Source organism: Papio anubis, chromosome 12 (genome assembly GCF_008728515.1).
Source record: "Papio anubis isolate 15944 chromosome 12, Panubis1.0, whole genome shotgun sequence".
In the NCBI taxonomy this organism is placed as follows: domain Eukaryota; kingdom Metazoa; phylum Chordata; class Mammalia; order Primates; family Cercopithecidae; genus Papio; species Papio anubis.
In genome coordinates this window covers 70071210-70211966 of record NC_044987.1, presented here as the reverse complement: position 1 = coordinate 70211966, position 140757 = coordinate 70071210, and the positions used below count along the sequence as shown (strand labels likewise).

The 140757-nt window shown below is 42.0% G+C and overlaps 3 protein-coding genes and 1 non-coding gene across 10 annotated transcripts; 3 read left to right on the top strand and 1 right to left on the bottom strand.

The window, feature by feature from the left end:
• Window positions 1-2231: 2231 nt before the first annotated feature.
• Window positions 2232-7761, top strand: ZBED5 (zinc finger BED-type containing 5). 2 transcript variants are annotated; one of them, XM_017948630.3, is made up of 3 exons: window positions 2232-2607; window positions 4221-4334; window positions 5380-7761. In XM_017948630.3, exon 3 carries the CDS (start codon window positions 5599-5601, stop codon window positions 7600-7602), a length of 2004 nt encoding a protein of 667 aa, XP_017804119.1. In that variant the 5' UTR covers window positions 2232-2607; window positions 4221-4334; window positions 5380-5598; the 3' UTR covers window positions 7603-7761. The 2 variants fall into 2 exon arrangements, with proteins under 2 accessions (XP_017804119.1, XP_017804120.1); XM_017948631.3 differs by having other exon boundaries at window positions 5348-7761.
• A 42780-nt stretch (window positions 7762-50541) lies between these two features.
• On the top strand, window positions 50542-62651 carry EIF4G2 (eukaryotic translation initiation factor 4 gamma 2). 5 transcript variants are annotated; one of them, XM_031653331.1, is made up of 22 exons: window positions 50542-50942; window positions 52284-52410; window positions 52782-52847; window positions 53632-53772; window positions 54602-54704; window positions 55174-55305; window positions 55387-55453; window positions 55540-55691; window positions 56006-56116; window positions 56301-56384; window positions 56463-56561; window positions 57149-57290; window positions 57385-57545; window positions 57892-58005; window positions 58597-58722; window positions 58872-58976; window positions 59060-59275; window positions 59359-59617; window positions 59943-60147; window positions 60265-60476; window positions 60571-60692; window positions 61820-62651. In XM_031653331.1, exons 8-22 carry the CDS (start codon window positions 55608-55610, stop codon window positions 61883-61885), a joined length of 2106 nt encoding a protein of 701 aa, XP_031509191.1. In that variant the 5' UTR covers window positions 50542-50942; window positions 52284-52410; window positions 52782-52847; window positions 53632-53772; window positions 54602-54704; window positions 55174-55305; window positions 55387-55453; window positions 55540-55607; the 3' UTR covers window positions 61886-62651. The 5 variants fall into 5 exon arrangements, with proteins under 5 accessions (XP_031509191.1, XP_031509193.1, XP_031509194.1 ...); XM_031653332.1 differs by lacking the exon at window positions 50542-50942 and adding an exon at window positions 51014-51376; XM_031653333.1 differs by lacking the exon at window positions 52782-52847.
• Window positions 58058-58196, top strand: LOC116269941. Its single transcript, XR_004177741.1, has one exon. It is a non-coding gene; the product is annotated as a small nucleolar RNA SNORD97 (small nucleolar RNA).
• Window positions 62652-63932: 1281 nt separating the features above from the next.
• On the bottom strand, window positions 63933-109595 carry CTR9 (CTR9 homolog, Paf1/RNA polymerase II complex component). Of its 2 annotated transcripts, XR_001894939.3 has the most exons (26): window positions 108923-109595; window positions 107609-107707; window positions 105186-105425; window positions 104587-104704; window positions 103543-103632; window positions 100079-100227; window positions 98355-98462; window positions 96870-96977; window positions 96529-96765; window positions 96207-96296; window positions 95975-96103; window positions 95680-95863; window positions 93936-94024; window positions 92431-92616; window positions 92265-92352; window positions 91935-92083; window positions 90107-90223; window positions 89801-89946; window positions 88819-88890; window positions 87783-87918; window positions 87160-87306; window positions 86261-86418; window positions 85121-85217; window positions 84796-84908; window positions 67103-67310; window positions 63933-65115 (listed from the first exon to the last, which is right to left on the bottom strand). XR_001894939.3 is itself a non-coding variant. In XM_003910222.4 (25 exons), the coding sequence occupies exons 1-25, from the start codon at window positions 108965-108967 to the stop codon at window positions 81359-81361; spliced, it is 3522 nt and encodes a 1173-aa protein (XP_003910271.1). In that variant the 5' UTR covers window positions 108968-109595; the 3' UTR covers window positions 80714-81358. The 2 variants fall into 2 exon arrangements, 1 of the variants encoding a protein (XP_003910271.1); XM_003910222.4 differs by lacking the exons at window positions 63933-65115; window positions 67103-67310 and adding an exon at window positions 80714-81785.
• Between the last annotated feature and the right edge of the window lie 31162 nt (window positions 109596-140757).

Here is a 140757-nt window from a genome sequence, read left to right as displayed (position 1 = left end):
CTATAATAATTTGACAAAACGATTACAAAAAAGTTACGTTTCATGAACTTTAATTATGAGACACTTCAGATTTGGGCCCCTATATTAATCCATTCTCACATTGCTATAAAGAAATACAGAGACTGGGTAATTTATAAAGGAAAGAGGTTTAATTGACTCAGTTGCCCATGGCTGGGCAGCCTCACAAAATTTTCCAATCATGGAGGAAGGGGAAGTAGGCACGTCTTACAGGGCAGGTCTTACATGGCGGCAGGTGAGAGACAGCATGTGAGACCGCAGGAAAAACTACCATTTATAAAACCATCAGATCTTGTAAGAATTCACTTACTATCAGAACAGCATGGGAGAAACCGTCCTCATAATCTAATCACTTTAATCCCTCCATACGTGGGGATTATAATTCGATGTAAGATTTGGGTAGCGACACAGAGTCAAATCATATCAGGACCTAATTCCTAAACTTTAGATGAACTTATTTAAACACTACTCCACCTATCAGTTTAGTATTTTGGGTTTTCCCTCTTCATGAAGATGTAAACTAGATGTGTAAAGATTGGTTTGGGAGCCTATTGCAAGGACAGAAAACCAAACACCACATGTTCTCACTCATAGGTGGGAATTGAACAATGAGAACACTTGGACACAGGAAGGGGAACATCACACACCGGGGCCTGGTGTGGGGTGCGGGGAGGGGGAAGGGATAGTGTTAGGAGATATACCTAATGTAAATGATGAGTTAACGAATTGCAGCACACCCACATGGCACATGTATACATATGTAACAAACCTGCACATTGTGCACATATACCCTAGAACTTAAAGTATAATAATAAAAATAAATAAAAAATAAAAAAATTGGTTTGGAAGCACATGTGTAAAATGTTTTTCTAAAATATGAAACAAGAAAACATATTATTCCAATATTATTCCGAAGCGAGGCAACTCCTGCAATTACAAAATAAAATCCTTTGCTCTTCAAGCAAGATTGTACCCCCTTCCCAAAAACGATATATGCATTTATGGTTAAAGTTCAAATGAAACTGATTTAATAGGAATAATTTTAAAATAATAATGAGAATATATGGACAGCTTACTATAGAGTGAGATGATGTTGTAAATGACTTTAAAACATTTGGAACTAAATGTCAGTCCTAGGAAATTGCCTATGCACTCCTGCAAATTGTCTTATTAAGGGTTAGGTTTCTTTCAACAGTTTAGATATTTGATCAGAAGCATACTGAAGAAAAACGAAAGCTGCTCTTGCTTTTGACCCCAAGTTGGGAATTTTCTGTCATTGGCGCAGTGCCTGAAAATACGATCCAATCTTCATTTAGTCATTTCTACGGAGTCTGGAAAGGCTAAAATATTGCAAATAATAGGACCTACTCGTACTTTCCCCCCTTAAGAAGCGTATCTATTTCAAGGTGCCTATTTGGAAAACAGATTCCAGGTCTCCACCACGCAACTTAACACAAAATGAAAGCACACAACCTGCAGCCTTTGGCTGTGGTGTTTCTAAAAACAAGGAAGGGCACAGAACCATGGCTTAAAATACCCGAAAGCTGCAGCCCACAAAGAGAGTATTTCAGGGCGGGCTGGCCGTTCCCTCCAGGCAACCGTTCAGTGCAGGCGGCCGGGCGTTCCTGCGGGGAGGGCGCCACTGTGATGCAAAGACATCAAGCGGACTTTCTGCTTGCCCGTGGACGCCGCTGTCCCTATCCAGTCCTGTACCGCGGCTCCCCAGACTACTCCGGGCCACCCAAGAGGTCTGGCGGGGTCTGCGCCAGATCAGCGCCCGCTCGTCAGGCTCAGCTCTCCGCACGGCCGAGGCCGGCCAGGCCCCTAGACACTCCGTCGTCGGGTGTGGGGCGGAGAAGCAAAGGGCGAGTTTTCTTCCCAGATTCCAGTGGGAAACCAAGAAAAGGAGGTGGCGGCTGTGTAAACTGGGCCCGGGGTAAGGCCTCCGGGAACAAAAGAGGTAGCGAACGCACAGCAGCCGAGGTTCTGCGTGCTCCTTTGGGGCCACCACGAATCCCCGTTAATCACCCCCATCCGGGCCGAGCGCCAGAAATGATGAAAATGCAGATTCATGGGTTGCACTCCAGCCCTACGGTATCACCAACCGTATCTGGCATTACCCAGGAATCTGCATTCTCGACGAGCGCCCGGGCCGACGGGGCTAGTAAAGTTTGGGAACAATTGCTTCATACCCAGCAGGTCCGCTATCACCAAGGTAGCACAGCCACTGCAGCTGCGGCTGTGGCTACGGCTGGGCTGCGCCTCAACCGACCTTGGTCCTTTCCTTTGGTCCCGCCCCGCTGCTCAGCGCGGATTGGTGGCGGGGTACAAATCTGGCGCTGATTGGGCGGCGGTAGAGTCGCTCGTAAAGACTGTAGGGTTCGGGTCTTCTAGAGTGCTAAATTTATCTTCAGACCAGCGACCGCGCCAGCCGCGAATCGGATATCTATGGAGATGGCCTAGGCGGTATCCCTGAGCTGAGAGCATCACCCTGTCCCCGAATCCTTCTTTCCTCTGTTTTGTTTTTCATTCCCCTCCCCCTCCAGTCCACGACGACTGGCTGTTGACCCCGTTCAGGCCTCGGTGAAGGTGAGGAGCAGAGCCGCCGCTGCGGCTAAGCGGTGCGCTGTGAAATGGCCGCTTCCTGGAACTGCCTAAAATGGCGGTCGCGGGCTCAGCTGGGGACCGCGGCGCTGCTGTGCAGCCCAGCCGCGGCGAAGACCGTTCTCTTCATCGCTGATGGAGATGAAATAGAGAGATGGTGTTGGGTGCTGAGACGTTTTCATGTGGTCTTTAGCGGAGGCGGCCGCCCGGGGACGCGAGAGGAGTCCTGAGGCGAGGGTGGGCTGCTACTGGTAGGGAGCCCCCCCAGTCGTGGCGGTCTGTGGGCAGCGCGCACCTATGACAGAGAGGAGCTGAGGGATAGTTGGCCCTGGCTGCACATCCAGGTGACCGTTTAACAAGGCATTTAGGTGTTGGAAGGAGCATCCTTTCCCGCCTTTCTGGCTGGCCTGCACTCAGATCCTGCCCTCAGATCCTGCCCTCCTGCCCTAAGGGTATTGTTCCCAGCCGGAACCGCCCGAGGGTAGGGGAGAAAGGATTGTGATACCTGTCAGTTTGCCCAGAGGGAGATTACGGAAGTTTTCCGCGCTCTTCAGGGAGTGGAAAGGAAACTTTACTCTCAGAGGAGTAGATTCTTTGTCCTCGAGCAATTCGGGGAAACACCTTTGAAGAGGTGGCGATGAGGACCTCCTTTCTGAAAACAAAAGCTTCCTACTCGTCTGTGTCTTTCTCTGGCAACGAGGGAGAGGGATCCTAATCTTTTACGTGAACCAGCAGCTCCACAAAGTTCCCCGTTGCAAAATCCAAATGGAGCCTGTGGAAGGAGAATCTGCTTTTTTGCCCCCAATAAGAAGTAGGGCTTTCTGCTGTTGCTAGTATGAGACCCTCAACTTTCTGGCAGTTGTAACCCATTGTTCATTTGTTTCTCTGCATAGCCCAACTCCTAGTAACCAGATTTTTTAGTAGTTAGGGAATTAAAAGTATTCAGGAACACACAAGTAATGGCTAGACACATGGGCTATGCAGTCACACTTCTTGGGCTCTGAACTTGGTTTTTCACTTACAAGAGGTGTAGCGAAATATGTTAACCTGGGTGTATCTATCTCTAAAATGGGGTTATTAATAGTGCTTGTCTCTTCATCGATGAGATAGTCTATATGAGGGATTTAGCAGTAATTGGCATACAGTAAAAAATCATCTCTCATTAAACATTGTTTACCTGAGGAGATTGGTTATTCGGGGGCTAAAAATGATTGTAGTGAAAGGATTGTTTCATGTAATAGTTCTATGTATAATTCCATTTTAGATTCAAGGCCTAGTTTTAGAGACATTGATGAGGCTGTACTTTTAAAAATTCGATTTAGTTTTAAGTTCTTGAAAGTGTGTTGTTGTTGTTGTTGTTAACGTGTTTCTATAAAGTCAGTAGGTGGGGGAACATCTCAAAGCAGCCAAATTGCCAGCATATTGAACAGGATGAAAATGTTAGAATTTTTACTATGCTAAGCATCTTCTCTCAGTCCAAGATCTGCATTGCAGTAAAGAATCATTCACACTGCTTAGATCCAGAAAGAATAAACCCTTCTTACGGGTTTATAGTTAGTTCTTGTTACTGTGTCTAATTGTAATTTTTCTCGTTATAGGCTTTTGGTTACTCCCCTTCCCACCCCATTCCTTAATTTTATTCTTTTGAAGAGTGCATTTCAAGCTGCCAAGGTGGAGAGAGGGATTACAGAAAGGAGAACACCTTATTTCAGGTATCTTACCTTCTACCCCTTAATAGGAGAACCATTTTGACTCAGGATCTAACATGAGAATACAAAATTTACTCTATAGCCAGGTTATAAAGTTTAAATCAAAAGTAGCTATACTTGGATAGACATAATTTGTATGCCTTAATTTATAGAGTGAACAGTATTCTTTAGCAATCCTTAGATTGCATTATTCTTTTAATTTTGATTTGTTTTATTATATGAAAAATAAACCTCTTAAATGAGAGTTAATTTTTTTAGATCCCAGTTAAGTCTTCACCTGTTGTATAAATAGAATGCAGAGTAATTTGTAAAAATATACATTACTTTCATTGAGTCTTAATTTGGATAATATAAACATTTATATAATTTAAGTCCAGAGAAACAGTACCTAACTTTTGATATACAATTTATTCTTCATTGTTAACATAGCATTTAGGATACAGTAGAATTATGTTTGTTTATCTCGTAAAACTTGGAACTGTCTGTGTATTTAATTCACTTCTTCAGAATTGTTGCTAACCCTGAAGGGACTTCAGATACATAATAGTATCAACAACTAATACATCTAATGGCAGTAGGCATCGAAAGTTAAAAGAGATTTCACAATACTACATACCATGAGACAGGGCTGATAAATTATGGCCCATGCTGTCTGGTTTTGTACGTAAAGTTTTATTGGAACACACCCATGCCCGTTCTTTCATGTATTGTCTATGGTTGCTGTCATGTTACAACTACACAGTTGAGTAGTTGCAACAGAGACTATATGGCCCTTTACAAAAAAAGCCTGCCAACCCCTGCCATGGGACGTATTCTTCAAGGTCCCTTTCTTAAAAGTATGTATAACAACTCTTAATAATTTCTTGGCTCAATGATTCCCAAATTATGTTTTATAGAATATTAATATTCTCTAAGTTAATAAATGTTTTGAGAAAAAGATTGAAGCTAATAGTAGTTTTTCTTTATGGTTGATTTTAATATGTTTAAATATGAGATTACTAAACTCATTTCTATAGCTTTTATTTTTATGTGATAATCTACCTTTAAGAAAAGGTGTACCATACCTGAGAGCACCAGGAAGTCGCATGAGAGATCACCTGATACATGAACGTATGATGTTCCATCTGCGCATTGATGGATAGGCAGCATTTAGAAATTAACTGATGTGTTGCTGTATATCATCTCTTTGATGATTGCTCGTCTTCTTTGTATCCTGTCTTAAAGTTTCATCACATTTGCAGTACTCAATGTCTGTTCTAAATTAACCATGTTTTGTACCACAAACTCATTGCCCATGGATCTGTTGCTGAAACAAGGAAGTCTTAAACAAGAAGTGGAATCTTTCTGTTATCAGATTGTGTCTGAATCAAATGATCAGAAGGTTGGGATATTACAAAGTGAAGATAAACAGCTGCAACCTTCAGTTTCTAAAAAATCAGAAGGTGAGCTTTCCAGGATCAAATTTATATCCAGTTCCAACAAAATAACATTTAGTAAAAAACCAAAAAGAAGAAAATATGATGAAAGTTATTTGTCTTTTGGATTTACTTACTTCGGGAATAGAGATGCACCTCATGCTCAGTGTGTATTATGTAAGAAAATTTTATCGAATAGCTCTTTAGCCCCTAGTAAGCTTCGAAGACATTTGGAAACTAAACATGCTGCATATAAAGACAAAGACATAAGCTTTTTCAAGCAACATCTTGATTCACCTGAAAATAATAAACCCCCAACACCTAAAATTGTGAATACAGATAATGAAAGTGCTACAGAAGCATCATACAATGTAAGTTACCATATAGCATTGAGTGGAGAGGCTCATACTATTGGAGAATTGCTTATCAAACCTTGTGCAAAAGATGTAGTGATGCGGATGTTTGATGAACAATATAGTAAAAAGATAGATGCAGTACAGCTATCAAACAGTACTGTTGCACGTCGAATTAAGGATCTAGCTGCTGACATTGAAGAAGAGCTTGTTTGTAGACTGAAAATTTGTGATGGGTTTTCACTGCAACTAGATGAATCAGCTGATGTTTCAGGACTTGCTGTGCTGCTTGTGTTTGTTCGTTATAGGTTTAATAAGTCTATTGAGGAAGACCTACTCCTGTGTGAATCTTTGCAAAGTAATGCTACCGGTGAAGAAATATTCAACTGTGTCAACAGTTTTATGCAGAAACATGAAATTGAATGGGAAAAATGTGTTGATGTTTGTAGTGATGCTTCTAGGGCAATGGATGGGAAAATTGCCGAGGCCGTCACCTTAATAAAATATGTGGCTCCCGAAAGCACCAGTAGTCACTGCCTATTATATAGACATGCACTAGCAGTTAAAATAATGCCTACATCTCTAAAAAATGTGCTAGACCAGGCAGTACAAATCATCAATTATATTAAAGCTCGACCACATCAATCCAGACTATTAAAAATTTTATGTGAGGAAATGGGTGCTCAGCACACAGCACTTCTTCTAAATACAGAGGTGAGGTGGCTTTCTCGAGGTAAAGTTCTTGTAAGACTTTTTGAACTTCGTCGTGAACTTTTGGTTTTCATGGATTCTGCTTTTCGACTATCTGATTGTTTAACAAATTCGTCTTGGCTGCTAAGACTTGCGTATCTTGCAGATATTTTTACTAAATTAAATGAAGTTAATTTGTCAATGCAAGGAAAAAATGTGACTGTTTTTACAGTATTTGATAAAATGTCGTCATTGTTAAGAAAATTGGAATTTTGGGCCTCATCTGTAGAAGAAGAAAACTTTGATTGTTTTCCCACACTCAGTGATTTTTTGACTGAAATTAATTCTACAGTTGATAAAGATATTTGCAGTGCCATTGTGCAGCACCTAAGGGGTTTGCGCTCTACTCTGTTAAAATACTTTCCTGTAACAAATGATAATAATGCTTGGGTTAGAAATCCATTTACAGTTACTGTTAAACCAGTTTCATTAGTAGCACGGGACTATGAGAGCCTGATTGATTTAACATCTGATTCTCAAGTGAAACAGAATTTCAGTGAACTTTCACTAAATGATTTTTGGAGTAGCCTAATTCAGGAATACCCAAGCATTGCAAGGCGTGCAGTGCGTGTACTTCTTCCTTTTGCTACAATGCACCTGTGTGAAACAGGGTTTTCGTATTACGCGGCAACAAAAACAAAATATAGGAAAAGACTTGATGCTGCACCTCATATGCGAATCCGACTTAGCAACATTACACCTAATATTAAGCGGATATGTGATAAAAAGACACAAAAACACTGTTCTCATTAAAATTGGAGGAGTTTGCATGTCTCATGATAACCAAATGTAAGATGAAAATAAAAGATGATTTACTTCATCTCTGTTATTTGGGGGTTTTAAATAAAATAATTCAATTTTTTATACTATTTAGATTTTAAGAAAGCTAAAGAATCAAAAATTTTAAACATATTGTGTTATTGGTATTTCTTTACATTGTAATTGTAAAGGGTTCCGTGATCATAACTGGGAAATAGTGATCCACAAGATGAAGTCCCAGTCCCTTAACATCTCTCTTCAGGATCTAATCCCTACCAATCTTTCCCTGTCTACCCTGCAGCTCTCCAATCCCATGGAACTTCTTGCCATTCCCTAAATATATCACACTGTTTTATGGTTTCAGGTCTCAAAAAACGATTCTGTCGCCGTCTTACTTTCTGATAGGCTCCTAATTGCTTCAACACTTTGACTTGTAGGTACTTTCATTCTCTGTATCTTCCTATTTTGATCCTTTTTCACACTTGTATTTAATGTTTGTGTCTGTCTCTACTGTGAACTCCTTGATGGTCTCATGGTTCCCAATGTTTTCAGACTGAGCTCTTATCGAGTCTCATCCAAATCTGTATCTTCATTATGGAGTCTCATCCAAATCTGTATCTTCATTATCTGGAAAAAGGCTTTACTAAATTAGATGCTCAGTAAAGGAAAAAAATGTTGGTGAAAGTGAACCAACAAAAAATGGAAGAGGGGATTTCCTACATTCATTGATTGCTATGGTAGCAGGTGTATGCACTGCTACCCTTTGGGTTTTTTGGCTCATTTATTCTATTAACTAGAGTTCAATGTGGCCATTATGCAGAAGTCATCGAGGAATGTCACAGTTTTATGATTCAGGCTGAACTATTGAGGGAGAGGGGATGAAGTATGAAGAGCGTTTTCAGATACTTTGTTTTTTTTCTCAGTTCCTATATAGATTATTGTAAATTCCACATATAGTATAAATTAATGAGACTTTACTGTAGTCAGAGATGCTTAGACCAGAAATCAGTTTGTTTTTTATAATACTATAAATTCCTGACTGAATTTCCTGTCTCTGGGCTACTTTTGCTATGTCACGTCATGCAGTACAGTTCACCAACTCAGTGTTAAATATTTATGTTACTCCTGTAGTCAAGAACTACTGTAGATAACCATTATTTAATCTCATTTGTTGAAACTTCTGTTTGAGGGAGTAGAGGTACCACCCTCCACCATTAAGGCAGAATGTGGTAAAATGACTAGGTTCAAGTACCTACTTTACTTTGTAATGTACAATAATCTGAACTTCTTGAATCTCAGTTGTTTCATCTATAAAATTATAATTATGCCTCCTTTGAAGGGTTGTTATGAAGATTAAATGTGAGTGTATAAATGTAAAGCTCTTAACAGTAGATGATCAGGATAGGTGTACAGCATATATTAGTTCTGTGCCACATCCAACCATGTTCCAGTTAAACTTGAATCTACACTTCACACTTGTAATCTGAATTTTTATTCTCTGGAGACTCAGCAGTTTACCAGACCATGGGACATTTCCTGATCCAAGGCAACAAGATTACACACTTCTAGCCCAGGTTTTTCCCCCTTGTTGCCTTATTAAGCACTTATTTATCTGTGAGGAACTTTATTTTATTTTATTTATTTATTTTTTCGAGACAGAGTCTTGCTCTGTCACCCAGGCTGGAGTACAGTGGCACGATCTCGGCTCACTGCAACCTCTGCCTCCCGGGTTCAACCAATTCTCGTGCCTCAGCCTCCCTAGTAGCTGGGATTACAAGCATGTCCCACCCCTACCCCCACCCCAGCTAATTTTTGTTTGTTTGTTTTGATACAGAGTTTCACTCTTTCCCCCATGCTGGAGTGAAGTGGTGTGATCTTGGCTCACTGCAACCTCCATCTCCATCCACCCCGCCCCGCCCCTCCACCAGGTTCAAGAGATTCTCCTGCCTCAACTTCCTGAGAAACTGGAATTAACAGGCGCATGCCACCACACCTGGCTAATTTTTGTATTTTTAGTAGAGACGGTTTCTCCAACATGATTTCTCCATGTTGGCCAGGCTGGTCCCGAATCTTGACCTCAGGTGATCCACCCACCTCGGCCTCCCAAAGTGCTAAAATTGCAGGCATAAGCCACCACACCTGGCCTAATTTTTGTATTTTTATTAGTGACAGGGTTTCACCATGTTGGCCAGGCTGATCTTGAACTCCTGACCTCAGGTGATCTGCCCACCTAGGTCTTAAAGTGTTGGGATTACAGGCGTGAGCCACTGCTCCCAGCCTGTCAGGCACTTTGATGGTTGCTTTGTATTTATCTATAATCTTTACAACAATCTCATGAGATTCAGTCATTTTTGGACTTGCCCTAGGTCATAAGTAATTAGCAGAATTTAGTTTAAAATAAGTCTCTCCCAAAGACAGTGCTTTTTCCCATCACTGCCTTCTGAACTTTTCTAAGACTCAAACAGTGACTTGAAAGTACAGCCTGAAACTCCCTACTAGAATCTGGACATTTCTTTGAAGTTTTGCGTGTACTTCTAAATTCACCCAAAATTGACTGTCTAATTTAAAATATGACTGCTTATTTTCTATTTTTTTTTTTTTTTTTTTTGAGACGGAGTCTCGCTCTGTCACCCAGGCTGGAGTGCAGTGGCCCGATCTCAGCTCACTGCAAGCTCCGCCTCCCGGGTTTACGCCATTCTCCTGCCTCAGGCTCCCGAGTAGCTGGGACTACAGGCGCCTGCCACCTCACCCAGCTAGTTTTTTGTATTTTTTAGTAGAGACGGGGTTTCACCGTGTTAGCCAGGATGGTCTCGATCTCCTGACCTCGTGATCCGCCCGTCTCGGCCTCCCAAAGTGCTGGGATTACAGGCTTGAGCCACCACGCCCGGCCTGACTGCTTATTTTCATGTAAAATATAGAGTAAATTGCTGTCAACTACTAATTCCTTAGAAGATGTATCATAATTTCTTGTATATGCAATGCTTTTTATTTATTAGTCCCCAAATTATACCCTAGTTTGAGAAGGATGTACATGCCTTAATATCTGTCCAGCATGTACCTCGAGCCTGGTAACTAGACTCCTGTGATTGCTGACTTTGAGCCATTGATTAGATTATTTGTCCAAGATGTCAGCCTCTTAAAATATAAACCATTCTTGTTTTCCAGTTCTTTTCCCTAATCTCCTTGGAGAGTCTAGATTCCTGCATTTAAGTCCATGTCCATTATCTGGGACCCTGCTGTCTGCTACTAGACCTTTTTAATGCTGACCCTACCCATCTTGGTTCTTGATGCCAACTGTTCACCTCATCTGTAACGTATCAGGACTAAATTATGGATACATGCATAGCTAGTGAGAATGGACTTTTAGCACCTGAAGGTGGGTCTGGTGGACAACAGACAAGTTGAGTTCCAGATAGCAGCTAGTTCTAGATTACCCTAACCTAAATGTAGTTACCATGAATGAATCCCAAAAAGAGGATTCTTTTCCTTTTTATTTAAACCCTACCTGCCCTTCAGAATTGGCTGCTTATTCTCTAAATAAAACCAAAGGAAACCAAGTAACAAGCACTGCCAGCCTCATTTCCTTCCATACTTCCAAAGCCCTTTGGTTACCCTTCTACCACGGTAATGTCCCTGAGACTAATAGCGAAACATTCTCTGGAGCTGGAGGGAAACCTCTAACAAACCCTTTTACACAAAAGAGAGAACAACTCTTAGAGGAAGAAATGAATATCATTCCATTTAATAAATGGAAGAGCTATTTGGGGACTAAATTATATTCTCATGGCACCCTCACATGATAGCTACTCTTCCAACTGATGCATAAAACAGTAAAATTCCCCTGATGTGTCCAACCCAAAAGGACTTTCCCACTTTTAATCCCTATATTTACAATAATTGAAATTGCCTTGATTTCTTAATTATAATTATTTCATAAGTTAGTCTTGCCCTATCACCACACATACAAAAATACACCATAAGCTCTTTGTAGCTATGATGGGTCATTCATAAATCTTAGTAAATTTCTAATAATATAAAAAGTAAACAGTGAATTGAGTTTCCTAGCTTAAAAAGTGAAGTATTAAGGTAAAATACAATTCCTACTATATGTAACATTACGAAAATTAACTTTGGCCCAGTGCAGTGGCTCACGCCTGTAATCTCAGCATTTTAGGAAGCCAACATGGGCAGATCACTTGAGCTCACAGGTTCGAGACCAGCCTGGGCCACATGGCAAAGTGCCATCTCTACAAAAAAATACAAAAGTTAGCTGTGTGTGGTGATGCATGCCGGTTGCCTTAACCTCTCTTAAATAGATAAGGCAGTAACAAGTCTTTGGTTTTCAGACACTTCAAAAGCAATATTTGTTTTTTTACATCCCAGCTACAGTGCAGTGGCATAATCATAGCTCACTGTAACCTCACTCACTCCTGGGCTCAAGGTATCCTCCCACCTCAGCCTTCTGAGCAGCTAGGACTGCAGGTATGCACCACCATGCCCAGCTTTTTTTAAATTATTTTTTCAGAGACTAGGTCTTGGTATGTCACCTAGACTGGCCTGGAACTCCTAGCCTCAAGCCATTCTCCCGCCTCAGACTTTCCAAGTGTTGGGATTACAGGCATGAGCTACCAGCCAGCAGCATTTCTTTAATAAATTCACCTGTTGCCTTAAAAATGCAGCTTTGCTGCCCCAAATATAAGTCACCTACAGTTCTTGAAAGAATTTGTCAGCTATGTAAACCTAGTTGCCTCTGGAACTTACATGTTTGCTTACCTTTGTTTTTAAAAGTTGGCATAAGTATACTGTTAATTAGTACAATGGAAAGAATTCTTAAGTGGGTGTCAAGAGACGTATTCTGCTACTAATTAACTGTTTTAAGTAAGTTCACTCTTCTCTCTAGGCCTTAGTTTCTTAAGTGAAAGGTTTTGAACTAGAATGAGCTTTCAGCTTGGCATGGTTGTTCACATCTGTAATTCCAACATTTTGAGAGGCCAAAGGAGGATTCTTTGAGGCCAGAAATAATTCAAGATCAGCCTGGGCAACATAGCAAGACCCGATCTCTAAAAAAAAAAAAAAAAAAAAAAATGGTAATTAACTGAGCATGGTGGCTTGCACCTGTAGTCCTAGCTATTCAGGAGGCTGAGATGGGAAGATTGCTTGAGCCCAGGAGTTCAAGACCAGCCTGGGCAACATGGCTAGACCTTGTCTCGACAAAAATAAAAAAATTAGTGAGGAGTGGTGATGCATGCCTGTGATTCTAGCAACTCAGGAGGTGAGGCAGGAGAGTCACTTGAGCCCAAGAGATAGAGAATGCAATGAGCTGTGATTGCATCATTGCACTCCAGCCTGGGTGACTGAATGAGACCCTGTCTCAAATAAATAAATAAATAAATAAATAAATAAATAAATAAATGGACTGAGTTCTAAAGTTCCTGTCACATAAGATCAAAATTTAAACATAAGTAAAGATTAGGGTGATAAGATGTACACTTTCCACCAACCAAATGATAAAATGTGAGTTTCTCCATCATGGATACTTGTTGGATGGAAAGAATGAAGTACTTTTTTGGAATGGATAAATACTTTGAAATTTAGAAGACATTGGAGGGGAAATGAAAATGTTTGGTTATGACTGTATTGGAATCCAGTAACTAAAGTGTCAAGCAAGCTGTAGTGGAAATTGTGGGCTATCTCCCCAGCATGTATTTTCCTCTTCTAAATCATACTCTGATTTTACTTCAGGTATCCATTCTTTCCCTACATAATCAGAAGCTGACCCTACTCCAGTTTTAGGAGTCAACTTGTTTTGTCTAAGATGGTAGCTTTCAAACTTTTTTTGACGCCAGTCCACAAGTAGATTTTATTCTTGTGATCCAGGTGTGTTTGTGTGTATACACCAAAGTTTCATAAAACAGTACTAACTCATCATATATTTTATGCAGTTTCAAATTTTATAGTCTAGTTAATTTTTTCAGTAATGGTTATAACCCAAGACTTAATTTCCTAATTCATTCTCAGGTTATGGACCACTGTTTGAAAGACACTGGTGAGTGTAATGCAATTGCCCTTAGAAAAATTGTTGAGAAACCTGGATAAAAGCCTGCTGGAGGTATAGTATTACTCTGACCACAGAATTGGTCCAGGAATAGTATGTGATTCAATACAAACCAGAGAAAAGCAAGGGCAATAGTATGGGGACTTTAAAAAAATATATTTCCTCACTCTTAAGGAAGAGATAAGTGTCCTGTGTATCTGAGAGCAAGAATAATGCCACTCTAGCTGCCCAGCTAGTGGTTAAAGCCACAATACAACGAAGAGGGCAGAGGCCTCATGTGGTAATCTGAGTGCCTACATTTGTCTCTAACTTGCTAAAATTTCAGGCATGCTGAAAGAAATATCAAACTTAGACTAAATCTATCTATAGCAATGCCAAGAAACAAAAAAGATGTGTTTGCTCTCAAAGAATTTACATTCTAGTGGGAGAGAGAGACTGTAGTAAGTGCTACAAGGAAATTTTTTCAAAAGAGTAAATGAAGCAGGGTCTTAACTGCGAGTGATCTAAGAAAGTCTTTCCAAGGAAATGAGATTTGAGCTGAGACCTCAGTAATAAGAAGGAGCCAATCAAATGAAGATTGGGGAAAGAATATTCCAGAGGGAAAGAAAGCAAGTACAAATACCCTGATGCAGAAAAGAGTGAGGTGTGTCTGAGGAATGCATCATAGAAATTGTCAGTAGGTAGGAAGGATGCAGGGCACTCAGGGTCTTACAGGCCAGTATAAAGAGTTTGGATTTTATTTCAACTGTGTTGGGAAGCCACTGTGGTTCTCAAACACGGGGAATGGGTGGGGGTTAGGTTATTTCCTCTAGGGAGTATTTACAAATGTATGAGGGAATTGAGGGAAGAGCTATTGTAATGAGTATTTTAGACCTGTTAGTATCATATACCCTTTCTTTTGAGAAGTTCAAAACTTTGATGATATTGGGACCCTCAAAACACTTCTGAGGAGATCCAGCAGTTTAAGGACCCCACTTTAGAAAATACACATATTAATTGGAAGATTCTGTATCTTAATATTAAGACAGGGATCATACTTTGAACCTCTTTTCATCCCACATAGCACCATGTTAGGCTCCTTGAGACTGTTAAATTGGACAACTACCCAAATTTGGGAACATGCAAAATTTCATTGTCATTACCTTTTGTTGTAAAGAAGTGTAGTGCATTGATCAAACAAAAGCCTGTGATCTATAAAAAATGCCCGAATTTGACTTGTTTTGTTTTCGTTTTAGTTGAGTGAAGGCATGAATATTTGCTAAGCCACCTCTAGTAACTCTTCAAGTTGGCTTGCTACCACCGTGTCCTTTTGGCTGTCACAAATCTTTCCCCACTCTTCTGTTCTTTTGGGAAGAGGAACCCAGAATTCTTAATGGGTGGAAGAGCAAAGACTCACCCTTAGGAATTTCACTGTTGGAATTATTTTTTTAATTTTTAAATTCCCTCCAACTTGAATCACTTTGGATCATATGATTTCGACTTCGTGTAGCCCCTGTCATCCTGCCCAAAGTGTGTAAGGAACCCTGATCTGAATAATATAGCACTGAGTAAGCTTGGAATAACAGAATAAGATTTTATTTCAAGGCTTTTCTCAATGCTACTAAAACAATAAGGATCACTCTGGATGTCCATTTCCAGAGCACTTCCTAGTTGTTAGGCAATTAATTCTGGAGTAGATTATACAGCCATTTTATAGCTATGGAAGAATCACCTAACCTTCCAGAAGCACTTTGGGACTTTTACAGGAGGCCTTTAAAATGCAAAGTGTTGTTTTTGCTATTCTTAGATGTACAAATGTAAAGGTTAGACATCACTTCTTATATTCTAAGAAGTAAAAAATGGTATGTTGTCAAAGTCTCAAGTTTTTGGAATTCTTGACGGATTTTCCCAGGTTCATTCAGTAACATTTATGCATCTTTTTTTCCCCTCCACCAACTGCCTGTTTTGAAAGGCAGGAGTGAAGATGACTGTAGAATACATGTACCTTAACAGAAATTTCACTTTGCAAATACCCATCCCAGCTTTTTAAAATATTTATGGTATATCAAAGCACCATAATTTGACTACTCAGCTGTCATCAGGAACTAAGCCAACATCCCTTTTCATTTTCTTTTTTAATCTCATTTATGTTGAAGAACTAGCCAACATTCCTTTTCAGAAAAAGACTTTGGGGGCAAAAAAAAAAAAAACCATTTCTGACAGTCATACTGTGTACTTATTTTAGAAAATGAGCTGCTCTCAGGCCTCAGTATCCAGTCAAATATAATATAGAACTCTAGTCTGTTTTGAGTCCCACTACAATAATATTTTCACAATAGACTGACTACCAGTTATGAAGTTCTCACATTTTCCCTGTATGCATCAAGTAATTCCAGCAATTCCTAAATAGTGCAGCACCCCTGAACTCTACCTATTCTATTTCTGCTTAATTTTGTACTCTAGGAAAAAAGGCAGAATTTCACCAACTAAACTTTATGCAAGAACATGAGAGATAAATAGTGCTTATCAAACCTTTGTTAAGGCTTGAAGTTCAAGACACAAACTCTATTGTGAACATCAATGAACAATTGTTTGGTGTATGTATGGAGCATTTACTTGGTAGTTAGCCAGTCAAACACTGAAACATACAACCATGCCTTTGCCTTGTATTACATCACTGCCAGTGAAATGGACTTAGGAATCTGGACAAAGTTAATGTAGCATTTCCAAGTCATAAAATATTTTAAAACATGCTAATTCAGACTAAAGAAATGTTTAATGAAAAGTTTAAATTGTTATTTCCAATTTTATAGAGTAGAACAGGGGATGTAAGATCTGTGAGGGCAGGAACCTTGACTTACTTATCCACCTCTGTATTCTCAGGGCCTAGAATAATGCCTGTTGCCTAATAGTTCATTAATAAATGTTTAGTATCGATATGTTAGTGGTGGGAAAAGGACTAGGTTTGACTCAGCTCTGACACTTTCTCGTGTGGACCCTTGTTCAAGTCACTTGAATTCTCTGACCCTCAGTTTCTTCATCTCTTTTAAGAGGAATAATATGTTATTCTGTGTTTTACGGCCCTGCTCTGAGAATCAAATAATGTAATACATGTAAAATCCCTATATAAAATGTTACAGCATTATTTAAAATCATTATTTTAAGACTAACAATGTTATAACACAATATTGCCTGGTAGAAATTTTTGGTAGACTTAATAATATTTACCTTTTTTTGGTTTTTTTTTTTTTTTTTTTGATCACATATTGGATGCCAGATGCTTTATATATGTATTTCATTTAATCATGATAACAACTCTGTGAGGTAAGCTATCAACCCCATTTTAGAGATGAAGAAACTAAGGCTATGTGTTAGTTACCTATTGCTTAATAAATTGCTCCAAAACGTAGTGGCTTAAAACGTCAACATTTATTACCTCAGTTTCTAAACGTCAGGAATCAGGTGGAGCTTAGCTTCAGAGTCTGTCACTGGCTGCAATGAAGGTGTTAGCAAGAGCTGCAGTCATTTCAAGACTCCACTAGAGCCGGGCACGGTGGCTTACGCCTGTAATCCCAGCACTTTGGGAGGCCGAGGCGGGCGGATCACAAGGTCAGGAGATCGAGATCATCCTGGCCAACACGGTAAAGCCCCGTCTCTACTAAAAATACAAGATATTAGCCGGGCATGGTGGCGGGGGCCTGTAGTCCCAGCTACTTGGGAGGCTGAGGCAGGAGAATGGCGTGAACCCGGGAGGTAGAGCTTGCAGTGAGCCATGATCATGATCGCGCCACTGCACTCCAGCCTGGGTGACAGAGCGAGACTGTGTCTCAAAAAATAAAAATAAATAAATAAATGAAAAGACTCCACTAGGGAAGGATCCACTTCCAAGCTTACTCCTGTTGGCAGGATTCAGTTTTTTGCAGGCTGTTGGAAGTTCCTTGACACGTGGACCTTTACAGGGCAGCTCACAACATTCCAGCAGGCTTCATCGAAGTGAGCAAGTGAGAAAGCACCAGTAAGACCAAAGTCATAATTTTTTGTAACCTAGTTTTGGAGGTGACATCTCACCACTTTTGTTATATTCTATTCATTAAAAGCAAGTCACTAGGTCCAGCCCATATTCAAGGGGAAGGTATTACACAAGGGCATGAATACCAGGAGGCAGAAATGACAGTGAGCCACTTTAGAAGGCGTCTCCCTCAGGATCAGGGTGCTCAAGTTGCTTATCCAGTTTTACAAAGCTAATGAGGCCGGGCGCGGTGGCTCAAGCCTGTAATCCCAGCACTTTGGGAGGCCGAGACGGGCGGATCACGAGGTCAGGAGATCGAGACTATCCTGGCTAACACGGTGAAACCCCGTCTCTACTAAGAAATACAAAAAATAGCCGGGCGAGGTGGCGGGCGCCTGTAGTCCCAGCTACTCGGGAGGCTGAGGCCGGAGAATGGCGTGAACCCGGGAGGCGGAGCTTGCAGTGAGCTGAGATCCGGCCACTGCACTCCAGCCTGGGCTACAGAGCGAGACTCCGTCTCAAAAAAAAAAAAAAAAAAACAAAGCTAATGAGTAGCAAACCTGAGATTCCAGGTTACATCTGTCTGACTACAAAGCACACAGTGTTTCCACTTACACTACTCTTCTCTCAGTGAATACATAGAATTGTATATATATTTATTTTATATTATTTTATGTTTATGGTTAGCATAAACTTGCCTAGAGATGAATTTTTCTAAAGCATTAAAAAATGTTTGGCGGGGCACGGTGGCTCATGCTTGTAATCCCAGCACTTTGGGACGCCGAGGCAGGCAGATCACGAGGTCAGGAGTTCAAGACCAGCCTGACCAACATGGTGAAACCCCATCTCTACTAAAAATACAAAAATTAGCCAGGTGTGGTGCTGCGCGCTTGTAATCCCAGCTACTCAGGAGACTGAGGCAGGAGAATTGCTTGAACCCGGGAGGCAGAGGTTGCAGTGAGCAGAGATGACACCACTGTACTGCAGCCTGGGCAACAAAGCAAGACTCCATCTCAAAAAAAAAAAAAAAAAAAGTTTGTTTTCTGTTGTAGCGTAAGTTGCCTTCATTCCAACTTTTTCCTAGGATTGTTCATCCTAATCAATTTTCTTAATAGATAGGGATAGTTAAATATTTTTCATTCTTGGTTTGTGATAATAAATTCCAAGTTTTAGTTCATATTTTTAAAAGCACACAAAGTAGAAGTTACGTCTCAACAACACTGTCTGAAGAAAATAATCTGGTGGATATGCTAGTATTACTAATAGACCTATGGAGAGCATTTCTTTCATTTGTTAATTTATTCACAGTTTAATGGGGTACAGGGACATACATTTGTAAATAACAATAAATATTTATGCAAGGACCTATGTAAGTTCAGAGAAACATGATGAAGGAAGTGTGAGTCAAAGACAAATTCATAGAGAGAAATGCTGTATTTGAGTCTTAAACCATGAATCTGAATTTATCAGGTGGCCAAGGCACTATTTTTTTTGTTTTTGTTTTTTCGAAAGCCCTTCTCTTTTTTTAAGAGGCAGGATCTCACTCCAGGCTGGAGTGCAATGATGCCTTCATAGCTCACTGCCACCTCAAACTCTTGGCCTCAAGTAATCCTCCCACCTCAGCCCCCGAGTAGGACTATACGTGCACATCACGATGCTCAGCTAATTATCAATTTTTTGTAGAGATAGGGTCTTGCTATTTTGCCCAGGCTCGTCTCGAATTTCTGGCCTCAAGGAATCCTGCCTCGGCCTCCTACAATGCTGGAATTATAGATTTGAGCCACCACGTTCAGCCTGCTCAAGATTATTAAAGATTATCAGAGCCCAAATTACCAGCAGACTTGGAATTTTGAGGAGTCTCTGAAAGAAGGGAGATGGGATCAAATTGGCAGAGTAATAATTCAGGCTCAGAAGTGATAGATGGGGAGTAGGAGGCAGGGGTGGAGATGGCATAGTGTCCTAGAACAACTATAAAGGATAACTTTTGGGGAATGGACTTTGAAACCTCTGGTTGGGTTGGCTCCTTCCCTCATTCATTCTTCAAAGCCAAGGGTACCCCAGAATGGCATTTGCCCCTAGTACAGTGACTTTGGAAACTTGGGGCCAATAAGCCAGGCAGTACCCCAATGGCTACACTGTGTCCAGGAAAGGAAGCCTCATTTCACACTCAGAATGTTAGCTACTGGCATACCCTGTCCAGGATTACATTTTATCCTTCCCTCACAATCACTAGAGCAAACTATGATAAACAGAAGTGGCATCATACACAGAGAACAGGAAATAACAAGATGAGAAAAAATAAGGAACAATTAGCCAGGTGCGGTGGCTCACACCTGTAATCCCAGCACTTTGGGAGGCCGAGGCGGGCGGATCACGAGGTCAGGAGATCGAGACCATCCTGGCTAACATGGTGAAACCCCATCTCTACTAAAAATACAAAAAATTAGCCGGGTGTGGTGGCAGGCGCCTGTAGTCCCAGCTACTCGGAAGGCTGAGGCAGAAGAATGGTGTGAACCTGGGAGGCAGAGCTTGCAGTGAGCTGAGATGGTGCCATTGCACTCCAGCCTGGGTGACAGAGCAAGACTTCGTCTCCAAAAAAAAAAAAAAAAGGAACAACCAAATGCCCAAGGAAGACCAGTACCATGAAAGCATGACACCAGTCAACAAACAAAAAGCAAGTAGTTATCGGAGTAAACAGAGGAGGATCTTTGAAATGATAATTATTAATAATTAGTGCATCCTGGTGTGGTGTCAGGCATTCTTCTAAGCACCTCACATATTTTTTTAAAATTTAGTTTGTATACAGAATGTCCCCAGAGGAATAGGAGAGACTATTGTAATGATGAAAAAGAACCAGTTAAATAGGTTGTTACCATTTTAAAAAAATTATGCCCCCGTGGTGGCTCATGCCTGTAATCCCAACATTTTGGGAGGCCAAGGTGGGTGGATCACTTGAGCTCATGAGTTTGAGACCAGCCTGGGAAACATGGCGAAACCTCATCTCCACAAAAAATAACAAAAATTAGCTGGGGGTAGTGGTACACACCTGCAGTCCCAGCTACTCAGGAGGCTGAGGTGGGAGGATGGCTTCAGCCCAGGAGGCAGAGGTTGCAGTGAGCTGAGATCATGCCATTGCACTCCAGCCTGGACATAGAGCGAGACTTTGTCTCCAAAAAATAAATACAATACAGTACAATATAATTTAAAAAGTAAAAGGTGGACTAAACAGTGAATGGACTTCTTCAATGAAGAGCAAGCTAGCAAAACTGGAACAGTAAGCTAAAGAGTTACTCCAAAAGAACAAATATAATCGTGGAGGGTGATTTCAGAGACATGTAAAACAAATGCAGGGATTCCAGTATCTCATAGTTCTAAAGAGAGAGATATGAGATAATTTTAGGGAGGAAATATTAAAGAAGTGATAGAAGAAAAGTCCATGGCTGGGCACAGCGACTTACACCTGTAATCCCAGCACTTTCGGAAGCTGAGGCAGTAGGATTGCTTGAGCCCAGGAGTTTAAGACTAGCTTGGGCAACACAGTGAGACCCTGTCTCTATTTTTAAATACATATGTATTTTTAAAATGTTATAAAGAAAATTTCCTGGTATTAACTGTGGTGTAATTTGTAAGATTTATTTAATGTCATTTGCATCTAAAAAAGGAGCAAACATTATTTTAGTGCATCTTATTTTTTATTGCCACATTGCATCAAAAATTTCATCACTTCATGTGTTTCTAAATTGCATATTTATGTTTGCATAATTGTGCTTATTTTAAAACTTTATATATATATATATTTAATAGAGATGGGGTCTCAGTATGATGGGGTCTCACTGTGTTCAAGACTGGTCAGTCATGAACTCCTAGCTTCAAGCAGCCCTCCCACCTTGGCCTCCCAAAGTGCTATGATTGTAGGTGTGAGCTACCATGCCCAGCCTAAACTTTTTATTTTGAAATAAAGGTAGACTGGCTGGGTGTGGTGGCTCACGCCTGTAATCTTAGCACTTTGGGAGGCCGAGGCGGGCGGATCACCTGAGGTCAGGAGTTTGAGAACAACCTGGCCAACGTGGCAAAACCCCATCTCTACTAAAAATAGAAAAATTAGCCAAGTGTGGAGACGGGCTACTCCCAGCTACTCAGGAGGCTGAGGCAGGATAATTGCTTGAATCCAGGAGGCAGAGGTTGCCGTGAGCCGAGACCACACCATTGCACTCCAGCCTGGGAGACGGAGCAAGATTCCATCTCAAATGAATAAAGTTAGACTTGCCGAAAAGTACAAATACCTTCACATAGCGTCCCCTAATGTCAACGTCTTACATAATTATAGTATAATTATCAAAATTAATAAACGTAAGTACAATACCATTGGCTAAATAACAAATACACTTCATATAAATGAGGAGCGAAAACAAGTCAGTGGGAATGCTTAACCTAATAGATAGAATAAAGTAGATGGGTAGCTACTACATCTTTATTTCTACAACTGGTCTTGTAAACTACAACATCCTTCATTATCTATTCCATCTTCATATTGCCAGCATCTGCAGCTGGTTAACAAACTTCCAGTTAAGAGGAACCATTCTTGGATTTTCTGGGTAGCACATGTCTCCCTTGGATAAAGAGTTCTACATAGGCAAAGCTCAAAGTTGTGAAAATAGAAAGCGAAACATTTTGTGAGTGCATCAGTGGGTATCATAGTGGGCGGTGTTTGTCTCAAGCCTGGGTTTCCCAGCAGATATAGATAAGGGAAAAACAGCGCTTTATGTTGGTTGCTGGTTCACAGCACATTGCTGTAGCACAGGAGTTGGCATACTTTTTTCTGTAAAGGACCAGATAATAAATATTCCAAGCTTTAAAGACCACATGTGATTGATGTCTGTCATGTATCCTTTTTTGTTATTGTTACAACCCTTAAAAAGTGTAAAAAAAATTCTTAAAAACTGTCCAAAACTAGGATTTAGGCCATATTTGCCCTCAGACTATAATTTGCTAATCTCTGCTCTAGGGCAACATCCTAACTTTGCAAAGCATTCCTTCCCTGCTGGCAAACAAAAGACACATACACACAAATATTCATTGCAGCACTGTTCACAATAGCAAAGACATGGAATCAACCTAAATGCCCATCAATGACAGACTGGATAAAGAAAATGTGGTACATATACACCATGGAATAGTATGTGGCCATAAAAAAGAATGAGATCATGTCTTTTGCAGGAACATGGATGGAGCTGGTGGCCATTATTCTTAGTAAACTAATGCAGGAACAGAAAACCAAATACTGCATGTTCCCACTTACAGGTGAGAGCTAAATGATGAGAACACATGGACACACAGACAGGAACAACAGACACTGGGGCCTACTTGAGGATGGAAGGTGGGAGGAGGGAGACGAGCAGAAAAAATAACTATTTGCTTAGTATCCGGGTGACAAAATAATCTGAACAACAAACCCGTGACATGAGTGTACCTATATAACAAACCTCACGTGTACCCCGGATCTAAAATAAAAGTTAAAACAAAATTTATTGGGGCATGCCAGGTGCAGTGGCTCATGCCTATAATCCAGCACTTTGGGAGGTCGAGGCGGGCAGATCACCTGAGGTTTGGAGTTTGAGACCAGTCTGGATAACATAGAGAAACCCCATGTCTACTAAAAATACAGAAATTAGCTGAGTGTAGTGGTGCATGTCTGTAATCCCAGCTGCTTGGGAGGCTGAGGCAGGAGAATCGCTCAAACCCAAGAGGCAGAGGTTGCAGTAAACTGAGACCGGCTACTGCACTCCAACCTGGGTGACAGAATGAGACTGTCTTAACAAAAAAAATTATTGCCAACTCAATCCTATTTGGTTTCAGTCACCAGTTGAGTCTAGTTTTTAATTAATCAACTAAGCATAACCAGAACACTTAAAGCTACCTGAACTAGTACCAGAATCTTAGATAAATGTTCTCATATCAATACATTCAGCCCAATCTAAAATTATGTTCCTTTTTCCTTGATCCTGCATCTTCAAGAGTGTATTTCTACATATATTCTCCAGCTTTTTGCCAATACAGTTTAGCAAAATCTTGCCATTCTTTTGGCATGTAATCCTTCTCTTCCCAAACTTACTTTATTGTTGGTCCTTTAGAGCAGCAGTCCCCAACATATTTGGCACCAGGGACTGGTTCCATGGACCAGTATGGGGGGTTGGTGGGGAGGGGTGGGGGTGGGATGATTCAAGCTCATTACATTTATTGTACACTTTATTTCTATTATTATTACATTGTAATATATAAGGCAATAATTATACAACTCACCATAATGTAGAATCAGTGGAATCCCTGAGCTTGTTTTCTTACAACTAGATGGTCCCATCTGGGGGTGATGTTAGACAGTGACAGATCATCAGGCATTAGATTCTCATAAGGAGCATGGAACCTAGATCCCTCGCATGTGCAGTTCACAATAGGGTTTGTGCTCCTGTGAGAATCTAATGCCACTGCTCATCTGACAGGAGGCAGAGTTCAGGTGGTCATACAAGCAATGGGGAATGGCTATAAATACAGATGAAGCTTCACTCACTCACCTGCCACTCACCTCCTGCTATGCAGCCTGGTCCTAACAGGCTGGGCACCTCTGCCTTACAGCATGTGAGGATCTGACTCAATGTACAGGTCTGGAGTTAGTTATAGGAGATAGGATATAGAAGAGGAAAATTGCCATCCCTGTGCAAGATGAGACCTTTATTATCTATTATTGTGTGACACATTACCCAAAATTTAGCAACTGAAAATAACAAGCAACATCTCACAGTTTCTTTAGGTCAGGAATCTAGAATTGGCCTAGGTGGGTGATTCTGGCTCAGGTTATCTCATAACATTGGTGTGAAGATGTCATCTGGGGCTTGACTGGGGTTGGAGGATCTGCTTTCAATATGGTTCACTCACATACTTGGCAAGTTTGTGCTGGGTCTTGGTAGCAGGCCTCAGTTCCATGCCATTTGAACTTCTCTGTAGTGTCTTTACAACATGGCATCTGGCTTTCTGTAGATCTAAGGCAGAAATGACAGTATCTTTTATGACCTAGCCTCAGAAGTCATACAACATCATGTCTGCAATACTCTATAGGTTACACAGGTCAACGCCATTGAGTATTGGAGGAGGCTACATAAGGGCATTTAATACTAGAAAGTGGAGATCACTGGGGCCTTCTTGGAGACTGATTACTGAAGGATCACAATATGGTTTTTGATATGGCTTTTCTGTGTCCCCACCCATATCTCATCTTGAATTGTAGGGACCAGTTGGAGATAATTGAATCATGGGAGCAGTTTCCTCCATGCTGTTCTTGTGATAGTAAATTCTCATGAGATCAGATGGTTTTATAAGGGGCTTCTCCTTTCACTTGGCTCTCATTCTTCTCTCTCCTGCTGCCTGTGAAGAAGGATGTGTTTGCTTCCCCTTCCACCATGACTGTAAGTTTCCTGAGAGGTCCCCAGCCCTGCAGAACTGTGAGTCAATTAAACCTCTTTTCTTTATAAATTACCTAGTCTCGGATATGTCGTTATAGCAGCATGAGAATGGACTAATACAGTTTTCAACAAAGGCAAGACCAGCCTCATCAGAGGAGCAAACAGGCTGCTTCTGTAGGCATGGGACATTCAATAGATTTGGGGAGCATAGGATACCATTTTCATAGTCCTACTCTTTTTCAGTCACTGCCCTAACTTCCACATCAGAGATCAAGTAAAATCATTAATTCTACTTTGGTCATAATTCAGCATTCTACTGAATCAGATTCTGCTTCTAATTTTTGGTGTTTTAGACTTGTGGCTTTAAGGGATTTTTTAGGGCAATCATGGAAAATCCCTGGTTTTCTGAAGTGCTGAGTTAAAAATTTGAAATCTTGGGCCTATAATTTTCTTCAACTTTTCTAGCATAGTTAGAAGCAAGCAGCACAACCCCTGCCCTTATATTCCTTGTACCTTCCATAATAGTCCCTCCAAGCAGCCAGTTGGTCCACCAAAACCTTGCCTTTTCCTTTTCAAATGTTAAAAAAAAAAATTGTTTTTTGTTTTTTTCAGATATAGTCTTGCTCTGTCACCCAGGCTAGAGAGCACTGGTGTGGTCATAGCTCACTGCAGCCTTCATGTCCTGTGCTTAAGCGATTCTCTTACCTCAGCCTCCTAAGTAGCTAAGACTATAGGCACATGCCACCACACCTGGCTAATTTTATTATTATTATTGTTTTGAGACAGAGTCTTGCTCTGTCGCCCAGACTGGAATGCATTGGCACAATCTCAGCTCACTGCAACCTCTGCCTTCTGGGTTCAAGCAATTTTCCTGCCTCAACCTCCCAAGCAGCTGGTATTACAGGCGCATGCCACCATGCCCAGCTAATTTTTGTATTTTCAGTAGAGATGGGGTTTCACCATGTTGGCCAGCTGGTCTTGAACTCCTGGTCTCAAGCAATCCACCTGTCTCGGCCTCCCAAAGTGCTGGGATTGCAGGCATGAGCCACCACACCAGGCCTATTATTATTTTTTTGTGCAGATGGGGGTCTCACTATGTTGCCCAAGATGGTCTCAAACTCCTGGCCTCAAGCACTTCTCCCAGTGCTTCCCAAAGCCCTGGACTACAAATGTGAACCACTTCACCCAGCCCCAAAGCCTTGACTTTAATAAACACTTCATTCCAGATGACCAGAGATGATCCTTTTTAAAATAAATAAATATATATATATATTTATTTATATATATTTTTATATATATAAATATTTATATATATTTATATATTTATTTATATATATTTATATATTTATTTATTTATAATATATTTATTTATTTATTTTGAGATGGAGTTTTGCTCTTGTCACCCAGGCTGGAGTGCAATGGTGTGATCCCAGCTCACTGCAACCTCCTCCTCCCAGGTTCAAGCGATTCTCCTGCCTCAGCCTCCCAAGTAGCTGGGATTACAGGTGCACGCCACCATGCCCAGCTAATTTTTGTATTTTTAGTAGAGATGGGGTTTTGCCATGTTGGTCAGGCTGGTCTTAAACTCCTGACCTCATATAGTCCACCTGCTTGGCCTCCCAAAGTGCTGGGATTACAGGCGTGAGCCACCATACCTGGCCAAGTTTTCTCTAATAGTAACAAGCTCCTCACTGCCTTCGGATACAACTGGAAAGTTTATTGCTTACAACTTTTCTTATTTCTGCATCAATCCATGTTCAGTTGCATAACAGAGAATCTGGTCAAGTTTAAGCATAAAGGGATTTAAAGCAAGGAATTGAGTGTGTACAAAACTACTGAAAGGACTAGAGGAGCAAAGCTGTAGGTCCAACTCCTTGGAAAAACTTCCACCACTCACAACTCTCTACCATGATTAGAAAATCTCCCACTGGACTGGCACAGTGGCTCACACCTGTAATCCCAAAACTTTGGGAGGCTGAGGCAGGAGGACCGCTTGAGCACAGGAGTTTGAGACCAGTCTGGGCAACATAGTGAGACCCCATCTCTAAAAAAAAAAAGAAAAAAAAAGGCAGGAGTGTTGGGGCACACCTGTCATCCAAGCTACTCCCGTGGCTGAGGTGTAAGGACCACTTGAGCCTGGGAGGTTGAAATTACAGTGCACCATGATTGTAATACTGTACTCCAGCCTGAGCCACAGAGTGAAACCCTGTCTCGAAAGAAAGAGAAAAGAATAGCTCCTGCCACCATTGCTGTAGGATTCTGCTGCCATTTTTGCTCTCCACACAACTTACTACCTCTTCTGCTGCTGCTCTTATAGGAAACTACTTGCTCCACAATCATACAAATCACCTCTGCCAATCCACATAGCAAATTAGAGTCCATGCATCTTTCCTCTCTCCTGACATGACTCGGTTCTGAATTCATTTCTCACAGGATGTATTGAACCAAATCATGGCAGGAATGCTAACTGAAAGGGATTCTGGTAAATGTCACTTGTTAGCTTTCCAGCTTCTGCAGATTAGAAAGGGATTGAGCGTCGGTCCACAGCTCTCAAAACATTTTGTTCAGATCAAATATTGTACTATAGAATTGGTTAGTAGAATTGATTATATTAGATTGAGACTTCTTTTAAAACAGAGATAACATTTTATTCATATTTAGAATACCCAGCATTTACCAGTGCCTCCCTCAAATGCAATGCCACAAACACAATACTATTTATGAACTTGTATTAATATTTACTAAGAACCTTTATGTATGTAAGTAAAGACTCATCCTTGCATGATTCCCTTTTTCCGCCAGATGCTACTCGTTGCCTTCACTCAACCACTGGCTGAAACGGAAATTTCTTCCGCATTATTTCTTATCACATCTTAGAAAACACCATCGTGATTGGAAAGATTAAGGATTTAGGTATCAGACAAATTTGTGTTTGAATTTTGGCTTATCCATTTACTAGCTATGTAATCATGGGTAAGTTATTAATGCCTCTAAACCTTAGCCATACTATTAGGATAGAGTAATACTTAACCTCACGAAGTTGTGAGGATAATGTGAGATAGTGTATGAAAGTACCTGGCACATAGTAGACACTTTATAATATTATTAAAATGTCTTCCTCCACCTTATAAATATAATGTTGGAATTGGAAAGAATGTAAGAGTTTATCTAGTCCAGCTGCATAATACTAATAAGCTGAAAGCCAAAGGAGGTGAAGCTTCATGTCTCCCGTTTCTACCTGCTCCAGTTTATCTGGCTCATCTCCTATACATGTTGATATACTATGTCCTATATATTGGCACAGTTGCACCTCAGATCCCTGATAGAAGCTTATTTTAGTAGATTTTCTTATCTTCCCTTTGAGTGAGACTAAATGTGTATCTTCCCTGTTCCACTGGCCCAGAATAGCTTTCTTGTCTTGATCATTGTATCAAGGTCAACTCATTCCTATATGCCTTCTGCTGAAAGGGAAGTTTTCATCCCAACATTCTGGAATCCAAGTGATATGGTTAGGCTTTGTGTTCCCACCTAAATCTCATCTTGAATTATAATCCCCATAATCCCCACATGTCAAGGGAGGAACCCAATGGGAGGTGATTGGATCATGGGGGCAATCTTCCCCATGTTGTTCTTGTGATCGTGAGGAAGTTCTCAAGAGATCTGATGGTTTTATAAACATCTGGCATTTCCCCTGCTCACTCTTCTCTCTCCTGCTGCTATGCGAAGAAGGTCCTTGTTTTCTCTTCACCTTCCACCATGATTATAAGTCCTGAGGCCTCCCCAGCCATGTGGAACTGTGAGTCAATTAAACCTTTTTCCTTTATAAATTACCCAGTCTTGGGTAATATTCTTTATAGCAGTGTGAGAGAACAGACTAATACAGTGAATTGGTACCAAGAGTTTGGGGCACTGCTATAAAGATACTTGAAAATTTGGAAGCGACTTTGGGACTGGGTAACAGGCAGATGTTGGAACAGTTTGGAGGGCTCAAAGGAAGACAGGAAGATGTAAGAAAGTTTGAAACTTCCTAGAGACTTGTTGAATGGTTTTGACCAAAATACTGATAATGATGTGGACAATGAAGTCCAGGCTGAGGTGGTCTCAGATGGCGATGAGGAACTTCTTGGGAACTGGAGCAAAGGGTCACTCCTCCTATGCTTCAGCAAAGAGACTGCTGGCATTTTGCCACTGCCTTAGAGATCTGTGAAACTTTGAACTTGAGAGAGATGATGTAAGACATCTGGCAGAAGACATTTCTAAGTAGCAAAGCATTCAAGAGGTGACCTGGTTGATTTTGAAAGTGTTCAGTCTTATACATTCACAAAGAGATAATTTGAAATTGGAACTTATTTTTAAAAGAGGATCACGCCTATAATCCCAGCACTTTGGGAGGCCAAGGCAGGCAGATCACTTGAGGTCAGGGGTTTGAGACCAGCCTGGCCAACATGGCACAACCCTGTCTCTTTGAAAAATACAAAAATTAGCCAGGCATGCTGGTGGGTGCCTGTAATCCCAGCTACTACTCTGGAGGCTCAGGTGAATCACTTGAACCCAGGAGGTGGAGGTTGCAGTGAGCTGAGATCACGCCACTGCACTCTAGCTTGGATGACAGAGTGAGACTCCATCTCAAAAAAAAGAAAAGGGCAACAGAGTGTAAAAATGTGGAAAATTTGCAGCCTGACCATGTAGTAGAAAAGAAAAAACCATTTATGGGGAGGAATTCAAGCCAGCTGCAGAAATTTGCATGAGTAACCAGAAGCCAAATGTTAATAGCCAGGATGATGGGGCAAATGTCTCCAGGACATGTCAGAGACCTTCATGGCAGCCCCTCCCATCACAGACCTGGAGGCCTAGGAGGAAAAAATGGTTTTGTGGGCCAGGCCCCACTGCTGCTCTATGTAGGCTTGGGACTTGGCACCCTGCATCCTAGCTGTGGCTGAAAGGGGCCAAGGTACAGCTTGGGTCGTGGCTTCAGAGGGTGCAAGCGCCAAGTCTTGGCAGCTTCCATGTGGTGTTGGGCCTTCGGGTGCACAGAAAACAAGTGAGGTTTGGGAACCTCTGCCTAGATTTCAGAGGATACATGGAAATGCCCAAATGTCCAGGCAGAAATCTTCCGCAGGAGCAGAGCTCTCACAGAGAACCTCTGCTAGCGCAGTGCAGAAGGGAAATGTGAAGTTGGATTTCTCATGTAGAGTTCCCGCTGGGGCACTGTCTAATGGAGCTGTGAGAAGAGGGCCACCATCCTCCAGACAGGTTGCACCATTAGCCTGGAAAAGCCGCAGACACTCAATGCCAGCCATGAAAGCAGCTAGGGCGGGGGCTATACCCTGCAAAGCCACAGGGGTAGGGCTGCCCAAGGCCATGGGAGCCCACCTTTTTCATCAGCATGACCTGAATGTGAGACATGGAGTCACAGGAGATCCTTTTGGAGCTTAAAGATTTAATGACTGCTCTGCTGGTTTTCAGACTTGCGTGGGGCCTGTAACCCCTTTGTTTTGGCCAATTTCTCCTATTTGAAATGGAAGCATTTATCCAATGCCTATACCCCCATAGTATCTTGGAAGTAATTAACTTGCTTTTGATTTTATAGGCTACTAGGCAGGAGTGGCATGCCTTGTCTCAGATGGGACTTTGAACTTGGACTTTTGGTTTAATGCTGGAATGAGTTAAGACTTTGAGGTACTGTTGGGAAGACATGATTATGTTTTGAAATGTGAGAAAAAGACTTGGGAGGGGCCAGGGGCAGAATGATATGGAGGCTTTGTGTTCCCACACAAATCTCATCTTGAATTGTAATCCCCATAATCCCCATGTGTCAAGGGAGGGACCTGGTGGGAGGTGATTGGATCATGGGGGTGGTTCCCCCGATGCTGTTCTTGTGATAGTGAATGAGTTCTCACAAGATCTGATGGTTCTATAAGCATCTGGCATTTCCCCTGCTTACCCTTCTCTCTCTTGCTGCCATGTAAAGAAGGTCCTTGCTTTTTCTTCACCTTCCACCATGATTGTAAGTCTCCTGAAGCCTCGCCAGCGAAGTAGAACTGTGAGTCAATTAACCTATTTTCTTTATAAATTACTTAGTCTCAGGCAGTATCTTTATAGCAGTGTGAGAACAGACAAATACAGAAAAACCCCCCTTCTAGACACTAGAATGTATAATCTTGGTGTCAACTCTTTATCTCATCATAGTTATAGATGAACCCATCTTTGGCTACTGAATCTCCCCTGTATTGCTGAACCTCCCCCTCCCATCAGCCAGTCCAAACAGGGAGGCAGTTTCTAATGCCTAATTTTAGATCTAAGTCTTGTACACTTAGGCCTGTCTTAGAATGTCATAATTCACCAATAAGTTCTAAAGTAGGACATCTCTAGCAAGACATCATTCCTTATTATTTCTGCCCATAGAAACTTCTTCCTCTGCCTTCATTAAGGCTTTATTCATTTATAGTCTCCTAAGAGACCTCTTTTATTTTTTTCTATGTTTATACATTGTCTCTCCAACAAGACTATGACCTCTTTGGGGACAGTTACCCCATCTCCTACATTCTGTAGCCCTGTTGTGTATAACAATATTAATCAATCCATAAAAATAATTTTTAAAACCTGGATTCAGACCAAATCTTTCAAAATTTTCCCACTCTCTGGACAAAGGCCCAGAAAGAAAAAGAATAAAGTCCTTACCTTACTGAAATATTCAACCTATTTGAAGTCAAGCTACTCAAATCTCTTTGACTTTATGGATTTCCATCTATTCCCACCCATCCTGAGTATTTCTGATTTTTATCTTAGCTTTTGATTTCTTTTGACTGAGAGCTGCTCCTCTGCTCACCTTTTACTGCTCTTTCCACTCATAGTCATGGCACTTTGTACTTCCTCTTTCATAACACATCACATTTGGATTTATTTTTCACTATCTTTCTTCTCCCAAGGACTTTTAGTTACATGTAAACAGAGACAATTTCTTCCTTCTTCATTAGTAGATATATCCCCAGCATCTTAGCATAATGCCTGGCACATAGTAGGCATTCAGTAAATATTTATTGAATTAATGAATAACTCTGTGCCTGGCCCCAAGTTATACTGTCTCACATTTCTCCCTGGCCCATCTTTGTAAATAACAACATTTATTTACCTATAGTGTATCTGAGATTTTTTTCAAAGTAAGTTTTATTAAAATGTAATGGATTCCAAAAGGAAGTTCAACAACAAAAAAAGGAAAATTCAAATTTCAAAAATACAGCTTTATTTAATAAAATTTGTTTTTTTAAATATAGCTTTCTGTTCTGACACATACTGATTAATGCCCAGGCTCATGATGTCTGTTCCACATCCTACTCGATGGTGCCACTCACCTAGTGTGTTCTTCCTTTGTCCCCTTTCTTCCCTGAGGTCTCAGCTATGTAAGTCCTGGGAGAAATTGCACATGAATTGGATAATGGGCCTTTTTTTTTTTTTTTTTTTTTTGGATGAACTGCTGTTCTTACTCTTCTCCTGGTGCCTATTAGCAGTTTATCTTTCTGTGCATCTATCTGTAGCAGTTGGACAAATGGAAATGGCAAACATCTTTAGTCAATGAGGAAAAAAATTGTGTACTACTTTTGTCTAATCAGTGCCATTTCTTCCTAATTATCTCCCTTGGAGAGATTATTATGCCAAATTAAAAATTTTTAATTAAAGTCAAGCTAAATTTCATATATCAATATATCACTCTACCTGCTAGTCTAGTCTCTGTTATAAAGGATTGGTTTGAAAGTGCATTAGTCTGTGCAGGCTGCTATAACAAAATACCATAAAACAGGTAGCTTTTAAAGTACAGTAATTTATTTTTGACAGTTTTGGAAGCTGGAAAATCCAAAATCAAAACACCAACAGGCTGGGCGTGCAGCTCACGCCTATATCCCAGCACTTTGGGAGGCCGAGGTGGGTGGATCACTTGAGGTCAAGAATTGAGACCTGGCCAACATGGTGAAACCCTCTCTCTACTAAAAATACAAAAAAATTAGCTGGGCATGGTGGTGGGTGCCTGTAATGCAACTGCCCAGAAGGCTGAGGCAGGAGAATTGCTTGAACATGGGAGGTAGAGGTTGCAGTGAGCCAAGATCATACCACTGCACTCCAGCCGGGGCTACAGAGTGAGACTCCATCTCAAAAAAAAAAAAAAAAAAAACCAACAGATTCAGTGTCTGATGAGGGCCCTTGTTCTGATACATAAATAGTGCCTTCTTGATGTACCCTCACATGGTAGAAGGAGCAAACAAGCACCTCGGGCCTCTTTCATAAGGGAACTAATCCCATTGATGAGGGTTCTGTCCTTAGGATTTAATTACCTCCCACTAAGGGCCCCCATTTCTTAATACGATCACCTTGGGGGTTAGAATTTCAACATATGAATTTAGGGGAGACACAAGCTTTCAGACCACAGCAGAGAGGTATTTTTTTGTTTGTTTTGTTTTTGTTTTTTCTTTTGTTGTTTTTTAAGCCATATTCTTAGTTTGGGTGTGGTGGTGCGTACCTGTGGTCCTAGCTGCTCAGGCGGCTGAGGAAGGAGGATCCCTTGAGCCCGAAAGTTTGAAGCTACAGTGAACTATGAACATGCCATTGCACTCCAACCTGAGTAACAGAGAAAGATACTGTCTCTAAAAAATAATAATAAATGAAAAATAAAAATAATAGGCCATGTATATTGTTACTTGTCAGTATTTATATTATTCCTTTGATCAAAAGGAACAAGGCTTTTTAGGAGCAGGATTTGATGGGTGGAGTTAGGGGGAAGGTTTAAAACTCTCTCAATTGAAGCATGGTGTGACCACAATTGATTTATCAATTTCTGAAGTTGGCCTTCTGGATCCATCTGTTCCCCACCCCCATCTCCCATGCCTGTTTTTGTCCTTGGCTTTTAATCTTTCTCTTCCTCCTTCTCATTTTCTTGCTCTTGCTCTTGCTTACACTCTGCAATTTTTGCACAGCATAAAGGCACCCAGCCAGGGGTTTAAGAGCTTCTGAAATCGACTGTACCATACCCACTAAACACGCTTTGGGTATTAGTGATTGCCCCAATTTACAGGCTAGCAGAGGCCCTTCCAGATTCCTGGCTTACTATTAGCCCACTGTCACTTTATACATGTATAGTGACTCTCTAGCCTAGTGTGACACTTCCTGTTTTTGGTTCTTGGGTTGGGCAGGTATGAGCTCTGGTTTAATGCATTGTAGAGTTATCCTGGGGCATTTTTCTGATTGACCTGAGATCATATAGGTGCTGATATAGCATATAGGCTCTATAACCCATACTGCCTAGTCTCAAATCCCAATTCTGTCATGTACTCATTTCTCTGTGCCTCAGCTTCCTTGTCTGTAAAGAGAGAACAGTAATATCAACCATCTCCTGTGGTGGTGTATACATATAAAACACTTAGAAAAGTATAAAATGTGGAACGTACTTAGTAAGTGTTTATTGATTATGAGTTCACCCATGACCTTGTTGGAGAGAGACCCATGTCACTTCTACCACCCTAATAATTTAACAAATGTTTATTGAATGACGATAATGTATCACACACTATGCTGGGAAGAACATAGAGATGAAGCAAAAACTAATGCTGACTTCAATGAGCAACATTTGGTTTATAGATAGTAATGATGACAAAGGAGTAGCTGTTTATTTAAATAATCATTTATAGGTCAGATGAGGTGGCACACATCTGTAATCCCAGCAGTTTGGGATGTTGAAGTGGGGGGATTGCTTGAGCCCTGGAGTTCAAGACCAGGCTGGGCAAAATAGCTAGATCCCATCTCTTAAAAAACAAACAAAAAAAAAGTAGTTCTTTACTGTTGCCTCCATTGACTCTTGAGTGCAAGAAAGAACACTTGCCCTTTGACTTCTAATATTATCTTATATTCTCTCTTCTTCAAAAGATCATAAGCACATGCTGTAAACATTGATCATGATCATCTTTGTCTCTCTTAAATTTATCAGAGATTGTCAAAATTATATCTTCCTATTTTCCTGCATACCTTTTTTCCTAAATTCTCAGTTCTCCAAGTTCTCAAAAATCATTACTTCAGACCTTGAAATGATGACTCTGTTCCCCCCCCCCTCCAGCTTTTATGTTTATATAAAATACATGTGCATATATAGGTAAAGATGGAGTCTTGCTATGTTGCCCAGGCTGGCCTCAAATTCCTGAGCTCAAGCCTTCCTCCAATCTTGGTATCCCTTTGAGTACAGGCATGAGCCCCTGCCCCCCTGCCCCTACTCTGGTTTTGTTTTGGTGGTTTGTCAGTATATATGTGTTTGCCTTTGGGCTATACATAAATGTGGAAAGGTGAACTATAACCAGAAAGACATCACTGAATTTACCATTGAATGTCTTCATTTAAGTCCCTTTCTCAACAGTTGTTAGCCAGATCCAGCTGGATTTTATATCTGACTTGTGATCACAGTGAAAGAATGCAAAAAGGAAACACAAACTTTTAAAATGTTCTGTCCAGAAAAGAATAAGAACACTGTCTAAAAAAACATGAAGTTCCAGTAAAAATGATGCTTGAGACAGAAAAAAGAATTTAAAAAGATACAGTGAATTAACTAAAAATAAAAGACAGTTTTTTGGTTTACCATTCTCCCCGCAAAACAGAGGGATATTTGTATATTTGTATATTCTGACAGGCACTTTCTCTTCTAAGGGAGGGAAGCAGTCACAGAGGCCCTAAGCTCCACTGTAGAAATGTGATAATGGAGATGTGCAGTGCTCTAGGGCCAAGATTAGTCTCTGAGACAGCACTGGGTGACATTGTTCTACCATAGTATTTTTGCTTTCTGTTTTGAGTTCCATGTTGGTTCACAAATGTTCCCTTTTTCTCCACCTTTTATCTAATCAGTCACAATAAAATGTAACTGTCAACCAGAACAGTGTGTTTTTATAGCCAAGTGTTTCGGAAAAACCCTCAAATTCTGTTTTCTCTCTGCTCTCATGCCAGCACAACCATCATCAATACAGAAGACTTCTGTGACCTCAAAATATGTGGGGATTTCTCCCTAGCAAGAAGTAAGCAATCAGTTTGGCAACAAACACCAACTGGATGTCTTCCAATTCAATTCCAACACTATCTACCTGGAAATAGTGTCTGATCCCACAGCGTAAGGGCTCAGCCCCCCCAAGATTGTCCTCTTTCCCTCCTGCAACACTGCTAGACACCAGTCACAGGTCTGGGGCCTCTGGAACTTCTGACAGCTGGCTTCAAGTTGGGGTTCCCACAATCCCTCTTTGGGTTCAATTAATTTGCTACACACCAGTGACTCACAGAACTCAGGGAAACATGTTTACCAATTTATTTTATTACAAAGGATACAGATGAAGAGATGCTCAGGGTGAGGTATGGGGTAAGGGGCACAGAACTCCCATGCCCTCCCTGGGCGAGCTGCCCTCCAGCAACTTGCATGTGTTCAGCTATCCAGAAGCTCTCTAAATCCAGTCCTCCTGGCTTTTTATAGAAGCTACATGACGTTAGCATTCCTTCCCCCAAGGTATGGGATGGGACCCTCTCTGGAATGGTGGTCTTATGACCCACAATCAGATTACAGTCCTGCCTTGGGGCAGGTGAAAGGAACGCTGGAGGAAGTCAGAGGCCTAACATACCAACATTGTAACAAAAGACTGTAACAAGGACTCTGGGAGTTATGAGCCAGGAATCATAGATGGAAACCTATACATATGTGTGTATTTATATCTACTACCACATCAAGGAAAGGCTTCATACACTGGTATGAAATTGGAAATAAATAACAGGAGAAAACTTGGAAAATTCCCAAGTATGTGGAATTAACACTCCTGAACAACCAGTGGGTCAAAGAAGAAATCAGAAATATCTTAAGACAAATGAAAATGGAAACACAACATACCAAAATTTATGGGATATGGCCAGGTTGCAGTGGCTCACGCCTGTAATCTCAGCACTTTGGGAGGCCAAGGTTGGCAAATCACTCGAAGTCAGGAGTTCAAGACCAGCCTGGCCAACATGGTGAAACCCCCATCTCTACTAAAAATACAAAAATTAGCCAGGCGTGGTGGTGGGCACCTGTAGTCCCAGCTACTTGGGAGGCTGAGGTGGGAGAATCGCTTGAACCCAGGAGGCGGAGCTTGCAGTGAGCCAAGATCATACCACTGCACTCCAGCCTGGGCAACAGAGTGGATCTATCAAACACACACACACACACACACACACACACACACACACGCCCCCACACATACATTTATGGGATGCAGCAAAAGGAGTTCAAGAGGGAAAGTGACGGCGACAAATACCTAATTAAGAAAAAGAAAGATCTCAAATAAATAACGTAACTTTCCATCTGAAGGAACTAGATATACAAGAACAAACTAAGTTTGCAGAGGAAAGGAAATAATACAGATTAGAGCGCAAGTGAAATAGAGACCAGAAAAACAATAGAAAAGATCAGTGAACTAAATTATTTTTTTGAAAAACAAAAATTGACAAAGCATTAGCTAGGCTAAGAAAGGAGACTCAAATAACTATAAATGAAAGAGGAGACATTACAGTGGGTACCACAGAAACACAAAGGATCATAAGAGACTACTGTGGACAATCACATGCCAGCAAATTGGATAACCTAGAAGAAATGATTAAGTTCCTAGACATATACAACCTAGGAAGACTGAACCATGAAAAAGAGAAAATCTGAATAGACCAATAATGAGTACGCAGTTTGAATCACTAATCAAAAATATTCAAACAAGGAATATTCTTTAAATGTTTGGTAGCATTCACCAGTGCAACCATGTGGTCCTGGGCTTTTCTTTGATGAGAAACTTTTTACTACTGATTTGAGCTCCTACCTGTTATTGGTCAATTTAGATTTTCTTTCTCTTCATAATTCAATTTTGGTAGGTTTTATGTGTCAAGGAAATTATCCATTTCTTCCAGTTAATCCAATTTGTTGGTTATAATTGTTCAGAGTAGTCTCATGATCTTTTATATTTCTGTTGTATCAATTGTAAGGTCTCCTTTCTCATTTCTGAGTTTATTCGCGTCTTCTCTCTTTTTCTCTGCTAGTCTAAAGGTTTATTGACTTTTTTAGCTTTTATAAAAGCCAACACTTAGTTTCATTGATCTTTTCTGTGCTTTTCTAGTGTCTATTTTGTTTACTTCTGCTCACTCTATGCTCTATTAAGAGATAAAGTATAAAGTCAAGGAAAGATCACTGGAATAAAAGTTTAAAAAACAGATATTGGGCTGGGGTGGCTCATACCTGTAATCCCAGCACTTTGGGAGGCTGAGGCGAGGAGTTCAAGACTAACCTGGGCAACATAGCTAGACCCTATCTCTTAAAAAAAAAAGAAAAGTTTTAAAAGTAGTCAGACATGATAATATGTACCTATAGTCCTAGCTACTTGGGAGGCTGAGGCCAGAGGATTCTTTGAGCCCAGGAGTTCAAGGTTGTAGTTAGCTGTGATCACCACTGCACTCCAGCCTGTGTAACAGAGCAAGGTCATGTCTCTAAAGAAAAAAAAAAAATAAAAGGGAAAGAAAAAGATACAGGTAAATTAGTTTCTCCAAACATCAGTCATAAAATGGAAATAAGGATATTTCCCCTGCATATGAAAGCATCCTTTAAAATGTAAACTTGAGCATTTTATAAATAATTTTTAATGTATAAAACCTGTGCTCTGGACATGTGCTTTCTTCCCCTTGAAACAAGATGAGAAACTTGGTTTATTACACTTACGTTTCTCTATCCCAGTTAAATAATTTGCATTTTCTAGAACTGATTCTTTAACTGTGTTGTTTTAGCATTTTGATTACATTTGGTTATAAATTATTATTATTATTTTAAGATAGGGTCTCGCTCTGTCACCCAGGCTGCTGGAGTGCAGTGGTGCGATCTCGGCTCACTGCAACCTCCACCTCCTGGGTTCAAGCAATTGTGCCTCAGCTTCCCAAGTAGGTGGATTACAAATTTTTTATTTCTCGTGGAGACAGGGTTTCATCATGTTGGCCAGGCTGGTCTCAAACTCCTGACCTCAAGTGATCTAGCCGCCTCAGCCTCCCAAAGTGCTGGGATTACAGGTATGAGCCACCACCATGCCCGGCTGGGTTACATTATAAATATTGTCACTAATAAAAATTATGAAGAAACAAAATTTGCAAATGATTTTCTTTATTAATAAAAGTGGCCAGGCACAGTAGCTCACACCTTTAATCCCAGCACTTTGGGAGGCTGAGGCGGACAGATCACTTGAGCCCAGGAGTTCCAGATCAGCCTGGCCAACACAGTGAAGCCCCATCTGTACTAAAAATACAAAACAATTAGCTGGGCGTGGTGGCATATGTCTGTAATCCCAGCTACTCAGGAGGCTGAGACACGAGGATCGCTTGAAACTGGGAGGCAGAGGTTGCAGTGAGCCAAAATCGCGCCACTCCACTCCAGGCTGGGTGACAAAACAAGACTTCGTCTCAATCAGTCAATCAATGAGACTGGATGCAATATTATCCCTATAATAATATTCTCAGTAACTTGCATTCATATATGCTTTATTACTTTGGTAAGAAAGGAACACTGGGAATTGCACATAACTTGAAGCCTGTTTATCTTAAGTTGCTGCCAGTAATTTTGGTCACCTTTCAGGAGTGTTACAGATGAACATCATCCATTCTCTAACTTTAATTTTTCTAAATTAAATGAATTATGAAATATAGTTGACCCTTGAACAATGTGGAGGTTAGGGGTCATCAACACATCCCTCACTGCACAGTCAAAAATCCACATATAACTTTTGGCTTCCCAAACACTTAACTACTAATAGCCTACTGTTGACTTTACTGATAAACCATCTATTAACACATATTTTGTATGTTATATGTATTATGTGCTATATTTTTAACAATAAAGTAAGCGAGAAAAAAGGAAATGGGCCAAGTGTGATAGCTCACACCTGCTACCCCAACACCTTGGGAGGCTAAGGCGGGAGGATTGCTTGAGGCCAGGAATTCGAGAACAGCCTGGGCAAAATAGTAAGACTCTGTCTCTTAAAAAAAAAAAAGGTAAAAAAAAATAATTATTTTTTGAAACAAGGTCTCGCTCTGTCGCCCAGGCTGGAGTACAGTGGCGCGATCTCACCACATGGCTCACCACAGCCTCAACCTTCCAGGCTCAAGTGATCCTCCCACCTCAGCCTCCCAAGTAGCTGGGACTACAGATGCACACCACTACACCCAGCTAATTTTTAATTTTTTTTTTCATAGAGACAGGGTCTCACTATGTTACTCAGGCTAGTCTTGAATTCCTGAGCTCAAGTGATCTTCCTGCCTTGGCTTTCCAAAGTGCTAGGATAACAGGTGTGAGTCACTGCTCCCAGCCAAAAAAAAAAAAAAAAAAATTTAAGAAAATGTTATAAAGAAAGTCATAAGGAGGCCGGGCGCGGTGGCTCAAGCCTGTAATCCCAGCACTTTGGGAGGCCGAGGCAGGCGGATCACAAGGTCAGGAGATCAAGACCATCCTGGCTAACACGGTGAAACTCCGTCTCTACTAAAAACACAAAAAACTAGCCGGGCGAGGTGGTGGGCGCCTGTAGTCCCAGCTACTCGGGAGGCTGAGGCAGGAGAATGGCGTAAACCCAGGAGGCGGAGCTTGCAGTGAGCCGAGATCGCGCCACTGCACTCCAGCCTGGGAGACAGAGCAAGACTCCATCTCAAAAAAAAAGAAAGTCATAAGGAAAAGAAATGTATTTACTGTTCACTAAGTGGAAGTGGATCATAATAAAAATCCTTATCCTTGTAGTCATCACACTGAGTAGGCTAAGGTGGAGAAAGAAGAGGAGGGGTTGGTTTTGCTGTCAAGACCTCATTGGGGCTGTCTCAAGAGTAGCAGAGGTGGAAGAAAATCCACTTATTAGTGTACTTACGCAGTTCAAACCCACGTTGTTCAAGCGTCAACTGTACAGTGAACTAAAAGCGCCGGTTGTCCTCCCTTACTTAAGGCTCATGTGTATCCCTAGCCTATCTAATACAGAAAATTTTGCTCTGGAATGGTCCTTGTACTCCCAGGTTACAAGTCCAATATCCAAAGGTATAAGTGATCTACATATTGATGAAGTCCAGTAAAATCACTTCAGTCATACTGCTATGCATGCTATTCATTTAAGAACTTTAAAAACTAAACACTATGTTTGACTTAGAAAAGAAAAATGGCAAAGGGAGAAATACTAGCAGGCAGGGTCTTGGTCTAGTTCATTATCCTAGCCTAACAACACGCATCATAAGTAAGGTGGTTACAGGACCTGCTTTGCCTGGTATAGTCCTGGTTTATGCTGGCTATCCCAATGTAATTATTAATAACACCCTCTTTCACCCCACACATAAAGTGCTTCCTATTGTTTATCAATATATACCCTATTTCTAGCAGTGCACAGCATGTATTAGGTGCTCACTAAATATTTGTTAATGAATGAATGATGAGCTACATAAAAAGAGACTGGCTCATTAGACAGTTCTGAGAATCTGGTTCTGCAATAAAACAGTAAAGAGACTGGCCCATTAAATAGAGTTCTGAGAATTTAGTACTGCAGTAAAATAGTATGAGCACTGTAGGGTTGAATTGATGACTACCCCGAAAAGATACGCCCATGTCCTAATCCCATAGTGTGGGAATCTTACTTTATATAGCAAATAATGTAATTAAATTAAGGGTCTTAAGAGGAGGTGCTTAGCCTGGATTATCTGGGTACAATCACATGTATCCTTAGAGAGGCAGAGGGGGTTTGGGGATGCACCACACACACACACACACACACACACACACACACACACACAGAGAAAGGCAATGTGAAGACAGAGCAGAGGGATGTGGCCACAAGCCAAGGAATGTGCACCACACACACACACACACACGCACACAGAAAGGCAATGTGAAGACAGAGCAGAGAGGTGTGGCCACAAGCCAAGGCATGCCAACAGCCACCAGAAGCTACAAGAGGCAAGAGTTGGATTCTCCCCAGCACCTCCCTAGGAAGTGCACCTCTGCCAATGCCTTGATTTTAGACTTCTGACCTCCAGAACTGTGAGAAAATTAATTTTGGTTGTTTTAAGCTACCAAGTTTGTGGCAATTGGTTATGGCAGCCAAAGGAAACTAATGCAAGCACCTTATTCATGCAAAAGTGATAAGAAAGGAATATTCCCATTATGGCTATTCATGTTGCTGTGGGGTGGGGGAGCTTGATGTACTCGGGAAAGTATGAGATGCCGCCACGAATTGCATTAGAAAAGTCACCAAACTTTCGATTTCCCAATATATATAATGGGGGAAATAATACATCTCTACTTCCTCCAAATAGTTTGTAGTGAGACTCAATTGAGATAATGTATATTCCTGTATTCAATAAATATTTAATGATGCCTAGTATATGCCAGGAACTATTCTAAGCTCTTTATCTCTTGCTATCCAATACATTCCCTATCCAGAAGCCAGTCATCTTTTTAATGTGAAGTTTTTTGTGTGTGTTTTTGTTTTGTTTTGTTTTGTTTTGTTTTTGAGACAGAGCTTTGCTCTGTTGCCCAGGCTGGAGTGCAGTGGTGCAACCTTGGCTCACTGCAACCTCCACCTCCCAGACTCAAGCAATTCTCGTGCCTCAGCCTCCCAAGTAGCTGGGATTACAGATGTGTGCCACCACACCCAGCTAATTTTTGTATTTTTTTAGTATAGATGGGGTTTTGCCATGTTGGCCAAGCTGGTCTCAAACTCCTGGCCTCAAGTGAGCTACCTGCCGCAGCCTCCCAAAGTGCTGGGATTACAGGCATGAGCTACTATGCCTGCCAGAAGCCAGTCATCTTTTTAAAAAATCTATGGAATACAACATGACAGATAAAGTTTCTGCTGCCATTTAGCTTAACATCCTAATGCAGTGAGCAGACAAGAGACAAGAATGAATGCAAAAAATCATTTCAGATAGTAAGAAGGACTGTGCAAAAGACAAAAACAAACAAACAGAAAAACTAAGAGGGGAAACGTAATAGAGTGTCTAGAAGAGGACACAACATTACACAGGATGATCAGGGAAGGCTTTTCTAGAGAGGTGGCCATTCAAGCTGAAATCTAAATTATACACACACACAAAGCCATTCTGTAAAAAACTGGGATAAGAGCTTTTGGGCAGTGGAACTTAAAAAAGAAATAGCCATAGTTTTTGCATATTTGAGAAATAGAAAGCTTTGCATGAGCTTGACATGTTTGAAGAATAGAAAGGGGCCAGTGTGACTGAATATAGAGATCAAAGGGAACATAGTAGGAGTTGAAGTCAGACTGATAGTCAAGGGTCAGATCATGTAAGGTCATATAGGCCATGCTAAGGAGTTTTGATTTTATTGTGGATATTATATATAGATCCATGATTAGAGGGTTTTAAACATGGAAGTGGCATAATCTGATTTACATTTTTTAAAGATTACTGGTTCCGGGTAGAGAATGTATTGGAGAGCAAGAGATGAAGTTGAGGGACCAGTTCTAGAAGGCTAGGGAGAATGGTGGTTAGATTAAAGTGATAGCAATGTAGATCAAAAGAAGTGGACCAGTTTAAGATATTTTGGAGACAGAACCAACAGAAGTTCTGATGGATTGAAGACAGAAGATAAGGGACAGAAGAATCAAGAAAGATTCATATGTTTTTTACTTTAGTAACTGACAGTGGTGAACAATGGAGTAAAACTATCCTGAACATGTTAAACTTGAAATGCCTATTAGATATTCAGGGGGAAATTTCAGTAGGCAAGTCAATATAGATGATATACATCTATAGCTTGCATGGGGGAAAAGGTAGATAAGAGATAGAGATATGAATTTGGAAATGTTTATCATATAAATGGGATTTAAAGCCATAGGATTGATGAATTACCTCAGAGAAAAGTATTCAGAGGGAAGAGAAGACCCAGAATAAATCCTTGGTGGTATGTCAATATTTATAGGTCAAACAGAGTAGGAGAACCCAGCAAAGACTGAGCTGAATTGGTAAAGGAGGCAATGAGGCAGTAGGAAATTCTACAGAAAAAAAATAAATAAAATGGCAGCAAGATAATATGCAAATATTTTCTCAGCTCTTCTGTATGCAAAGAATTCTATTGGTAATGCAAGAGAAATACTTGATATCAAGAACCTTATGATTTTGGAAGGGAGGTAAAAATAAGCCCATAAAAATAATAAATCATGTAGCCGCCTAACTAATGATCTCCCTATCTCCAAATGTGCCCTCCTTTGTTTTGTTTTGTTTTTTTTTTTGAGACAAGGTGTCGCTCTGTTGCCCAGACTGTAGGGCAGTGGCGTGATCACAGCTCACTGCAGCTTTGTCCTCCTAGGCTCAAGTGATTCTCCCACCTCAGCCTTCTGAGTGGCTGGGACCACAGGTGCTCCACCACACCTGACTTATTTTTGTAGTTTTTTTTTTTATAGAGACAGGGTTTCACTATATTATCCAGGCTGGTCTCAAACTCCTGGGCTCAAGGAATCCACATACCTCATCCTCCCAAAGTGTTGGGATTACAGGCGTGAGCCACCACACCCCATTTTAATACATTCTACACAAACTGTAAGGATAGTTTTTCTAAAACAGTACATGGATCAATTAAAAATGATCAGCTTTACACTAAAACTGATCAGAGTTCTGATCAGTTCAAGAACTTTGTCTGTGTAGTCAAGTCCCAAATCATCATTCTGGCACTTAGGAAGAATGGCCACAGCCTCATCTCCCTGTTATTCCCTTTATGAAAGCTTATGGCATCTTTGGTTTAGCATTGATTCCACCCTTCCCTGCCTTTTATATAATTGGTGTATTTATCTTTTGTCTAGATTGTGAGATCCCTGGAAACAGGTATTACACATATAAACTCAGTAACTTTATTTCTTTTTCTGCCAAGTGAACAAAGACCTCCAAATTTTAGTCACATGTAATACAGAACACTGGTATTGGTCATATCTCCATCTCTGAGCCACCCTTCCTCCCATGTAAGCTACAGATGCATATCATCTATTTTGAATTGCCTACTGAAATGTCCCTTTGAATATCTAATAGGCATTTCAAATTTAATATATTCAGAATAGTTTTTCCTCCATTGTTTACTACCTGCCAGTTGCTTAAGGTCAAAATCTGTGAATCATTTTTGATTCTTCTCTCATCTTCCACATTCAATCCATCAGAAGTTTTATTGGCTTTATCTCCAAAATATATCTTAACAATGGAGCAAAATTTGAGTACCATAGAACCAGATTACGGATAACTGTAGGAATGAAGGAGTGATACATCTAGGAATAGGAAAGTAGTCTGAAGCCAGATGATAAAGGTCCTTTTATGGCCAAACTAAGGAGTTCAGGTATTATTGTTACAGGAGAGCTATTGAGGTTTTTGAGTAGGGCACTTACATATTCATTCTGTACTTCAGGAATGAATCAGTAGAGGGGATAAATGAGGGTGCCCTCAAAATTGCAAGCAATGAAGTATTAGAACTGAATTTTTAGGGACAGCAATACCAGCCTAACTGGCTCCATAAGAGAAGACTGGGTGTTTGGGAGAGGCAAAAAATAATGCCAACAGAAAAGGTAGAGTAGGGATAGAATATAAAGGGCTTGAAAGCCAGGTAAAAGCATATAAACTGGGATCCCTGGGTTCTAATACCTGTTTCCCTACTTGGAGAAAGTCCCCTTATCTTTTTGAAAACCCAGTTGCCTTTTCCTGGGGTTTGCTTCAGCTATAAATGTTGTAATTTTCTACAATGCTCTGACCTGCTACAGTGGCTCTGAAACCTTGACTGCACACTGGAATCACCCAGAGAGCTTTAAAAGCTATTGATGGCTAGATCTCACTACCAAAGACTCAGATTTATCTGGTCTCAGATGCAGCCTGGACACTGAGATATTTAAAAGTTCTCCAGGTGATTCTAATGTGCAGCCAAGGTTGAGATCAACTCATGTAGAAAATAGTGAAGCACTAAGATTCTTGAGCATGGTAATAATGTTAAAGTTTAGTTTAGTTTATTTTTTTTTTCCCCCAAGACGGAATCTTGTTCTGTTGCCCAGGCTGGAGTACAATGGCATGATCTCAACTCACTGCAACCTCCACCTCCTGGGTTCAAGCGATTCTCTTGCCTCAGTCTCCCAAGTAGCTAGGATTACAGGTGCGCACCACAACATCCGGCTAATCTTTTGTATTTTTAGTAGAGACGGGGTTTCACTATGTTCACCAGGCTGATCTCGAACTCCTGACCTTGTAATCTGCCTGCCTCGGCCTCACAAAGTGCTGGGATTACAGGCATGAGCCACTGCGCCTGGCTGAAAAAAGGTATTTGAAGAAAGACTAACAGGAATATACAGACTAGTAGGCAAAGACTACAGAAGATCAACAAGAATTTTGCAATAATCTAAGAGAAAAGTTTAGTAAGGGCTGGATTAGCATACATACAATGATGTTGAAGGGAGGAAGATGACTGCAAGAAACATTTAGAGAGAAGTAGCACCAGGATTCAGTAAGTGATTGAATATTAAATCTGAGCAAAAGGAAAAAAAAAATATGGTCAAGTTTCTAGCATAGAACAACAATAGGATCCTTAACAAAATTAAAGTAGTTGTGAAACAGCTGGTTAATATTGTTGAGAATATGGAAACTAATATTAAATTCTAAGTCAGGGTCTAACCTATGTCCCTTACATACATTATCTCATTTAATCTTTACAACAACCATATAAATACTACTATCATTCCCATTTTACAGATTTAGAAACTGAGGAAGAGTAATTAAATTATTTGTCCAAAGTTACACAGTAAGTGATAGAGAAGACATTTGATCTCAACTGGTTTAACTACTTTTCCTTTTAGGAAGATGACCAGTTTACATATGGAATCTGTTGAATTTGAACAAACAACTCAAAAAAGCAAAATGGCTATAGAGGCCAGATGGGAACATAAATGAGTGAATCAAGTCAGATGCAACTTGGAGAAATCAAAACATCGAGAGGAGGCAGTTCTACTTAGTTATGCTTGAACGTTGCCCTATGAGACTTTCAGGCCCGGTGTTGCCATATTTTAATATTTTTCATGAAAAGATGGAAATCTGGATTTGTATGTAAAAATTTGTGTGAATATCAAATTCAAGTGTTTAAAACTACTGTGGCCCAAACTATGGCTTCAAGTTTGCATCTCTGAGCAAAAGCCTGTTGGAAATTCAGAACTGGATGTAAAGTGAGAGATCTGGGCTGAAAGTATATGATTAGGGAATTCATAAGCACAGAGAGGATGGTAGATGCTTCCAAAATAGTATGTATTAGAATAGTAACCAGCACTTGACATGATTAGTTAAAATAAGGCAAAAATATATGAGTTAACAAGTTAGGACTTAGAGAAAACTGATAAAATGGAAGTGGAAAACTAGCAGACTGAAGTGGGTATATTTAAAATTCAATTTTCAATGAACTAAAAGCTAAATTCCAGACAATGCCTTTTTTTTTTTTTTTTTTAAGATAGAATCTCGCTCTGTTGTCCAGGCTGGAGCGCAGTGGCATGATCATGGCTCACTTCAGCCTCGACCTCCAAGGCTCAAGCAATCCTACTGCCTCAGCCTCCCAAGTAGCTGGTACTACAGGCATGTGGGACACAGGCTAATTTTTGTATTTTTTGTAGAGACGGGTTTTCACCACGTTGCACAGGCTAGTCTCAAACTCCTGAGCTCAAGCATGAGCCACCGTGCCCAGCAATTTTTTTTTTTTTTTTTTGAGACAGGGTCTCACTCTATTGCCCTGGCTGGAGTGCAGTGGCGTGATCACGGCTCATTGCAGCCTCAAAGTTCTGGGCTTAAGGGATTTGCCCATGTCAGCCTCCCAAGTAGCTGATACTACAAATGCATGTCACCACATCCGGATCTTTTTTTAACTTTTAAATTTTAGAGACGGGGTAAGGGGGGTTTCCCTATGTTGCCCTGATTGGTCTCCAACTCCTGGGCTCAAGGGATCCTTCCACCTTGGCCTCCCAAAGTGCTACTGAATTTTCATATATCCATGATGTGATGGAAACATTTAGAAAGTTTCAACGTTTATTTCCCTCACTTAATAGATTTCAATTTGAAAAAAACTATTGTCTAGACTTCAAAGAGAATATTCACCTAGCCCTAAAAGCTGGATGTTCTTATAATTAAGACACTTAAAATTCAGTAATTAAAAATTTTTTACCCTGGACACAGTGGCTCACACCTGTAACCCCAGCACTTTGGAGAGGCCTAGGTGGGTGGCTCACTTGAGGTCAGGAGTTTCAGACCAGTCTGCGCAACATGCTGAAACCCAGTCTCAACTAGAAATACAAAAATCAGCTGGGTGTGGTGGCACATGCTTGTAATCCCTGCTACTCAGGAGGCTGAGGCACGAGAAATGCTTGAACCCAGGAGGTAGGGGCTGCAGTGAGCAGAGATCACGCCACTACACTCCAGCCTGGGTGACAAAGTGAGACTCTGTCTCAAAAAAAAATTTTTTTCCTAAAGGTTTTAATGTTTTATTTAATCTTTGCTAATTGTGAACCCTTCTGCAATGGGCTTTGCAGGTTTGATTTCAATCTGAAATCTTTCTATTTAAGTGACAGAAAGGTAATTGAAAGATTGTTTTATCAGTATTTTTACTCTTTCTACCTTAGGTTACTCCCTTCCAGGTCAATTTCTCACATAAACTCATATCTGCAAAGCCCATACCAAAAGGGTTCACAATTAGCAAAGACTAAATAAAATATTAAGTAAAACCTTTTTTAAATTTTTAATTACTGAATTTTAAGTGTCTTAATTATAAGAACATCCGACTTTTAGGGCTAGGTGAATATTCTCTTTGAAGTCTAGACAATAGTTTTTGACTACTACTCTTCCTAGTAAACTAATGTATTCGTTCATTATCAGATATATGGAATGTAAACCAGTTATGTCAAAATATCACATATACTAAATGCATTTTTCCAAACCTTAAAGCCCTACAGAAATTATAAAGAAACATTATTCTGGTGTTATCATGAAGCTAGAAGGGTCCAAAAAATTACAAAGTGAAACCTCTTGTATTTAAAACAAAACTTACACCACCACCACCACCCCAAAATATATATATATATTTTTAGAACATCTCTTCCAAGTTTTAAAGTTCAAGTAAAATTGATTTAATAGCAGTAAGTGTAGTAACAGTAAGGTGAGGAATGCTGACTTTATTCTATAGCAAAGATCTACAGATGCTGGAATTGTATTAGAAACCTGTAGAGCCACACCACAGCCTTCTGTTATCACATTTAAATGTCGCAGGAAAAACTGCAATTTTCCTGAAAATTGTATTAAGGACCAGGTGCTCTAATACCAAGAGCTGTTTTGACACATCAAAGGTTAAGTTTGGGTCTTTGAAAATCCTGCCTCTTACTGAACACTTTCTTTAAAAGTCATTCATGTTAAAACACACACATTCTTGCCTTTGACTATACACTGTGAAAGTACTACATGTTAAAATGGAGATGGGGACATTTTTGTTGTTTAAGTTTATGGAAGTATGACTCCATTTTAGTGTAGCCACAGTGTCGCAACCGATGGAATAAGGTACCCATCAACACATTACCTGAGAAGTATACAAAGTTCAACTTGCCGGCTTTGAAAAGCCTAATCCTATTTATTACGGTTGACCCTAAATAAAATGAAAATACACAACTGACAATGTTTAACGTGCACTTAAAAAACAAAACAAAACAAAACAACCCAGGAGCCAGCAATTTGAAATCCTCCAAACACCCGCGGAAGTCTGACACACAGGGTGTTTTCCTCGGTGACCGCCAGCGGGACATTCCTATGGGAAAAGCTGCTTCTTGCGTGCGGTACAAAGACAGACAATCAACCCCTTCCTTTCATCCCCTTCTCATTCACTCTGCAGGGGGTGGGCCAATAAGGAGCTGAATGAAGCTCTCCTTTCGCATCAGGGCGCAAGTCTCGCCTCCTCCCCACTACTCTCTGGGTTCCCTAAGGCTGCCGAAGCCGAGGACCTGGAATTGGGTAGTGTCCCGGCGCTGCGCCCGGGGGGCGCCAGGCCTCAACCCGACGGGCCCGGCCCCTGGAGAGGCCAGGCACGCGAGGGCAGCCACAGCTCCAAGGGGCGCCAAGAAAAGCAATGCTCACTCGCCACGCACAGGGCTCCGGGGAGGTAAGGGTGCGTTTTTTTCCCATATTCCCGGTGAGAAAACGAGGTCGGGAGAAAAGGGGATGATACAACTGGAGCATGGGATATCGACTCAACGAACAAAGGGACTGGAGCAAGAAGCAGCAGCCACACCAACGCAGACTCAAAAGGGCTCTCCGCCTTTACGCACGCAGCCCACATCTCGGCAGCGCTCCGCGCCCCTTACGCCACTGGCTCAGCCTCAGAGACTTCGCGAATATGGCTTTGCGCACTGCGGCGGGGCTGCGCCGCAACCGAGCTCAGCCCTGTGGCTCCTCCCCGTTGCCCTGCGCGGATTGGTGGCAGACGGCAACCGGGCCGCTGATTGGGCGGCGAAGGAGCCATTCGGGGCGGCTCTGGTGGGTTCGGCTGCCCCAAGAGTGATAAGTTCGGCTTCAGACACGCCTCAGCGCCAGCAGTGAGTCGGAGCTCTATGGAGGTGGCGGTGGGTACCGGGTGGCGGCTGCAGCAGTGACTCCTCTGAGCTGAGTTTCAGGCCGTCCCCGACTCCTTCCTTCCCCTTCCCTCCCCCTTTTTTTTGTTTTCCGTTCCCCTTTCCCCTCCCTTCCCTATCCCCGACGACCGGATCCTGAGGAGGCAGCTGCGGTGGCAGCTGCTGAGTTCTCGGTGAAGGTGAGTGGAGCCGCCGCCGCCGCCGCCGCCGAGTGGAGCGCTCTAAAATGGCCGCCGTCCCTGGCCGCTTCTTCTCGAGTGGTACAAAATGGCGGCCGCAGGCGGAGCCGGGTGGGGCGACCCTTTTTTAGCATTTCCTCTGCGCTTCAGACACCTGGAAAGTCTTGGCCTTTGTTATCTCTTCCTGTTGCTGACGGAGTAGAAGGAAAACGTCAGTGTTGGCCAGACCGCCGTGGGGTCATGGCCGGATGGCCGACCCCTGCAGGGCCGAGGCCGTGGCGGACCGAGGCACGGGTGTGCTGGGACGGCGAGGGAGCGCGGCTCAGACCGCGAGCGCCGAGGCGGGAGGCACGCGGGCCGGCAGGGAGGGCCCGGCCGTTGGCGCGGGACCAGGGAACCGCAGGTGTCCCGGAGCCCGGCCTCCCGGCGGGGAGGTGTGTAGGGCCTGGAGTCGGCGGGGCTGCCCTTTTGGGGGGAGGAAAAGAGAGAGTGATGATTTCTGCTTCTTTTGTCAGCCGAGGAGGCCGTGGCGAGGCGGTTGTCAGTCCCAGGGGGATTTATGGGGCAGGAGGGGGCCCGCTTGGAGGCGGCGGGTGGGCAGGAGGCCGCCTTCCTGCCTGGAGAACAAAGAGCTGGGCGCCGGGCCGGCGGGGGCGGCCTCAGCTGCTCCTCCCAGCCGAGCGACCCGCGGCCTCGCGGGGAGGTTGTCGGAAGCACTTCCCTAACTTGCGCCTGGGTGGGAGGAATGCTCCGCTCTTTTGTTCCCAGGAAGGGAAAAACGGGGCGGAGGTTCCTGCTGCCATGTTGTAGCCCAGGTCTTCCGCTTGCGAGTGCTAGCCCCGTACACCCGGCCCCCTCTCGCGCGTCTCTCCACGAGCTCTCCACGGGGAGGAGGCGAAAGGGTGGACAGGGGAAAACTGCTGAAGAGCTTTCGGAGAGACCTCATGCAGTCACTGGCCTCCTCGTCGAGGCAGTAAAAATTCCTAGGGCAGACATTTTCCACGTGATGTTGCTCGTGTCTATAGTTAGATTTTTCTGTTGATCTCAGTGCTCAGTTTTAAAGACAGTAGAATGTGGGTTTTTCAAAAGATTCGTTCTGAGCCGTTTGAAATACTCTTGTGTTCTACGAAGTCTCTTTGCATCCTTGAACACCGGGGAATTTCCAGGTGGCTAAACAAAATGTAATTGTCTATTTGTGTTTTGAGTACATCCTAGGTTAGTCTTACAGATCTGCAATGCAGTGACAGTGCTAGGATCTGAAATACGTTATAATTGAATGAAGGCTTATAGATCTGTATGTTAGTTAGAAGTGTCTCATTTTGGTGCTCTTTCTCGTTCCAGGTATTTCATTTCTCCCATCCCCTCCCCTCCCCACCCCATCTATTAATATTATTCTTTTGAAGATTCTTCGTTGTCAAGCCGCCAAAGTGGAGAGTGCGATTGCAGAAGGGGGTGCTTCTCGTTTCAGGTATGTCTAGATTGATTTTGGGGAATCCTTTTGAAAAGGCCAGTCCCAAAACTTAGATACCATGGCAAATAATTCCGACTTAATGGGCTGCAATTTTCATTTGAAAAGTTCTTAAGTTTTCATTGACAGCCTTCTAAGAACTGCCATTTGAAGAATAAAATCAAGTATTTGCCTTTCCTTTGGGTCCCAGTTTAGTCTTCATTTGTAGCATAACATACGAACACTAAAATACAGGCCTGGCTACAGTCTGGGCAAAATAGCGAGACCCCCATCTCTACAAGAAAAGCAAAACACAAAATAGATGGTTTATTCTTTTTGAGTGAGACATAGTTGGGATACAGTAAACAAAAAAGTTTTTTTCTTTGAAATAGTGCTTCTTCGGGCGGAGGAGGAAGTAGGGGTGCACCTCAGCACTATCCCAAGACTGCTGGCAACAGGTGTGGTAAACATGTGAAAAAAAAAACTGAGCTTTATTTAACAAATTAAGTTAAAAGTCTTTCCCATGTGATGGTGTAATTAAGGCAATAGCCATCAAGACTCCTAATCTTAAGGGGCATGGTTTCTGTTGGGTATCCTAAATATAGAATATCAGCTCTTGATTATTTCTTAGCCAAATTATCTAAATGAGTTGAGACTCTCAAACTTACTTTTTTTCCTTATTCTTTGGGTTATTTTTACTAATTTTTTTCCCGAAATTAGTAGCTATTATTCCTACTAATTGGTATTAGTAAAGTGGTACACATGCAACATGGTCAGTAAAACATTAGAAAGTGTTCATTGGCAGCCGGTATAGTGGCTCACACCTGTAATCCCAGCAACAACTTGGGGAGGCAAAAGTGGGAGGATCACTTGAGCCCAGGAGTTTGAGAGCAGCCTGGGCAACACAGCAAGACCCTATCTCTTTAAAAAAAAAAAAAAAAAGTTTTCAAAATGTGGTTCCTGGATCCACAGCGTAGATACTGGGAATATTTACTAGACATGCAAATTCTTAGGCCCCACCCCAAACCAGTGAAAGCAGAAACTGGGTGGGCCCAGCAATCTGTTTTAACAGGCCCTTCAGGTGATTCTGATACACACTACCCTTACAGAACCACTGGTCTCCAGAGTTGACTTTTTGGGAGGGGAAGTCGAGAAAGCCTAAATTACTTTATCTGTTTGAGAGAATTTATGATGTTTAACATTTGTTGTGTGAAAGTAAGTGTTATTGCTGATTTTTATTAGCGAGTTCCTGGGGAAAACCCCAGGGCAAAACGCTCAGAAATGGATTCCTGCACGAAGCACTAGACGAGATGACAACTCCGCAGCAAACAACTCCGCAAACGAAAAAGAACGACATGATGCAATCTTCAGGAAAGTAAGAGGGTAAGTTGGAAGGTCTGTTTTACTAAAAGATGGGAAATAGTATGGATTAACTGTGTTTGGTGTGTGTGCTGTACTACTAAGAAGGCAAGGGTACCTTGAACTAGCCAGGCACTGTGGCTCATGCCTGTAATCCCAGCACTTTGGGAGGCCAAGGTGGGCAGATCACTTGAGGTCAGGAGTTCAAGACCAGCCTGGCCAACATGTTGAAACTCCATCTCTACTAAAAATACAAAAATTAGCCGGGTGTAGTGGCAGGCGCCTGTTTTTCCAGCTACTAAAAAGGCTGAGGCAGGAGAATCACTTGAACACCCTACAGATGGAGGTTTCGGTGAGCTAAGATCACACCACTGCACTCCAGCCTGGGTGACAGAACAAGACTGTCTCAAAAAAAAAAAAAAAAAATGTATCTTGAACGTTGTATTTTTGGGCTTACGGTTGCTTTTAGCCATCGGATTGCAATCCATAATCCTGTTGTGCTAACATTTGCGCTGGCTAAGGGAAGTGCTATGTTATTTAAGCCAGTGAAGCAGGGAATATAATGGTCTTAGTTCATGGTCTAGCCTTGATAATGAGATCTTTGCACTCTAACCTTGAGAAAGTGAGAAAGGATTCTTGTCAAACAGCTGGGAACCCCCCTATCTAATTCAAATCATTGTAATTAAAATAACAGGTTTATTTCAGCATTCCTTTGATTTTAGACGAGTAAGAAAACATGTCTTGATTATTAAAGGGAGCAAGTGGAAGAAAAATCAGTATAATTTAAAAGCAGTTTTTCAATTCAAATTCTGTGTATTAGCTAACACTTAAAATGTAATTCCTTTTTCTCCAGCATACTAAATAAGCTTACTCCTGAAAAGTTTGACAAGCTATGCCTTGAGCTCCTCAATGTGGGTGTAGAGTCTAAACTCATCCTTAAAGGGGTCATACTGCTGGTAAGTTTTAAATATTGGCTTAACTCAAAAGGGAGAGGGAACTGTTTAACAAACTCAAGTTGTGTTTTTTTTACACCTGGATTACTACTTAAAACCCTGAGGTGTGATTTTTGAATACTGATAGTGATTAGAAAGAACCACTGACTTCAGTAGCATTAGATTAAAGAGGTAAATGTTCATACTATGCTTGAAGAGATAAATGGTGGTGCATAGCAAGCTCTTTGGTGGAAAACACCATATTTTGGTCTTGGAAATGCATTGTATGACAGTTTATGTAGACTTGAAAGTTTTGATATCCATGCCATTTTCTGACTCCCTGGAGAGATGGATGTGACTAGATGAGAACTGGTATAACTGGACGTTTTTGGTACAGTGTAATAGCTAACATTTAGGTGGTTGTATTTTTCCTAAAGGAAGGGTTCTTGGAAGTAGTATTCGTATTTAGTTTAAGCAATGACATTTTCTGTAGATTGTGGACAAAGCCCTAGAAGAGCCAAAGTATAGCTCACTGTATGCTCAGCTATGTCTGCGATTGGCAGAAGATGCACCAAACTTTGATGGCCCAGCAGCAGAGGGTCAACCAGGACAGAAGCAAAGCACCGTAAGTGGTAGTTTTTGTTTGCTTGTTTTAAAGTTGACTTGAAAAATTTCCTTAAGGCATGACAAATGTCTTTTTTCCTAGACATTCAGACGCCTCCTAATTTCCAAATTACAAGATGAATTTGAAAACCGAACTAGAAATGTTGATGGTAAGACTTACAGTTGATGCTAAGTAGTACTGTATATTTTCAGCTTAATTCTGAATGTTGTCTTACTTCATTGTTATTTTTTTCAGTCTATGATAAGCGTGAAAATCCCCTCCTCCCCGAGGAGGAGGAACAGAGAGCCATTGCTAAGATCAAGATGTTGGGAAACATCAAATTCATTGGAGAGCTTGGCAAGCTTGATCTTATTCACGAATCTATCCTTCATAAGTGCATCAAAACAGTAAGTGTGACGGGGAAGTTAGGCTTAGGTGAATGTAGTCAATCATTATTTAGGGGAAATGAGTCAATTATTCATCTGAGAGGGAGGTTGACTAGTTAAATACAAATGGGCAACAAAATTTACCAAACATAGAATAATAATTAGAAATATGTGGTGTTTGACAAAGTAGGGTTAGAACTGATCAGATTGGTAGAAAGCACTATACTAGATTCTGTAGGAACTGTGAATGAGTCAGTGCAAACGTAAAGGGAAAGTACTACGCCTAAACCAGAGTAACTGTAAAATTTTGTCACCACGGCATTTTATTCTTGCAGCTTTTGGAAAAGAAGAAGAGAGTCCAACTCAAAGATATGGGAGAGGATTTGGAGTGCCTCTGTCAGATAATGAGGACAGTGGGACCTAGATTAGACCATGAACGAGCCAAGGTATGTGTGTAGCTGATGGAAGCAGTACAAGTAGTTTGTCTTTAAATCAAGCTATTTATTTTTGTGACATCATAGGGGATTGCCATATTTAGCCATTAACTGGGTTGTAATCTAGAAGTCTTAAAACTGTAAATTGAACACATTTGCTTTAGCTCTTCCAATGAGTGTATTCTTCTCTTACCAGTCCTTAATGGATCAGTACTTTGCCCGAATGTGCTCCTTGATGTTAAGTAAGGAATTGCCAGCGAGGATTCGTTTCCTGCTGCAGGTAAAACTGGTTTCTTTAAATGTGTTGATAAGCTGAGTTTTTGGTTTAGGAATATTGAAATATATTTTTCAATTACAGGATACCGTAGAGTTGCGAGAACACCATTGGGTTCCTCGCAAGGCTTTTCTTGACAATGGACCAAAGACGATCAATCAAATCCGTCAAGATGCAGTAAAAGTAAGATTGGGTTTTTGTTTTGTCACATAGACTTTGTGTTTGTAGAGTAGTATGGTATTCCTCCCCACCCACCCCGAACACTTGAGGGGTCTGTCTCATCTTAGTGGCGGAGCTTAATGTTTTTAGTGTCTTGTCTTCCATTTTTATTTTTTTATTTTTTGAGACGGAATTTCACACTGTCACCCAGGCTGGAGTGCAGTGGCACATTCTCGATTCACTGCAACCTCTGCCTCCCAGGTTCAAGCGATCTCCTGCCTCAGCCTCCCCAGTAGCTGGGACTATAGGCCTGCGCCACCACAACCCACTAATTTTTTGTATTTTTAGTAGAGATGGTTCTACCATGTTGGCCAGGCTCGTCTTGAACTCCTGACCTCATGCAAACCAAGGCTTGGGCCTCCCAAAGTGCTGGGATTACAGATGTGAGCGACCATGCCCAGCCTTGTCTCCCATTTTTGGAAGAAGTTATTTACAGAAATAGCATAAATTACGGTTTTAATATTCTAGGTTTCCCCCCAGTTGCAAGAATTGTAGTTTTAAGTAAAATAGGGTCCAGAGACAAAAAGTGCTTATTCACTTCATTTCTAAAGGATCTAGGGGTGTTTATTCCTGCTCCCATGGCTCAAGGGATGAGAAGTGACTTCTTTCTGGAGGGACCGTTCATGCCACCCAGGATGAAAATAGATAGGGACCCACTTGGAGGACTTGCTGATATGTTTGGACAAATGCCAGGTAATTTTGAAAAAAACAGTGGTTTCATTAAGCTGAAAAATCAGTTTAACTTTGTCAGTGGAGTTTTGAGAGTTGTCCGTATATGTATTTTAAGGTAGCGGAATTGGTACTGGTCCAGGAGTTATCCAGGATAGATTTTCACCCACCATGGGACGTCATCGTTCAAATCAGCTGTTCAATGGCCATGGGGGACACATCATGCCTCCCACACAGTCGCAGTTTGGAGAGATGGGAGGCAAGTTTATGAAAAGCCAGGTAAGATTTGAGTGTTTAGGCAATAAGTGTTAAATTCTGCAATATATGTGATTTCATTTGCTGTTAAAACATGGAACTATTTTAGGAGTGTGCATGTTTTCTAAACCATATCTGCAACATTTATTTCAAACTAAAATGTTTATCCTTAAGATTAGTAAAGTATTAGTAAAATGACATCACTTTGACAGTTAGGTTAGATTTTTATTCTTCCCTGTTTCATCTTTTACTTTCTCTGGGCAGATTCAATTAAACTTTCTTTTTGGCTTGGCTCATCCCTTTGGTACTTGATTACCGTAATTTGTGGACCCCTTTTTATCTAGACTTTCTTTCTCCTTTTCTGAAATAGGGGCTAAGCCAGCTCTACCATAACCAGAGTCAGGGACTCTTATCCCAGCTGCAAGGACAGTCGAAGGATATGCCACCTCGGTTTTCTAAGAAAGGACAGCTTAATGCAGATGAGGTACATTTGCCTATGTTACTTATATACCATAGTTTGTCAATTCAGAAATTTATTGCCCGATGATTATAAAAAGACGCGTTATTAAGAGGACTTAATGCTGGAGTTCTTTACATTTTTCTCTCTTTTCTGTACTTAATTTTTCTTTCTTTGTCCAGCATCCTGTGAGTGAAGATTATGAGATATGAGGGCAAGTCTGCTAAAGTCTATTAGTTAGGGCAAGGAAAATGGTTGTCAAGATATTGTGGTTTCTTTCTTTGTAAGTAGGGTGATTTAAGGATAAAACAAGGCATTTTCTAAACTGGCTAAATTTGCAGTTTTTTATTTGAATATTTTAGTCATGCTAATTCTAAGAGAATTCTCATAAATGTAAGATTTATAGTAGTATCTTACTACTGTATGCATCATCAGATCTTTAAATTTTTTGTCAAAAATTAAACCTGTTAATGTGGAGTGCCTTCTTTAGTTTTATAAAAAGCTTAATGTTTCCCTAGATTCTGTCATGTTTGTATAGGATTTTAGATATTGTATTTAATATGTTCACCAACTGCATGTTGTTAATTTAGTTATATTTTGATTTATTTTCAATTCCAGATTAGCCTGAGGCCTGCTCAGTCTTTCCTAATGAATAAAAACCAAGTGCCAAAGCTTCAGCCCCAGATAACTATGATTCCTCCTAGTGCACAACCACCACGCACTCAAACACCACCTCTGGGACAGGTACAGACCATAGTGTGATAGCATTTTCTGTTGTTCCATTATTTTCTAAAGATGACTGAAGACTTTTTTTTTTCTAAATTTAGTATGTTCTTCCCCCTAACTTCATATTCCTTCTTTTAAAAAATGTCCTGTCATTGCTTGTTTTTTAGACACCTCAGCTTGGTCTCAAAACTAATCCACCACTTATCCAGGAAAAGCCTGCCAAGACCAGCAAAAAGCCACCGCCATCAAAGGAAGAACTACTTAAACTAACTGTAAGTTTCAAATATCCCATTTTAGTGTAATCAGCCTATATTTGAGATAGAGAAAACATTAAAGATACTTGTGTTCCTCACAGGAAACTGTTGTGACTGAATATCTAAATAGTGGAAATGCAAATGAGGCTGTCAATGGTGTAAGAGAAATGAGGGCTCCTAAACACTTTCTTCCTGAGATGTTAAGCAAAGTAATCATCCTGTCACTAGATAGAAGCGATGAAGATAAAGAAAAAGCAAGTTCTTTGATCAGTTTACTCAAACAGGAAGGGATAGCCACAAGTGACAACTTCATGCAGGTAGGACACTTTACTGATTGTGTGGTAAGAACTCTTACCACTCAAATTCGAGAACTGATAAACTGTTGTATATTTCTTCTAAGGCTTTCCTGAATGTATTGGACCAGTGTCCCAAACTGGAGGTTGACATCCCCTTGGTGAAATCATATTTAGCACAGTTTGCAGCTCGTGCCATCATTTCAGAGCTGGTGAGCATTTCAGAACTAGCTCAACCACTAGAAAGTGGCACCCATTTTCCTCTCTTCCTACTTTGTCTTCAGCAATTAGCTAAATTACAAGATCGAGAATGGTTAACAGAACTTTTTCAACAAAGCAAGGTCAATATGCAGAAAATGCTCCCAGGTAAGAGAATGCTGACTTGTTTTGTTTTTTTAATAGTATATCTAGAGATTTTTAGTACCTCGAATGGATTTATGTAGGTCAGATGGTCTGATTGTCCTGCTCAGATAATGATAAACATGCTGCAGATCTTACCAATAAAAAGATGTATGATTAAACTACTTTCATTTGATCCGTATATTGAGTTTTTTCATTTGCTGGGTTGGTTCTCTATTCTGCTACATGGATCTTGTATACTTGGGGACATCATTTGTGAAGTTCTGTTCTCTGGACAGGACAACTTGGTAAAATGAACTTTTAGATGATGCAAGTGGTTTTGTCTCTTCAGAAATTGATCAGAATAAGGACCGCATGTTGGAGATTTTGGAAGGAAAGGGGCTGAGTTTCTTATTTCCACTCCTCAAACTGGAGAAGGAACTGTTGAAGCAAATAAAGTTGGATCCATCCCCTCAAACCATATATAAATGGATTAAAGATAACATCTCTCCCAAACTTCATGTAGATAAAGGATTTGTGAACATCTTAATGACTAGGTAAGATGGTTTTCTATATGTAGTAATGTTTCATGTACTAGAAAAGAATGTCTACAAGGCAGGAGACTAAGCAAGAAAACTTGCTGTTTGGTTCTAACAAGACCTCTTTCTGTCCAGCTTCTTACAGTACATTTCTAGTGAAGTAAACCCCCCCAGCGATGAAACAGATTCATCCTCTGCTCCTTCCAAAGAACAGTTAGAGCAGGAAAAACAACTACTTCTTTCTTTCAAGCCAGTAATGCAGAAATTTCTTCATGATCACGTTGATCTACAAGTCAGCGCCCTGTATGCTCTTCAGGTGCACTGCTATAACAGCAACTTCCCAAAAGGTGAGGAGACTTGTATCAGAGGAGTGGTGTGGGGCAAGTCTTAAACAGCACACTAAATAATGGGCTTACTACTTCTTTTTAATTTTTTTTAAAGGCATGTTACTTCGCTTTTTTGTGCACTTCTATGATATGGAGATTATTGAAGAAGAAGCTTTCTTGGCTTGGAAAGAAGATATAACCCAAGAGTTTCCGGGAAAAGGCAAGGCTTTGTTCCAGGTAAGTCTTTTGTTAAAAATTTGGTCTGCTTATTTCATTTTGCTTGGTATTAACTTCAAGTTAAGAGCCTTTTTCAACTGAAATACAGGGAAGATAGTCCTAGTTAGTAGTTTTTCTTCACCCATACATTTCATTCTGCACTGTTTAAAGCTATGATTAAGTAAAGCTACACAGTGAATCAGTTCTACTGGTGTATAAGATGTTAGAGGTAGCTAACAAATTTTTCAAGGAGTATATAGCTACTGATATAGATGGGAGTGACTGTACAAGTTTCGATTTAAGATTTTTAAAACACGTCAGTAAAGAGGAAATTGTAGCTGGGCACGTGGCTCCTGCCTGTAATCCTAGCACTTTTAAGAGACCGAGGTGGGAGGATCACTTGAACTCAGGAGTTCAAGACCAGCCTGGGCAGCAGAGTGAAACCCTGTCTTTAAAAAATATAAAAAATTAGCCAGACGTGGTGACATGTTCCTGTGGTCCTGGTCCCAGCTACTCGGGAGGATGTCTTGAGCCCAGGAGGCAGAGGTTGCAATGAGCTGAGATCATAACACTGCACTCTAGCCTGGGCAACAGAGTAAGACTGTGTCTCAAAAAAAGAAAAGAACAGTTTAAATATATATTTATTTTTTTAAAAAGAGATGCTTTTGATTTCTCACAATTTAATTGTGTCTTATTGAATGAAATTGTAGCCCTAGGGGAGGAACATCAGGGCATTCTCAAATCACAGCGAATGCATTAATCACCTGAAGAGCAGTTTAAAAGTAGGTTCCAGGCCTAATCCCAGAGATTCTGGTTTAGTAGGTCTATGTACAAAATCCAGGTGATTCTCATGCTACTAGTTTTCCAGGGGGCCCAGGCTTTGAGAAACATTGGTCCTACAGCGCATCTTGCTACCTTTTTATTGCTGATTATAAACTAGATTCATGAGGCTCATCCGTGCAGGATTATATCTAGCTCTGTGTTGTCCCAAATCTGGATAATACACCACTGTTTGTATAACTTAATATACAAATTGTTGTAAGGATGCCCTTGTTTCATATTCTAAAACTGTAGTACCACCTAAAACTTTCTGGATGGATTTCCATTTATATTGTGAACTATTTTAAGTTACAAATCTTAATTTATAGGTGAATCAGTGGCTAACCTGGCTAGAAACTGCTGAAGAAGAAGAATCAGAGGAAGAAGCTGACTAAAGAACCAGCCAAAGCCTTAAATTGTGCAAAACATACTGTTGCTATGATGTAACTGCATTTGACCTAACCACTGCGAAAATTCATTCCGCTGTAATGTTTTCACAATATTTAAAGCAGAAGCACGTCAGTTAGGATTTTCTTCTGCATAAGGTTTTTTTGTAGTGTAATGTCTTAATCATAGTCTACCATCAAATATTTTAGGAGTATCTTTAATGTTTAGATAGTATATTAGCAGCATGCAATAATTACATCATAAGTTCTCAAGCAGAGGCAGTCTATTGCAAGGACCTTCTTTGCTGCCAGTTATCATAGGCTGTTTTAAGTTAGAAAACTGAATAGCAACACTGAATACTGTAGAAATGCACTTTGCTCAGTAATACTTGAGTTGTTGCAATATTTGATTATCCATTTGGTTGTTACAGAAAAATTCTTAACTGTAATTGATGGTTGTTGCCGTAATAGTATATTGCCTGTATTTCTACCTCTAGTAATGGGCTTTATGTGCTAGATTTTAATATCCTTGAGCCTGGGCAAGTGCACAAGTCTTTTTAAAAGAAACATGGTTTACTTGCACAAAACTGATCAGTTTTGAGAGATCGTTAATGCCCTTGAAGTGGTTTTTGTGGGTGTGAAACAAATGGTGAGAATTTGAATTGGTCCCTCCTATTATAGTATTGAAATTAAGTCTACTTAATTTATCAAGTCATGTTCATGCCCTGATTTTATATACTTGTATCTATCAATAAACATTGTGATACTTGATGTAGTGATGTGTGGCTGGCTGTAAATGGCATCGACAATCTGTGGGAGAATAGTCAGCTTTGTTGTTGAGGTATAGGAGACCCACCTTAGTTTGACTTACGGGCTTTCAAATGTTTGTTTTTCTGCTGTACAAGCCTGAGTTCCAGAAGGAATTTTTAGACTCTTCATGATGAGACCCAAGATTTAATTAAGGTGGTTATTTTTCCTTTGAGTTACTAAAACTAACCAATATAAATGATTTTTATAATCAAAGATTACAAGTCTCATGAATGTGGAGGAACATTGCTACACATAGCAACTACAATTTGTTGACATTTATCTTTTGTCAGACTGAAATACATGATGATGTCTGGATAAGCTTAGCTGTCCTGTAAGCATCATTCCCAGTAGCTGCCCCTGAATGTCCAGGAAGATCCCTGCTTCCCCTGGAAAAATTCCATTGTCCCAATAAAATTGACTTTTGATTCAACTTAAACCTCTGCATGTTTTCCAAAAGCACATATAAAGGATTTCCCTCCAGCCCTGGAACATTCTGACAATCCTAGGGTTACTTCTAACATTGGCATGGATGAGGACTCTTGAAGTGTGCTACTGGAGTTCTGGTTGATGTCAACACCGAAGAACAACCTGTTGGTGATGGGGGAGACCCTCAAGGCAGATTATCACTGCTGAACCCATCAGAAACTTGAAGTCAGAAGAGGCTGCCTGCACATGCTCCTACGGGTGGTGGGCAGAGCCAATCAATGTTTTTCTGTCTTACTTGGGCCAGGGAAGCTAAACCTTGCATTATGGTACCTTGTTAAAGTCATAAGCTTTTGGTGAGTACTTTGAGTACAGCAAAATTAAGGCTAAGCAGAGATTTGTATGAACCTACTTGAGATTTTAAAAGAGCTGTAAGTTGTTTATCTGCCCAACCTTGCCCACCAAGGGGAGGAAACTAATTTTTAACCTAGCAAAAGGCGCAAGTGGTTAGACAGATGCATCAGCTATTCAATTCCTTATTGCCAGAATTTCCCCAATTCAGCCAGGGTATCAGACTAAAGGAAGTGTTAGACTTGGCCGGAAGTGTTAAACTTGGGCCGGGTGCAGTGGCTTGCGCCTATAATCCCAGCAGTTTGGGAGGCCAAGGTGGGTGGATGACCTGAGGTTGGAGTTCAAGACCAGGCTGGCCAACATGGAGAAACCCTGTACTCTTCCAGAAAAATACAAAATTAGCCGGGCGTGGCGGTGCATGCCTGCAATCCCAGTGACGGGAGGCTGAGGCAGGAGAATCACTTGAACCTGGGAGGCAGAGGTTGCGGTGAGTCAAGATGGCACCATTGCACTCCAGCTAAGCAACAAGAGCGAAACTCCGTCTCAATAAAAAACTAAACCCAGTGCGTAGTGGTTTGTTATTGCTTACAGAATCATGCTTTAATCTTACCACCACATATGTGTCAAGAGCTACTCAAAATAACCTGTAGAGAATGTATAATACTGCTGCTACCTTGTTCTAAAGACACCTAACAGTGCACTTTATAACCTGCCATACTGTGGAATGGCAGTATTTGGATATAATTGGGATGTACCTTGCACGATGGCCAAGGTCTTTAGTATCAGCATGCAGTGACTAATTTTCATTCACTTCATGGTGACTTCAAAATAAGATTGCACATCTTGACTGCCCCCAATTTCTTTCCTTTATATACTGCAAAATTGAAAGTTGTCCAATTTTGCCCATTCTTAAGCCTCAGTAGGGCTTCACCCCCCAGGTTCCCCACACCAAAATTTTCTCAGGGTCACCAGTAACTCCATATATCTAGTAGGTTTTGTTCCTCCTGTAGGCAGCATTTGACAAGTTGGACTCATTCCTTGAAAGTGTTAACTTGTTCCCAGGACACCTCCTTTTTCTTGCTTTTCAGTTTCCAATGGGAGATGCCTGATCTCAACACTTTTTCAGTTGCTGTCATACTCTGCATCCAGTCTAGCATCAAATCATGTTGATTGCATTCCAAACATTTTAGAAATTGAACAACTTGCTTCTTCAACCACCACCCTCATTTCTCACCTAGGTACCACAGTAGCCTTAACTGGCCTTCCTGCTTAGCCCTCGCCTCCATTTTGTCTTCTCAACACAGCACCACTTGGCTCAAAACCCACCAAATGGCTTCCCACCTAGTGGGATTTTTATGTCAAAATACTTAATTCGGTCTACATCGCCCTGCATCTGATTTCCTTACCCCTCTCCCCATCGTTGCCCCACGACCTGTTTCTCTGATCTAATTTCCTACTGCTGGCACTTAATCCTTCTGCTCCCACCACACTGGCCTTGCTGCTCCTAGGAAATGCCAAGCATCTTCTTACCTTGGAGGTTTTATGTTCCTCCTTTCTTCTGGATAACTGGATGACTGGCTTTCTCCCCTTCCTCAGGTCTTGGCTCAAACGTCACTTTTATTAGTAAAGTCCTCATTGTCAATTCTTATAACCTCCTGCAGATCATAAAGGGCAGGAAAGAAATTCACATATATTTTAAAAACTAAGCACATCTTCATCCCTCTTTTTGTATCTCCATGTCTCATTACATGACATACTGCATGTTTATATCTGATTCCTGCTAGAATATGAACAGCATGAAGTATTTGACAGTTTTTTTCACTGCTGCATTTCCAGCATCTAGAACAGTGCCCAGTAAACACTCAAATATTTGTTCAACCTAATCATGAATTAATAAAATTATCCTACATGGCAGGATGTGGACATAGAGGAAAGAAGTAGTGGAAAGACCTCAGACTCAAGTTGTAGATCAATCTAGGGATAATCTCTACCACTTACAAGCAGGGTGATCTTAGGTAAGATTTTTTTATCTGAGTCTTGATTATTTTAGAAATTGTTTTAGAAAATTTAGCTTGGGCAACATGGGGAAACTCCGTGTCTACAAAAAAAAAAAAAAAAAAAAACAACTTTGCTGGGTGTGGTGGTGCACACCTGTAGTCCCAGCTACTCAGGAGGCTGAGGTGGGAGGATCACCTGAGCCCAGGAGGTCGAGGCTGCAGTGAGCCATGATCGCGTCACTACACTCCAGCCTGGGCAACAAAGCGAGACCCTGTCTCAAATGAATGAATGAAAACGTGGCTAACGTGCAGCTGTAGTTCCAGCTACTCTGAAGGCTGAGGTGGGAGGATTGCTTGAGCCCAAGAGTTTGCAGCTGCAGCGAACTATGATGGTGCCACTGCACTCCAGCCTGGGAGACAGAGCAAGACCCTGTCTCAAAAATTTAAAAAACAAAAACAAAAAACAAAAACAAAACAAAACTGTACAGGGTTAATACTTAAGGATTGTCATGAGAGCTAGACAAGTTAACATGTGAAAGTCAATAGGGAGAGCATCCCATATAGCAGCCCAATAGATATGAATGTCACCCTCCCAGCAGCCTTTCTAAGATTCCTCCCCAGGAGAACTGCTTCCATCTTCTGAACTAACAAGATCACTGGCTAGATCTAATTGAAGGGTATAGCTCAGTCTTACTTGATCAATCAAAAGCATTCACCAGTTGACTTTCCTCTTCCCTACTTTGTTTTTCTCCCAGCTTCTCAGTCTCCTTTAAAAGCCCTCTTTTGTCACCTGGCCCCTGAATGTTGCTGTTCTGCCTCCCTTCTTCAACACGGTCATTCACTTCTGAGGATTCGATTACCAGCTAACCGCTGATGACACCTGTATCTTCAGCCCAAACCCCTTTCCAGAATGTCAAACTCGCACATCCAACCAGCCCCTGGACAGTTTTTCTGAATGTGCCACAAGCACTTCAAACTCAATATTCATCCCGAAACTCTTTGCAGCAAACCAACACTCCCTCCCTTTCTAACTCTGGAACCATAGCCTCATGCAAACCAAAAACGAGTCACTTTCTCACTAGCTTAAGACACAATTTCCAAGCAAAGCTCTCCAAGAATATGCAAGAGCCCTGGATGAGGAGACACCTGAGCACAGGGCAGAGAGTAGCGGACACAGGACATTGAAGTTCCACAGCCTGCCCCGCCCCGCAGCCCTGCCCTCGCCTGTCCTGACCCAGCAGGAGCGCAGGGCGCTGAGCTGGACCCAGGTCCCCAACCGATCAGCAACGCTGTCCCACAGCGCCCTCTGCCGGGCTTCCGGGAGACCACCCCTGGAACGGGGGTGGGGTTGCAAGGCTCTGGCCCTTGTCCTGTACAGCCGACGCGGAGGCAAGACCGAGACCCACCGGTCACGCTCATGGAGAGGGGGAATGAGAATGTTGCCCTGGGTTTGGTCTCCTGTCAGCGGTGCATGACACGACGATGTGACTGGTAAATGAGCAGTGGCTCCTCTAAAGGTGCTCTGGTCAGCTGCGCAGCACGCAAAGCCACACCACAGAGCAGAGCGCAGGCCCCAGCTTCTCGGGTCATCAGTTTTGGGAGCCTAGGCCAATCGCTGCACCTTCCCAGGCTCTATTTGACTTACCTGTGACATTATCCTTGGTCTGCCCAGCTCTCTGGTGCATTTCGAAGGGCCGCATCGCCAGGTATGGAACAGCAGTGATGGACAGCTGTGGAACTGTTCTACAAGTCCATGCGTCTCGCAAATATGTACTGAGTACAGATTTGCCAGGGGCTACTCCAGGGCCAGAGATGTAACAGTAATGAGACAGTCTTCTTTCGGAACAAACTTTCTGGGTGATAGCAGAGAGACAGTAAATCAACACACGTACAGCGCCGGGCAGTAAAAAGTGCTGTATGTAGAGATGCAGAATAAGGGCTAGGCAGTGGAGTGAGCGCTGCTTGAAAGAGGGGTTCCGGGACGGCCTCAGGAGGAGGTGGCCTTCGAGCAAAGATCTAAGAGATGCCAGGGAGTGAACTCTACAGCCATCTGGAGGAAGAGCATTCCTGGCAGAGGGGATGCCAAGCTGGAGGCCCTGAGATTGGGAATGCACCTGGCCTGTCTGAGGAACAATCTGGCCAAGCAGAGGGCAAGGGCGCTGGTCAATGCAGAGAACTAGTCAGACCCAGTAAGGACTTTGGCTTTTATGCTGAGTGAGATGGGCCGTCTTTGGAGGATTGCTTTTTATCATTTGTTAGTATCAATCTTCATTAAGATCAGCCAGTGCCTGCACTGCATCCTGAGCTCTAGGGCATATTATGATTACTGTAACTAATGTTTACGAGGAGTTAACATATGCCAGGCTGCACCAAGTGTATCAGGGTAGTCATCCCTTGTAATCATCCCAACATCCTTGAGGCAGGTGCTTCACTATCTCCCTTCCCTATCCCCATATCTGAGCCCCAAACTCAGGCTCAGAGAAGCAAAGCACCTGCCCAAGATCTTTCATGTATTTGGCAAGTAGTTATGAATGCTTTTTCTGCACTGTATTAGGCCGTTTTCACACTGCTATAAAGAAATACCTGAGACTTGGTAATTTATTTTTTTAAAAAAGAGGTTTAATTGACCTACAGTTCCACATGTTTGGGGAGGCTTCAGGAAACTTGCAATCACAGGAGAAAGTGAAGGGGAAGCAGGCACCTTCCTCACAAGGCAACGAGAGAAAGAGTGTGAAGGAGGAACTGTCAAACATAAAACCATCAGATCTCCTTGTGAGAACTCCCTATCATGAGAACAGCATGGGGGAAACCGCCCCCGATTGAATCACCTCCCACCGGGTCCCTCCTTCGACATGTGGGGATTATGGGGATTACAATTTGAGATGAAGTGAGTTTTGGGTGAGGATACAGAGCCACACCATATCATGCATGCTGTTTTTAAGTACTGGGCCACACATCTATTAAGTCATGGGGTGGTGATTCAAACCCTGCACTGTAACTTAGGGGCCAGTGTTTATACCAGATACACCAAAATGCATGTTGGGGTGGGGGACAGAAACTGAAGAGAGAAAGTAAAGGGCCCGTTGCAGAGGCAATGAGCTCCTCATGCTTGGAAGTGTAACCAAGGTGGAATGAGTGCAGGGAGGGACAGGCACTTCTGAGGGTTGGGGTGTAGGACCTGAGGTGAGGAAGAATCAACCCCTAATCCTTCTGTCATGGGTTGAATTATGTCCCCAGCCCCCAGAGATATATGCTGATGTCCTAACTCCAGGTACCAGTGAATGTGACCTTCCTATTTGGAAATAAGGTCTTTGCAGATGTAATCAAGTCATTAGAGGAGGCCCTAATCTGATATAATGGTGTCCTTATAATAAGAGAAGTGGCACACAGACATGCAGGGTGAACGCCACATGATGACAGGGGCAGAGATTGGAGTGACGCCTCTACAAGCTAAGGACTGCCAAGGTTTGCCAGCAATGCTAGCAGCTAGGAGAGAGAAGTGGACAGATCCTCTCTAGAGCCTTCTGATGCTCTGCTGACACCTTGATTTTGGACTTCTAGTCTCCAGAACAATGAGAGAATACGTTTTTGTGGTTCAAGCCACCCCGTTTGTGCTACTTCATTACGGTAGTCCTAGGAAACTAATACATTGCCCCCAACCCCAGCACCATCACTTCCATCCAGGGCCACCGTGCCCTCCGGCTCTGTCCCTTCCTCTCTCCTCCCCAGAAACCACCAGCTGCTTCACAACTCAGCTGGGTGCAGAAAGGTGAGGGAAGGGCTTGGATGAGCTAGTAAATAAGATGAGTAAATGAATGAGCAGTGGAGCTCTATTTTGTGCTGAGAAAACTTCTTTGAAGAAAATTAGTAATCAACTTTAGTACTAAAAAATTAGAAAATAAGCCAAAAGAAAAGATATAAAGCTAAGCATATTAAAATTTTTCATAATTTGGGGTGAGGTGACTTTTCTTTTTCTTTTCTTTTCTTTTTCTTTTCTTTTTTTTTTTTTTTTGAGACAGAGTCTCCCTCTTTCTTCTAGGCTGGAGTGTAATGGCATGACCTTGGCTGACTGAAACCTCCGCCTCCTGGGTTCAAGCAATTCTCCCTGCCTCAGCCTCCCGAGTAGCTGGGATTACAGGCACCCATCACAATGCCCAGCTAATTTTTGTATTTTTTAGTAGAGATGGGGTTTTGCCATGTTGGTCAGGTTGGTCTTGAACTCCTAATCTCAGGTGATCTGCCCGCCTCAGCCTCCCAAAGTGCTGGGATTACAGGCATGAGTCACCATGCCCAGACTAGGGTGAGGTGACTTTTCTAAGCATGTTACTTGGGGAAGTTCAGATTCTGTGGGGCCTGAAGTTTATATTTGCCAGGTGGGGGGTGGGGGTGGGGCAGGGGTCTCTTTAGGAAAAAGGAAACAAAATCACAAATGAAAAATTAGGTGCAGCCTTGGAAGAGGCCCAGGCAAGTGAGGGACCCTGATGCCTAAGCTTTAACTTCATGGAACATCTATTTCTTTGTGAAAAAAATACACTTATCCAGAAACCATGAAGGGAAATGTTGACAGATTTGCCTATTAATCTGTTTGTCCCAAAATGTTATAAAGGATAAATTAAAATATTTGCCATGTGCACAATAAAGGGTTAACCACAAAAAGCTCTTTAAAAAAATCAGTGGGAAAAAAAGACTAACCTTTTTGAACTCTGACTATATTATTCTCAGAACAGTCTTGGGATGTAGACATTGTTATCCCAATTTAAACAGTAGGAAATCGAAGCTGAGGGGGATGGAGCCATTGTTCAAAGTCACATCATTTGTCAGAGGAAGAGCTAGGATTTAGAGTTCGAATAACTCCAAAGCCTGCATTTTTTCTATTACAGCAGTCAAAATTGGAGCTGATTTCCAAAGATGGGGGAAATAAAACAAAATGTGGCAACCTATAAATACCTGCAGGTTTGGTTTTGTTTTGCTTTTATTTTGTTTGGAGACAGGGTCTCATTCTGTTGCTCAGGCTGGAGAGCAGTGGCACAATCTCAGCTTACTGAAGCCTCAACCTCTTGGGGTCAAATGATTCTCCCACCACAGCCTCTCAAGTAGCTGGGACTATAGGTGGGCCACCATGCCCGGCTCATTTTTTGTAGAGACGGGGTTTCTCCATGTTGCCCAGGGTGGTCTGGAACTCCTGGGCTCAAGTGATCCACCCCCCCTCAGACTCCCAAAGTGCTGGGATTACAGGCGTGTTTCTCTGCGCCTGGCCAATACCTGCAGTTTTTATCCCCTTGAAAAAAAGCCTGACATTTTAGCTATAACAATTTTTTTTTCTTTTTTCTTTTTTGGTAGAGAAACATCTTTACTATGCTGAGTCTTCCAATCCATGAACATGATAAATCTCTTTATTTAAGACTTTTTTTTTTTTTTTTTTTTTTGAGAGAGGGTCTGACTTTGTCACCCAGGCTGTAGTGCAGTGGTGCCATCTCAGCTCACCGCAACCTCTGCTTCCCAGCCTCAAGTGATCCTCCTGCCTCAGCCCCCAAGTAGCTGGGACTACAGGCACACGCCACCACTTCTGGCTAATTTTTTGTATTCTTTGTAGAGATGGGATTTTGCCGTGTTGCCCAGGCTGGTCTTGAACTCCTGAGCTCAAGCGATCCTCCCACCTTGACCTCCCAAAGTGTTGGGATTACACGTGTGAGCCACTGTGCCAAGCCTGCGTCTTCTTGGATGTTGTTTTCATCATTGTGTAATTTTTAGAATACATATCTTACACATGTGTTGTTAGTTTTATGTTTTTTACTTTTATTAGTTTTAATTGACACACAATAATTGCCTGACAATTTCCAATTACATGAGGCCCTGTCAATTACATTTGTTTGGACAACAATGTACAGTTTGGGGATGACACATTAACCTGAAGTGATCCCAATCAATAGCTAGTTTTTGATGTTTATGGAGGCCTTTGAGAGGCTTGGTGTGAAAGAAATTGAATACAGATTTAGTTGTTATTCCTGGGGACATGGTTGTAAAATCTCAAGAGTTTGCAAAAGTTATAAACAAGCATTTTAAAGCTTGTTTTAAAAAGTGGTTCATTAGCCTGGGCACAGTGGCTTATGCCTGAAATCCCACTGCTTTGGGAGACTGAGGCAGGAGAATCACTTGAAGTTAGGGGTTTGAGAGCAGCCTGGGCAACATGGTGAGACCCTGTCTCCCAAAAATTTAAAAAGTTAGACAGGCACAATGCTGTGTTCCTGTGGTCCTAGCTGGCAGGGAGGGGAGGCAGGAGGATCACTTGAGCCCAGGAGGTTGAAGCTGCAGTGAGCAATAATCTCACTACTGCACCCCAGCCTGGCTGACAGAGCGAGAACTTCTCTCACACAAAAAAGAAAGAGCAGTACATTAAATGAAGATGGGAAAAGCCCACTTACAGGACAGATGGGAAGGCCAGTTGTCCTAATGCAATGCAGGTGAGTGCTGGCAGCTCAGGACAACACATTCAGCCACAGAGCCACGGACTCTCAAGTCCTGGACCTCAAACAACATGATGGGTGGGAAGGCAACGTTCTCCTAAAAACTGTTAGATGATTCCGAAAATGGCTCAAGTACAACAATGGACAAAGATTCTGTGATAAATTTGAGTGAAATTATTTTATGGAATATGAATGGAGGAAAGCACTTGTTCTCAACATTTTATGAACGTGTGATTTTAAACACATTTTAAATTTAATAAGTATTATTAGTAGAAACTGAACTATTTCATCTACATCCCCAAAGTTTATAAGTTTAAGTTAGTGAAAAATCTTTTGGGTGGAGAGAGAGAACCTTTACAGTGGGCATGGGGTCACGTTATATTCAGGACACCTTATACTCAGGCATCTATGATATTTGAAGCTCAAGACACAGCTATTGGCCGGGTGCGGTGGCTCACACCTGTAATTCCAGCACTTTGGGAGGCCGAGGCGGGTGGATCACCTGAGGTTGGGAGTCTGAGACCAGCCTGGCCAACATGGCAAAATCTCATTTCTACTAAAAATACAAAAAATTAGCTGGGCATGGTGCTCCCAGCTACTCAGGAGGCTGAGGCAGGAGAATCGCTTGAACCCAGGAGGCAGAGGTTGAGTGAGCCTAGAGCGTGCCATGGCACTCTAGCCTGGGCAACAGAGTGAGACTCCGTCTCAAAAAAACAAACAAAAAACCCCACAACTATTGCTTTATCTTTGGAAATGCTGAGCTGTAACCACCAAGTCACCAGTGCGTGGGGACAGCCTTGTCTGACCACATTGCTCTAAGAAGGCAGCATCCATAACAACATGCCCTGGAGAGACAAGGTTGCGTGCATGGGGCTTCCACTCCATGGCTGAGACACCTGGGCCCTGGAGAGGGGCACCCCGGCTTCCTGTCCCAGGAGTGACGCCTCTCCTGAAGTTTTACTGCCCCTCCCTCGTGCCTCCAGAAAAGGATCAGTGCATCACCCGAATGCAGGGAAGAGCATCCCCAGTGGCCCTACTCTGTGCCGTCGGAACTGGTTACCTGTCTTCCCAGCCTGCTTGAGCCCTGCCTCAGCCCACAGGAAGTCCAAGGGCCCCAGTATGGACATGGCCTCACACTGAACTTCTCCATACACCTGCTAATGTCTCCCAATTCTCCCTCCCTCGCCCCTCCCCAACCCTTTCTGCATACCCTCTGGGCCTCATGGTCTATCAGCAGGAAATTTCCCACATCCTCAGTCTATTCTCTGGACAGTGCTGTCATCCTCTTGCTCTAAAGGAAACCTGGCTGTCCTGTGACATCATCACTTCCCCTGCTGCCTTTCGTCTCATGCCCAATGGCCTTGGCATGGCCAGTGTCTACTCTGCTTTCCGGCCACCTCTCCTTTCTTCTGAAGGCCCAGGTCCTTTAGAATTTGTGCCGTTCAACAAAAGCCAAAATTGACAAATGGGATCTAATTAAACTAAAGAGCTTCTGCACAGCAAAAGAAACTACCATCAGAGTGAACAGGGAACCTACAGAATGGGAGAAAATTTTTGCAATCTACTCATCTGACAAAGGGCTAATATCCAGAAGCTACAAAGAACTCGGACAAATTTACAAGAAAAAAGCAAACAACCCCATCAAAAAGTGGGCAAAGGATATGAACAGACACTTCTCAAAAGAAGACATTCATACAGCCAACAGACACATGAAAAAATGCTCATCATCACTGGCCATCAGAGAAATGCAAATCAAAACCACAATGAGATACCATCTCACACCAGTTAGAATGGCAATCATTAAAAAGTCAGGAAACAACAGGTGCTGGAGAGGATGTGGAGAAATAGGAACACTTTTACACTGTTGGTGGGACTGTAAACTAGTTCAACCATTGTGGAAAACAGTGTGGCGATTCCTCAAGGATCTAGAACTAGAAATACCATTTGACCCAGTCATCCCATTACTGGGGATATACCCAAAGGATTATAAATCATGCTGCTATAAAGACACATGCACACGTATGTTTATTGCGGCACTATTCACAATAGCAAAGACTTGGAATCAACCCAAAGGTCCATCAGTGACAGACTGGATTAAGAAAATGTGGCACATATACACCATGGAATACTATGCAGCCATAAAAAAGGATGAGTTCGTGTCCTTTGTACGGACATGGATGCAGCTGGAAACCATCATTCTCAGCAAACTATCGCAAGAACAGAAAACCAAACACCGCATGCTCTCACTCATAGGTGGGAATTGAACAATGAGATCACTTGGACACAAGAAGGGGAACATCACACACCAGGGCCTATTGTGGGGAGGGGGCAGGGGGGAGGGATAGCATTAGGAGATATACCTAACGTAAATGACGAGTTAATGGTTGCAGCACACCAACATGGCACATGTATACATATGTAACAAACCTGCATGTTGTGCACATGTACCCTAGAACTTAAAGTATAAAAAAAAAAAAAAAAAATTTGTGCCGTTGGACTTCACCACCTCCCCAGTACGCTCACCTTCCTGCTTTCCACAATAGCCGTTTCACATCGTCTCCTCCCTAACCTCCTCTCATTCATTCCTCCTTCCCCTGGTAACATCCGCTTCTCCACACCCCACCCCTAGCTGATGAAATTGCTTTGTCAGGCTTTTAAGCCTCAATGAAAGGAAAATTGAAGGTGTTCTCCCAGAAAGGGCACATTTGTAATGCTATACAACCTCCCGGCTCAAAGTGTAGTCTTTGGATTCGTTTCACCTGAAAGCCGGTTAGAAATGCAGAATGTCTGGTCTCACTCCTGACTCACTGAATCAGAAACTGTAGGTGATTAGCCCATTAAAATCTGACGAGCCCTGATATCCAACCTAATCTGCCCAGGCCCCATTGCTGACCACCAAGGACTGTACTGCCTTCCCAGCCACGGTGACCCTGGGCCTCAGCGTCCACTTCATTGAGAAGCAACTCCATCCCCTATATCTTCCTACCATCTAAGCTACTGACTTGCCAATAATTGCACTGACCCATGATTTCCTTTTGTGTGGATGAAGGGACTCAGCTCTTTGCAAAGGCCAACCCTTTCCTCATGCTCCAACCCCATTGTCTAGAGCCAAATAACTATAAGGCATTTGTCATCCCTGCCACAGGAACAAGGGCCTACCAGCCACACCACAGCTGACATGGGGAGCACACTGGCAGCTCAGGTGACTACTGAGAACTTCTGAGCTGCCTTGAAAGGGGTTTTGAACAAGATCAGCTGTTTGCAATATGAGATTCCAGAAGGGAGGGTCCCAAGTCTTCCTGGAGGATCAAAAGGGTGGGAACCCAAGTTCTGAAATTTCTATAATTTCAGAAATTATAGTGCATAATGCATATAGTGCATAGTTCCCATGCCAGAGTTCAACAAGAAGGTTGCAGGCTGTGGAAACAAGGTTTTAAATCCATTAAATTAGCCCCAGCATTTGTCCCTCACAGTTGCTTCTGGCCAAGGAATATGGTGGTGCTCCCTTCTCCCACCTCCTTGGCCTGATAGCTTTAGCTTCCACTCCAAGCTGGAAGCAGCAGGAGGTGAGATAATTAAGGAGCGTCTCTGCACCTAGGCACAGGCACACACATGCAGGCCAGGACAATCCGCAGCGGGCTAAGGCAGGAAATGAAGTCGCCACTTCTTTTCAGTTAAGGAAATCGGAGCAGCAGCTCCCATGGGAGATCAAAACCGTATTGTTTCAAAGAACAGTATTGTTTCAAAGCAGTTCAGAAGAGAACAAAGGTTTTGGCATTGATCCCCCTCTGGAGAAGATAATATCACAGACATTCCCCCCTGTCTGGGACTCAAGACAAACCTACACGTTCATTTATTGAGATTATGCTCAAGAGTAGTGATCTTTGAGTAGTTAGACGGACATTCAATGCCTTCACAATTGTCAAAATGAGAACAAAATCTGGTGGGCATGAGGATGATTTGTAAGAAACAGCAGCCTGACCATTTCCAGCCACGTGGAGAGTCTGGCAGTGCATCTGCTGTGGCCGCGTCTGTGAAGGGGACCTGGACTCATGCCACACGCTACCACTGAGTGCAAGTGGAAACCTGAGTTCCACAAAATGAATTTGTTAAAACACATGCTAGAAGAGCAGGATGGAGCTGCCAGAGGCCTCAGAGCAGACAGTCCAATCCTTTCCACAGCCTCCATGTTTAGTTAATTCAGTTTTAAATTTATATTCAAAATATAAATTAGCATCCACTTCTTGCCAAACTTTATGATTGGCCCCTGGAAAATAGATGGAAACACTATAAGCTCTGTCCTCAAGCTCATGGTCTGGTGGGAATAAATAGATCATTTCAATCAACACTAAGGGGTCACGCAGGGCAGAGGCAAGGAGCCTGACGCCTCACTTTCTACGGTAACACACAATGATACCAATGTTCAAATTATGACCTACATCGTCAGAAGAGGGCTAAACCCCCAGACAGGTTTAAACACTTTGCTCAAACATAGCATATATGGGAAAGGAGAGGGGTACAACTGGGAAAGGGCACCCAGGAAGCCTCTGGTAGGGATATAGAGGTATTAATTTATATTTATTACATCATATACTCTTCTATACGCATGACAAAAAGCATGAATAAAACTGAGTCTTTCATAATACTGAACCTTCTGTTTGAACTGTAGCTTCCTTTCAGCAATCCCCCCAGATGTCCAATTATAGGATACAATTATCTTTCCTTTTTTTTTTTTTTGGAGACAATCTCGCTCTGCTGCCTAGGGTAGACAGCAGTGGCAAGATCTCAGCTCACTGCAACCTCTATCTCCTGGGTTCAAGTGATTCTCGTGCCTCAGCCTCCTGCGTAGCTGGGATTACAGGCGTGCACCACCACGCCCTGCTAATTTTTGTATTTTTAGTAGAGACGGGGTTTCACTATGTTGGCCAGGCTGGTCTTGAACTCCTGAGCTCAGGTGATCCACCCACCTCAGCCTCCCAAAGTGCTGGGATTACAGGCGTGAACCACCGTATCTAGCCTTTTCTTCTTGCTAAATCAGTTTGAAACAGCGTTTTCTGTGAATTGTCACCAAAACTTCCTAATTGTTATAGCATTTTCCTAACTAACTTGACTGTAGAACTCTTTTTGAAGGAGTATCTTTTGGAACTAGCATGTCCTGGAAAACACTCTGGGGAACGAACCCACGGGATTGAGGTCTGTTTAGGAGACAGAATTAAAAAGAAGGTAAATTCACAACTTGAGTGACTTCTGCAGAAGACACCTGAAAAGCCAGCCCCACATGCCTTGCTAATAAGTGTTCTCTTCACTATTTAGCTGTGGACTTCATGAACAAATACACTTGCCCTTCAGAGTGTTAGAGTAGTGGCAACCCAGAATTGATCAGCTATATCAAGACATATGCACAAAAATTGAGATATTTTCCAGAACTCAGTTTTTAAAATGAAAAAAAAAGTTATCAAAATACTTCTGCTGTAAAGCAGAATAAAGAACAGCAAAAGGGGACAGTCACAGTGGCTCACGCCTGTAATCCCAGTACTTTGGGAAGCCGAGGCAAGTGGATCACATGAGGTCAGGAGTTCAAGGCCAGCCTGGCCAACATGGCGAAACCCCGTCTCTACTAAAAATACAAAAATTAACCGGGCATGGTGGCATGTGCCTGTAGTCCCAGCTACTCAGGAGGCTGAGGCAGGAGAATCGCTTTAACCTGGGAGGTGGAGGTTGGTGAGCCAAGATCGTGCCACTGCACTCCAGCCTGGGCGACAGAGTGAGACTCTGTCTCAAAAAAACAAAAACAAAGACAAAACAAAAAAACAACAAAAGACAAGAGCCAAATAAATATACTTCTTTATAAATTTTTTTAAATTGTTTTTGCTGGGTGCGGTGGCTCATGCCTATAATCCCAGCACTTTGGGAGGCCGAGGCGGCGGATCACTTTGGGTTGGGAGTTTGAGACCAGCCTGACCAACGTGGAGAAACCCTGTCTCTACTAAAAATACAAAATTAGCCAGGCATGGTGGCCCATGCCTGTAATCCCAGCTACTCCGGAAGCTGAGGCAGGAGAATCGCTTGAACCCGGGAGGCAGAGGTTGCGGTGAGCCGAGATAGAGCCATTGCGCTCCAGCCTGGGCGACAAGAGTAAAAATCCATCTCAAAAAAAAAAAAAAAAAAATTACATATATATATATATATATATATATGTATGTATTTTTTAAAAAATGAGACAGGGTGTCATTCTGTTGCCCAGGCTGGTCTTGAACTCCTGGCCTCAAGTAATCCTCCTACCTCAGCCTCCCAAAGTGCTAGGATTACCGGCATGAGCCACCACACCTAGCCCAAATAAATGTATTTCATAAGCAAAAATATATCTGTGTCTATAAGAAATTAGGCTTAAAATAGCAGAAAAGATTTTCAATTACTAGAAACACCTCAAGTGAATAATGTAGTTGAGGTAGAGACACTGTATTTAAAATTATTTGGGCTGGGCGCGGTGGCTCACATCTGTAACCCCGGCACTTTGGGAGGCTGAGCTGGGCGGATCGCCTGAGGTCAGGGTTCAAAACCAGCCTGGCCTGCATGGCGAAACCCTGTCTCTATTAAAAATACAGAAATTAGCTAGGTGTGGTGACCAGAGCCTGTAATCCCAGCTACTTGGGAGGCTGAGGCAGGAGAATTGCTTGAACCCAGTTAGGTGAAGGTTGCAGGGAGCCAAGCTCATACCACTGCACTCCAGCCTGGCATCAGAGCAAGACTCTGTCTCAAAAATAAATAAATAAATAAATAAATAAATAAATAAATAAATAAATAAATGAATGAATGAATGAATGAATGAATAAAATAATTGAGAAAGCCCCCAGAATGTTAAAAGGATCATAAACAACCTATTTTATAGATAGGGATACTGAAGCTGAAAAGTGAAGCATTTTGTCACATCAAGTGAGTGTCAAAGTCAAACTAGGAGCCAGGGCAGCCTTCCTATCATTAGGGGCTGATCCAAAGTGAGAATCTCTGCCTCTAGCTGCAGTCTCATTTGCTCGGGCCCAAATCGGAGGATGCACTGCAGTCTAGACGCATTTGATTTGCCTGTAGCACATAGCCTTTCCTGGGTCCATAATGCCATTACAGGAAGCGCTGCCACCAACCCATACTTCCTAACACACCCAAAAGACCAGAGCATCAGAAACTACCCCTGCGACAGAAGCTGCACTGATCATAGGCTCCAAATTCCAGTTTGAGGAGATGATATTATTATCCTTTAAAAGGTCTTTCTTGCCTGTTTTGGCTAATTACACTCCCAGGGATGGAAATTGTTCATTAGTGGAACCAAAACAAGGGATACTTTAAAAGCTCCAGGAAAATCACATTTCCTGGAGATTCAAAATATTTTTCTCAAAGGGAACTAGGATGAATTTTTTAAAGGATGACCTGTGAAAGAGTAACTGACCTAGTCCCCAGTTAGGCTAAACAAGCCAAGCTTGATGAACGGTGCCAAACATTCAGAGCCAATTCAATCACATGCATAATTTTATTGGGAATTTACAGTGCATTCATCATTTAACCTACCTTAACTCATCATCCTCACAACATTCCTGAGTTGGGTATATAGTCTTGCTATAATGGGATAGTGTGCTTAAAAAGACTGTTAAGTAATTTCAGTGGGGAAAGGGTTTAAAGCTTCGGATTCAGAATAATGTTTTTTCTTGTGTAAATTTCAACAAAATTTATTTTTTAATTAAATAGCTCTAATTGTGGTGCTTGGTCTAGTTCCAAATGAACATCAAAGACAATGCAAGTCTTATTCTCTAATTGTGACACTGAACTGAGGCTTTCAAGATTAACAGTGGAGAAATGGTTTGATTTAGATGAGGCACGTGGCCTATCTAGGGGAAGTAACTTGCCCAAAGTCACATGGCTGGTTAGTGTCATGAAGTGAGATTCCAGTCCCGGACTCCTGGGTTCCAGTATCTCTGCTCTCAGCTCTGTTACCCAGGCTGAGTGCAATGGTACAATCCCAGTTCACTGTAACCTAGAACTGCTGGGCTCAAGCAGTCCTCTTGCCTCAGCCTCCCAAGTAGCTGGGACTATAGGTGCATACCACAGCGCCTGGCTAATTTTTAAATTTTTCTGTAGAGATTGGGCCTTGCTAGGTTGCTCAGGGAGGGTCTCAAACTCCTGGCCTCAAGCAATCTTCCTGCCTCAGCCTCCCAAAATGGTGGGATTACAGGCACGAGCCACTGCACTAGGCCCATTATCTATGCTGCCTGCTCCTGCTGACACCAACTCCACTAAGAAATGGGAGACTGATCCTGAGGTACAGGCAGGAGCCCTGGCTCAGGCTGAGTCATCTCAGGGCTCCTGTCCTTCAAGAAACCTTGTCTTCACTGCTTCCTCCAACCTCCTTTTTGCTCCCACAACCTGTGCAAACATCATCACCCTATTTCTCACGTCACACGGGCAATAAATTTATCTTTACTCAATTTCTGAAGACAAGAAGGGAACTTTATCTCTGCACTCTCACTTCAATGGCTAATATAGCACATTTAATACTACTTGTTGAATACAATAATTAAAGCTCTTACAAACTGCTACATTAAAATGTTACTCTTGTTAATTACTGAATTACTGAAAATAAAAATACATGCTGGTACCTTTGTTTTCTTGCATCTTTAAAATAAACACTCCACAAATCTATAAGAATTATAAGTCCTGAGGCTTAATGTAGGATTTTTCAAATATTTGCATAATTTCTGCTAAACTGCCATGCACAAATATATCAAAACAAAAAAGACACAAAATTACCCATAAAAGTTGGTAAAAGAATTTATTACGTGGCTTAGGTAGGTTTTTGCATTCTACTAACAGTAAAGCATTTTCCACACCTTATTCAACCTAACAAATTATATATTTGTGATTTTATCTACATCGCTGCAGTATTACAACACTATTGAAAACCTTCCTTTCAAATGTACTTTGGTGCAATTATACAGTAGATATCTCTGCCTTCAGAAAATAAAATATTCTCAATCTAAACTCAAAACGGAATAAAGACATCAATACCAAGTTTGTGCACCACTTGGTAAAAGATTGCAATAAAAATCAAAAGAGTATGCTGCTTAACATACAAAGATGAGCCATCTGCCACAGTTTCAGTCAAACCTTTGTAGGAATGATTTAGCATCTGGGTTTATTTTTACTGCAGTTTTCACATATGATAGGTGGAATTGTACCACAAAGAATAGTCTCATTTGCACAAGAGACTCAAATATTGGACTCTAGCACAGGAAATGTCTCTTGGGGCTTAGTAATATACAAACTGATAGAAAAGAAAATTGCCTTAAGAAAAATTTCACAATTGACTAAACATCTGAAACATTTTTATCACAGCTTTCATATATTAAAAAAGTCTCCTCCAGAGATGAAGCTTATTGATGAAATAAAACCTAGTCACTATCATCTGATCCATGTTCTGAGCCTCTATCTGAGGCCTCATTGTTGGATCCCTCTGGTTCTGATTCATTTCCAGAGCCTTGGCCAGAACCCTCATTATCAGATCCTCTCTCTGATTCGTGGTCTGATTCGGCACTTGGAGAAGCTGGGCGAGAGTCGTTCTCAGAAACTCCTGAGCGGCTTCTCCCTGACTGCACAGATTCATTGTCAGACTGCTCAGAACCGGAGGGCCTTCTCTTTCTGGATGGCTGGTCACTGTCTGAGTCCTGATCTGACCGCTGTCTTCGTGGCCTCCGGGGACTGCCGGCCTCGCTGCCAGACTTGTTCTGGTTCTCATCAGAATCACTCTCTGATGAGGCATGTTTCTTTCGCTGTTCGTCCTCGTCTGAGTCACTGTTGCTGTTGCTGTTCCTGGGATGTCTGGCAAAGATGATCATTGGTTAGAAGCTGAGGATTCTGGCTAACTGGGGCCTTGATGAGCAGAGAATGTACTTTTAAAACATAAGGGCATTTAATATTCTATTTCTTGACCTAAGTAGTGGTTACACAGGTATCATTTTGTGATACTTGTTTTGTGTACTATTCTGTAAATGTGATATATTTCACAATTCAAAAAGGTTTAAAAAGGAAAAAAAGATAAGGCACTTTAGCCATAAGTCAAAATATAAACCAGGAGGGTGATTCACTGGGCACTTTTAATCAGAATGAAGCATTTCCCAATTTCATATATAAAATTATGAAAAGGAAGGGATACATTTGTTTATCTTTGTAAGCAAATTAACAGCAACAAAGGTGAAATCCAGGATCTCAACTGGCTTGAAGACTTTGAAGAATTAACCCTTTTCCAAAGGCAGAAAAGGGTTTCAAAGGACATTTCCCTGTCCTATTGCCATCGGTGCTAATAGGTACCCGAAGAGTGAGGTCATTATTCCTGTCCTAAGATTTGCTACTGCACTAGGTCCCCTCCACCATGACCAGACTTGCTCAAGATAGGGAACTGGGGCTAAAGGGGCCCTTTGCTCCCAAGCTCTCCCCTCTACTTCTCAGTTGATATGTGAAGGAAAGGGGAAGTCATGCTTATGCTTAGAATGGTGGCAGCAACCTCAGAGTCTTGGTCTCCTGGAGGCTCTGAGGAAAGAACATTCCCTTAACCACTGTGACCGCTCCTTTGGAGCAGACACACTTCTCTGGCACCTTCCTTAGTTCTGGTTTTCATGACAGATATTCCAATAAAGGAATACTGAATCCCAGAGTTCGGTCTAGGAACGGTGAGGGAGGTGAAATATATTACTCTCTTTCTGTATACATATTAAAGACCTGTGGGTCTTCCCTGGGATCCAATTCACTCCATTCCATCTCGCCAAATAAGCAAACACACTTTATGATGGTCAGGACAAAGCTTAATTGATGCAAGTGGCTCAAACAAACTTGGCCTTGACCTCAGGTACAGATTTGGAAGCCACTCAGCATCTCACAATGGACCTTTCTGCCAACACATTTAACAGTGCTCAGTCTTTGAAAACCATGTATTTCCTTACACTGATCATGCACGTCTCTAAACAGACCTGGATAACACCATGGGGACAAGGGCTAAACAGTGCTTTACAGAAAAACAATCCAGATGTGTCAGCCGGTGCCTTCAGAGAAAAAGGGAACTGCAGATCTTTTTTGTTTTTGTTTATTTTGTTTTTATAAAATTTCTGTAGTGATGGAGTCTCACTGTGTTGCCCAGGCTAGTCTCAAACTTCTGGCCTCAAGTGATCCTCCTGCCTCAGTCTCCCAAAGTGCTGGGATTATAGGCGTGAGCCACCTCACCTGGCCAGAACTGCAAATCTGGTTCTTTATAGATTACCACCCTATGAGTCCAATCTCCACCAGAAGCCTTAGCCTCCTCAACATGCTAACCTCTGCCTCAGGAATCCCAATTCTTCTAAGACTCAACTCAAACACCCTTTCTTTTAGAAAAAAAACATCTCTTACAACTCCTACCATCACCCAAACTCAAGACTAGGTATGGTTCCTGGAGAGCAATAATGCAAATTTACATGATAACATTAATCCAACTATAATGTGGGTTTTTTGTTGTTGTTGTTGTTTTTGACAAGAGTCTCACTCTGTCGCCCAGACTGGAGTGCAGTGGTGCCATCACGGCTTACTTCAACCTCTGCCTCCTGGTTTCAAGCGATTCTTGTCCCTCAGCCTCCCTAGTAGCTGGGATTACAGGCACACACCACCATGCCTGGTTAACTTTTGTATTTTTAGTAGGGATGGGGTTTCGCCATGTTGGCCAGGCTGGTCTCAAACTCCTGGCCTCAAGTGATCCACCCACCTTGGCCTCTCAAAGTGCTGGGATTACAGGTGTGAGCCACTGCACCCAGTCTACAACATGGTTTTGGTTTATCTGTTCTTCTCCACTGCCTCTGAAGCAGAAATTCCTTGGAGAATTTATGGGCCTATCTTTTCTCTCTGTATTACCAGCACTTATACTATCTCACACACTGGATGTTCAAATGTCTGTTGAATGAATAAATGAAAACGATGGCTACAGAAGAACACAGTGTAGTACAGTATTAAGAGACCTGGTTGAGAAATCCAAATGGGGGACAACTTGAGCTTGAGGGGCAAGTTTAGGACAAATGATTTTATGCTTCACTGGGTGGGCCATGAACTAAAGAAGAGCCTCGCGGAAGGAGTCTAGGATAAGTCCTCCACGGAGCAGGTACTGTTGACTTACCACTGCACAACAGGGGAGGAAACAGTCAAGAAATAGGCTATCTCTCAACACGGAGAAAGCCTGTCTCTACTGAAAATACAAAATTAGCCGGGTGTGGTGGCGCATGCCTGTAATCCCAGCTACTCGGGAGGCTGAGGCAGAAGAATCGCTTGGACCCAGGAGGTGGAGGTTGTGGTGAGCCAAGATCGTGCCATTGCACACCAGCCTGGGCAACGAGAGCAAAATTCCATCTCAAAAATAAATAAATAAATAAACAAATAAATAAAAAGAAATAGCCTATCTCCATATGACCAGGACTTGGCTACCTGTAACACTTTTAGTATGTCAACAGTAGGGCAGCAAAATGATACATTTCATTTAGAAGGGTGTCACCTAGGAAATTTCAGCTAATATCTATGAAGAAATGAGATTTCAAAAAAGGTTTTCTTCTTTGAGAGAAAAGATGTAGTAGGACAAAATGACAAGTTAAACTTTCTTCCAGCTCTCAGATTCTAAGAAGCTGCGGAGAAGACATTTCGGCACAGCAACACTCCCAGTTATCTATTTCCTCCAATTTTCAAGTCTGTCCCCACCCCTCTTATTATTTGTAAATAAAAAGAAAGAAAAGTATATTTTTCTAGTATAGACAGGCAGATTAGTAATCACTTTTGATTTATCTACATCATGAGAAGAATTTACAAAGAGAAAATATCCTACCCTTCATCAGCAATTTTAAGTTTATCCTCATCCGAAGAGTCATCACTTGATGAAATTATGGCTTTGGATTTTATTTTTCCCTTCATTGATGGAGGCAGACGTTCTGGCTTGGGCTAAAGAATGTCAAACATAATAAATCTGTCAAGATGCTTACATTAGGCCATCTTGTTAAATTGGGTTTGCATTACAATGATACAATCAAACAGCCACTGATGAACTTTGAAAACAAGCATTCGTGCTTGAGAAAGCTGCAAGGAAAGAATGTATTCTAGTGCAATCTTTCATGTCTACTAGGGGACAGAAAAACACAGTACTATAAACTTACAGCCTTTTTCTTCTCTGCTCTTGGTGGACGTCGTTTTTTCTGTTTGGGGCCATTTTCTGTTTCATCATCATCAGATCCTTCTTCTCCCTTCGGAAGTCTTAAATAGTGAACACCAAAAGAGAGTTTGTCAAGAGCCTACCTATAAAGTTCCAGACTACTTTGCCATTAAATTATTATTCATTCTGAATCCTCTTCTATATGGGTGCTGTCCTCAATCATACTGTACACTCCTCAAGGGCAGAAGATATAACTTACTCTTGCTGCACGTGGCTCAGAAATCTGTAAAATGATGTATTTATGCAATGTCTGCTGATTAATTTAGTCACTGCTGAGGTCTCATTAATTTGCATTTGAATCTTGCACTTGGTGGAGTGATACAGAACATGAGAAAAGACACAGGCTCCAGACTTCAACATCTTTCCCCTCCTCTTCCTTCTTTCCCAACTACTGATTCCAGGCCTGCTACTAATATCCTCACCACTGCTTCAATTTCACAAGTCTGTGTCTTAATGAATTATCAGGTTCTTTCCCAAATACAGTCGGCCAAGGGTTGGGAAGGGCAGTCTAGGGGTAAGATAGCTGAATGGAGGTTCCTGGACAGGATAGCACAATAAGAGAGGGACAAATTAGCTTAGGAGGCACCTCCACATAAGAAATGGGTAGGGCATCCTTGATCTTAACAGCAGAGAACACTGAGCGGTTTTAAAGGTGCTTTCACACACATTCACATCTTATGCATTGAGCAAAAACCATGAAGTAGGCATTGCTGTTACCAACGACAGAGAGGAAACTGAAGCTTAGTGATTTTTCCAACATTGCACATGCACAGTTAGTGTGGACACAATCCAGGTCTTATTCTAAATCACAAGTTTTCCAATAAATATTTAGAGACACAAGAAAGGCAATTATGACTAACTTGTAGCTCTTAGAAGGAAAGCTGTGGAGATGTATGGAAATCCTAGCTACTCAGTGGATTTTGTACTGGGGTCTATCTTAGGATTAAAGTAGGAAGTGGGGGCACAAAAAGCTTCACTGTTTGGATCAAGTGTTCATAAATTCTAAACATCAAAAGATTCAGAAGGTAAAAGGTCTTTCACCACTTTTACGAGGTTACTTAAAACACATTAATGATGACATTACCTTCTCCTCTTTTTCTTCTTTCTCTCACCACCCTCCTCATCTTCACCTTCTTGTTCACTGCCACTACCCTTTCTTCTCTTCTTCTTTTTGGATATAGGTAGGTCATCATCAGTGTCATCATTGACAAATTCATCAAACTCTCCTCCCTTCTTAGAACGCTAAAATCCAAACAAGCCTACAGTTAGTTATTTTGTGGTTGGTGGAATGTGGTTAGAATGCTAAGGTACAGAAAGGGGCCATATCCTATCAGTCATTTGACAATGAAGGATTTTTTTTTTTTTTGAGATAAGTCTCACTCTTTTGCCCAGGTGGGAGTGCAGTGGGGCAATCTCGGTTCACTGCAACCTCTGCCTCTTGGGTTCAAGTGATTCTTGTGCCTCAGCCTCCCGAGTAGCTGGGACTACAGGCATGCATCACTATACCTGGCTAATTTCTGTACTTTTTAGTAGAGATATGGACCATGTTGGTCAAGCTGGTCTCAAACTCCTAACCTCAAGTGATCTGCCCACCTCGGCCTCCCAAAGTGCTAGGATTACAGGCATGAGTCACTGTGTCTGGCCCGAATGAAGGATCTTTTACTAAGTCACGTGGAAAAGGTTCTTGGCTAGGCCCATATTTTAAAGACTTCTAATTGAGATAAAAGTCTCAACCGGTTAAAACTTTGCAAAAATCAACTATTTAAAAGACAACTACAAGGTAAAATATACTTAGCTAACCTTGGAATGCATTGCTAAATACTGGATACCATTGAAATCATTCTCTGTGTTGGAAGACTGTCTCTTAACAAAAGAGGAAGTCAAAACTAGTAAGTACAGAAGGAATTTAACCAATTATCCTCATTTCTCAAAGCCAAAAGACAGAGACTGAGGTCACTCGTGCTAGCAGGAATTATATCTTACCCGTCCACCACCACCACCTCTTTTCTTCTCTTTTGTTGCTTCAGTCTCACCAGTAAACATAAGAATATTTTTGGTCTTCTCCACATATTGGGCCCGCTGTTCCAAAAGTTTCTTTTGCTCTTCCTTTTCTCTGAGACGTTTCTCTTCCTATGAGGAAAAATGGTAGAAAAGAAACACCACTGAAAATTTTCTTATGATGAAAAATTAATGGCTACCATCCTAAGTAGAGGACTTCTTTTTTTTTTTTTTTTTTTTTTGAGATGGAGTCTCACTCTGTTGCCTGGACTGGAGTACAGTGGTGCAATCTCGGCTCACAGCAACCTTGGCCTCCTAGGTTCAAGTGATTCTTCTGCCTCAGTTTCCCAAGTAGCTGGGATTACAGGTGTGTGCCACCACTCCTGGCGAATTTTTGTATTTTTAGTAGAGACAGGGTTTCACTATGTTGGCCAGGCTAGTGTTGAACTCCCGACCTCAAGTGAGCTGCCCTCCACCCACCTCAGCCTCCCAAAGTGTTGTGATTAGAGGCGTCAGCCACCACACCTGGCAGAGGACTTTTTTTTAAAACATACAAAGTGTATGCATGCACACAATTAATTCCAGTATAACTGGAAAATACAAGATACCTGTTCTTTAAGAAGTTTCTGCCTTAACAGTTCCTTTTCTTGCTCTTGCTTGGCCCGCAACTCCCGCTCTTCTTCATCTTGTTTGCGTGCCCGGGCCACATGGTACTGGGCCTGGCTCAGTAAGTCAGAACACTGCCTAGAACATTTCAGGTTTAGAGAAACATGAATGCAACTACTATATTGAAAAATTCAGCACATCTATTTTCCTTACACAGATTAAAAAATCTGAAGCAGGACCATTAGCTGATCTATGTGAAGTCTTTTTTTTAAAAAAATGTTTTTTTTTTTTTTTTTTTTGAGACGGAGTTTTGCTCTTGTTGCCCAGGCTAGAGTGCAATGGTGCCATCTTGGCTCACCGCAACCTCTGCCTCCCGGGTTCAAGCGATTCTCCTACCTCAGCCTCCTGAGTAGCTGGGATTACAGGTGTACACCACCACGCCTGGCTAATTTTGTATTTTTAGTAGAGATGGGGTTTCTCCATGTTGGTCATGCTGACCTCGAACTCCTGACCTCAGGTGATCTGCCCACCTCGGCCTCCCAAAGTGCTGGGATTACAGGTGTGAGCCACTGCACCCAGTCAAAACAAATAATTTATTTTTTGCATTACACATCCCACACTATACCAATGTATGAAGTATTAATTAGCAAAATTAACTTAGTTTATTATAAGCCAATACTGCCAACTATGTTAAGTTTCCAAACTATAAATGTCCTCTGAAAGCACAGCTAGAAAGATTTCCAACATTATCTTTCCATATAACTCAGAGTCGTGAATTTTATCTTGATTAGGCTGACACAGCTGACATAAGTAAAATAGAAAAGTATTTCCCCCACAACTCAAGTACTTGTTCTAAGGCAATTTGCCCAGTTCCCTCAAAGGAAAAAATCCTGGTAAAGATTACAAAGTCCCCAAGAGAAGTGTGAAAGACTGACCTGTGGAAGGTCAGGAACCTCTGTTCCCTACTGTGTCACTTTCCCAGCCCATGCAAATATCACTGCCTCACCCAAAGTCACCTTCCATAAATAGTAACATTACCTGGCTTCTGTAGCAGCAAGGGCCAAATCAAATCTCATTTTATCTCCCACTTTACTCAAATAACTGAAGTATCTAAATGAAATGAAAAAATACTTTAAAAAAAAGAGATTGTAATGAAATAAAGCCCTTAAAAAATTTAATCTGTTCTACAAAATCTGAGAATAGGTTTGCATATTAACTGATTTACACAAATTTATGCCACTCATTACATTTAATAGACACGTTCATCAAGATGGTCTAAGTTATATTTAATATTATCAGTAAATTCACAAATAACCACAAATCAATTCAAGCAACGACTATTTACTAAACATGAAATTTACTAAATATGTCAGGACGGAGGTTAGGGGGCTCAGGCCATGAAAGCACTTATAATTTACCAGGCAAGGCAAGAATTGTTAAACAAGAATACAAATAAAGTTGGACAAAACCTGAAGAGATGACAGGTTTTAATTTCACCACACACTGAATCACCATATAAATACTATATGGTTAAATAAATTTTGAGCTGAACTGAATAAAACTATTAAGCATTATTTAAGAGGCAAAACCTGAATCCTAGTTCAATGAAAATCAACATCCCATTAAAAGACACATTGGTGTAAAATGGAAAACCAACGTTAAGTGTCTAAAAAATTTCACATGTGTAAAATGCTGGGTCACATGACTGTCAGATTAATGAAAAATCTATGGCAAGTTTGCAAAGCTAGCCAGCCAGTCCTACAGATTGAGCGACAAGATCCAAATCTGGCAGGATCCTGACTATAGTTTGGCACCACCTGGTGGCAGCAGCTGTCTGCTTTGGCTTAACTATTGCTGGAATGATTCTAATAGACCACCTTTAGAAGTAAGTGATTTTCAGCAGCTTGAGACAAATGGCTTTAAACAAACAAAGTATTTCAGACAAAATCGGGAGCGTTCAAGATGGTATGGTCATAGACCAAACAAAGCATTTAATAGGTTGTTTCTACAAAATCTTTACCTATGTGCAAGCTCCAGTTCTTTCACAGCATTAAGTACTTCCTTCAGATTACTTTTTTCATCTTTCAGGACAGAGGTAGCTAATCTTTGTAGGACCAAGGCCACATTAAACATAAGAACTGTATCACTGGGTGCCACATGTCTAGCCTGTGAATAAAAAATAAATATTTCATATGGTCAAGTGACATGAAAAGGATTTTAGACAGCAGGGTATTATTAAGTAGTAGGTATGTGAATATGCATAACAAAGAATTAAAAAATACAATGTAGCACAGAAATGGATGGGAATAATAGCTCTCCTTTTTACCTTTAGCAAAGTCTGTTTGCATTCCTGTAACTTGCCACACTTGAAGAGGGCCCGTGCCAAATAGAGCACAACTTCAGTGTTTTGGTGCTTATAGAACTTTCTGAGGCAGTTTTCATACTACAAAAAAAGAAAAAAGTTAATTAAAACACAACAAAGAATAAATGACATTTTCATTTTGTAGCAAAATGGCACTGCAATTTTAAAGCTCTGTAAAAAGGTATTTTACCCTTTGAATGGTTAATTCCAAAGAATAACTTGGGGAATGATTTTTGACATTCATCAGGATACATTTTGATAACATAAAAATCTGACCATTAGAAAAACTAGATGCTTGAAATGATTTCTTTCCATTTGAAATGTGGACCAACACTGAAAGAAGGGGTAAACAGATTGGAAAGCCTTTTTCACATTTTTAGCAATACTATCTAGAATCAGCTTATTGACCACTGACTAGAAATCATATACCTGTGTCCTTTGGGTTTTACTGTCTATACCTTTCTTAACAATTGGCAGAACATACCTACTGGCAATGAGTACAAGGAGTCTTACAGTTCTGATTGTTAACTTCTTGGTAAAACCAATACAATACTAGTGTTATTTGTGACATGAACATAGTACTTTTTGACCATGTAATACCTCTTGTCATAGGTAAGACCTTTTTCATGAAAAATGGTTAAGACAGGTTTTTCCTGAATATCCCTAGTAATTTGCATTTATAAAAGGCAACATTATCATTCAGCAGATCAGGAAGGCCAACCTCACAAAACACAGCCTCTGAAGCTACCATATACAATCTGGGTTCTGTGAGTTTCTGTGATTATCGACTTTCCAGTACTCTGAATACTGATGATAACCCACCCATTTTAGAAAAAGGTAAACCACTTCTCAGAGCCTGGATTGCTCTTTTCTTCTACTTTTTGTAAGCTTTTCCTTTCTGACCATAATATATCCCAGAGAGCCGAAGATCCTTTTTACTTTTTAATGTTATGGATGCTGAGTATGACTTTTATTTCAAACTCAAGCACTCAACAAATGTAAGCATAAAAAAAATCCTACAGTCATTAAATCTTATCCCTGTTTTCTTCTTTCTTTTTTTTTCCCGAGACAGAGTCTTGCTTTGTCACCCAGGCTGGAGTGCAGTGGTGCGATCTCGGCTTACTGCAACCTCCGCCTCCCTGGTTCAAGCAATTCTCCTGCTTCAGTCTCCCCAGTAGCTGGGATTACAGGCACGTGCTACCATGCCCAGCTAATTTTTGTATTTTTAGTAGACAGGATTTCACCAGGTTGGCCAGGCTGGTCTTGAACTCCTGACCTCATCATCCATCCGCGTCCACCACCTCGACCTCCCAAAGTGCTGGGATTACAGGTGTAAGCCACCATGCCTGGCCCATTTTCTTTTAAATAAGTCATTTAACCTTTCTGAAACTCACAGTTCAGTTTCAGAAACTGAATACACAAATTAATATTAAATCCTACTACTTACTGGGTATTACTAATATGCTAGGCATGCTAGTGCCAAGCAGTTTTCATACTGGATCCTCACACAATTCTATGAAGTTAGGGTACAATTATCTCCATTTTATAGATAGGAAAACTGGCTCAGAAGGGATGTCCTTTGCCTGAGGCATGTAATTAATGGTGGAACCAGGACTTCCATCTCTGTCTGGATACCAAAGCCTGGCCTTAGCATTATATAATTATAAATCTCTAAATAGACACAGTATCACAAGAGATAGCATGCAGTTCCATGACAGGGCCAGAATGGCTAAGAAAATATCTGCTCAACAACGAACAAGATATAAAAATATCTTGAAAGAAAAGCTATTACCATCTGAACAGCGCTGATGTACTGCTTTTGCTCCACATAGATGTGTGCTAAGTTCAACCATACATCACTAATATCTGCTGTTGCTTCTCTTACTTGGGCAAATACATCACGAGCTTCACGAAAATATCCTTTGTGGGCCAAAACAGCTCCTAAAGATATAAAAACGTTCACACTTAAGAATTTTCTAATTGGAGCCAGAAAAACAACTAAAAATTATATTTTAAAACAACTACATTCATCACATTTTAAGAAAAATTCTGATTTACAAACATTCCTCTGAAAGTATTCATTTAAGACAAATTGTTATAGGTACTCAAGTTTTATAATCACCTATGCCATTGGCAGCATACAGATTCTTTGCATCATTTCTGAGTACTTGTTTGTAGATGGCCAAAGCACGATCTTGATGACGCTTTTCCTATAGAAACAAGCACTCTTAAGATTCAAACAAGAAAGTAGAGTATCAGTTTTGTTTAAAAGGACAAAAAGAGATTACCTTTTCTCGATCTCGGGTGGGCTGATGTAAAGTTTGGAGCCACACGTTGCCAAGGGCTAGCATAGAATAGGTGTCACTCTGTGTGGATGGCTGTTTTAATATCCTCTCAAACTTCTTCTGTCCGGGACCCCATTCTTGTTTTGCCAAATGAAGATTGCCAATCAAAGACCAAGCATCTGGATGATCCTGAAACATACATATATGAAGAAGGAAAATCTGCAGTTTAGTTTGAGATAGATCAATCATCTTCCCACAACAGTTGATTACTGAAGAGGTTTACAAGCTATATTATGACAGTGGTTTTCTTTCTTTTCTTTGTTTCTTTTTTTTTTTTTTTGCATGGCAATCCAAATTTATTGAACTACTGATGCTAAGTTATACAAAATTGTACCACTTTAATTAAGGCTTTCAGTTTACATTTGGCCACCTCAAAGTAGTTGTAACATTAGGTTGGTCAATTTAAATACTGTGGCTCCCTGTTGGATAGACACACAATCTTTACATCCAAACATTAATGCATACAAAGCAACAAGGCATTGTTAAATAAAACAGCAATACTTACTGCAAATTAGGCCTTGTGACCAATTACATAAGATTAAAATTACTTCCCCACATTCACATCCATAGTACTCGTCCACCATTTAAAATCTCAACCAAAACGTTACGCATGTGAAACCATCACTAACAGGCAAAAATACTAAACCTGTATATTTGGTATTGCAAATACACTTATGCATGAGCAAGCAAGGGATTCACAATGAGAATCTACAGCTGCAGAAGCCTGAAAATGATTTACAAATATTGTTCAATCATTAAAAAATTGTTTGAAAATACACACTTCTTGTTGTAGACTCCCACATAACAGTGGTTTTCAAACTGAGAGTTGATACCCATTAGTGAGTTGTAAAATCAATTTAGTTAGTATTCAGTTATCTGCATAGTAAATGCAACAGAATGGAATAAAGTAAAAATATCAGTGTGTCGTCCATTGGCAAAAGCAAATAATGATTTGTGAAACTTTCATTTCAGTTGTTTGTCTACATACACATTTGTGTGTACTAGGCTATGATGTGAAATCTATTTCTTTTTGTGGGCCCTCAAAACGTTTAGATGACCTCTATGGTTCCATCCAAAATCCTAAGATACTATGATTCTATAAAGTTCTCTCATATGGTACTAACTAAACTGAAAGTGAAGTAAACTAGAGTAAACACAGGAGCCAGGTCACATTTGTTGAAGTGGAGTGAAGGGACAGGATGGGGGAAGGGAAGAAAGAACAAGGAAGACAATAGGAAAGATTTATATAAAAAACATGGTCCCTATTTATAACATGATTAATAATGCAACCTAATACATTCTTTAGTATCTAACGAGTGAATGAAAACAAAACAAAACAAAAAGATGGCAAAACCAGGAAGATGTAGCCATTAAAAGGAAAAACTGATTTATGGGGAAGGAAAAGTGAAAATAATTATTTCTCAAACCTAAGAGTTAATATTACCAACCTGATTAATCTGAAGAGCTTCCTTAAACCAATCTGAAGCCTCATAAAAGTTTCCTTTGTCTCTAGCCATGGCTCCTAGGCGCAAATAGCCTGAAAACATATTTAAAAGTTTTTATATCCCAAATATTAGCTATAAAGTATCATAATTTTAAAGTCGTACTTTTGAAACAAATTTTTTTCATTAATACAGCCATACAAGAAACATAAAAGTCCCAAAGGTCAATAATCAATCATCAATCCAACAAGTTAAAGAATAATTTTGTCACCAACTAGACTTACTGTCTGAAATCTAAGACTTACCTCTGCCACTCCACTCCCAATTCTAGGTCCCTGGTCTAAGTCCTTATCTCAAGCTAAGTTATTTAAAAAGCTTGGAACTGGCCCATTTCTAATTTCTCTCCAATGCACACCATTGTCAGTTACCTTTTTAAAAAAAAGCTGCTTGTAATATGGCAAAATAGTGAAAGTCTGATGAATAGGTATTACTACTTAGAAGACCTGGGCTCTAACTGGGGTTCTTCCATTAAATAACAGTGAAGTGCTACACAAATGTAAGTTGTTGTTTTCTCTAGGAAATGTCACTTCTCTAAAGAAACCAATAATGGTTCACTACTGCCTATCAAATCAATTCAAATTCAGTCTGGCATTCAACTGAAATCTTGCTTATTTTAAATCACTTTTGCATCCATAACAGCATGACAGGCACTAAGTTAATAGCTCCCGATATGCCGGGCATGGTGGCTCACACCTGTAATCCCAGCACTTTGGGAGGCCATGGTGGACAGATCACCTGAGGTCAGGAGTTCGAGACCAGCCTGACCAATGTGGCAAAACCCCATCTCTACTAAAAATACAAAAATTAGTTGGGCGTGGTGGTGGGCCCCTGTAATCCCAATTACTCAGGAGGCTGAGGCAGGAGAATCGCACCAACCCGGGAGGCAGAGATTGCAGTGAGCCGAGACTATGACATTGCACTCCAGCCTGAGTGACAGAGCAAGACTCCATCTCACACACACACACACACAAAAAAGCTCCTGATTTACTAGAGTGAAAACATCATGCTTTAGGTTCTTTTTAAAGAAAGTACAAAAACAAAACCAAAAAACCCTCATACACACAAATAAAATTAAGTACCCTATGTAAATTATTATTATTTAAAATATAAAGATGGGATCTCGCTATTGGGATTGCTTAGGTTGGTCTCGAACTCCTGGACTCAAGTGATCCCCCTGCCTTGGCCTCCCAAAGTGCTGGGATTCCAGGCATGAGCCACTATGCCAGGCCTAAATTATTTTTTAATTAAAAGCTTTCCATATTTTACAGTGTATAGGTTGCAAAACTCAAATTAGGACATTTTAGTAATAATTATTTCAAGGAAAAGCACTTCTCTTTCTCTATAAACATTGCAAAAATGTTCATATGAAATCAAAACAGGATGTTTCAAAGGTAAATGCATTATCAAATACGCCAAGGAGTTGTTAAAAGCCTAACAAAAGTAGTTGACCCACTGAAGATAGCGTAGTCATTGAAATATGGTCCAGTTGGTTTTAGTTGCTTATTTATAGCACAAATGTAAGTAAAGCTGCACCTTTGTTTTAAGGCCACAAATCTGCCCTGGAGAAATGGGGACATCAGAACCTTAAAAATTTTTGACTATCAAATCTAAATTTTTTTTCAGGCTAAATTTTTGCTGCTCTTGTGGGAATGAAGGGATTTCATTACATAAAGAAGTTTAAAATCCTTACAGTCAACATAATTAGGATGTTCGCGTAAGATGTTTTTATACAGTTTTTCTGCTTCATGGAATTCACACATCGCCTCATATAGCCTGGCGAGGTTGTATGATGTGGTCACGGAAATGGCGTTATAGTAATGCTCATCATGTTCTGCCTCTGCTTTTGCACGGTCCAATGATGCCAAAAAATATTTCTATGAGAAAGAAAAATCACACTGTTAAAAGACTTAGTTTATACACTTTTTAAAAAGCCGTGCATTCAACTTGATTCAGTATAAAAGAAGGAAATATTTCTATTTTCCTACCTTAGCCTCCCCTAGGTTTCCAAGTCTAAAATGGAGGGCACCCACATTATTGAGAATCTCTGGGGGGACATCGGCCTGCACTTTCTCCTGCAGGATTCGTGTTGCTGTTCCATAGGCTGAAAGGGCACCCTGTATCATGATTGACAGAAAAAGGTATAAGTGGAAGAGAAACACTACACCAGGCTTACAAAAAACACATCATGTGGGAGATTAAAAAATATGACTCAAACACCTGTATATCAGTCTGTTCCAAGATTTGTGCCAATTCAATCCAAGCTTCAACATCATCGGGATACTGTTCCGTGACCTTCTTCAAATGGCCCTGGGATAAAAGAGATTGTTAAGCTGAAGTATTCCATGAATAGGTTGTCAAAATTAAAAGTGGGGGCTATTTAAGTTTGTTTAATAAGTCCATTGTTTGTTATCTAAACTGGAACAAGCTCAGCTAACAAAACTGTTTATATCATATTTCTACTAGCAATAACAGGAAATGAGAAATGGAAGTTTTGGGATAACTAACAGTAAACAGCTAAGACTTTAAAAAAAAGACGTACCTTGGCAATATCTCGTTTTTCTTGATCTTCTGAGGCAGCATACAGAGAGCCAAGAATTTTCATAGTTTCATAATTATTAGGATAAGCTTTCAAAACCTTCTCAAAGCATTGAGATGCATTTTCTTTGTCACCTCGATAAATATACATTTGTCCCAAACCAAAAAACGGGAGCACAAAAGAGGAAGAGGCAAACTGTGTGGCTTGATAATAGTACTGAAAAGCTTGGTCATAATCTTCCTAAAGAATGAAAATAAAACAAGACGAATATGAACAGAAGTATTGGAAAGACTTAAAACACCATAAGTAAAAAGATTAGACATTTAGAGAAGTTATAAAATTACCTGAACATGGAATGATCTAGCTAGCTGATAGCAGCTCTCTGCTTGCATAGCTTCCACTTCTGTATTATGGAATGCATGGAGGGCCAGATGCTGGACTTTACTATAATCCTGAACGAAGATCAGAAAGTCAACTGAGTGAACTCATAAGACTAGCTTGCATAGCTCTTTTATCTTAGACTAACATTTCATTTACCTGTAAGGTACATTTCCATCTTCTCCATAAATAATTGCCTTTCAGTGCTATAACAGTTATAGCCTAATCAATAACTCACTATGAAAGGGTAGTATGTTTCTACAGCCAGAGAGTAAAGCACTGTGGTTAGTCTAAGGTCACATAGCTATTAACCACAGTGCTTTACTCTCTCTGGCTGTAGAAACATATGCTCCTTTCATAGTGAATTATTGACTTTAGACTATTAACTCTTCCTCAATTTACCCATCCACAAAATGGGAATAAGATTACCTACATCATAGAATTACTGTGAAGATTACATAAGTAAATTCATAAAATGCACTTTTTTTTTTTTTTTTTGAGACAGGGTCTCACTTTGTCACATGGGCTGTAGTGCAATGGTGCCACCATGGCTCACTGCAGCCACGACCCCCCAGGCTCAAGTGATCCTCCCACCTCAGCCTTCTGAGTAACTGAGACTACAGGTATGTGCCACCATGTCCAGCTAATTTTTAAAATTTTTTGTGGAGATGAGGTCTCACTATGTTGCCTGTGCTGGTCTTGAAATTCTGGGCTCAAGCAATCCTCCCACTTCAGCCTCTCAAAGTGCTGGGATTACAGGCATGAGCCACTACTCTCAGTAGATTTAGTATTTTAAGAAACCTAAAATACCACTGCTTCTACAGAATTAGTGGCAACTTAAAAAAATACAACATGATCAACATGCAAAATAAACAAAACCGTCAGTGACTCCTTGTTCCCTACATAGTATGTCCAAATTCTGATATTACACAAATGCTCCACTATCTGAATCCAAAGCATTGCCTACCATAAAAATATTATATACTATTTCATAGATATGTGTGTCTTTCCTTTTTCAACTCTCTGGTGACCTCTTCCTAAAAACCTAGTTCAAAAGCTCTGCAGCCTTGGTGAAAATTCACCTTAGCCACCTGACCACTTCCTCATTTCTCTACCATAAATGAGTAGAAACCTTTATTTTTACACTTACATTTGTTTACATGGCTGCTTTTTCTATGAAACTGAACTCCCTGAGTACAGAAACCATGTTTTACTCATCTCCGCATCACCACCACAGTGTTGGGTACAGTATGTAGGGGTCAATAAATATTAAGCAAATAAATGAATAAACAAACGTATGTACCCCCACGTAACTAATACAACAAACTCTATAATTTGGAAGGGGGAAAATCTGACATTTTCAAATTTCTTTCCAAGTTTAAAAAAGAAATAAAATATCGATTGCAGTATAGAAAAACAAAAATCAGAATTTAAAAATAAATGATTTCTACCTTTTTGAAGAAAAAGTGATTTGCCAAGTGGTTCAATACCATAGGGTTGCTAGGATCAATAGTATAGGCTCTGGAAAGAAGCTGGACGCCATTTTTAATGGAATCAGCCTAAAAGAAAACATTGCAACAAGGTGGAGTGAAAACAATACTAAATCAGCACTTTTCAAAGTTTTCTTCAGTCACAAGAAACAAGGTTATAAACCCTAAGATCAGACACTAAAACAGATTAGAAGCCTCTTATGATTTTTAAATATCTGTATTGCATTTGTAATTAAATCTCCCTTTTAATCCTTAATTTTTTTGTGTGTCACTTTTTTTTCCCTCTTTTTATTTTCTTGTTCAGTTCTTGCTTGAGATTTACCTACTTTATTAGTCCCTGCCCCTACTTCTCCCACAAAAAGCCACCTTTGTTTTTATTTATTTATATTCATTTTTATTTGTTTTCAGACAGGATCTCACATGTTGCCCAGGATAGAGTGCATTGGCATGAACACAGCTCACCGCAGCCTTGACCTCCTGGGCTCAAACAACCCTCCCGCTTTGATCTCCCAAAGTGTTGGGATTATAGGTGATAGCCACCATGCCTGGCCTTTACCACCTTTGGTTTTATTGAACCGAGCTGTTTTCTTCATGTGGCTGATACTGGTGGATTACCCAACAGCCATTTTATCACTTATCCTGCTAACAGAATCCAGATTTTGTAGCCTGTGAAAATCTTTTGAGTTTAGGAAGGAAAGCTCCCTTCCCCTCTTCCCCAGGCCTGGGGCATGAATCATGACTGACCTACACCAGTCCAGATAATCTATTCCTCTGGCCTAAGGTAGTGGTTCTCAACTGAGGATGAAGTCATGTTTGGTTATCACAACTGGAGGAATGCTACCGGCATTTAGTGGGTAGAGGCCAGGGATGCTGTTAAAATAAACATCCTACAATGTAAGGGACAGTTCCCCACAACAAAGAATTATCCAGCCCAAAATGTCAATAGTACTGAGGCTGAGAAACCTGGGCATACATGTTTTGGACAATTATACATAAAGGGAAGCATAATGGAGAGCTTCCTTCTCAATACAAGACAGGGCTTCTCTAAGAGAATGCCTTTTTATCCTTTCCCTTTCCTCCCTCTTTATAAGATCAAAGTAATTAACGAGAAGCTGGAGATGCTGCAGCCATCTTGTGACTATGAGGTGACAGACATGATGAAGAAAGGCTGCACATTAAGGAAGGGAGGACAGAATTATATAAAATCATAGGTTTGATGACAAGGAGCTATCAAATTTGAGACCTTTGACAACTGGTTTAGTGAACAGTAAAAGCCCTTATGTTTAAAGCACTGAGATGTGTTTTTTGTTACTTGCAGTGGAAGCATTCCAAACTGATATACAAGTCTACAACCCCTTATCTGAGATTCTGAAATCTAAATGCTCTAAAAAACAAATTTTTTTTTTTTTTGCGGTAATCTTGGAGCAAACTCATTTGGTGGCAATACTACCTGAATTGTAACACTATCCTACTAGTGTGAACAGTCTCTCATTTTGCCACACGAATGTAAGTTTGCTTTTGGGGTAGTGCCCCAATAACTGGGTATTATACATTACAAAGTATAGGTACCTTTCTGTAATCTGTAGTCTTAATTTCTAAGACACATCTGGCTCTGAGAGTTTTAGGTAAGAGGCTGTGGGCTTGACAAAGCAGTTAGAAGCTAGATACTTTTTTCACTTACATACCTCTTTATTGTTGAGTTCTAGAACAGCCAGTCCAACTAATGCTCCCACGCATTTGGAATTGAGTTCCAGGGCTCTGCTGAATGCCAGACGAGCTTTTTCCAGTTTGTTAAGTTTCACAAAGCAATGACCCATTCCTAAACGAACTTCCGCTATAAAATGAAGTCATTCAATTTGTTAAACTAGGGCATTTTTTAGGATTCAATTACAAAAATGCTTAAACATTCTCTATTTGTGAGTTGCAAAATCCCCCAAATTAACCTCAGTATAACTACACTATAAAATCTTTTGATCTATCACAAACTTGGTTTCCTTGGAGGCTACATCATACCACGTTCCAACCCTCTCCCCTATCACCGACACATTTCTCACCATAGAACAGAATACTATAATACTGGTATTTTTCTTGTCTTCTAACAACGCTGCTAACCATATCTTCAATTTCTCATTACTGAAGAATGATTTTTAAACAGAGAACAAAAGTTCCACTAAGACCTTAAATGTGACTGATTATGTGCACATACCATTGTTCCCTTCAGAGCTCTGCTCACATGTGCTACCTCATTTCAAGACCATGCCAAAACACAAACAAGTTCCCATCTAAAGCCAATTGCCATACTGGTCACTAGATGCCCTCTTATCTATTTAAGGATACTGCTTCAGCAACCCTCCCCTATTTTTTCTCTCTACTGGATCATTCATTCTCATCTATACATAAACATTCTCCCATCTTATAAAAATCCTCTCTTGAATATCTCTTTCCAGTTGTCAATCATGTCTGTTCTTCCTTTGATAGCAAAACTCCCAGAAAGATCTAGCTACGCTTGCTATGTCTAATTCCTTTCCTTCCATTTTCTCTTGAATACACTCCAGTGAAGCTCTCACCCCACTATTCCAGTAAAACTGCTTTTATCAAGGTCACTATGGATTTGTATGCTGCTAAATCCAATGATCAATTCTGTCCTTATTTTACTTGGCCTAACAACAGAATTTGACACTGTTGGTCATCATCTTCTTTTGGAAACATTTTACATTTGCTTTTAAGGACAATGCACTTACCCTATTTTCCTCCTATACCTCTGGCTATTATCTTTTCAGTCTCCTTTGCGGATTCTTCCTTATTTTCCTTATCTCTTAATGCCAGAGTGCTCTAGGGCTCCACCTTCAGACCTCTTTCCTATTTGCACTCATTCACAGCTTTATACACTATCTATATGTTGATGATTTCAGCCCAGACCTCTTTCCTGAATTCCAGCCTTTCTGAGCTCTTCGTCAATTTTAAATAATGGGATTTGGAAAATATGATTAAGTATAGAGTTTACTGGGGTGCAAGCTGTGAGAATGGCCACTGGAAAAGTACTGACTCCAAATGAGTGATATCAGCGTTTTCCAAAGTGAAAAAGTTAAAGTTTTAATTATTTGGGGGAAACAGAGAAGTTCTAGCAGGATTATAACATTTTAAAATATAACACCAGGTGCATATGTTACAGCAATTTGATTGGTTACAAATTGCTATATTCTAAAAAGATTATTTTATTGCTCCATGTGAGGGGGGTCTTATTTGTGGCACCATTTGATCTTAATTATTTACAGCAAAAAAAAAAAGGCAGAAATTGCAACTGCATGCCACGTGACTCAGACTGTATAGCCACATTCTTCTCAAGGCTCAGGATAAAGCTCGAAAAGCTTTAAGTTTGAACTGTTTAATTTGCCAACTTATATGTCTAAAAGGTATTTCAAACTTTTCATGTCTAAAACTAGTTCCACTTAAACTATTTCCCAAATATAATAAAATGTAACTCTACTTTTCCAATTGCTTGTGCAAGGGAGTTATCTTTGACTCTTCCTCTCTGTTTCACACATCATATCTACTCCATCAGCTCTCCTTTCAAGACATGTGTAGAATCTGACCACTTGTACCAACTCCACTATTACCTCCCTAGTGTGAGCCACAATCACCTCTGACCTGCCTGCCTGCAGATGCCTTCTTCCTGCTCTCCCTGCTTTTGTCCTTGACCCCCTCCCCTTGAGCCCCACTCTAATCTCAACCCCAAAGCTCCAACAATCCTTTTAAATATAGGTCAGATCATGTCACTCCTCTGCCCAATGCCCTCCAATGGCTTCCCGTCTCTGTCGGTGTAAAAGCTAAAGTCCTTACAATAATCTGTGATGCCCTGTGTGATTAGTCAGTTCCTGGTTATAGTTTTGACCCCATTTCTTACTACTTCTCACCCCCACTCTTTCTCCATTCCAGACACAATGGCCTCCTTATTCTTCCTTAAACTTTCCTCTTTCCTCTGGACCTTTGTACCTTCTCTGCTTCCTCTCTAGGAGTGGTCTTCTCCTATATATCTGCCTGGCTTCTGGTTGTTTTTCAGCTCTTCACACAAACGTTACTATCTCTGATGAGTTTCCTTGGTCATCCTTTCTAAGCAACTCCTGATGCTTCTCACACCCTTTTTCTGCTTTATTCTTCTCCTTAGCTCTTACTGGTAGCTTACACATCATACATATTTTACTATTTATCTTGCCCACTGAAAACTGAACTCCATGAGGGTAGGAACTTTTGTCTCTTTGATTAATTGCTACATTCTCAGGGTTTAGAACTGTGCCTGTCACATACTCAGTAAAAATTTGCTACATGAATGACATTTCGGAAAGAAAAATAATATAGGGCAAAAAGATTATATTATAATCTACTATCCAGACTTTTTTTTTCTTGAGACAGGGTCTTGCTCTGTTGCCCAGGCTGGAGTGCCATGGCATGAACATGGCTCACTGCAGCCTCAAATGCCTAGGCTCAAGCAATCCTTCTGCCTTAGCCTCTTGTGTAGCTGTGACCACAAACACTATCATGTGCAGCTGATTTTCTATAGAGACGGGGGTCTCACTTTGTTGTGCAGGCTGGTCTCAAATTCCTGGGCCCAACAAGCAATCCTTCTACCTCAACCTCCCAAAGTGCTGCGATTACAGGTATGAACCAGTGCGCCCAGCCCCTATCTATTTTTTTTTCCCCTTGAGACAGGGTCTCGTTCTGTTGCCCAGGCTGGAATGCAATGGCACAATCATGGCTCACAGCAGCCTCAACCTCCCAGACTCAAGCGATCCTCCAGCCTCAGCCTCCTAAGGAGCTGGGACCACGGGTGTGTGCCACCATGCTGATATAACTTTTTCATTTTTTGTAGAGACAGGGTCTCACTACGTTGCCCAGGCTGGTCTCAAACTCCTGGGCTCAAGTGGTCCTCCTGCCTCAGCCTACCAAGTGCTGGGATTATTGGCATGAGCCACTGCACCTGGCCTTACCATCCAGTTTTTGACTCAAACGTAGCACTAAAAAAAAAAAACCATGATTCTGACACTTCAATAATCTAACAATATCTTTTCATAACTAACTTCATAAGCAACTGACAAATCCTCAACGTTTTAAGCTGGGTCATACAGAGTTTGGACATAAATTTTTCTCTTACCTGGACATCCTGGGTTAGTACGCAATGCTTTCTTATAGTAAGCAAGAGCTCCTCTGTAATCCTTCTTGTTGAAGGAAATGCAAGCTTTACCTGTAAAGATTTTTAAAAATAAACATAGTGTCTGATTAAAGGCCACAAGTCTATTATGCTTTACACTAACTTATCTAAGTTAAATACATCGCTCAGTAAGAAATACTTGAAAATAGTGAACAAAATTTCATATTAAAAATTCGTTTTTCATAAAAGTATATTAATTTATGTCTAAAAATAAAACTTCCTGTTTTCATGTGAAATGTTATGAAGTTAGCAAACTAACATAGGAACAGACAACTGAATACCTCCTGTTTTCACTTATAAGTGGGAGCTAAATGATGAGAACACATGGACACACAGTGGTGAACAACACATACTGGGGCCTTTTGGAGGGTGGAGGGTGGGAGGAGGAAGAGGATCAGGAAAAATAACTAATAGATACTAGGCTCAATACCTGAGTGATGAAATAACCTGCACAACAAACCCCCATGACACAAGTCTATCTATGTAACAAACCTGCACTTGTATCCCTGAACTTAAAAACAGTTTTAAAAATGTTATAAAATAATAATTGAAATAGCTTGAAGTTGTCTAAGTAGAGATTGCTTATTGGCTCTTCAGAAGTGAATAACCAATTACTCTTTTTTGAAAAAATTATTTTTTGTAGAGATGGGGTCTTGCTATGTTGCCCCAGCTGGTCTTGAACTCCTGGTCTCAAGTGATCCTCCTGTCTCAGTCTCTCAAAGGGCTGGGATTACAGGTATAACGAGACAGGGTCTCAAAGTGCTGAAATCACACTGTGCCTGGCCTAAATAATAATTACTCTTAACTGGTATATATTTTATTTCCACAATTTCAACAATATTTGTTGTAGCTAATTTCATTTGTAACAACATAAAGCTCTTCTACTGTGCTGTCTAGCTGAGTTATTAAGAAGCTATTACAAAGAAATATATTATAGGCATATGCTGAAGACAATTGTTTCCTAATATGTTGCCAAAGATCACTTACCAAGAAGCGCTGGAATATTATTTGGAGACTGATTGAGTACAAAATGAAACTGTGCATCAGCTTGATCCATTTTGTCACCCTCAAGGAGGCAAAAGCAGGCTCTTCCCAACAAATGGTTCTATAAAGTAATGTATTATCTTAGACTTTACCCCCATATACCATGAACGTGTAACACTAAAGTGAAAACCAAATAGCAAGGAGGTGGAGCACAATGCAAATTCCCCTATCAAATGTAATGTGCTTAAGCTAATAACAAGTAATTCTTAATTACAAAATGAGAAATTATCCTGAAATGTAAGTCTTCTGCGCCAGTAACAATGACCAAAAGAAAAATTTTAATTCCTTAAAATATCCTTGAAATTCACCTGGAGATAATAAAATTACTGGTGCAAGTTTCATGTACTAAATTTGCCCATATTACTTAAACAGTACAAAAACCAAAGCATTCCAATTTTAATGAGGAACCTTTCTTCTTTTTGACTCTATCAACCATGTTATTTGAAGAAAAATTCTTTCAAAAAATCTGCTCTCACACACATTTTGCTTTCATGTGCTTTTCCCCCCTTCATAAATGGAAAGAAATTTGACTTTATTTTTACCTGATCATACATAATAATTTTATCGGCCATTGTGTACAATAAGGTGGCCTGTGTAATAAGATCCTTTTTATTGTCCTTATTCTTTTCTTTCCGAGCCTGTTGTACATAATACGCTGCCAATGTATCCAAGCAAGTCATCTGGTCTTTTTCATGGTCTCTATAGTCCAAATTGCCATCTATACGTGCTGCTTCCAACAATTTTACAAACTCTTCTGTTTTTCCTTGCTTGTAGTATTCCAGCTATAGGTAATGAAACAAATTAGAATCACTAAAGCATATGTCCATATAAAAAGTTGTACATAAATGTTTATAGCAGCTTTTTTTGTAATAACAAAAAACTGGAAACAATCAAAATGTTGATTAACAGGTGAATGGATAAACAAGCTGTGGTGTATCCATAAAAAGGATACTATCCTACAATGAAAAGGAATGAACTATTAATACATGCTACAACATGGATAAATCTCAAAGTAATTATGCTGAATGAAAGAAATCAGACCAAAAAAAAGAGTACATATTGTGTGATCCTATTTATATAAAACTCTAGAAAACATAAAACAATCTCTAGTGTCAGAAAGCAGACCAGTGATTGTCTGGCACAGGGATTAGGGGTGGGGTGGGGGGCTTGTGGGGAGTGGTACAGAGGACAGTTTTGGAAGGTGATGGATGTATTCATTAACCTTGATTGTGGTGATGGCTTCAGAGGTATATACAGATGATAAAACTTATCAAATGGTAAATGTCAAATATGTGCAATTTATTATAAATCCATTAGACTTTAATAAAGCTGTTTAAAAAACTGGAGTGACTTAAAATGTTCCCAATCTGCTACTTATCTAGCAATAGTTGATTTCTAACTAAAATTTTCAGACAAGTGGAGCCTAAGAGAGAAAACAAGAGTGAAAGATATGAAGAATTCTAAATAGAAAACTTGGCTTCTGGTTCTAGATCTACCAAAAATTATCTGTGATTTGGGCCTGTTTAATAACTTCTCTAGGCATCTGTTTGACTTATAAATAATAAAAGAAATATCCACTAGGTGTGGTGGTATGCACCTGTAATCTACTACTTGGGATGCTGCAGTGGCAGGATGGCTTGAGCCCAGGAGTTTGAGTCTAGCCTGGGCAAAATAGAGAGATTCTGTCTCTATGTGGAATATCCACCATTTATTAACCACTGACTATTAGTCACATACCATGAAAGGAATTTCATATACATATTCTCTAATCTGTACAACCACTCTATGAGGTAGATGCTAACATCTCTATATTTTAAATGCAGACATATGCTCAGAAGTTAGATCACTTGTTTAAGGTCACATAGCTAGTTAGCAGCCATGCAGAGACTTGATCTAACCCCAAAGCCTACATTCTTTTCCCTATAAAAATCTATATCCCACAATGTTTCATTAATCTATTCTACTACAGGTGCCATGCTAATCCTCCAATATTCTAATTTTTGTTTAAGTGCTGTTAAGGAAGGCATATGTACTTAAAAAAAAAAATTTTATATACACACACACACACACACACACCCCTAAATTACCGTATGGTTTTAAAAAATGTGTGTGACAAGGAGGCTTGGTCTCCATTGAATAAGCAACCTTGGCACTTCAAGTCAAGAAGGCACTGCTTGTCACTGAAAATACTTCTCTGTAAATCTACATCCAAAAGGAAGAAACTCTTAGAGCAGTCTTGAGCATGGGATATAAGCCCAATTCCAGACCTATTTCTCTGATTCTTCAAGACAATATTAGGAGACTCTTCTGTATGTTTGTATGAAAGCAATGTGGCACATCTCCTTAGGAATAATGACTGTAACATTTATATTACCTATTCATATAAAAAGGAAACATCATTATGCAGCTGATGCTGGCAAGTAGAGGATATAGAATTTTAGGCTTTCTGACTGGATTTTCTTGAGAATCTCCAGTAAGATTCACATTGAAGGAGACTAAATAGGACAAAAAATGTAAGCCTGAGATAAACTTCACCCAAAAGAACTTCTGTGGGGTTTTCCTGGAACCTAATCACTTTCTAGAATATTTTAAGGGAAAAGTTTTATTATTATAGGAAACAATGTTAAGCAGCAATGTTCACACAGAAGCACTTCCCTTCTTTTCAGCTTGTCTATAAACCATAAGGCAGCCTTCACTGAGCAAGCACTAAATAATCACATATTCAATATAGAGTAGTACTTAAATGAATTTTGCCTTTACCAACATACACTAATTCACCAGTAGAGTAGCATATCACTTAGGAAAATGGCCTTATTGTTTCATAAATTATTAACACAATTAATTTCCATACACATGGTATAATTAATCTATCATGCAGCCAAGCTGGCTATTACTATATCTGAAAACAGAAACTACATATTTTCCTAGACAACAAATAAAAAATATTTGCTACATGAATACTGACCGCCAAAGCAATCCATATGTGCAGTTGTGTGTGTTCCTGTTTCAGAATACTGATAACTTCATCTCCCTCCGGTAACTGATCGAAGTCAAGTTCAATGACCTAAAATACAAAATGTAGGTCTTAACTCTTATTCCGCTTTAAAATTCAAATTTCATCTGTGCTGCTTTTCTTGAATATAATCAACATGCATATACATAGAGTAGGTGTTCACTTTCAATACGGTTGAGCTAATACATGTTAATGTTTAAGGAGTACATGACAAATAGGTTATACTATAATAAAGAGCGAGCTCAGAGAAGCAAACAAACCCTGCTACTTGTCCCCAAATCACTGGAACTATAAAATGCTAGAAATGGTCTGCTTACTCAAAAATAACAAAACAAAATCCTACTTAACATAGAATCCAAGTAAAGTGCAGATAAGCACCCTAGAGACTCTCATGCCATAGGTCTGACTCCTTGAGATGCACGACCCTACAGGCCATGCAAAGTTGAATGCCACTGCACACATTAATCATGGAGGTGGCACCTGCGTGTAACAGACAGTCCTGACTGTAAGCACAAAAATAATAATAGGAAAATGTCCTGGAGTTAGAGGCAATGACTACACAACTTTGCGAATACACTAAAAACCACTGAATTTTATACCTCAATATTATATCTCAAACAAAAAAATAAAAATAAGAGTATAAGATATACAAGAAGACTGAACATCAAAGCTGAGAGTTTTACTCAGACAAGCCACAGGCCACCCATGAATGAGACATAGGTAAACGAGAGGAGGTTAAATTCTATCAGCACACAGGGGCGGCTAAATCTTGGGCTATCTCGCTGAAGGAGAGTTGATGTAGAGAACATAGTGCACCATGACAGACTCGAGTTTCTAAGGGAGAAGAGGTGACCTCCTATATATTCCCAGGGAAAGATCTCGAGCTTGAGCAGCATATAAACCCCGGTAACATCAGAGCCCACCTCTGTAATCTGCGAGGTGTTTTACAGTTTATCGGGTACTCTCACACCTCTGCTCCCGCGTGTTGTTTAGGAAAAGAGTAGCGCACCGTCAAATACGAATAGGCTGGAGAGGAACTTTCAAGAACTCCTTCTCCGAGTGGCCCTGAGGCTGCAGAGACGCGGTGCTCCCTGCCCGAGAGGGCACAGGAGCTGAAGAAGAAGATGATCAGACCTTGGCCAGGGATTTTGATCAGGGCTCTTAGGGAAGGAGGATGCTTTCGCTTCAGAAACGAAGTCGAGCGAAGTCGGTGGGGGCGATCATACAAGTTCACGGCCCCCACCCGCCTCCATACACGACACTTACCTCGTCAGTGTCCCGGAGGGGAATCTCGATGGAGCCCCGCGACATGATGGGGTCAGAAGGCGAGCAAGTGTCTCGCCCCGCCGCTCCGCAGCCGGTAGTCTCCGCTTCAGGCTAGTCCAGAGGTGAGTGACGGCTCCGGCTCTGGTCTTGACTGCCGCCCCGCGGCGCCGCCAGAGCTCTGGCTTCTCCTTCCCGTCAGCCGCTTAAACAACGAGCAGCGGACGGCGGACGGCCACTTCCGGCGACCCCGCCCCCTGTCCCGGAAGCACTCCCGCGGGAGCGTGCCCTACGCGAGCTCGCCCTGTGGCTCCGGTGTTTCCGTTTTGGTGTTGGCGGTTCAGAAGCTTTCGTTGGCGTGTCAGCTGTAGGGCCGTAGGGTGTGACCCGAGAGCCTGCAGGACCTTCGGAACCATGTGGCGTTTGACTTTCCTCAGCGCTGGCTCGGCCCCAAATGAAAGCTTGGAAGGCGTAGCCGCTTGTTCCCGCGGTGGGCGGGGCCTCTGCCTGACGTGGACCTCTTGGGATGGGCCTGGCCAATCCTGTTGTCTTCCCAAGATTGTTGTGGATAATTCTATCTTTCATTCTGTAACCCAATCATTAGTTAATCTTTTGGTCCCGGTTGGGTGTAAGTCATACCTATGATACCTTTGTGACTAGTTTAAATAAAAAATTTACAATTAATTCGGTAATCATTGTGATAATTCATGTCTTTTTTTTTTTTTTTTTTTTGGTTCTTCGAAGCATGTAAGAGGATCTAGTGTATTTGTGATTTAAATAAAATTGCAGAAGAGGCCGGGCGCGGTGGCTTACGCTTGTAATCCCAGCACTTTGTGAGGCCAAGGCGGGCGGATCATCTGAGGTCAGGAGTTTGAGACCAGCCTGACCAGCATGGTGAAACCCTGTCTCTACTAAAAATACAAAAATTAGCTCGGCGCGGTGGTGGGCGCCTGTAATCCCAGCTACCCGGGAGACTGAGACAGGAAACTCGCTTGAACCCGGGAGGTGGAGGTTGCAGTGAGCCGGGTAGGCCCCACTGCACTCCAGACTGGGGACCGATCAAGACTCCACCTCAAAAAAAAAAAAAAGAAATTAATTTTAGTAATATATTTTATTTAACGTGATATATCCAAAATCTCATTTCAACATGTAATCAATATAAAAATTCAGATAATTTTTACATTTTTAATACTAAGTCTTGAAAATTCGGTATGTATTTCACATGTATACACTGTCTCAGTTGCCTGCTTTTAAGTGGAAATATTGGATCTGTGTTTAGATTTCATAAAGTTTGCAGTTGAAAAAATAGGTTCGCATACTTTAGTTTTTCCAAAATTTAAATTAATTAAAATTTTTTGAAATTAAATTCCTTAATTGGATTAGTCATATTTCAAGTGTTCCATAGCCACATGTGGTTAGTGAATACTGCATTGGATGGCATCATACAGTATTTCCCAGAACTACTGTTTAATACATTTTAAAGTTTATAAAGTAAGCATTAAACAAAAGTACAAATAGTGGTGATTGTTATTCTCCATGCCCAAAAGCCTCCCTGATATTAAAAACTCTATTGATAGGTTTGGTTTTTCAGTTATTTGCATCCAAAGCATCATACCTGATAATGCATAGTGCCATGATTGGGGCACTCAATTTAGAGTGGGATTTGGAGGAAGTGACATTAAGTTGCATCTGGGAAAATGAGTTTGACAGGTAAAGTATGTAGGGGAATGTGTACCAGAGGGGACAGCATGTTGGGGAAGAGCTTTGAGAACCTGCAAGGTCATGTGACTAGAATGTAGAAAATGAGGGGGAGAGTGGCGTAAGTTGAAGTTGGTATAAGAAGTACCCAGACATGCTGGGCTTTATTCATATAAAGCAAAACTGACATCTTGTCCTGTTTCCAAAATGAGTGAGTGTACACATTATATCCCACAGGAAAAACAAAATACTTTGTGTTCTGAAATAAACCGTGAAAGAAGAGTATCACACTATCTGTAGTCTCCAAAGTGAACAAAACTTTCAGCATTTCCCATATATTACTGACTCTCTTACAAGTTAATTGCTGACTTTTGTAATGCTGCAGTCTGAAGACATGTGGGAGCTTGGGGTCATATGGCAGTCATATGAGAAAATTGCCGTTTTCCTACCATGAAGCAACTAACTGTAAACCTTGGTATGTGTGCATTTGATGTATCAGTTCTTCTAAAGCCTAAATTCACTTGTATACTTTTGCAAGTGTTTTTGTAAGTAAACTTTTTTTTTCTAAATGCTTTTGTCCTTCAGAATTTCTTTTGACTTAGTATATATTAATGATTTGGGGTTTTATCTTACATGCAAAGTGATTGAAAGGTTTTAAGTGATGTGTATGTGTCAATGAGAGGGAGAAAGAATAAAAGAGAATTGATTTTGGCCAGGCGTGGTGGCTCATGCCTGTAATTCCAGCACTTTGGGAGGCCGAGGTGGGCCTATTGCATGAGCTTAAGAATTCAAGACCAGTCTGGGCAGCATGGTGAAACTTCATCTCTACTAAAGATACAAAAATTAGCTGGGTGTGGTGGTGCACACCTGTAATCCCAGCTACTCAGGAGGCTGAGGCACGAGAATCGCTTGAACCCTGGAGGCGGAGGTTGCAGTGAGCCAAGATCATACCACTGCACTCCAGCCTGGGCGACAGAGCGAGACTCTATCTAAAAATAAAAAAAAAAAAGAATTGATTTTAAAAGATTGTTCTGGCTACGTTGTGGAAGATGGATAGGAAAGTGTCTTGAGAGGATGTGGGCAGACCACTTAGGAAACTGCTGTCCAGGTCACAGATGATAAATAGGAATAGGTTTAAGACAGTGGAGGTGGAGAGAAGTGGATGGATTTAAGATTATCATCTATCTGTCTGTCAATCATCTGTTGATACCTTAGTCACTAGGACTTGCCAATGTATTGGATATAGGCCAGGGTCACTGAAAAAGTAGTGTCAAGAAGGACATCCAGTTTCTGGCATGAACAACTGGGTGAATGATGTGTCATTTCCTAAAATAGGAAAGATTAGTGGAGGAGCACATTTGGGCAAGGGTAGACCACTAGTTCTATTTCACATGTGTTGTTTGTGCTGTCCCTGCAACAGCCAGATGCAGATTTCAGATAGTCAGTTATTGGATATACAGATCTGTGATTCAGAAGACAGTTTCTAACCTGGAGAAGTAAGTCTGAGAGCCATTGGCATAAAGATAAATTTTAAAACTGTGGTATTAAATTAGATTAGATAACCTAGAGAGAGAATGGAGAGTGACAAGAGAAGGGCCTAGTTGCCAGCCTGAGGAATTCTAGCACACAGAGGGCATGAAGAGGAAGGTGGCCGGCAAGGAATCAGCGAGGACAATGAAGAGAGAATCACCTACCAGGGGCCTGGCAACAATTGAGACTTAAACTACACTCTTGGTACAGGTTGCTACAAGCAACCTTTTGTTTTTCCCTAACTGTAGCAGACACTGATTAAATTAGATGTTTTAAAGCTGTAGAACCAGTTTTGGAGCGATTTCAAATATTTTATTTTAACTGGCATGATTGCATAACGTCCATTCACAAAATGCCATGCTCCATATTGAGCCTGAGTGCACCAGATCAAGGCAAAGCAATTAGTGTATTTGGCCACTGTGGGTTTTGTTGAGTACATGTTCGAAATAGATTGCTAAGATTCTTAGTTTTTTGTTGTTGATATTGCAGTTGGCTGTAATGTTGGTAAATATATACATTTAGCCAATATGAAGAGTAAGTTATTTTATATGTTGATAAAATATGCTAATTATTTAATTAACTTATTATTTTTGAGGCAGGGTCTCACTCTGTCATTCAGGATGAAGTATGGTGGCACGATCATAGCTCATTGCAGCCTCAGACTCCTGGGCTCAAGCAGTCTCCTGCTTCAGCCTCCCAAGTAGCTGGGACTATAGGCAGACACCACCACATCTGGCAAAATATGCTAATTATTAAAAAGGAGTGAAGAAAGTTGATCTTAACAAGTGATATATACATATAATTTGTTATATATAATTATATGTGTGTGTAGATATAGATATAGATATGTTTAGACAGGGTCTCACTCTGTCACCCTGGAGGGCAGTGATGTGATCATGGCTCATTGCAGCCTTGACCTCCCTGGGCTCAGGTGATTCTCCAGCCTCTGCCTCCCAAAGTGCTGGAATTACAGGCATGAGCCACCACGCTCAACCGAAATAATAGTTTAGATCTTAAGTTAGATATCTTTTAAATAGCAGGACACAAATCAAAGTGTTTTAAGTAGTTTGTATAAATTATTGAGAAACAATACGAAGCTATGTTAATTTGCTGGGGCTAGGGCTGCCATAACAAAGTACCACAGACTGGATGACTTAAACAACAGAAATGTATTTTCTGACAATTCTGTAGGTTGAAAGTGAGAGCTCAAGGCATTGGCAGGTTTGGTTTCTCCTGAGGCCTCTTTCCCTGGCTCTTATATGGCCATCTTCTCTCTGTGGCTTCACATGTTCTTCCCTCTCTATGAGTTTAAATCCTAATCTCCTCTTCCTATAAAAACTTCAGTCATTGAATTAGGGTTCACCCTAATGACTTTATTTTAATTTATGACCTCTCTAAAGATCCTGTCTCTAAATATAGTCACATTCTGAGGTACTGGGAGTTAGGACTTCCATAAATGAATTTTGAGGTGAACACAATACGGCCCATAACAGAAGCCTATCAGCAGGACACATCTCTGCAGCTGAATTATTTTTATTATTTTCCTTTTTAAAAAAAAATTCAGTAGTTTTGGGGGAACAGGTGTTTGCTGTTATGTGGATAAATTTTTTAGTGTTGATTCCTGAGATTTTGGAGCAACTGTCACCCGAGCAGTGTACACTGTATCCAATGTGTAGTCTTTTGTCCGTCACCCCTCCACCCTTCTCCCACCCCCGAGTCCCCAAAGCCCATCACATCATTCTTATGCCTTTGTGTCCTCATAGCTTAGCTCCCACTTATAAGTGAGAACACATGACATTTGGTTTTCCATTCCTGAGTTACTTCACTTAGAATAACGGTCTCCAACTCCACCCAGGTTGCCGTGAATGCCATTATTTCATTCCTTTTTATGGCTGAGTATCCCATGTTGTTGCAGCTGAATTTTTAAATTATACTTTTCCCTATTAATTGTTAAAATAAGGTCTGTTTGTGAAATATTAGGACAAATCATCATTAGGCAAAAGTTTTAGGGTTATCATTTATCAGTACAGTTGCCTGGGCAGTTGTCTTAGAATAACCTGTGTCATAGTTTCCTCTGGGGTTTCAATAAATATTCATCTCCAAAACATCACTGTATTTTCAGGAATTTAAAATTACATAAAATGCTCCCTTAGGTAAGAACTGGAAATACAGGTCAACACACCTAATTTGACTGTCAGTAAAACACTCTGATAGAAATCTTAGTTCTGGCAGGTTTGAATAACCAGAAAACCCTCCCGCTAAAAACACCTAGATCTGCCAGATTGACACACACACACACACACACACACACACACACACAGAGTAAATGTCCTCATAAATGAATAGCTGAGCTATCTAATAATCTGAAGAACAGGCATGTAAGCCCATGCTAAGACTACCCAGGTAGTGGTGGCTGATAGCAGGATGTTCCATATTCCAGTGAATTGTGTCTTAATGTTCACACGGAAACAGAATTAGAGGCTTTGGGCTCACGTTGGAACCATTAAAAGATTACACCCTAAGTAAAAGTGGGGGAACTAAAAAAAAATCCCACCAACACAGATGTTCTGGGTATAAAAGTTATAGATGGTGCAATGGGGGAAGAGTCTCTCCTAAGCACTTAAAACCACAGGTCTGTATCTCAGGTGGGTTTGGTGTTTAACATTGTCTGCTTGGTCTGGGAATCTCCAAGGCAAGTGATTAGCATGGATATTATCCCTAAGTATGTGATATCTTTGGGATGTCTGAACAAGTTACTTTTGTCATTGATTTTACTTCCCCTAGTAGTAATTAAATTACAACACCTAACAGGTATGGAATATTTACTTGTGTCAGAATTTTACATACAGAAACTCATTTAATCCTCAGAACAACCCTATAACAGGGGCACAGTAATCTGTCAACAGTGTAGACGACAAGGGTGGGAGTGAGGTTGGGCTGGGGTAGTCATATCTGTCACCGAGGATTGGTGTGGAAAATAAGATGGGGTGTCAGGTGTTAGTTCAATGCGTATGTGTCATTGCTTTGGAAGCGGTCACTACTCTATCTCTTGGAGTTTTCTCACTTCAGGTGGAACACAGACTCTCCAACTCTTCTCATCCTCTTTCTTGTCCCCAGTGACAAGAAGCACATGATCTCTCCCCTCATATGTGTGTGTGTGTGTGTGTGTGTGTGTGTGTGTGTATTATTACTATTTCTTTTGGTGGAGACAGGGTCTTGCTATGTTGCCCAGGCTAGCCTCGAACCCTTGGTCTGAAGAAAAACTCTTGGCCTCCCAAAGTGCTGGGATTACAGGTGTGAGCCATTATACCCGGCTCCTCCCTCCTGAAGGATTTTATTATTGATCCTTATTGAAGGAAGGAAGGAAAGAAGATAGAACTTCAGGTAGGCCCTGAAAGATGGGTAGGATTTAAATAAGCAGAATTGTGGGAAGGATGTTTTATGCAGAAAGGGTATCATGAGCAAAATCTTGACAAGAACACTCTTTAAGGCTAGCAACAAGAGCACACGTCATAGCATTAAAACTTACTGATTATCTGACATCTGTTGTGTGTTCCCTCTCCTCCAGGAAGCCTTCCTTGTTATCTTTCTACAAGGAACTCTCTCTTTTATATTTTTATCGTCTCCCAAGATAGCTTGGCATTGAACTATATTCAGCTTCGGAGAACAGTATATCACAGTATATTTACCCTTTTCTCTTTAAAATACATTGTTGTGTATGTGGTCTTGTCTTCCCTCTGCCTCTGTCCTTGAAGAGATACTTTCTGAACACCCCCTCTCCCAGGGTAAGAATGCTGGAAAATGCTCATTACATAAATTTTGAGTTTTCTTGTATAAAAAAAAAAAAAAAAGGAAACATAGTAAAGAACTTTGTTTCTAAAAGCAAATGTTGTGTGGAACCCCTATTAACCTCAATAGGGAAAGCTCCAGGTTCAAAAGGTCAAAGAGACCCAGAGCCAGCAAAGGAGACATGGGGTTTTATTAGGGTTCACATATAGAGGAGAGAGTCCAGTGGCGGTGGACTGGGCAGGAGACCCGCCTTACCTACCTACAGAAACGGTCCAGTGGCGGCGGGATGGACTGCATAACCGTATGACCTAGTGGAGGCAGCGGGCTGGGCAGGAAAATCATACTGCTTGCAAACAGCATGCAGTTTATACAGCATTTTCACTTAATACTTTCCTGCTAACAACCTCCACCTGGCAACCTTCATTTAATCCAGAACTCAGGGCCTCAATCTCCTGTATAGCCTGTGTTCCACTGGATGGGCCACAGGCTCAGATGTTCCTCATTGACAAGGAAAGAATCTCCAGGTTGGCCATGCACGGATTCCCTAGCTCGGAAACACACACATTTCAGGTGTATCTACCATACAAAGTCATTCTAAGGTATGCTTAAGTTATTGCTACAGGTGCATTTACCTGACAAATGTACACATGGACTTTGCATGTTACTGCTTTGTGTAGAAGAAACTTTCTGCTTAAGTGTTTAAGTAAATATTTTGAAGATATTTCCAGGACCTTGAAATGATTATTCTTCACATTCATTCCTAAAAGTTGTAAGAAGTATTTCAAATTTAAAACAAGATGGGTCATTTTGACCGAATGATCTTGGATTTTGTATATTAAAAGATCTTTATAAAATGGGTTTAGAACTGTTTTAAAATATTTTTTCCTGATTCTTTCTCTATCTTTATGTATGTTATAAACATACCGTGTTCCGGGACCTGTCAGGGCAGAGAAAAAAATTAACATGCACTCCAATGAGAATTATTTTTACTTACCCCTGGGGTGCTTTTATGCATAAAGAAGTATGCTGTAACCATTTAAGAAATTCTTTCTTGGCTGGGCGCTGTGGCTCATGCCTATAATCCCAGCACTTTGGGAGGCCAAGGCGGGCAGATCATGAGGTCAGGAGATCGAGATCATCCTGGCTAACAAGGTGAAACCCCGTCTCTACTAAAAATACAAAAAAATTAGCCCGGCGTGGTGGTGTGTGCCTGTAGTCCTAGCTACTCGGGAGGCTGAGGCAGGAGAATAGTGCGAACCTGGGAAGTGGAGCTTGCAGTGAGCCGAGATTGCGCCACTGCACTCCAGCCTGGGCGACAGAGCAAGACTCGGTCTCACAAAAAAAAAAAAAAAAAAAAAAAAAATTCTTTCCCAACTATTCTACCCACACTTGCTTCCTCAGTTAATGTGGAAAATAAACTTGACTGTGTAGTTTATGGTTGGCCACATTAGTGGCTAACACAGTGTAACCGAACTTAGTCAACTCATCAGTGCTGTTGGTCTGAGGATGTGTCAAAGCCAGGTCATACTGACTTATCTACGCCAGAGTGCAGACCGCTGGCGCACGTGAAGGCTATTTACAAAGGCAATTTAAAAAAAGAGCATTGGGATCAGCACTATTTTTAATTCCTTCTGTTTTATTTGAAAAAATTATGTTCCAATGTTAATAGCATTTTAAAATAACTTTATTTTACAGTGGAATAAAGGGAGAACTTTTCAAGTTTTGGAGAGACTTTCTACTTTTTTGATTTCAGCGATAGGACAGTCCCTTCAAGCAATGCTTCCCAAATGTTTTGGGTAACAAGCATCACCTGGAGAGTTGACTCAAACTTAGATTTCTGGGCCCTACTCCCAGTTTCTGGTTCAGTAGGTATGGGGTGGAGTGGATAATTCGCACTTCTCATGAGGTGCTGTCGATGCTGCTGGTTTGAGAACCATAGCTTAGAGAACCTGGGGATTAGAGAATCCTAGAGTGGGACCTTAGAGGGAGAAGTTATAATTTCTTGGATACTTACATTGTGCCAGGCACTGTGCAAATCTCCCCCCATACATTATGTCTAATCCATGCAACAGCCTTACAAGTTGGGAATGACTATTCCTATTTTATGGATCAAGGAACTGAAGCTCAGAAAAATTAATCAAGTTATCCAAGATCACAGAGCTAGGAAGTGGCAGAGACAGAATTTGAAGTGGGTTTTTTTCTATCTCCAGATCCAAGTTGTTTCCACAAAAATATGCCTTATCAGGATTAAAGTTTATCTAGTCCCAGTTCCTTCCTCGTGTGGGGAAAGCTTCTCTACCATCCCTGAACCAGGATTCCTCTGCTTCTGCTCAGCTGCATCAGCAACAGGTACTCTCTGCTTCAGGAAGGATGCCTTGCTGGGGGACAGCTAGAGTGACCAACCATCTCTTGGCCCCATTTGCCTGTCCTAGCAGTTCTCCAAGATGGCACTTTCAGTTTTAATACCGGGACAGTCCTGGGCAAACTGGGAATGTTTGGTCACTCTAGGGCAGCTCAAACCATTTCCGATTCTTTATAAAGAGCCAAGCCTTTCTTCCCATGGTTTTCCACTTCTGTTACAGTTTTCTGTAAAAGGGTCTTGCACATGACAGTCCTTCAGATGTTTGAAGACAGTACTCATTCTACCAGACTCTAGACTGCTTTTTTTTTTGAGACAGTCTCACTCCATCACCCAGGGTGGAGTGCAGTGGTGCAATCTCGGCTTATTGCAACCTCCGCCTCCTGGGTTCAAGTGATTCTTTTGCCTCACCCTACCACATAGCTGGGACTACAGGTGTGTGCCACTATGTCTGGCTAATTTTTGTATTTTTAGTAGAGATAGGGTTTCACCATATTGGCCAGGCTGATCTCAAACTCCTGACCTCAGGTGATCCACCCGCCTCAGCCTCCCAAAGTGCTGGGGTTACAGGCATGAACCATGGCGCCCAGCCTCTAGACTTTTTATTCCCCTCAGCTTTTCCTCACATAACATCATTTATACAGTATTTATGATGTGCCAGGAACTCTTCTAAATGCTTTGTATATATATTAACTAATTTAATCCTCACAAGATTCCTGTGACGTGGGTACTGTTATAGTCCACATTTTACAGATAAAGAAAGGGAGGCACATGTTAGGTCAAACAGGGAAAGGTTTTTGTTTGTTTGTTTGCTTGTATTGTTTTTTAAATTTTAACTTTTTAACTTTTAGGTTCATGGGTACATGTGCAGATTTGTCATAGAGGTAAACTTGTGTTACAGGAGTTTGTTGTACAGCTTATTTCATCACCTAGGTACTAAGCCCAGTACCAAATAATTACTTTTCTGCTCCTCTCCCTCCTCCCACCCTCCACCCTCAAGTAGGCGCCAGCGTGTGTTGGTCCCTTCTTTGTGTCCATATGTTCTCATCATTTAGCTCCTGCGTATAAGTGAGAACATGGGGTATTTGTTTTTCTATTCCTGTGTGAGTTGGCTGAGGATAATATAAGGAATTATTAACTGTGCTGAAAGGATTACTATACTATGTAAAGAAACTCTGCTCAGTACCCTAGGGCTGAGGCAGGGCACCGAAAGAAGCCAACCTTGGGAGTAATTCAGATCTCACTGGAGAAGGTGTGGTTCAGCCACCAAGAGCAGTGTCTGTTTAGGACAGGCTGGAGCTGGCTGGAGTTGCTGGACAAGCAGTTGGCCACCCCTAGAATGCAGGAAGACATGCAGGCCATCAGCATGTGGTGGTCTGGGTGGTCAGGGCACTGGTTTGGGCAGGAGGCCTTCAGAGCATGTGAGCCACACAGGGGCTGCACAGGGGCTCTGGTTTTTGCTGAGAGGACTCTGGAAAGGTTGTGGCTAGGCCGAGCCACAGGGTTGCAGAGACACAGTGCTCTGCATGCCTGACTGGGGCAAAGTCACCATGTGTCCTCATGCTCACCCCACCAACCCTCAACCTTGGCAAAATGGCAGGAAGGTCTTTTCCTCCTTCGACGTCCCTCCAGCCTCCAACTGAGAAAGCTTAACATCATGCCCACTTTAAGGGAGAGACACTTAAAGGAAATCTGTTGCTTAGTGCAGAGCATACATTGAAAGGCTCATTCCGTGAGCTGAGAGGCAATAAATTGATACTGAACAATTGAGCACTAGGTTTTTAAAAAAAATTCAAGTCAAAAAATAATATAAATCCAAGGTAAAAATTTTCAAATCCTTTAACTTTACTTTAGAGAGATACAAAATGAAAACAGAGACTCAATTTTCTTTCCTCTCATCCAATTTTCTCTTCCTAAAAGCATACTTTTCTATGATTCTTTCCAGAAAAAAAAATTGCATTTACCTACATTGTGTGTCAGTGTTGTAACTTATACAAAGGGGATAATTTGTCCTCTACACCATGCTTTGCTTTTTTTTTTTTTTTTTTTTTTTGACAGTGTCTCACTCTGTCATCCAGACTGGAGTGCAGTGGTGCAATCACAGCTCACTGCAGTCTTGAACTTCTGGGTTCAAGTGATCCTCCTGACTTGGTTTCTCAAGCAGCTGGGACTACAGGCATGTGCTACCATACCTGGCTAAATTTTTTTGCTGAGAGGAAGGTGGGCAGAATCTTGCTCTGTCATCCAGGCTGGAGTGCAGTGACACAATCTCAGTTCACTGCAACCTCCACCTCCTGGGTTCAAGAGATTCTCATGCCTCAGCCTCCAGAGTAGCTGGGATAACAGGTGTGTGCCACCACACCTGGCTAATTTTTTGTATTTTTAGTAGAGATGGGGTTTCACTATGTTGGCCAGGCTGGTCTCAAACTCCTGACATCATGATCCGCCCACCTTGGCCTCCCAAAGTGCTGGGATTACAGGCGTTACAGGCGTGAGCTACCACACCGGCCCTTTTTTTTTTTTTTTTTTTTTTTTTTGTTTGTGATGGAGTCTCCCTCTGTCACCCAGTGATGTGAAGTGATCTTGGCTTACTGCAACCTCCCCATCCTGGGTTCAAGCAATTCTCCCGCCTCAGCCTCCTCAGTAGCTGGGACTACAGGCACATGCCACCATGCCCAGCTAATTTTTTTTTTTTTTTTTTTTGGTGGAGACGGGGTTTCACCATATTGGTCAGGCTGGTCTCAAACTCCTGACCTCAGGTGATCTGCCCACCTTGGCCTCCCAAGCTGCTGGGATTACAAGTGTGAGCCACTGCCTCATAACCCCACTTCTCAACCCTTCCACGGCTCCCACAGCACTTAGAATAGAGTCCAAACCCCTTTGCATTCTCATCGAGGCCCTGCCCCCTCTGGCTGCCCTCCAGCTACAGCTACTCCCTACCTCTATCACCTTTTCTGGGGCCTTCACGACAGCCTTCTTGCACCTCTGTCTGGAAGACCCGCCCCAAACCCCTTACCCCTTGGATGTGACTCGTATTCATGCTTAAGTTGCCTCCTTATCTTCTCGGAAGCTTCCCCTTGTCTTAGTCTATCCCAGCATCCTACTAAGTTCCTTTATCATGATTCACGACTTTGTATTGTGTATATAGAACAATAAGTGCCATTTGGGCAGGGATAGTTTCTTTTCGTATCCTGAGTACCAACCCAGTGTCTAGCAAACAGTAGAGATGCAGTAAACATATGACTCATAAATGAATGTATAAACCCTTTTAATCTTCACCCTGGTCCTGTGAGGTAGGGATTATAACCTCTGTTTTGCTTTTTAAAAAATCGAGGACATGAGACTCAGAACGACTAGGTGACTGTTCACAGGTTCCAGCACGCTGAGGAGTGATGGGTGGGTGAAAATATTGGTGAACCTGTTCCAGCCTCCGGACCACAGAGGAACATGAAAAGGTTGGCCAAGAACCCCCGGTGTTCTTGGTTACTGGTGAGCCCCGGGGCTGTGTAGGCAAGGGCCCAGCAGAGGGCAGCAGAGGGCTGCACTGGACTGGGATCTGCCGGAAGGAGCAGGCCCTGGGTGGAGGAAAGGGTGGGCGGCCAGGCACTGGGCTGGGACTTGGGGAGATGACCTTGTTTTGTCTAGTCCTTTGTAGGACTCTAGAGTGCGCTGATGAAGCGCCTGAGGCAACGTTCCTATTTGTGTTTACATGTGCCGATCCTCGCCACAGAGTATAAGGAAGCCGTCTTTCTTACCGTGGGGCCCTTGTTTTGAAGGTCACTCAGTTTCTGGGTGGGGGGAGGTGACGGAGGGGGTGGGGGTGACGGAGGGCCCTGAGGTGGAATGGTGAGTACAAATGTGCAAATGGGATTTTTGGCCTTGGCTGCTAGGGGACAAACGTCCTAGGGTGGTGTCCAGCAGTTAGCGCCAGGCAGGGAGCTGGGAAGGCTCTGAGACAGCAGGGAGCAGGGTGGTGGAAGTAGGAGGTCATAATTGGCTCAGGGACATACATTGTCAGAAATGACTTTCTGGGTTTCTTATGCTCTCTGAATGGATTTCCTTTCTCTTCTCCTTTTTCGTTAGGAAAGTTGTTAAAATTTCCACCCTATCATCTCTGCTTAGGGGAAAAGGGATTTTGCTCATGAACTGGGGTGAGGGTGCGGGGATGGGGGAGCCCCTTGGGGGCCAGCAAGGTGGCAACAGCAGAGTCAGAATGGAAAGCCCCAACAAAAATGATATAATGGACTTTGGGGACTGGCGGGATTTGGGGGAAGGTTGGGAGAGGAGTGAGGGATAAAAGACTACACATTGAGTACAGCGTACATTGCTGGGGGTACATTGCTGGGGTGACAGTGTCAGAAATCACCACTGATGAACTTATGCATGTAACCAAAACCACCTATACCTCAAAACCTATTGAAATAAAAATAAAATAAAAATTTAAAAAATAATGGAAGGCACACTTAGTCCAGCATATGGTCTTCTCAGTTAATACAAACATACACACACACTTTACCATATATACACAATCACACACAACATACACACTTACACAGTCACATCATGTGCACAATACACTCGCATCCCCACAAGCACACACTTCACACACTGACGCATCACACATTCACACTGACACACACAACACGATCCACCTACACCCACACTGAAGAAGGGTCTTTGGGGTGAAGATCTGCAGCTGCCATTCCTGCAGTTGCTCTCCCTTCCACACCCCCATCCCATTGTGTAAAGCAGCAATGTGGTTTAAGTCTAGGATCAAACCAACTCTTAGTTGCAGGGGTCAGTTCCAATTGGCCTAAACCCATCAACATAATCCCTGCCCCCTTGGCATTCCCTTGGCCACTGCGATTGTTTTAGAGGTGGGCATACAACCACACTGATCCCCCAGACATGAGTGAGGAAGCGCTGAGCCCTGGACGCTGTCAGCTGCCTTGTGCTACCTCAAGGAAAGACTGGTTTAGAAAAAGCCGACTGGGAGGCAGAGGTGAGAAATTTTCAGACAAGCAGAGTTGCAGCCCCCCAGATGCTGGGAGCTCTCAACAGCCTGTGCCAGAAGCCCATGTTACCTCTAAACTTTAGATTTTGTGAACCCATACATTGTTTTGGTTGTTTAAGGCCTTCAAGTTTGATTTTCTTTCCCTCCCTCCCTCCCTTCCTTCCTCCCTCCCTTCCTTCCTTCTTTCCTTCCATCTCACTATGTCACCCAGACTGGAGTGCAGTGGTTATGATCGTGGTTCCTATAGGCTCAAACTCACAGGCTCAAGCAATCCTCCCACCTCAGCTTCCTGAATAGCTAGGATTACAGGCGGGTGCCACTGCGCCTGGCAATTTTCTGTTTCTTATACCTGAAAACCTCAGAATGGAACAACTGCTCCCAGAACTTTTTTATGGGAAAGCCCATGAGGGGTCCAGCCTCCTCTTTAAGGAGGACTTCTCCTTCCTCCCCCTCCTTTGTCCTCTTGGTCCTCAAAGTCACCACAATGCACCTGACATGGTTCTTGGAGCCTTATGCATATAACAGAGAAGAAGAAAATAGTATTTAAAACCATGGCCTACTGTAGCCGCTTTGCCTTAAAAAGGAAAGTGACACAACAGAAATCTGTAACAAATCTCTAAATGGATTGTGTTCCTTGCAGAGGCCAAGATGAGATTCCAGCCAATGTTTGGACGTTTCAAAGGGCAGGAAACCTTGGCTGACATGGTGGCACTCAAGGCACAGGATTATTATTTATATATGTAATATATTCAATTATATCAGTATATATTATATATACTTAAATGTATTCATTTAATGAGTGAATTAAGCACCCTGAGAAGTGAGCATTACTTTCCCCATTTTACAGATTATAAATGAGGCTGAGACAGAATCACCCACTCAGCTACAAAGGGGTAGAACTGGACTTCCAAGCCAGGGCTTCTTGGCTCTAAAGTTTGTGGTTGGCCTTCCAGAACAGAATGCCATTTGCCACCCTCATAGCGGCCTCCTGCATGTGATTTGGTCTAGGTGGGCTTCTTGGGAAGGGAAGTGTTAAAGAGGTAGGAAGCAAGTTTTATTTGTATGTTTACTTAACTTTTCATGTTTATTTAAACTTTCATGGGAGTGATGGAGGGGGAAGGGGGAGAATAGAGAAACTTTCTACTCTCTTTTTTGAGACAGAGTCTCACTCTGTTGCCCAGACTGGAGTGCAGTGGTGTGATCTTGGCTCACAGCAACCTCCACCTCTGGGGTTCAAGTGATTCTTGTGCCTCAGCCTCCTGAGTAGCTGAGACTACAGGTGCATGCCACCACCCAGCTAATTTTGTATTTAGTAGAGATAGGGTTTTGCCATGTTGGCCAGGCTGGTCTCAAACTCCTGGGCTCAGGTCATCTGCCCATCTCTGCCTCCCAAAATGCTGGGCTTACAGGCATGAGCCACTACACCTGGCAGAGAAACTCTTATACCACGATTCTGATCATGGTAAGAAGGAGAAGCCCAGTGGACCTTGGAAAGTCAAACTCTGCTGGGGAGGCAATGTGGCATAGTGCTGGGCACACAGGCTTAGAGCCCAGCTAGACTGAGTTCAAGTCCCAGGGCCATGATGTATTAACCGTGATCTCAGACAAGTTAGTAAACCTATTGAGACTTGAGTTTCATCCCCAAAAATGAGACCTACCTCCTAAGGTCTTTGAGTAAATCAAACCAAAAACCACAAGTAAAGCACTTAGCATAGTGCCTAGCATCCCTCAAATGATAGCTGTCAACGTACACTTTAAAATACATAGTGCTTGGCAGATTCGGAGGCATTCTAAAGTCCCTTGCTGGTAAACGTTGCCATGTTCATATACTACGCTCATATAAACGTTGCCATGCTCATATACTACGCCATACTGAGAGGGCACAGGAAGGCAGCTCATGCACAGTGCTTTTCTGTGTTTTTGTCCCAAGCTGGTGGGAAGTGGGGTGGGCTTCGGTTTGGACTACCTCTGTCACAGGCTATTGGGATGAAAGAAGAAGGAGCTGCTTACTATACAAAAGACCAGTATCCTTCATGGAGACATGAGGACAGAGGGATTTAAATATATTTGGTTTTTCTGTGCCAGGAAGCCTGGCACAGAAGAGCTGGTTCTCAGAGATCCTGGTGCCCCCTCTGATATCTGGCTGAGAAATCAAGCTGGGGGTGGTAGGAAATCTGATCACCATGCTTGGCCAGGACTTGTTCAGAGACTGTCAAGGCTGGGATAGGAGTATGGGTTAGGTCTGCCCTGGGAGCTGGCTAGAAGGAAAGTGAGGCAGGCAAGGCACTTGGGGCTCAGCATTTGAGGAGACACTCGCTCTCAGGTGCTGACCCTGCACTTGCATCAGCCAGGGAAGGAGTGTCTTCTTCAATTCTGTGCCCTGGGCACCCCCCTTGCCTCACTAGCTAGGGGGGCAGAGAGAGAGAGAGAGAGAGGGAATGCAAGGAAGATGAAAGTCATAGTCCTTTATAGCCTAATCTCAGAAGTGACACCCCATCACTTTAGTCTTATTATATTAGAAGCAACTCACTCTGTACAGTACACACATGCACACACACGTACAGATGAGGAGACATACCAGGATGTGACTGTAACTGCCTATTGGGTTCTCCTTGCCTGCTGCCCAGACAGAGCCAATTTATCAAGACAGGGAAATTGCAATAGAGAAAGAGTTTAATTCACACAGAGTCAGAGTCAGCTGTGTGGGAGACCAGAGTTTTATTATTACTCAAAGCAGTCTCCCTGAAAACTAGAGGATTGGGGTTTTTAATGATATGTTGCTGAATAGGGGGTCGGGAAGTGGGGAGTGCTGATTGGTCAGGTGGGATATGAAATCATAGGGAGTGGAAGCTGTCCTCTTGCACTGAGTCAGTTCCTGGGTAGGGGCCACGTGACTGGATGAGCCAGTTTATCAATCTGGGTGGTACCAGCTCATCCTCTGAGTGCAGGGTCTGCAAAATATCCCAAGCACTGATCTTAGGCTTTACAATAGTGATGTTAGCCCCAGGATGCAATTTGGGAAGATTCAGAATCTTACAGCCTCCAGCTGCATGACTCCTAAACCACAATTTCTAATCTTGTGGCGAATTTGTTAGTCCTGCAAAGGCAGTCTAGTCCCCAGGCAGGAAGGGGGTTTGTTTGGGGAAAGGGCTGTTATCTTTATTTCAAAGTTAAACTATAAACTGACTTCCTCCCAAAGTTAGTTCGGCCTGTGCCCAGGAATGAACACGGACAGCTTGGAGGTTAGAAGCAAGATGGAGTCAGTTAGGTTAGATCTCTTTCACTGTGATAAATTTCTCAGTTGAAATTTTTGCAAAGGCGGTTTCATGAGTACCCAGATCATCAAGATCATTTCAGAAGTAGCCTACCACAGGAAGGGAGTAGAGGCAAACAACTGGGATTTACTAAGGTCTAAACAGGTGTGAGGGCATCTCATAATTATCCCATTAGGTTCTTTTTTTTTTTTTTTTTTTTTTTTTGAGGCGGAGTTTTACTCTTATTGCCTGGGCTAGAGTGTAGTGGTGAGATCTCAGCTCACTGCAACCTCCACCTCCCCACCTCCTGGTTGGGTTCAAGCAATTCTCCTGCCTCAGTCTCTCAAGTAGCTGGGATTACAGGTGTCTGCCACCACACCCAGCTAATTTTTGTAGTTTTAGTAGAGATAGGGTTTCACCATATTGGCCAGGCTGGTCTCGAACTCCTGACCTCAAATGATCTGCCCGCCTCGGCCTCCCAAAGTGTTGGGATTACAGGCATGAGCCACCGCGCCTGACCCCATTAGGTTCTCATGTTAGGCTTGTGAGAAGACCGGCCTCTGTTATTCTCTGCACAAAAGAACATCGAGGAAGGTTCTGAGGAATTGAAGCCCACTTGGGAGGCCCATATACATCTGAGGAAGACAAGTCTGAGTTCTGTGAGAAACTACAAGTGGGGGCCCTGAGGTTGGAGTTCAGAGATTAGTCAAGTTTGTAGCATGGCTGGCAACTGACAGACAAGCTGACTTCAAACCCAAGGCCACTGCTTGAGTGGGGAAGGTGAGGACTCCTCTCTTGTGATGAAATGTGTGGGGGACAACAACAAGACTGCAGGACAGCTCCCCAGAGGCTGAGGTTGGGATTGGAGTTATGAAGCCACTGCATACGGATGTTCCTGAATTGTCCATGATGTTGGAAGAAACAGCCACAAGCTCCTACAAGAAGTCCTCTGACAAGCTGCCTCTGTGCTTCTGGAAGGGTGTCAGTGGGCCTGCCAGCCCAGCGGAGTGTCACCCCGATGGCTGCCTCAGACAGAAGTTGGAAGATGAGGTGGGTCCTGAGATGATCAGGATAGTCAGAATAGGAGGAACTTGTGAATAGGGGACAGCAAAGTGGGGACCATGCAGAACATTTGGAATTTCTAGTAGATGGACCGATAAGCTAAGCTACCTTTCCTTAGCTTGTATGATTTCTGGAGTTTCCCCTACTGTCCTGGGATGCAGCTGTGTTGATGTGACTGGAGCAAAGGTCACATCTTCTGTATGGGCTGGGTGCGGTGGCTCATGTTTGTAATCCCAGTGCTTTGGAGGGGCCAAGGTGGGAGGATGACTTAAGCCCAGGAATTTCACACCAGCCTGAGCAATATAATGAGACCCTCTCTTTACAAGTAATTTAAAAATTAGCTGGGCATGATGGTGTGCACCTGTGGTCCCAGCTACTCAGGATGCTAAGGTGAGAGGATTGCTTGAGCCTGAGAAATTGAGGCTGCAGTGAGCTGTGATCATGTTGCTGCACTCCAACCTGGGTGACAGAGCAAGACCCTGTCTCAAAAAAAAAAAAAAAAAAAAAAACCCACAAAAAAACCTTATTCTCTGCAAGCCTTAGTTCCCATAGTTTTAATATGGTGATAAGGCCTACTCATCGTGTTATAGGAATTAAGAGATATAAGTTACTTCGTTTACAGTAGGTGCCTAATAAAAGCAAATTCTCTTCTCCCCTCCACCTTCTTCCTCTCTCCCCCCATTCGAAATGATATGGTGTGTTTTATCTGTACACAGTAGATTGACACTCAACTTTCATTCCGTCTGCCTTCCACTGAACTGTCCGGTATTGCAAAGGCTGGAAAGCTAAAAACTACATTTCCCAAACACTCCCATGCGGTCAGGGGGTTCGAGAGCGTTAAGGCTCTGCGAATCAGATGCACTGTGGGAGATCTGGGCGGAAGCCAGGGAAGACCCTTGCCTGCTGCTCCCGCTGTGTTTTGCGGGCACTGCCGTTGGGGGACTGGCACTGGAGCCCCGTCACCGTCCTCATGACGTTGGGAGGCGAGGGTCATCTGTTCTGCCGGGAGCCGGTCCTGGTCACAGGCGACCCAGCAGCCCCCTTATTGGCATGGGGCCCAGGTTTCATTTGGGAAGCCTTGCTGAAATCTCAACTTAAAGTCTCTTCTAAATCCCTCCTAGTAGTTTTGTAAGACACTTAATACCCTGTCATAAATCCTCTCTCGCTTAATCTGCCCAGAGTGGATTTTGTCTCTTCAGCTAACCAATATAAATGGTATGGAGAGATTTTTATTGCCGAATTCCTCTTGGAGCAATCACTCTGTGTGTGTTTTGGAAAGATGCCTTGATAAGGGCTTGCAAGGAGAGTAGTTCCCCCCACTCACACACCCCCACCTCACTGGGGTGGGCCCCAGCCCTTGGTGTCCTCTCACACTAAAGCTTTAGGAACTTTCTGAGTTACTCCTGAAAAAGAGGGGAAAAGAGACAAAAGTATGGAGAGAAGGCAGAAGGACTCAGCAGATGGTGGAAGCCAGGTGTGTATTATATGGCACTTTTCCAGGAACCCCACCCCCACCCCCATTTTTCCACAAAGCCTGTGTAAATGCTTGCGGTGGTCAACTTTTTGTTGTGGAAACAAATGAAGTGACTGAATTTTATGGGGAGAACATACTATGGGGACAGAAGAGATGTGAGAGGAAGCCAGAGTTCTGAGAGGTAAAAAGAGCGGGAGACCACGAGTCCTCCCAGGGAACCAACAGAAATACTGGGGAGGGTGTTGGATCTCCAGTCCATGGGATTCAGAAGTCTGAGGCCATCTCACTTAGGTGCTGAGGAGCAGAGGCCCTCGGCAGACAGCTGGAGTACACATGAATAGCAATTAGGGCTGAGTCCTTTGCCCTCTGCTGGGCTCTTTGCCTCACAACCTGATCTCTGTCTCCCTGAACTCAAAATACATAAGCTCCGCAGCCCTTCAAAGCGTGGGTCACTGTCTCATCTATATTGATGTGCATTTTGTTTATTGTTGTTTACCTTTTCTGCAAGACTGTCAGCTCCTGGAAGACAGAGGCTTGGATCTAATTCATCTTTCGGTCTTTAAAGTTATTACATGCAAGTGCTGTGTGTATGTGCCTTTGTGTATTTTTTCTGGGTAGAGTACCTACAACTTTAATCATATTCTCACATGAGTCCAGAACCTAGAAAATGTTGAGAATATGCATGAGGAAGTCTTTTGGGGGATGTCTGGATATTGTTTCTTGACTTACATGCAAAGGAGAGTCATCTTTCAAACGTCAAATCCATCATATCCTCAAGTTTGTCTTCCATTGAGGGTGTGTGCCCACTGAGATCTAAAGCTCATGGGCTATGCAGGAAACTTAGACTCAGTCTCTGGCTTCAAGATTTTGTCAATTAGGGGTTCAGCCAAGCAATGCTTGTTTATAGCTTCTTCCCCAGGACGCCTTGCCCTGCATTCAGAGAGGTTTACAAGCCAAGCCGACACCAAGTGAGTCCCACTGTGGGTGGGATCCATGGCTGCCATGTGGTTTCCAGCCTGCTGTCTCTTCAGCTGTAAATATTTATCAAGTGAATGTGGGGATGTCAGGCTCCAAAAAGTGTCTAGGGCAGTGTGTGGGTGTGTGCGGGGGTGGTGCTGGAGAGCGAGAGCCCTATGAAAGCTGGTATGTGATGGTGATGCCTTAAGACAAGAATGATAATAAAAACCCCATCCTGAGTCTGTATCTCAGCAGCTCAGGGCTGGTGGGAGATGAGCTCCGTTCTAACCTGCACATCTCAGGCCAGAAACCATGGGCGAATGTCAGCAAAGCAAAGCTGGATTCCTGACAACTGCTGAGTTTGTAAACTTTCCAAAGTTCCCATATTTATCTCTGAAATTAATCCAGTGCCACTTCTATTTGACAGCATGGCATGTGGGTGTGTGGATGAGTTCAGTAAGGGAGACAATAAAAGACTGGAGGGGGCCAGATTAATTTTTGGTTGGCATTTTATGGGTTTTAACTTGGAGTAATTGGTTGTTAAAATGGAACTGTGTAACTCTCATTTGCAACGGAGGCTTCAAAATCCCTGCACTTTACAAGCTAAGATCACCTATGCCCCTCACACACTTAAGGATATAAAAGAGTTGAAGTAAAGGTGGCCAGGAGAAGCAGGCATTGGAGGAAGAATTCGATGAAAGCTGTCTGTGTGCTTTTAGTACCCCCGCAACCCTCCAACTCCAGAAGGGGTTCTGGAAGGTCTGAGAATTTTTTTTTTTTTTTTTTTTGTGACAGAGTCTTCCTCTGTCACGCAGGCTGGAGTGCAGTAGCATGATCTCAGCTCACTGCAACCTCCACCTCTTGGGTTCAAGCGTTTCCTGCCTCAGCCTCCTGAGTAGCTGAGATTACAGATTCATGCCACTACAATCAGCTAATTTTTGTATTTTTATTAGAGACAGGGTTTCACCATGTTGGCCAGGCTGGTCTCGATCCCCTGACCTCAAGTGATTGACCCGCCTCAGCCTCCCAAAGCACTGGGACTGCACCCCACCAGGTCTGAGCATTTTCTACTCTCAGAAAGCCACCCCACTACTCTGTACAACTGCCACCCCACAACCATGCCATACTAGCCACAATCTCATAGCAAAAGGATGTCCCACCCTTTCCCTGGACACCCATGAGTCAGGATCTGAACAGTGGGGTTGCTGCCACCTATGATGCCAAGAAAGCACACACCTCCATGTCAGAGCTTGTCAGCAGAAATAGCAAAAGGCATGGGAGCTAAGCTTTAGCACATCTCATTGGCAGGACCTAAATCCTCTTGGAAGGGTTGCCTGCAAGGAGAATGGGGGATGTAGTTTTCTTTCATGAGCCTCTGCAGTGCAGGAAGGATCACCAGGAGGAGGTGATCGCCAGCATGGGTGCTGAGCATCATTTCACCTTGGCTAACACACTCCTACTCATGCTCCAAGGCCCACATCAAGGTCCCCACTGAGACTCCTCTCTCACTGTCACCTGCCCACATCCCAGTAGAAAATTTCGTCCATGTGATCCCTGGTTTATTGTAATCCAGGTAACATATCAGTCTCCTGTGTTAAGCTGAGAGTTTCTTGAGGGCAGGGATTTTGATTCATTTCTATGTCTCTAGCACCTTGTACCTGGCCAGATAAGTCATATCTGTAGTGGTTTTAAAACATGCCCAGAAATATTTTGATACTTTTCATTTTTTTTAAGTCTAGTCAAATGAAGCAGTGGAAGGAGAGAAGAAAAAAAGAAATCTGTAACTGGTTGTGATCAATTAGTTGTAAACATCACTGCATTCGGACCTGCCTATGTCTCTCTTCAAAAAGTAGAACCTAATTCCTCTCCCTTTGAGTATGGGCTAGACTTACTGACTCGTTTCTAATGAATAGAATGTGGTGGAAGTGATGCGTGACCCTGAGGCTGGTCATAAAAGATATGACTTGGTCTCTCTTGGATGACCAGCCCTGGGGGAAGCCACTACCATGTTGTGAGGACATTCAAGCAGCCCCCTGGAGGGATCTATGTGTCAAGGAACTGAGGCCTCCTTTCCACAACCAGCGCTAACTTAAGAGGCATTTTCCTCTCCCAGGAGGGAACCTCTTTTCTCATCTAATGTGGGAGGGCATTCAAGTTTCTTGTCTTCTCTGATCCATTAATGTGGTTAAAAACCACAGCCTGTTGACTCATCCATCCTCTTTGTTTCCTATGAGTTGAGGCATGGTGGACAAAAGGAGAAGGAATCAAGGGTAGACAAAATAGAGCTGAGGCTGGGAGTTCCCTGTTCTCATCAGTGTTACTGGTTTTGGCTTGGCCAAGTTTGACTAATCTCACTGAGGAAGGTGAGGAAAGACACCTGCAGTTTAGAGCCCGCTCACCTCTCCTCATCAAACAGAAGCTTGTGGTCCTGGTGAACCCCAGAGTCTCTGGCATGTATCACACCTGAGGAAGAAGAGCTCATCAAAGAGTAGCTTTGGCTGGGCATGGTGGCTCATGTCTGTGATCCTAGCACTTTGGGAGGCCAAGGCAGGAGGATTGCTTGAGCCCAGAAGTTTGAGACCAGCCTGGGCAACATAGCTAGACTCTGTCTCTACAAATAATTAAAAAATTAGCTGGGCATGTGCCTGTGGTCCCAGGATGGCATGTGCCTGTGGTCCCAGCTACTCAGCTGCAGTGAGCCATGTTTGCACCACTACACTCCAGCCTGGGTAACAGGCCAAGACCCTGTCTCAAAAAAAAAAAAAAAAAAAAGCCATCTTCCAGGCCTGGACCACCCTAGTTGGCCTGCATGCAAGCAAGTGGTCTGGAAAGGCTGCACCCCACAGCAGAGAGAGAGAAGAGAGAGAAGGGTTTTTACCCAGCAGTAATGCAAGAGCATTTAATGCAGGCACATTAAGCCCAGTTCTCCAAGCAACACATCCAACAGGAAGGCCCTCCTTTTCTCTGTTTCTTGAGGCAGCTGGGGATAAATGAGCAGCTGCCCTCAAGCAAACCAGCTGAGTGTGGAAATTTACTTCTTCAAGAAGGCAGGGTCTTGGCATTCCTTGACCTGCTTTTCCAATGCTGAAATCCTGTTTTTTTTTTTTTGTTCCTAATTATACAACTAACAAATTTTCATTATTAAAAAGTTTAAACAGTACAATTATATGGAGTACAAACACAAATGTTCTTGACAACCTACCCCCCAGTCTCATTTCCTCCCTGCAGGTAACTATGGCTAACAGTTTGGCGTGCAGCCTGCCAGACCTCGTGGATATAGTAGTATCACACATTATATGTTGCCCTGCATCTGGCTGTTTTTTTCTTCTCTTCATCTTTTTTCATGTATGTACAGATCGAATTCACTCATTTTTCTGAGAGCTGTGAAATATATAATAATATATGCAAGAGGAAGAACCTTCTGTAGAGTGAAGAGTGTGGGTGTTGAATGGGGAGTTCCGCTGAGCATCCAGAAGGGTTTGGATGGTGAGGGTTGGGGACAGAGTAATGGAGAGCTGAATTACTCTTTCCAACAGACGGGAGGGAATCTGGAGCTTCTGAAGCTCCCTGGGGTGGAGGAAGATCGGGGGAAGGAAGAGGTTGCTGACAAGATGGAATATGAGTGCCTTCCCCCAGTGACCCTCCCCACAGCCCTCACATCTTCAACAAGTTGACTAAATCAGTGAATGAACATATTCCCCACCTAATATCTCAAGGATGACTATAGCTCTTGGGACATTGTTTGTGAAATTGTTATTTCCAAGGTCTGTAAGAATTACTTTGCTACTTAAGTTTCTCTGTGTGGGGAAGTGGAAAGAAACCATAGTTTAGGATGTGCATTTCTGAAATCTGAGAATGGAGATGATCTTCACAAGGTCTGGCAGAACAGCCCATGAATATGGAGGCCTGCTGTGTGCCAGCCCCTGTGCTGCACTGAAATGCCGAGGCTGAGCTGACTCAGGCATCAACCTCAGTACCCAGCCCCACGGGGCTGACAAGCTTAGGGTCAGGCATGCATACGGAGAGTGGCCACACTGGGCGCGGTGGCTCATGCCTGTAATCCAGCAGTTGGGAGGTCAAGGCAGGTGGGTCACCTGATGTTGGGATTTTGAGACCAGCCTGACCAACATGGAGAAACCCCGTCTCTACTAAAAATACATTAACTGGGTGTGGTGGCGCATGCCTGTAATCCCAGCTACTTGGGAAGGCTGAGGCAGGAGAATCGCTTGAACCTGGGAGGCAGAGGTTTCGGTGAGCTGAGATTGCGCCATTGCACTCCAGCCTGGGCAACAAGAGCGAAACTCCCATCTCAAAAACAAAACAAAACAAAAGAAAAACAGAGAGTGGCCACAAATACTAGGAGAGCCACAGACAGGGAATTACAAGTATGTGACGCCTCTGCCGCTCCACTCCCCACATTTACTCTTTTGGCAAATGTCCCTGATTGATCACGGAAGTATTTCTTGCTGAGCCCAGAAGCTGATTTGGAATCTTCTCAACACAGTGCTACAGGCAGCTGTCACCAATTAGTCAGAATTGGATGGTTGATGGGATATATTTGCCACTCTGCTATAGGCTCAACTTAAAATGGGATTCTGAAATGTTGCCTTGTACAGAAATTTTATTTTTCTTTCTTTATTGTTATTTTTTTGAGACCTAGTCTCACTCTGTTGCCCAGGCTGGAGTTCAGTGGCATGATCTTGGCTCACTGCAACCTCTGTCTCCTGGGTTCAAGTGATTTCCGTGCCTCAGCCTCCCGAGTAGCTGGGATTCCAGGCGTGTGCCACCATGCCTGGGTAATTTTTGTATTTTTAGTAGAGACAAAGTTTTGCCATGTTGGCCAGGCTGGTCTCAAACTCCTGGCTTCAAGTAATTTACCCGCCTTGGCCTCCTAAATTGCTGGGATTGCAGGTATGAGTCACTGTGCCCGGCCAAAAAATATTGGCATGGTGGGAAGATGGGTGAGGGGAGCTCAGAGGGGGAGCAAGTCCCCTGTACCCACTTCCGGAGGCTGGCCTGGGTCGCATCTGGTGAGCCTGGAAGCCCATACTGGAAGCCCCAGCCACTTGAGGAAGCAATGGTGGCTGGCTGATAGTGGCAGGGGAACCTCAGGAAGGGGCTGGAGCACATCCTCTGGGCCAGTTGGTATGCTATCTGCCAGGAAGTCAGGGCCTGGAATCAGAAGATAAATGAGGGGAGTGTTCTGCCCAGCAGCCGTTAAAGGCCTTTCATGATCCTTGGACTTGAATCAGACATCGCAGGGCCAGAAGATGTGAAAGCCACATGAAAGCCCACAGCAGCTCTGTGCCTGCCGTTGAGTGAACTGCCTTGCACAGGGTTGGTTCCCTTTGCTTCATTTGTCCAATGGTAGTTACTTCTCTGGAAATTAGGCAAGAAGTGCCTTCTCTTCTCTCATTCCCACCAAAGACCCAAGGAATCGTCCTCAGAGACCAGTTTCCTCTGACTTTGGGGCAGTGTCTTCCCTGAGGGGCTCCTGTGGCCTCCCACACATCCCACCTTCTGGTCAGTCCTGGGTCACTCTGACCTTGAATTGCAGCTTCCCCGGTCTCTGTGGGTCCCAGATCCTGCCTTTTTGCTCATTATCTTGTGCTTATATCTCCCCAAGCCCCATCCCACATAACTGCCCACCTGTCTCCTGCCTACCCAGGATCCTCACAGGCTTCTCTTAGTGCCCAAGCCACTCCCTCTATAGACCAGTGACCCAACCTGCCAGATCCTTGAATACTGGCCTCACCTTCAAGCATCCTCCTATCAGCTGGGCCACAATTGTCATCCCTCACTAGGCTGTCGGCCCCAGCTCCTGTGTGGCCATCTGGGAACTGCCAATATTCGTCTGTCCAGAGTGGTCTGAGCAGGAAGCCCATTTGTGTTGACAAGACAATGAATTGGGCACATCTAAACGGGAAGTACAACCACCAGGCATGGCTCACTGGAGCCTGGGATGCATGGTAGCATCACTCATAAGGACATCCCTTCTGTCTGAGGCAGCAATGGGTGGTGTAGAGAAAAGAAAAGGGACTTCAGAGTCAAGCAGACTTCACAGTCAAGCAGCGAAGTTTGAATAATGGCTCAACCACTTAATACCCTGGATGAATCTCTTAACTCTTCAGGGTCTCGCAGTTCTTATTTGGAAAATGAGGCCAAATAAAAATATCTCGCTCATTGAGTTGTCATAAGGACGACTGAAATAAGTAAGCATGATTTACAGTGAGGATTTTTAAAGTGTGTTAGTTTCCTGTGGCTGCCGTAACAAAGCATTGCAAACTGGGAGTTTAAACAACCAGAAACTTAACATCTCACAGCTCTGGAGGCTGGAAGTTCAAAATCAAGGTGTCCCCAGGGTTGGTTCCATCTGAGGGCTGTTAGTTAAGCATCTGTTCCAGGCCTCTCTCCTTGGTTTGGAGATGGCCATCTTCTCCCTGTGTGTGTGTCTCTGTGTCCACATTTCCTTTTCTTTTCTTTTTTTTTTTTAAATGAGGACATCCATCAGTCATATTGGATTAGAGCCTATCTTAATGGCCTCATCTTAATTAATTACAACTGCAACAACCCTATTTCCAAATAAGGTCACATTCTGAGGTGCTGATGGGTGGGATTCACCATGTGAATTTGGGGGTGGCACGATTCAACCCATAGTAAGCTGTCGCTATTTGTCATAAGTTTTACTAAAGCCCTGGTTATTGATGGGATTTTAGTGGAATTAAATGGTAACCATTCAGCCTTTTCCAGTGAGCTGCATTCTCCTTGAGATGCCTGTTGTATCAGTCACACACTGGTAGTAACAGGTCAGTTGGTGGCCCCACCAGCCTCCAAGTCCATGTGTAGAAGCCAAATGCCAAATGCCGAAAAACTCCCTCACCCCTTTTTCTCTAAACAGTGGTGACAGTGATGACAGTGGCAGTGGCAGTGGTGGGCTCCCAAGTGTCATGCAGGTTACACCTGAGCCAGGTGCCCATGTTGGATCCTTAGGGCTTGGGGCCTCCTTCGGACCCTACCACCAACCCAAGTCACTGTGAAGATGCTTCATGCCTCACTGCAGATTCCAGTCTGACTGGGAATTCTTTCCCTAAGAAGTGGAGGGGATGGCAGCCCTAGGGAAGCCTCCATCATTCTCCCTGTTCTGTAGGAGAGCTCGATTCCCACAGAAGCAGTGCCCAGCAGCTGATAAGCAGCCCTTCTTATGCCACATGGAAGGCAATGGGGAAGCAGAAAGCCCAAGGGACACTGGGTGTGATGCAGGTGGAACAGAAGAGCTTCCATGACCAATAAGTCTTCTGCACACCCAGTCCATCTTGGCAGGGTTAGCTGAAGCCTAACATCTTGGCTGATTCTCCCTTCGCCCTCCTCCAAGGGGAGCCATATTCAGGAAAACTGCTCTGAAAGTAAGGTCCAAGAGTGGGGAGCTTGAGTGTCTGGGACATACTTTTTTTTTTTTTTTTTTTTTTTTTTTTGAGGCCAAGTCTCACTCTGTCACCTAGGCTGGAGTGCTATGGCACTGTCTTGGCTCACTGCAACCTCTGTCTCCTGAGTTAAAGTGATTCTCATGCCTCAGCCTCCAAATACCTGGAGTTACAGGCATGCACCACCATGCCCAGCTGATTTTTGTATTTTTAATAGACGGGGGTTTCGTTATGTTGGCCAGGTTGGTCTTGAACTCCTGACCTCAAGTGATCCACCCACCTCGGCTTCCCAAAGTGTTGGGATTATAGGCATAAGCCACTGCACCCGGCCTGGGACATGCACTTTTGGTGTCAATGTCTCAGCAGCTCAGCACCCAGATGACCTGTAGTTTGGACAGTTGTTGTGTCTACTTCTCACCAGGTCAAGGCTCTGTCTCTGAATGTTGCAGCAGGATTCGTGAGGCTGGAGACAGCTGGGGATTCCTAGTGAGCCCTTGGAGAATGGCGAAGCCCGAGGCTGCTGTTACTTCACTCTTAGCTTCATCTATGAGGCTGTGCTAGTTTTATGGAGGACACAAGGCCTCTCTCTTCTCTCTCTTTTATGAAAGGAAATTGGAATTTCCTTTCTAATTTCATCTTCTAGCTCAGCTCTGATTCAGCAAATATTTATTGAATATCCACATCATGCTAGCAATTACAGTTGAATAATAATATATGATCCAGGCTTCAAGGAGTTTACATTCAAGTGAGGGTTAAAAAAAAGACGTGGAAAAGCATTCATTGCAACATAGGCAGAGAGCAACAAGGACAGCTATTTAGGTGATGGCAAGTACCAAGAGGCAGAGAGAAAAGAGCGGTTACTTCCAATTAAGGCACCTGGAAGGCCCCATGGAGGAGGTGGTATTTGTTTTGAATTGTGAGGAATGGATGGGATTTCAGTGAGTAAAGAGGGAGGAGTGGAAAGAACAGATGGAGCAAAGTTAGGAAGGTTGAAACATGCAGGGCATTGTAGAAGGATAGTATTCAGGTGTGGTTTGAGCGTAGGATGGTGGTAGGGATAGGGCGAGAGATGAAATTGGAAAGGAAAGTTGTGCCCGGATCATATAGGATCTTGGATGTCCCATGGATGATTTAGATTTCATTCTGTAAGCAACGAAGATGACATGTAGAGATCTGGACCAAATTAACAATCTGATCAGAATGCTTTCAGAAGATTCGCCAGGCATCTTTCTGTGCCATGGGTTTATATAGTAGAGCTGGAGGCAGGAAAACCACATTACGGGCTGCGGCAACAGTCCAGGAGAGAGACGAGTCTCACCTTAAGATGGCTGGGGTGGGTTTCACGGATGAGGAATCAGAGCAGATGAATGGTTACTTACAGCAGGACAAGCAGAAGGGTCTTCCCCTACCTACTCTGTAGCTGAGAAGGAGCTTAGATGTGACCCAGTGGCAGGTCATACCAAGGATTCTGCCTGGTATATGCAGTGATCTACTTGTAAGCAACAATTATTTCCTGTCCCTCACCTGCATCAAGTAAGTTGGTGGGGCATCTTAAGTAGTGAGCAGGAGGCAGGGAAGCCCAGGTCGGCAATAGCTGGAACCCCAGGCAGGTCTCCTGGAGCCAGGAGCTTTGTTACCGGCCCTGCCTAGCTGTGCAGCTTCGACTAGGCATTTTCTCCATTCAGCTGCATACTCAGGTCTCTTGGTCAGATCAGCCACTGTCCAGGCTATCTTGTGGCTTCCAGGTTTGCCCTTATTCAGGTGCTATGGTCCAAGAATTGCAAATTCCATCCCCAACCTGATCTCTGTAGCCAGTGCTTCTTCTCCAAAGTCATCCACATTTTCCGAGGCCCAGGATTCCATTGTGAGAAAGATATGGAAGTGCCAGCTGGTCTTGGGCCCTTTGGGATCCTCTATCATCCTTAGAGATGTGTCTTGGGTCTTCTAATGATTTCATTGCTCTTCCCATGAAATAGGAAGGGGGAGTGGCGGGCAGCCACTCAGCTTTGTCTATGAGGCTGTGCTAATTTTGGATAGCCTCAGCAGATGCCTTGTTATATGCAGATGCAGGGGCCAGGCAGATGGTATACTTCCATCTGGCCAGGTCTGGCAAAAAGACGATGACCCACCTCTTCTCCTGGAGCCAGCGGCAGCTAGGCCCACACTCTTCCAGCTGCACTAGCTTCTTCATTGCTGGCGTTGTCGGAATGGCTCTATATTTGTTTAGTATCTCCAGCTACTCCACCTCTCAGGGATACTCCATTCTTCAAATGCTGAACATTGAAATTGGATTTTGTATTATTTTCTTTTTTCTTTTCTTTTCTTTTTTTTTTTTTTTTTTTTTTTTTTCACGTTCTCTAGGATTTTTGCACCTCTACTGATGAGCTACAATCCAGAGAGGCTTTGATGAAGCCATTGGCATCTTTTCAAATGGGGTGACAAACTTGCCCTTGTAACCTAATTGTCAGGCTCCCCTTAGTATTTGAGCTCTGGGAAAGATTGCTCCCAATCCCGAATTCCACAGTCTAGGGAAGTCCAAAGCATTCCCCAAGTCTATTGTGAATTCTCATGGTGCTTCTGCTTCTGGGCTCTTGCAACTGTGTAAGCCATCGCTGATCCAAATACCGCACGTCCCCTGTATGCACAATTCATCCCTTCACTGGGACTACAAGGAATCCACTCACAGGGAGTATTTATGAACTTAGCAGAGGGACAGGGATCACCTCAGAAACCACAAAGCCTTCTCGTTGGCGTCTCTTTCCCATTACTGTCATGTCTTCCTCCAGAATGTTGTCTCGCTTCCTCCTTTACAACACAGAGCAGTCCGCCACCTGACACCTCTTTCCCGGCTGACACTCGGATCTTTGAAGCTCCTCTTCCTGCCTAATAGTTCTCAAGGTGCTTTCCTCAACAAAGCCATTTTCTTGCTAGAAAAAATTCTAAAGCGTCACCTCTTACAATAATACAAATTTCTCTCTCTGATTTCACATTTCTCATCCACAGAGTTGGGGGTTTTAAGAAATTCCCTTTAGCCATTAGGATGTGATTTAACAGGAACCCAATTCAAAGCAGCCTAAACGCTAAAGATTATTATTATCTCACAAAATTAGAAGGCCAGAGGCAAGTTGGCTGAAAGCTTCAGGGCCTCAGCTCTATCTCTTTGTTCTGTTCCAGGCTTAGTCTCCGACTGGTAGTGAGATGACTGCTGCAGTTCTAGTCTTTGTAGCAGACTCCACAATGTGCTGGACAAGAAGGAACGGTCTCTTTCCATAGCTCTTCT

What these genes read in the sequence shown, in the direction of transcription:
- ZBED5 (XM_017948630.3), top strand. Translation starts at nt 5,599, where the DNA reads ATGTTTTGTACCACAAACTCATTGCCCATGGATCTGTTGCTGAAACAA.
- CTR9 (XM_003910222.4), bottom strand. Translation starts at nt 108,967, where the DNA reads ATGTCGCGGGGCTCCATCGAGATTCCCCTCCGGGACACTGACGAG. An exon ending in TAATATTCCAGCGCTTCTTG is followed by an intron (nt 103,633 to 104,586) that starts GTAAGTGATCTT and finishes AAATCTTTACAG; the next exon opens with GTAAAGCTTGCATTTCCTTC. An exon ending in CTTGCTGCTACAGAAGCCAG is followed by an intron (nt 87,919 to 88,818) that starts GTAATGTTACTA and finishes GAAATGTTCTAG; the next exon opens with GCAGTGTTCTGACTTACTGA.
- EIF4G2 (XM_031653333.1), top strand. Translation starts at nt 55,608, where the DNA reads ATGTTGGGAAACATCAAATTCATTGGAGAGCTTGGCAAGCTTGATCTT. An exon ending in TAGACCATGAACGAGCCAAG is followed by an intron (nt 56,117 to 56,300) that starts GTATGTGTGTAG and finishes TTCTCTTACCAG; the next exon opens with TCCTTAATGGATCAGTACTT. An exon ending in AAGAACTACTTAAACTAACT is followed by an intron (nt 58,977 to 59,059) that starts GTAAGTTTCAAA and finishes TGTTCCTCACAG; the next exon opens with GAAACTGTTGTGACTGAATA.